General features: G+C 48.7%; 6 protein-coding genes across 11 annotated transcripts; 3 read left to right on the forward strand and 3 right to left on the reverse strand.

Annotated features, from left to right (window-relative positions):
- Positions 1-18,634: 18,634 nt before the first annotated feature.
- Positions 18,635-22,841, forward strand: LOC122372330. Its single transcript, XM_043349416.1, has 5 exons — positions 18,635-18,973; positions 20,279-20,406; positions 20,715-20,934; positions 21,310-22,200; positions 22,492-22,841. Exons 1-5 carry the CDS (start codon positions 18,884-18,886, stop codon positions 22,669-22,671), a joined length of 1,509 nt encoding a protein of 502 aa, XP_043205351.1. The 5' UTR covers positions 18,635-18,883; the 3' UTR covers positions 22,672-22,841.
- Positions 22,842-22,871: 30 nt separating this feature from the next.
- LOC122372329 (mucin-2-like) lies at positions 22,872-60,968 on the reverse strand. Its single transcript, XM_043349415.1, has 6 exons — positions 60,666-60,968; positions 50,786-50,878; positions 31,033-31,119; positions 29,962-30,141; positions 28,402-29,552; positions 22,872-25,938 (listed from the first exon to the last, which is right to left on the reverse strand). The coding sequence occupies exons 2-6, from the start codon at positions 50,853-50,855 to the stop codon at positions 23,923-23,925; spliced, it is 3,504 nt and encodes a 1,167-aa protein (XP_043205350.1). The 5' UTR covers positions 50,856-50,878; positions 60,666-60,968; the 3' UTR covers positions 22,872-23,922.
- Positions 60,969-64,135: 3,167 nt separating this feature from the next.
- On the forward strand, positions 64,136-77,522 carry LOC122372331 (CD151 antigen-like). Its single transcript, XM_043349417.1, has 5 exons — positions 64,136-64,362; positions 74,400-74,496; positions 75,402-75,593; positions 75,864-76,034; positions 76,405-77,522. The coding sequence occupies exons 2-5, from the start codon at positions 74,419-74,421 to the stop codon at positions 76,657-76,659; spliced, it is 696 nt and encodes a 231-aa protein (XP_043205352.1). The 5' UTR covers positions 64,136-64,362; positions 74,400-74,418; the 3' UTR covers positions 76,660-77,522.
- Positions 77,523-77,909: 387 nt separating this feature from the next.
- LOC122372332 lies at positions 77,910-103,448 on the reverse strand. Its single transcript, XM_043349419.1, has 3 exons — positions 103,297-103,448; positions 90,233-90,682; positions 77,910-80,298 (listed from the first exon to the last, which is right to left on the reverse strand). Exons 2-3 carry the CDS (start codon positions 90,527-90,529, stop codon positions 79,783-79,785), a joined length of 813 nt encoding a protein of 270 aa, XP_043205354.1. The 5' UTR covers positions 90,530-90,682; positions 103,297-103,448; the 3' UTR covers positions 77,910-79,782.
- A 20,550-nt stretch (positions 103,449-123,998) lies between these two features.
- LOC122372334 (transcription factor Adf-1-like) lies at positions 123,999-128,770 on the forward strand. 6 transcript variants are annotated; one of them, XM_043349421.1, is made up of 6 exons: positions 123,999-124,076; positions 125,442-125,578; positions 125,798-125,948; positions 126,263-126,338; positions 127,248-127,302; positions 127,657-128,770. In XM_043349421.1, the coding sequence occupies exons 1-6, from the start codon at positions 124,072-124,074 to the stop codon at positions 128,076-128,078; spliced, it is 846 nt and encodes a 281-aa protein (XP_043205356.1). In that variant the 5' UTR covers positions 123,999-124,071; the 3' UTR covers positions 128,079-128,770. The 6 variants fall into 6 exon arrangements, with proteins under 6 accessions (XP_043205356.1, XP_043205359.1, XP_043205355.1 ...); XM_043349420.1 differs by having other exon boundaries at positions 124,007-124,166; XM_043349422.1 differs by having other exon boundaries at positions 124,015-124,166; positions 127,660-128,770.
- A 178-nt stretch (positions 128,771-128,948) lies between these two features.
- LOC122372328 (protein ALP1-like) lies at positions 128,949-130,169 on the reverse strand. Its single transcript, XM_043349414.1, has one exon. It carries the CDS (start codon positions 130,167-130,169, stop codon positions 128,949-128,951), a length of 1,221 nt encoding a protein of 406 aa, XP_043205349.1.
- Between the last annotated feature and the right edge of the window lie 14,010 nt (positions 130,170-144,179).

Genomic DNA, 144,179 nt, shown 5'->3' on the forward strand with positions numbered 1-144,179 from the left:
TTAATTTTGGATCATCAACAATGATCAACTTTCAGAGTAAGAGTGAAGATAAAGTATTAATATTGCCTTCGCTCAACTAAAATTAAAAGACGTAACAAAGACAGCATGCAGACCAGAGACATCTTCCAAACCGTTTATATAACAGCCAAAGACGCACAGCAAGAAAGACATCGGTACATACAACACAAGTAATGGAGGAGATAGGGCACCGTGTATGTAACCATAATCAGCGAACTTGGATCTGCGGGTTGACGGACTCTGATGTTTGTTTGACAGGAAGCGCCCGAGATAAAACGCTAACTCAGTCGAACATAGCGTGCGGTTCAACAGAATGTCGCAACATTCCCGATGAGACAAACCAGAGAGACATTGGCCAGTCTGACAACCACGCGGTCCATCGTCACTGTGGGTAATCTCCCCGGACAAACAGACGAACGATCGAGTCCATCCGATCTGCAGACATCAGTGTTTGTCGGGGAGGCCGGGGCGCCGGTGCAGAAATTATCGGCTGTTTCGTTTACACGCTTTTTATCGCGGCGTGCACGTGTGTTCTGTTAGCCACCTGCCTGACTAGGAGCCGTCAAAACAGAGGCGGCAGCAGGCATACAACGGCACAGCGGAGCATGATAAAAACCCGGAAGTTTTCTGCACTCAGAATAGACTCGTTTTTAGCTTGTTTCACGCTGACACCCTAAATAAGAGCCCTTTAGATTACAGCGAGCGTTTCACAGCCAGGATAAAAACCAGCCATTACGATTACGTGAAGCACTTTGCTGACGAGCCTCCACTTCAAAATGCATGTACAGAACACAAGTGTTTCGCAACTTCACAGTTCACATCCAGTGCGCACATCAGCCGGTTGATGAATACTAAAAAGGAAACCTCCTCTTTGCTCACTCTTTCATCACAGCCGTCTGACCGTCCATGCCCGACTAAACACATTATGTTGACCTCATCTGACCTCACCTAACCAACCGTTGTCCAGTCCAGCCGTGGCCACATTCGACCTACATCCCCGTCAGCCCAGTAGCCGTCTCTTCAACCATCTGTCGTCACCGCCGTCTTCCAACCGTGCCAGCCTCTGCATACATCACGTCCATCAATCGCTCCCACAACAGCTGCCGCCAGCTGCCGTCCTCAAAACGTCTTGGTGCACAGTTGGGGGCGGCGGTCACCCAGATAGCTGGAGGGATTTGGGGCGCTGGGGATCGACGGTCGACTGTCCTGACTGGGCCGTGATGGGGCGATACTTCCTGCTTTGAGCCTGTGACAGCAAGCCGGTGTTTCTGACGTGATGTTGTTTGCCAAGCCACATTGATGACGGGACCAGGGAAAAGGGCAAGACATAGTGCCAATAATGTGCTCTACGGATCACAAACGATCAAACAATTCTAGGATCAGTCAAGTACATAAATTCAGACCCAAAGGCTTCTGAGCCAGACATCCTTGAATGCATGCAAGGTGAATAGACTAAATACAATCGACGGCCTTTTAAATATTGTTCTTCCTGTGCTCCTCGTCTCAGAATCCATCTTCTTAAACAAAACATTCCAAGTATCTGCCAATCTGTAATTCATCAAGCCACACCTGCCTTTCTCTCCAGATCCAAGCACCATCCATCTGACGTGGACGAAAGGAATGAAGGTGAATGGCGACCACCCGACCCGTGCAGTGAAGGTGAGCAACATCGGCCAGTTGGGCGTGGTCGCAGTATTCGCCAGACCTGGTGTCCCTCAGAGCACACCGTATACCTGTTAGAGAGCGAGGCGACAGGTGGCGATACTTTACCTAACGGTTCGCGAGGGCTGCACTCACGGTGCATGTCGACCCGACAGCAGTTTCCTGGGGTCCGAGGTAGTTTGTTTGGGTTCAATGAAGTTTGCTGGGGGTTGAGGGCGGTTTGTAGAGAGTATCAAAGTATCAGGAGTTGGATGGAATCCGAATGAGGTCAAAGGAGTTATAAAGTACACATCGGGGAGCACATAAGTTTAGGTAATTTTGTTGAGTTATGAATATCATTTGAAACAAAGTTAATTATTTATGATGACTGCTCCGGTATCGATCATGTATTTGTCTACAAAGGTAAAACGGAGTTGTAAATTGAAGTTTTATGGCCGTAAAATTCAGCTACCTCGTCTCAATACGTAAGCGTCATATTAAACCCACCGACCACGGATCGCTGACCGCTGACCGCTGACCGTGACCATTGACCACACACGGGCCCATGATCCGCCCGCCCCGGTCCACTAATCTCTGTTGGTCCACCACATCTCCCTCCTTTCTCGTGTCGCAACCGGCGACCAGCTGACCAGGTCAGGTCGCGTTCGCCGCCTCTTGCACCATCGGCGCCGCGCTGACCCTTCCCTGATAGGGAAGTGTGCAGAGAGGCTCCGCATAATCCACCAACGGCAAACATAGGCTCGGTATTGAGCAGGTGTGGTGGTCAAGATGGCTGAATGCAGGCTGTCTGTGTTAGCGCTGGCTGCCCAAACATGGCGTAAAGACAGCGGAAGAAATATTATGCAACTCATGGAGCAAAAGCACACACAAATACTGGTCACATGCATTATCGTTGTTGCCTTGGGACACAGGCCAGAGTGGCCAGTTTTATTGACCTCCGTGGACGCCAATTCCGCGGCTCTAATTGGACATGTGCCGGCGCCGGGAGCCGGATATGAGCCCGTTGCCCTGACAGGTCACGTAGCCGCACCGCGCCAGGGTCGGGTCGGGGGAAACGGGGGGGGGGGGGTGCCGGGCAACAATGGTGGTCGGATCGTGTCCTCAGACACCAGGACACGCATGGCTACCATGATCAGCGGAAGGTCCGGGTGGCAGGGTCACTCTTTACCAAACCCTCCTCCGTCCAAAGCTGTCGAGCCAACTTCATCGACCTCGTCATAACATGGCGAACAGACATGACTGGATAATAAGCATGCGGCGGTGTTCATACCTTCAATACTTTGACTCGGTAACGTCACTGAAGACAGGAGGTCCGGTCCCAGTGAGATGGAATCACACTGGGCCGGATAGGCCTCTCATCACGTCAGCACGAGCCCAATGACTCACAGAGTCGTGGCTTAGCTCAGGACCGGTCTTTACCACTCGCCGCCCGCCCGCCACAGCCTGTTCACCTGCTATTCAACCAGCCGGCCAGTCAGCCGGTCGGGCGGACGGCTCGGTTAGAAAGACTGAAAGGGTGGGCTGCAATAGGCTGGGTCACGGTCACCGGCGGATTCAAATGGACAGACGAGTCTCAGACGAGCGCAGACAGGCGGACGGAAAACTGGTTGGATCGATAGTAAGTAAGACTGGTTAGATCGCATGGAATATTCAGTTGACGGGCAGTGATTGGGTCTGAAATCCAATCAGCCACGGTATGACACTTCACGATAAGGTTCGGAGAAGCTCAGTAACCAGAAGCACTGCTCAGTACGGCCGGTACGGCGAAGCACGCCCTGCTACGGCCCGCCACGGCCAGCACGGCTCACCACGGCCGACCGAGGCGCTCGGGTGGCCCTGAGAGACCGGCTTAGAGAGCGGAATGTAGACCAGTCACGGCCGAACTGACACCGGTGCCGCCCGATGGACTATTGTTCAGTGGCGACATCCATGATCCAGCTCACAGCGGCTACGTTCACTGAGAGATTATCACCTGTCTAGTTAGGGTGGGGTGAGCTAGGTTAGTTGTTCAAAATAATCTGGGGGATAAAAAGCAGATAGTGTGTTGCTTCACACCGGATTATTGCAAGAGTTACCTTGCTTTGGACGCATTTCAATATGCTGTAGGTACTCAACAATGGTAGAAAAAGCTAGGAGAAACGGAATCCTTACTCAATTATAAGCTTCATTGCAGCCAAACGATTCTATACCTAGAAAAGAAATATCGATCTTTTAAATGAGTTTATTAGTTTCAGCTCACGAACCAGTCTCAGGTAGCTGAACGGCCTGAAGTAACAGTCGATTGTTTTACTCTGAACGTCCCAACGATCGCAAAGCAAACAGGGCGCAGCTGCATTCGGGTGTGCCACGTACCCCAGTACGTCCCCGGGCACGATCAGGTGTTCAATGTCACCACGATCGAGGCACAAGCAGTAAAACGTGCAGATGTTTTCGAGAGGGGCGGCGGTACCTGCAGCTCAGAGGGGCCTGCTTTTCATGTCGTACCGTTCGATGTGCCGTACCTTCGTGTCGTGTCGTACCGTTCATCCGTTCTGTGCCTGTCGTACCTCCGTGTCGTGTCGTACCATCCGTCCGTGCCAGTTCTGTCATACCCCGACCACTGTATCGCGTGTCACAGAGGAGGGAGCGCCCCTTGTCGCGTCGTTGCTGCATGTCACCGCTGCGGGCGGTGGCATTCCTGAGGCTCTTCAGTACTTTACTTTAGTACTTTAGGCCGTTCAGCTACCTGAGTCTGGTTCGTGAACTGAAACTAATAAACTCATTTTGAAATCTATCTTTCTTTGCTATGTATAGAATCCTTTGGCTGTATCGAAGCTTATCATGGAGTAACAATTCCGTTCTCCTTTTTATACCGTTGTTGAGTACAGCGGCTCCGTTGGCTCAAGGTAGAGCAGCTGATCGACTACCACACCGTGTGTGCGCTGGCGAGTGTTATCGTGACCCAGCAGCCTGAGTATACCTATGTGGAACTATTGGACCGAGATCGAGCCAAAGGCACACCTACAGAACGAGACAAGCCGATCTATTCAGCCGCCCCAACATACGCACTGAATCCGGTAAGCGGAGAATGTGTTACCGTGGCGTGACACTGCTCAACGGTATGGGGGCAGATCCCTGTGAGCCCGAGTTCCGTAGAGCTGTCAGAGCGGTCGTCGGATCTGTCGATCCTCAGTGATGATCGTAGTAAGTTGATGTATGAGTGGTATGCGTGTGGAACGTGAATGTGGCCTAAATTCGTCCTTTTTGTACTTGTAACTGACGTGAAAGAGTGAAAAGCCATGGTGATTGGACTTCTTTTGAATAAATCTGAATTCTGAATTCTGAATTCTGCTCACCACCAACTCGTCACTTGTAGAAACAGCGATACTCCTCCTAAGTTCAGCTCAGCTTAGTTACAACCCGTCCCGGTCGCCTCTCAACAGTCAACTTTGATCGGATTCAATTATAACTCAATCACTATCCTGTTTCCACTCTCTCATCTTCATTGGGATCAGTAATCGGCTCCACGATGCTTCATAATTTGTAACAGTTGTCTGTATTTCCGTTTGATAGACCCATATGATTCAGAAAGTTATCGTGCTTATTCGTTTGAATATAGATCATATCAAACAAGGGGTGGTTAAACCGTGCATGAGAAACCGGGAACATGTCGCATCGCTGAAACATCCGATCTAATCGGCATGCACTCCAAAGTAATGGGTACTGATAAGAAGAAGGCATACGGGAACAAGCCCAGTACTCTCTAGCTCAGCAAGCGGTAGCCCTGTGACAGGTGCAGTTGACTTGATGCGTCTGCTCCTGTATCCGGTCCCAAAGACAACTCAACAACACTTCAAACGACTGTGCTAACTGCTAACAACAGCCATAGTCCTAGCAACAGTCACAAATGCATTCAAGCTGAACGTCCTATCGAAAACCCTCTCCCTCTGGATATTTATATATCGATGGCTGCCACCTAGTCGCCACAAGAAGTCACGTTACCTTCACCATCCTCAGCCCCATGCAGTAGAAGTGGCCTAACTAACCCCTGGACGGGAGTCAGCCGCCGAATTACCAGCTGGAACAGATCGCCCACCGCTGCAATAGAGCAATTCAGCACCGTGCTACGCTGTTGCAACGTGACACCACTTATCGTGGGATATTTGTTGGTTAGTTAAACAGCGACAGTCAAATAAATTACACGTGGTAAAGTATACACTTATGAGCAGAGTTGGCGAACATATGATAAACATTTATAAGCCTAAAGCGCCAATGTTAAGCGTTCACAAGCAATGAAGCATCGCAAATAAAATGTCACTAAAATGACACATTAAACAACGAATGGAGCATACGCCAACACAACCAGACATATAGGTACCCTCCACCATCCTCTTATCCACGCCTTGCACCATTCGCAGCGATCCAACCAAACCTCGTCACTCCGCTCATAACATCACGTCGTCACGTTCAGCGACCGCGGGCCTGCAGCGGTGACTGGTGACACTGTGACGGGTGACAATGTGACGGGTGATATTGTGACGGGTGATATTGTGACGGGTGACATTGTGGCGGGTGACATTGTGGCGGGTGACATTGTGGCGGGTGACATTGTGACGGGTGACGGGCGACACGGTCGGAATGCGGCCGTCACACCCACCGGGGCGGAGGACGGACACGGTAACGCAGGCTTTCAGGACGGGCAGACTCACCAGCGCAGTGGCGATAGGCAGACAAACGCAAAGGTTAAACAGCCAGCCCAGCCAGTTAGCCAGACACACAAGCAGGCACACCGACACACCATCGACCGGATAGTGACGCCGACGACAAGAGACACAGACACACGGACTCCCGAGGTTATCTCACAGTGACCAGCGCGAGTAAGCTGACATGTAGATCTACAGACACACAAGATAGGCAGGCAGACTCACGGACAGGCAGTTCAGACACAGTGCAGATGCGTGAGAGGACAAGGCTGCATAGCGGAAACTTGTTTAATCTGAAGAACGTTTCCAAGATGAGGACTGAAGAGGGCGTACGAGCAAAGGCGGTATGCAGGAATAATAATAGCAGTTAGGGGGCATGATTGAGAGAATTATCAACATTGACTGGCATGCAGAAGAAAAAGAGAGCAGCTGCAGAAGTAGATTGAGGAGAGGTAACATACACAACAGTCATCAGAAGCCCCAGCCAAGAGACAGATTGCAACATCAACAAGAGCGTGCATTACGGAGAATTGAGCACTCATCCAGCCTCTAAACAGCAAGACAAGTGATAAAACGACTGTTTGCAGCGAGCAGTAGCAGCATTTTATCAAAAGGAGGAACGGTAGCTATGTTTACAACAAACGTGTAACAAGCTTCACGGGAACAGATGCAACCAAAACAACAACAAGCTAGAAGAACATCTGCCCAATGCAAGGGGACCGTGACCGGTAGCATCCTTCACTAGCCAATCAGCATTTCCGAGGACTGTCGTGTTCGATATTAATTTAGATGGCAGTTTGGCGATGGATCTATAAAAAAGAAACGGTCCAGCTGGCTGTAGCGGTTTTCCGATCAGAGACACAGGAACTCCACACCGCTAAACAATACCATCCCTGGAGTCTAGAAAAAAAAAAACGAAACCCTCTGGCCGTTCGCTAAAGTCGAGTTCGTGGGTCTGGTCAGCTTCACGGCTAGCCGAGCACAGCATTTCACGGAAACCCCAATTCGACCAGTTCTGTAGAACTGATACCACGAATCTCCCGATCAGAGTTCGAGCCCAATCCTGGTTTATTTTGCACATCTGTTGCTCGCCTTTGTGAGTGTCAGTCTCGGAATTCCACCTGGCGCCGATCGCTGAGTGGGTGCAGACTTCCATCGACACCTCCCTGTGAGCGTTACCGGCAGCCGTCTGTAGGACCGACCGCCGGAAACGTCCGCCGAAATTGATGACCGACACCGGCAGATGTGGTGGTAAATGACCGACGGTCGACGGCTACCGGTGCCGCCGCCGACGGGCGTTTCCCAGCGACGCCAGCGACGGGAACGGTGAGCTGGGACTGCCAGAAGGTGCTACTGAGAGCAAGCACCAGGGGAGCTGGAGGCACCTGGTGCCAAAGTCGGTCGGTGATTCGTGTCATTCAGAGTCAATTTATAGCAACTGCGGAATCATCACGATTCCATTTCACACCAGCTGACATAACACATATTTCAGCACAAGCCCTGGCATCAGTTCTCCCTGCTTTATCAGCATTTTGGCTGGGTGATCTCAGCTTCCGATGCAACAGCTCAGTCTGCTGACTGATCAGCAGCTGACTGCAGCCGGTCAGCAGCTATCCGCTGACCCAGCAGCCCCCGATCTGATTCAGACGGGTGCAGCCCTGCCGTTCCCCATTACCTCCAGGACCCTGAGGGGTGATTGGCGCCGTGCACCTCTTACAAAACCGTCCGGTCACGGCGCCCCGGGTACCGGGCGCGTCAGGCGGCCCGACTGTTAACACTTCCGTCCCGGTATCTGATGGATTCTGGTCCATTGACGTCATTGTAGGGGCCACACCCACCACCTATTACAGCCACGCCCCCAGACACGGTGACAAGGGCTTGATGGAATGAAATGACTCTGGATAAAAGAGAAATGAAATTGCGTGAACCTGATGTGTCGCTAAGCAATGTTTCAAGCTATTGCAAAATTGAGTCCTTGCCGTTGATAAGGTCAACCTCATATTTCGGATATTTCTACGCCATTCATATCGGTAGAATATATCCTCTTTACACCACTGGGAAATCAAAATAGTTGAATAAAATCTAACCAGGTTGATAGTTGATACTACCGACCATGCAAGACCAGAGAACGCACGCAATTGCATATCCCATACCACCATGTGTGGCGCTATTGAACACCGCAGTTGCATTTCTGAGTGTCTGGCAAACAGGAGCGTCGATTGACCGCCGCCCCGGGAGCAGCCATGAGCCAGATTGGATTGCCCTTCGCCTCGAACACAGCCCTCCTGGCGCGTACAAATGTCACATCTGAGCAGTCAGGAGCACTACGGAGCGCTCTTCCGAGCCAGCTCACGGTCCCGACCGTTCCCGCCCGCTATCGCCTGTTTGCGGGGGGTTGTCATCACGTGAATTAATGAGCAGACCTCATGCGACGGGCCGCGGGCCGCGCGTACCACACGGGACGAGTGCGTCGTTCGCGGCGCAGAGGAGACGTTACCAGCGCAGATGTGGGTGCGGGACGAGAGGGGAAAATCTCCGCGGGAATGGCACACGAGAAGAAACAAACAGCCAGCGGTTCGGGTCATATATAACGGCCCCAGCGGGCCCGAGGGTGGATGGGCGGGTCGGACGGTAACAGGGAGGGACCCGTGAGTCACTGGCCGAAGGCAGAGCGGAAGGAGAGGGGAGAGGCTGGGATTGGTTACGAAATGGGCCCCAGATGTGGCCCGCGGGCGGCCGGCACCGCTTCTGATCAAGATGTAGGGTTAGGAGAATTGTTTATCGTGCGGCGGTTGCGAGAATGGATAAACAAAGGCCTGGTGTCAGCTGGTGAGTGATGGATCTTAGATGACGGCCGCACTACACGAGACATGGGACTACTTTTTAGTCTTGTATTTGTGCCTGATACTATGCGATGCAGCCAACACTATGCGATTACACAATTATGCCACAGGATTCGCGAGGAATCGGGAGTTTACATCGCATGTTTGGCTAGAACCAGATCCACTGTTTGATGACAGAGGGCTCAGGGCTCGTTTTGAGGAAAACGATATTTTTGTTCCGATCTTCTTGCAACATGTCGATGGTAACATCACTGTAGATCCAGCGACCACAATTCCGCCGGACAAGTTCCAATCACGGTATCTGCGCCTAGAATCCAGATACTGGTCCGAAACTGAGTCAAACCACAGTCATATTCTGTCCGAACCACGACCGACCAGTCACACCAAACCAGACCCCAACCAATGGCCTTGGCTCTCCCGGTGACTCATCCCACCAGCAATTCACGGCGGATTTGTGACCAATGACGTCACGGGGGACTGCGATTGATGACGTCACAGTGGCTGTTCTGTCGACAGCGCGGTGGACCCATGTTTACGGCAGGCAGCACGTAGTTGAGTTCGGGACATTCCGAGCTATGCAGTATGCAGGACCGGGCGGCCTCCCAGAGGCGCAGGCATGGTTGATAGACAGGCCGCCTCCCGTTCCCCGCTCCGTGGTGGAGAGCACGATATGCACGGACAAAGGGGTGCAAAGTACGGGGTGAATGGGTGAGGCAGATATTACCGGTTCGTACCGGTTCTGGGCCAACCACCACCCAAACTAGCCAAGCCATGCATTATGTCGAGGTACCATTGCCAGGAGTGGGGATAGCAGCCACAACGTCAGTTCGCCATAAAATGCAGGCACGTAATTCAGAGCAGGGACAGATATTGCAACAGGGACCAGACCAGACGTCTGGGAACAGCGGCGAACATCGCGCCATGTCACACAAGGCAGAGACCGCAACCAAAAAGACAAGAGTGTAACGAGACGAGGTCCAAAAGTTGAGAATGGGCGAAAAACTCCCTTTGTAACTGAACAACGATCGATAGACATCGACACAGATACAGAAGTCGTTAATGATTTGATAAGAAATGCTGTTAACTGGCAGAATCACGAAAATTTCTGTCTTTTAACCAGACATTTAGCATCTAAAGCGGTAATAGTTGGTGCGGTAGTTGCAGTGATAGGGCATGCAGTGGACTTGGAGCAAAGGATAATCAACAATATGCTTGTTTGCTTGTTTATTTGGTCTGGCATACCGATCATCAATCCCTTCAGAACGTCAACATGGCTAAAATAAACAAATAGACATGGACCCGGGGATAAAATAAACGGAGCACCGTTATGGCAGAACATGAATGCTCGGCAACAATTTTCGAATAAGAATAAGAACTTAAGGAAAACCATTGTGGCGAAGAATTACACATACACTAAAGCGAGGATGACGACAAAACCTAAAATACCGCACGTTTTAGCGTCAGTTTCAGTCATGAGTCACCGCTTCCTTCCTTCAGCTGACCACAGACAACTCGCGAATTCTCTCCCTCGCAATGTTCAATACTGAGTCATAACACCATATAAGGCAATGGACGCGTGCGTGCGCATGTGCCGCTGTTTGTATGTCTGTGTGGGGCTGTGTCGCAACAACGGGTGGCAAAGGGCACTGGACGGGCCGGCGTGGGGCAAAAACAGCCCTGTCGAGCCGGGTTGAGCCGGGCTGGACCCAGTCAGGGTAGGGCCCAGACAACTGACAAGACAGGCGAGCGGGGTCAGCCCAGCGGCGGGTCAAACTGGCAGGTTCCAGCCCGTCCCGTCCATGTGATGTCAGTTTGTACACGGGAGCATGGACACAGCGCCACTTAGAGATTCAATTTTACCCTCGGAGCAAGAAGATGCACCGCAATCTTAGAATCGTCCAAGCAGCAACAAGGCCAGGTCAAAAGTTGGCGGCATGTTTCAGCATTGTTGAAGACTCAGCTATCTAGGACCATCAGACAATGACCATTGACCAATGGCCACTAGCGATTGGCCATTGCGCTATTCGTGGTATTCTGCGACGATTGGAAGCTCGGATCAGATAGCGCTGAGGGAACTCACAATCCGCTACACATGATTCAGGCTTTGTCACGGCAGAACGATGTTTCTTGCGGTGAAATGTTGTCAGGCGTCCAATTACGGCAAATTGTCCACCTATATACGACACCTCAATGGCGGTGGTTTCCGATAACGCTACTGGCAAACTAAAAATACAGATATACGGATAAGAAATGCACCCCATAGTGCAATATATCACGTTCTAACGATGCTCCAAGACACAGAAAATTCCATTTATCTTTGAGCTCTTGGTAAAATATCGGCAACAAACATGTCAGTGGACTTTACTGGCAATGCAGACGCCAGTGATCGTAAAAAGACTCTATCAGTAGGATCATTCGTGTACTGTCGTTCGTGCTCGTGGCGAACCTTAGCCCACTGCCGTCAGCCATCCACGGTTCATCGTCCACTGGTCCTTGGGCACCATCCACCATCCACAATCCACTTTCCACTGTCCACCGCCCCTTGTCCACCGCTCACCGTCTATGATCCACCATCCACCGCCCAGCCATCCGCCATCCACTGTTCGCCTTCCACCATCCAACATTTATCGTCTTCCATCAGGCATCAACCGCCCTTTGTCCACCACTGCACCATCAAAGTCCATCATAAATGAGTCGTCCACCGTTCTCGTCCACCGTCCCCCGTCCACAATCCACAATCCATAATCCACACTCCACCACTCATCGTTCATCGTTCACCGTCCATTGTCTACTGTCCACCCTCCTCCATCCATTTTCCCCCAGCCACCGATTGGTCAGTCAATTCTTGTTCCGTAGAATCAGCGCCGGCTCGAACGCAGCCACCCATCCAGGCAGGCTGCCCTCTCTCCCACGCCGGTGTTGTGTGCTTCCAGCCATGCAGTGCGTCTTCTCGCTACTGTCATCACTCTCCCGTGCGAAGGACACATTTCATCTGTCCTATACCGTTACAACCACAGCAGCATCTAACAGGTAAAAAAAAAAAAACGAAAAAGAGACGGAGGAGACAATGTTGAGGACATTGGCGCCGTTGGGGATGGGGGGTGGGAGACGCGCCACTCGCGGCCCGCCTCTGTTGTCACCGTCGTCCCCTCTCACTGACTGACGTCTGTCCTCTCGTCTCCTCCCTCGCCCTCCCCGCCCTCGCCCCTCCCCACGGACTGCCGCTCCCCAACCCACCTCCGACCCAGCTGGTCTTCACACTCCAGAGGGGCCACTAAACTTTATTAGGGGACCCTAATACCGATTAGTGTTTCCTCTCTGTCGCTACTGTGTCCCGTGCTGCGACCCATTCCAGTTTGGCTGTTGTTGGCCGTACTCACCCATTTTTCGGTTGCGCTCCCTAATACCGAGTATTCATGTTTTTGTTACAATGCGGTAGTTCTAGAGGTTGTGATATTATGAGAGGAGATGCGACTGTTAAAAATTTTTGGCGAAAGAAGGTAGAGCACAGGTTCATGAAAATACGAGGGGCTGGAAGGGCAGAGACTAATGGCACTTACGAGTTACGATACGTAAGTGGAAACGATGCGAAGGAAACGAAAAAGAAGGCGGAGATTGTGACGGAGACACCGCGGGCAGAGACGAGATACTGACGGGAATGGAGGCAGAGGTACGAATTGGATTTGTAAATATAGTGGCGTACGCGATGATGGAGGCAGAGTTAAAGACTGAAGCGGAGGGCCAGTAGGTGGGAGACCACCACAGGAACAGATGGCTGTGACATGTCCGCTGGGGCGCACACAGGTTTTGTGACAGCCGTAAGACACCTGTGTCAAATCGGTCGTACGCAGCCATGCGGTGAAGTGATGGTTCCAGACGATAGGAGCCGAGGTAGTCGCGGCGTGCGAACCCTCGTTCTTTGTGATGGTGTCACAGTCTACTGACTGTTTTACAAGACCGAGTCAAAAAGAATGTGGATGGAAAGCCGACGCGATCTGAGGACAGTATGGGTTTAAGATTCGCTCTATGCTCGCTCACAGTGCTGTTATCAAACCTCCACCCTTGTGTGTGTTCAGTGGTGCCTCCACCCAAGGGCTGAAGCTTTGTGCGACGCGCAGCGCTGCGCAGTTCGCCCTGCATTTGCACGGTTCGGTAATAGAACTGACATATTTCAGCTCGGAGCCGCCGAGCGATCGATAGTGCGTCGATATTAATGGACTTGGATCGTCGCCAGCACTCACAATAACTCAGACGGTAATGAAGATGACGCCTTAACCTGCAGCCATTGCAGACGCATTCCGCAAGTGCAATTTGAAAAGAACGCCGCACTCTGCAGTGCCGCACTTGCGGTTATCAAACCAGACAAATTACTTTTCTTTCTTTTTACCATCATCCTTTTAGGTCTGGTATGCTGTATCATTTGCCGACAGCGCTATTTCTCCAGTTTCAGAAACACCAGTAGGCTTTCCAACCTCCGCTGGCTCCAAAGCCAGGCTCGCCTTAGTTATTGGTTTGAAGTCGGTGGTAATTCAGACCTGCCGTCTCTTATACGGCCTTGCCTGCCGTCCATTTCATTCCCCAGGGCCAGTCCTAGAGCTGGTGCCACACCATCAAAGTCCGTATAGAGGCCTGGTTTGAGAGCTGTGTTGCGGACGGCGGATTAGAGTTGCAGAGGTTAAGTACGGTAGTGATTCCCGTATGATGGGAACTGGGAAGGTAATGGTATGAGACTGAACTCGACTGAGGCACACTGATATGACAGATGGGAAAGGATGGTATGTGACTTTCCTAGTGCCGCCCATTTCATGCGTAACATTCAACAGGAAATGCTAGCACAACACGTTTAATTTCATAGCGGGTCTGTTCTGCCTGAAAGAAAGCCGAGGCCTTGGGCATCGGCCTCATCATTGCATCCCAACCAAACAAAAAGCAGCATTGCATTTGCTGAGTAAGGTCCCATGAACAACGAAAGACAAGACAATACAGGGTGTTCGCGATAAATTTGACAGTTTTTCATTTCTCTCTTATTTCAAGACCAGTTGGAATATTCTTTATCTGTAAAAGGCAATATTTAGCTCAGTATGTTGTTTGTTATTGGTGGAAAAGTTGTTGAGCTTGGTTAATTGGAACCTGTCACAATCCTTGAAGACAGTGGCGTGCATAATGATCAGCCGCGCCGGTTTTCATGTTTGACTGCTGATAAATGCTCTTCAAACGCTGGTAAGGCCGCTAGAGTGAAATTAAAGAGCTGCGTTCGGAACATGGACGCATTGGCCTGTAGGAGACAGTGTGGCGACTGCCCGTTCAGCGACGGCAACATCATGAGCTACCACATCTTCAAGGGAGGTCTTCAGCTGCCCTCGTGAGGCTGTGTGAAGCTGCTCAGCGCGACAGTGAGGCCATGAGTGGAGAGAGTGACCATATGGACATCGGCTCACATGCCAACAAAACTTGTCGCCTGGCTTTCCCTCCGCGAAGAGTCAAAAGTCACTTTTGGAGAATTTCCTCAACCTCACCGGGCCGAACATTTGACCTCCTAAGTCAAAAGACTGCAATCTTATGAGCCGTTGCTTATGTGGCGTAGCTGCGAAAAACACCAGCGATGCCTGTTGTAACATCAAAGTCAAACGACCAGCAAGGCTGAAGATGGTGTCCTCATGTCTCTGTAGAGACCATGTGAAGACCATCTTCTCCAGGTCAAGTGGCTCACTGAAGGTGTTAGAAGATTGATGGGGACAATTTTTTGAATGCGTTGAAAACTACATGTACTGGGCTATCGTCTGTAATTTGAATGGTGGAAATCCATCGGTTACTTCCTGAGATATCAAGCATTTTCAACAGAGTTGGTGGAGTGTCAAATTTATCGCGAACACCCTGTATATGTAAAGCCGATCCCGTTCCATTTTGTTCTCCCTCCCCCGTCGCCCCCCCTCCCCTGCTCCCAGCCACCGCCCCCTCCCCAGTTTCGTGACCTGTTGACGAAGATTGAAGCTAGGAAGGGCATCGATCTTCGATTGTGGTCGATATTTGTCAGACGGCGGCCTAAGATGAGGCTCAGGCCGACCTGATGGGCTCTTTGGTCAGAAAGCCGCCCGCAAAATGCCAGTGCGTTGGGGGAATTCAGATAATTGAAAAAATATTCCCAGGAAACTGCCAGTGTTACGAAGCAGGATTGATGGCGAGGCGATAAATAAAATCGAGAAGCCGCGTATGCGTTCACGGATAGGTTTTCGAGGAATGGATCCATCCAGGGAAAACTTCATTTAGATCTGTGAAGGAAGTGAGGTGTTGGCTTCGGAATCATTCGTGAGCTAGCAACACAGACGTCAGCTTCTAAACTGTTGCCATTTTCGTTCCACAACCGTAAACATTGCACTGAGCAATAAGAGCATCGCAGCGAATACAAGAAATTACATGGAGACTAAAAAAGCGTGGCACAAAATAAAATAAATAAGACCGTAGCCATTAATGTTGGTCCTTCCACCGCATTCACGCCATACGACAGTTTTCAGTCCCCGTAAAAACCGCTGCGCTATTGCTCGTGTCAGCAGTCCGTTTTCCTCCTCTCCCCTCCCCTACCCCGTCCCCACGCCCACACCACATGAACGTCATGCCCACGGCGGGCCGTCCGCGGTGCCGCTCCCTAGCACACCTTTTGCGAGGAGACCTTGAGAGGCAGGGAGCGAGCCAGGCCACGTCTTATGCCACGGGGAGGCGGCGATGCATTGGAGTAGAGGTAAGGTTGCTATAGAGACCAGACCGGTTGAGCGGGGGGGGGGGGGGGGAGTCAGGTGATCGCTACAGGTGATCCGTATGAGGTGATGCAGGGGTGGATGGGTGATGGTGGTATAGGGAAGGGTGTGAAAATGTGAACTGTAAGGACGGGGGAGTGGGATATGACAACTAGCCGCACTAGACAGACAGGGCAAGATATGCTTAATGCTATTGCGGTAAGGTTTCAGTGACAAAAGAGGTTCCGTTCCCAAGGAAGTCTTGTTGACCAAAACGAAACCTCACCGACTCGAGCAACAAAGCATTGGCAATTATTGTATAGATTAACGATGCCAAATCAAAAAACTTGTTTTTGTAATAAGTTCACCCCTTGACCCCAAGTGGTTGACAGGCCAGGCCAGTTAGACAATGGTTCACCGTCAAGTTTTTACACTGCAGCTATCATCAGAATAACTGTTTCGACTGGGACCTCACCGAAAAACTCGACTTGTGAGCAGGTCGATCCAGTAGGTTTTTAATTACGTTTGTGAGAATTGCTAATTGGCAAGAATGACGCATATTGAATGTTGGTCGATAGCGATTCTGAACTATGCAATTAGAAGGGACATTCTTTGCTAGTTGGCAGTCTTAATCTAAGCATCGCGATCTGAAGATCATAAAAAAACAATTAGGCATATACCTACACCAGCGCTACAACGGCAGGAAAAGCGCTCCACCTTCACATTTTCAATGTTACGCCTTGGTGCTGCAACTTCATCAAGCCGACTTCAAACGGCATCTCAGCCCTTATATAGAGCAACGGACGGGCCGCGGCCAAGCCCTCACATCTCTGGCAGCCGAGAAATTGAAATCTGATCTGGCGGCCAACGCATTATGCAGACATATCGTTTTCATTTATCAGCCACGTACCTATAGCTACTCCGGGTGAAAGAGCTAATCAAAATTCCGAAGGATCCAATTACATATATAGGAATAAACACCACGGTGACTCACATTAAAGTGAGTAATGCAATAGGTATCGATAAAAAGCTCACGGGCTAGAGATTCATTCAGGAGCCTATGCTAACTTTGCCGTGACTAACCTTTGGTCAATGCCTTCCGTCTCCGCGCGACCGCGGCCACAGCCCACAGCTACATAAAGAGGCCCCAGCCACACTCATTGACAGCCGTCCCAAACACTGGACTCGGACCCGATAAACACAGCCGTCACGATTGACGGATGGCCGTCCTTCCGTCAACACGCCGCCGAACTCATCAGCACCCGTCCGTGAGCAGGCAGGAGCACGGCATGAAAACGCCGAGCCAGCGTCGAGCGCGAGCGTGAGGGTCTGACCTTGAACTGCAGCGCGACCCTGCGACCCAACACCGCACCCTCTTCCTTTCAACGGCGCGGCCAGTGCAGGTGTGTGGTTCATTCTAATGAGCGGTCTTCTGGACAAGGAATGCCGCCGGCCAGGCCCGAGTCCGCGCCGGCCCGCGAGCGCCACACGGCTGACAACCCGGCGTGCAACTCCAACTCTGCGCGTCACAACCCCGCCGCACGCGAGTCCGCCCGTCGCCAAAACAACTCCCAAACACGCTTGCCGTAATGCTAGTCGCTCAATGTTTGGTACTCACCCGTGTTGAAAATGCAGTCACGTTGAGGACCCCGTCTGACGTACGACCGTTGTTAGCACACAGTCAACCGCGCAATCTGTCAGTGTCACCACATTCAGTCCCACAGTCCCTCCACAACCACCACACAAAACACACACCGCGGGCTCCCACGCGACACTGCCCGGCCCAAGGCCCTATATACCCTCGGCCCGGCCGGCCGACCGGCAACCCCCCACGGCCGACCGGCGACCACCCCGCCGCTTCCAGCTGATCGTGCCGCTCGCACGGCTTCGGGCCGAGGCGCCGCCGAGATGCTGCTGACATCTATCGGCAAAGAGAGATACTGAGTCTTTGGTCAGTGTTCCTTAGAGCTGGCAGTGGTCGGAGGGTGCTGACATCTATCGACTGTTGCAGCAACTAGTTTTACTAGGGAATGTGTCGATTTATTCGCATTCGTTATTATAATTTTGGAGCCGTTGTTATCCAGCAAAAAGGGCTATCTGAGATAATAAATTGATCGAAGAAATTTATTTAATTGGACGCTTTCATATCCATGTATTATTTCTTACTTAAAAGACACAATGAAAAGACAAACACTATCTGGCCCATGTGACGAACAGCGATTTATCAACGGTATTATCCAAACGTTACAAAAACTTACTCAGGGAAAAAAACAAAAAAAAACATACAAATGTAAATCAGAAGCCAGAAAGTGATTCATAATTCAGATAAACATCACGGGACAAAAAGCCGCTTCATGAACCAGTTCTTAGCAGACCTAAGGAGGGTGGACGTTCGGGGGAGGTAAATAGAGGGCACTTATTTTGAGACCGCATCACAAGCTGTGGCACTTCTTGATAATATTATTTTAAATTCTTGTAAGTTGCTTATCATTAGATTCTGTGAGCTTCATTTTTTAAACTTGCATTGCTATTTTTTTTTTGTAATTCAGGAACGCTCACTGCTGCATGCCCCGCGGCCACCTCCTCCGAACGGCCACCCCAAGGAGCGATTCGGTGTGGTCTGTTGCTACCCGAGTGTTATCAGCTGACCTTGAACCGCCCGGATCGCCTCAGGGCACAGCGTGGCCCGGTGACCGGTCAGAGGTCCCTGACCTGACTCGGACGGCGGGCTGCGGACGGGACGCTCTGCTGTGTTTGGGGGTGTCCGTGTGTTTTGTTTTGGGTTGTTGTACAAAGAAGTGATGAAGGTAAAGTAAACGATCGAGAAGGGAATTGAAAGTTGATTTTTGTGTGATTGAACCGGTGATTTTGAACCTTTGTGACTTCTTGAACTATCCGCGTGAAGAAGCTAGTTTGTGTCAAGTTTGAAGAGTTTATTAGTGGAGCGATGGCGGAGGAGCGTGCACGCCAGCCACAGAAGCACCATCCGTGGTCATGGCACAGAGTGTTTTTGCTGTTCGCACTGACGATGACAATGGTAAGTTGAAGTGATGAACCGCCCGAGTGTTGACGTTCTCCCTGGAAAACGTCTATTTCATTCCAGTTCAGCAAAGCATGAGCTACAATAACTATACTAATTTCTGGTGCAGCTGAAGTATTGTTTAGGCGGACATCACCATGTTACTTCATCGGGCTGACTGCTCGAGGATAAAACCAGTAAAACGCCTTTTGGGCGAAGAACGAGCGAGCGAGATAGTGAGCCCTGCACGTGCGGAAGGGCGAGAGGGTGCTTCCAACGGGCTTGCGTAAAGCACCCTTCTAACCGGTCGCTAGCGGTGTGCCAAATTTGAACGCAATCGGCCCAGCCGTTCCTGAGATCTGGAAGCGGCATTCTGCACGTGCGCACGTGCAAACGGGGTCCAAAATGACTTTTGCACGGCACCCTACTAACTGGTCCCCAACCGTGTACCAAATTTGAGCGCAATCGGCCCAGCCGTTCTCGAGATCTGGAAACGCCCCATGCACGTGCAGTAGCACCCTAACCGCAACACATGGGAATGCATTGCCTGGTGGGTGCCTACCCGTATGCCAAGTTTCAGCGAAATCGCCCCAGTAATTACCGAGTTACTGAAATGGGAACAAATTTGGCACCTCTTATTGTTGTATTTTGCACGTGTACTGGGGGTGACCCACACGCATCGAGAGTATCCTATTTTGGGTAGAAGGGATGCTACTACACTACAAAAATTACCGCAAGTCAATCGCCCAAGCGGCTGCTGAGATATGAGCCTATCAAAATCACTACTTTTGCAAAACAGCTTGAACACCCTTGACTTTTCACGTGGCACGTGCCACGACGGTCACTGAAATGTATCAAAAGTAGTCAATTACGGGGTAGAAGGGATGGGGCTACCCAACAAAAAAGATCGCAGGCCAATCGGTCCAGCGGTTGCTGAGATATAAGCCTCTCAAAAGCGTTACAAGCCGGGCCGGGCCGGGCCGGGCCGGGCCGCTCATACTGAGATTTTCCGTTATATTGAAAAGACTCACTTCGCTCGCTGCGCTCGCTCGCTCGTAACAAATTTTCAACTTCAACTCTTTTCTTTGCGATGTGACGGTGTCTGGCATACAATTTTAACAATTCCGTAAGCTTTAAAAATAACGATTTTTTGCGGTCAGGGTGGCTGGCCAGTGCCTCACTATAGTCTATGAAGCAATCAGAAATAAAAAATAAGAATAACAAACTATGCGATTTAGCCTTACAAACGATTTAGCCTACCTTCGGATAATGACGATAACACGACGTGCCCTATCTGTCGCCACTTTTTCAACCCGTTCACAGATTCTGGGATTTGTGGTGGTGGGTGGCAGCTCTGCCATGATGTCTGAGTGTAAGGAAGACGACACACGTCGGTCCGTCTACCTCAGTGATATCGTGAGGAAGTGCAACACCAAACGGGAGCTGCTGCAGTGAGTTCCGCGCTCAGAAATGCGCGCGTTCGATTTGAGTATCGGTGTCTGTCTTCTAGCGAGCACATCCAGCGGTGTGCTGTAGCTTGGAATGTTTGGGGTAGCGAAACTCAATATCACTGGAAATAAGCTTGAACCTGCCTTACGTAATTCCTCCTTTTTATCAATTTTATCATATTGCCTAAGCTATCAATTTGATTTATCTTATTACTAAATGACTTACGGCGACCTCTCGGGCACTGAGCAGCCTCTAGCTTTTACGACAACCGCCTATCGTCCCCCTAACACCCCACCCTCCCCCTCCGCAGTCAGCTGATGACAGCCTGGCAGTGCGACATTCCACCTGGCCGGCTGCCTGCTGACCTGGCGGCTGCGTCGGGCGACCTGGCACGCTCCTGTGACAGTGACCTGCTTACCCAGCTGCGTCACGGAGGCCAGGGTACCCTGGCGGCTGGGGTGCTGCTCGTGGTGGCCTCTGGTGGCGGCTACGGTGGCGCTATCAGCGGACGCAGTGGACCGCTGGCTCTGGTGAGACTGAGTTCAGTGCTAAGGTCACTCTGAAAGGGTGGATGCATCAGTTGGACAGATCTCCGCTAGTTCTATTTAGTCCTAAGCATACAGGAGACAAGCTATGATAGCTGTTTGGGTTTCGATTTCGATTTTCTGTTTCGATCCCTCTGATTTCCGAAACAATGAAGAAAAAATGTCATAAATCTGCTAATACTTTAATCGAAATCATATTCGGCGTACGTTTGAAACATCGATGCTTATAATTCCCATAGCTTCACAAATGCTCACTCAAAGCGATTATTGCACTTGCTTCAACCAACCACTGTATGCAAACCAAGTTTGTCCAATGTCCATTCACCAAGCCCACATTGACTCTATTCTATCCCCCGGCAGTACATCGTGGTGACGGTGGTGACGACCGTCCTGGAGCTGGCCGCCATCGGCCTGCTCGTCTACAACAAGTCTCAGCTGGACCATCTGCCGAAGCTGATGGAGTCGCTGCTGGCACAGCCGATGACGGAACAGGAGCTGGTGGACGTGGTGATCCTGGACGGCCCCGGAGGCATCCTGACTGCTCCTGGAGGAATCCTGACTGCTCCTGGGGAGGTGCCGACCCAAGCTACACAGCCCGGTAGAGAGAAGAGTGGAGGGGCTGGAGAGGAGTCGGTGCCTGATGGAGAGGCCGGAGAGGTTGGTGGAAAGAAAAATGGGACAGAAGTGAATGCGACGTTGCAGCAAGGAGGTGGTAATGGGACAAACCCTAGAGCTGAAGGAACGGTAGATTCAGCTGGTGAAGCAGATGGATCAACAGAGGTTGGAAAGAAGTCAACCAAAGCACCAGCAATCAATGCAACAAGCTCTTCGGCAAAGTCATCAGCATCCTCACGAGTAGATTCCTCTTCATCCAAACCTCCCGCTCCCACTGAAGCTGTTAAGCCCGAGGGTAGACAAGCTATCGAAAAAACAACCACCCACCCCGAAACTGCCTCGACTTCGCCGCCTACCAATCACTCCGTCCTGCTTCAGAACACCACTTCTTATACCCCATCCCCTCCCACCTCACCAATATCTGAAAAGGTCAACATGACGACACTCTCGTCTCTCAACGAGACCTCCCGACAGCGACGACACACGGACGCAGACTGGGAGGAATCGGGAGAGGATTGGGACGACCGAACCGATGAGGTGATTTTCCACTGGGCGCCCGCTGCCACAGACTGTCTGCTGCACCCGGAAGAGAAGAACCAGACTCACTGCTTCACAGAGCTCGAGAACAAACTGCGGGTAAGGCATGTCACTGGATTTTTCTTAGGCTACTTGTTGTTTTAAATGTGAAAGATCGAAGAGTATCAGAGGTAGGTACATGTGCTATAAAAAAAAAACTCATCGTTCTATACAGATATACCTACAATTCCTAAACATTGAGGGGAACAGGAAACTGATTGCCTCTTGCCATGTATTACGTTTTTAACTCAAAGGACTGTTAGAAGCGAAAGATGCGGCGTGCCTTTGCTTAAATGGTGTTATCTCTGTATGATGGCGATTTTATCATTTACATCGGTCGACGTTTTTCAGCGAGAGCTTAACCAGTCGGAGCTGGTACTGGAGCTGATGATGGCCCCGCTGGTGTGCGCCTTCCTCGCCTGCCTGCTGCAGCTGACCACCATCTGTGCTGCCTGGCACATGATTACCGACCAGCAGTCGCGCCGGCCGCGCGCGCAGGGCGCTCCCGGCCAACTCAGCACTCCCGTGTAGACGGTGAGTGAGCTGATCAAGAACGATCAGACGGATCAACACGGCTGTGTGGTGACCCTTCTCCTGGCTGGAAGAAGCGCCAAGCGAGAAACGACTAAACTCTTGTGTGGAAGTACGCACAGGGACATGTCGTGTGAAAGGGTCGCTAAATAAATGGGAAGATAAATAAAGACGTTGTTTGAGAAAAAGGAAAATTTCCATTTGATTGTCACCGTCTTATATTTTCACTACATCAATGGCATATCACAAGATACAAAACAGCGAAAGAGACACGTAGAGGAACTAACATTGTAATGTTTCCCTTTAAAACTGTGCCTCGCTACCAAGATCTTCCTATCAACGTCCATAGCTTCAACGTCTACTGAAATAAGCCTGCACAAATTACACAGGAAAGCTGAAAAATCCTGCTTGGTTCCTAAGACAATGGTCTATCATCATTCAGATCTCCCATGCATTTACAACGAAACTAATACAATACGATCAACGTCTCATTCATAAGACTAACTTACATATTTGTTGTAGTCGTAACAGGTGAACTACGCAGTACGCACCATATAAGACGACTTGAGATGGTAACAGTACACTCACTGCATGTGAGCAACATTTCCTTTTCACCTCATAATACACAATCCCCACTCAAGAGTCCACGTAGGCTCACGGAGCCGCATCGAACACGGCAAGAATGCTCAGAGTGAAGAATTGTTTCCGTCGCGTCACCAAACGCCTTATTTGTAGAGACACAGAGGGCTCTCGCGAATCCGCGATACTGTCACATTTCACGTTAGATGTGCTCGTTTGTCACTTCGGTGTCCCTTTGCTTGGGACAACAAGCAAGCCTGACAAACTTGAACGCAACGATCGTTTGAATCCCTGCTCTGAAGGTCATTTCCCGCTATGGATTCCCCACCAGGCTGATTGAAAAGGTTCCAAGCAGACTGTGTCTCCGTCAGAGCACTCTTGACCCGATGTCTGTTGGAGCGCTTCCGGTTTGCTCTTGAGCATCTCCGAGCTGATGCAAACTGTCTATGAACACATCTGAGCTCGTAAATGTCATTCCATGCACCCGAACATCGGTTTACCGATGCTTAAATGTTCACGAGGGCGCAGCAAGCACTAAATACGCACTTCTTACGCGCACCTCGCATCATCAAGTCATCCAGCTTGAGTTTTTACTTTGGAAACAGACGAGTCGGCAAACGGCACGTCATAGTGGCGTAGTCTTTAGCAGCACTTCGCGCTAAACCGGCGCTCCTACCCGAAGAAGGAGGGCTGTGCCGGCGCCATGGTCATAGTACTGGTGACATACGACGTCAGCACCGTCGACACCACTGTGGTGCTGGTGATGTAAGCGGTGGATGGTGTCGCGCGGAACGTCACCACCACCGGCCGCCGGTTGGTGTTGGTGACAGTCGTGGTGACAAACACTGGTGAAGAAGAGACGACCGTACGTGGTCCTGTCGCCGCCTGCGCTGCTGCCGCCGCCGGGTTCAGCTGTGCGAGGTACGGGCTGAGCAGCTGCAGGTACAGCAGCTGCTGCGGGGACAGCTGCCCCAACCCGCCCAGCTGGTTTGTCTGACCCAGCTGGGCCAGCTGGCTGAGCTGCGCCAGCTGACCGAGCTGCCCCATCTGGTCTAGGGGAGACGAGCTGCTGCCAAGAGCTGGCAGAGCTGGGGTGGCTACTGGAGCGGGCGCTATCACCGGGTTTCCTGACGGGGTCGCCACTGGCGTCGCCTCAGCAGTCGCCTGAGTCGCAGGCTTCGCCTCCTCTGTCGCTGGTTTGTCCTGACTGCCATGCAGCGCCAGCATCTCCGGATGCGTGCTCTTCTCGAGAAGGTCCGGATCAAACCTTCCTCCAATGCTTTCCAGACTATCCGCCTCGGGGAATCCATCGATATCCAGATGGTTGGTAGAATGCGAACCCTCCAACTGCGCATCCGACAGTGCCGAACGCTCGTCGAACAGCTCCACAGGTGGCATGGTCTTGAGCGCGGTGACGACACGCGTCACATGGTAGGTCTGGGTGATGGTGAAAGATCTCGTGTTGTCTGCGATCACCAGCGGGATCACTGACGACTTCAGCACCAGCTGTGTGGTGCTGTACGTCTCAGTCATGGTGTGAAGTGGAAGGCTGGGAGAGCTCGGGTCCAGGTGTACCGGAGGAAGCATGACGGCAGGTGCTTCGCTTGGGGAACCGAGGAGGTTCTCGATCTCGGGTCTCGGAGTCGTGGTGGTGGTGGCGACGAGAAGCACAGATGGCGTTAGGGTCGAAGAAGGAGGTATGACCTGAGATGGGGAGGGCGCGATGGTCGGCTCTACCTCCACCGTCCGCGTCTGCGTCTTCGTGATCCACTGGCTGTTGGTGTAGCGACCTAGCGAGATGTGCCTCAACGTCTTCAACGTCGTAATCTCTTGATAGAAGTCAGTGGCTCCCTCTGGCCTGAAAGTGCTGACCGCGAGGATCTGAGTCTCGTCTCCGTTACTGTTTCCTGAGACTGTGGTTGGCGCGACGGTCTCCTCCGTGGTGGGGACGGCGTCGTAGTCCACGTAGTCATAGTAGTAGTCTGCGGGACCGTAGAGCTCGTCCACGTACTGAGGGGTGGGCTGGGTGGGAGGAGGGGTGGGAGGCTCAGTGGTCGGCGGACGGGTCGGGCGAGTGAGCCGGGTCCGGGGTCGGGGAGTGGGCTGTGTCAGTGGAGGATGGGTCACACGCAGGCGGGAGGACTGCAGCGGCCTCCTGGTGATCGGCTCCTGGTACTGCTGCCTGATGTCCTGATACTGCTGCCTGGGGTCCTGATACTGCTGCCTCGAGTCCTGGTACTGTTGCCTCGGGTCCTGGTACTGTTGCCTGGTATTCTGATAGTCCTGCTGCTGTGGTCTCCTGGTGCTCTCATACCGCTGGCTGACAGTATCCTGATACTGATCGCGGGTATCGTAGTACTGCGCTCGGAGGTCCTCGTACGACGTCGTACTCTCCCGGTCCGCGTACTGGGGCCGGACGATGCTGCCAGCCGCCTGCGGGTAGCTCAGTCTCTCCGAGTACTGAGGCTGCGAGTCGCGGCTGCTGGTGTACCTCTGACTCCCGCGGGCCCGCTCAGGTCGCTGAGATGTCCTGGAGCCGAACGACTGCCGGGCGAGAGGCTCGGCCTTCTTCTGGCGAGGTCTCTGCAGCAGGGAGGCGGCGGTCGGGGTGGGCTCCTCCTCGGAGAGCTTCTGACGACGCTTCTCTAGCAGCTGCTGCTTGCGCCGCTCGGACGCCGACGGGCCGCGCTGTACGGGAGACAGAGATGAACGGTGTCAGTGCGAGACAGGGATGATAGTTTCGGTGCTTAGTTAAAGAATGGTAAGTTTTCATACAGATCTGTTAGCCCGGCAGGCGGTGGGCCTACCAGCCACCTTCCGCGCGGTGGGGGGGGGGGGCACTTTTTTGCCCCCCCCCGTATCTCCGAAACTACTGGACGGATCCGGAAAATTCAAACGGCGTTCGATATCCCTGTCAAATTTGTCGAAGGAAACCAAATTTCATTGACCTCGGGGTCACCGATGACGTCACAGGTCAGGTCAAAGATAAAATGTTTCACCGTTCACGGGGCTTCTAGGGAAAGCGCTATAACACCGAATAAAACGCATTTTGTCGAAAATCAGCGATAAGGCGTCAGTTGTCTAGTACATATGTTGCTATTAGAGGTCACTGGTCATACCAGGTCAAGTCACAGGTCAGGTCACCAAAGGTCACCAAGGGTCACCACATGAGCCCAACTTTACTAAGGTTATGCGATGCATGTTTTACGGCCAGTTTTTCATTTCCAACTCAATGGTGTTGGTTATAAGACCATCAGGTACGGTTGAGGTCATTTTTTTGGTGGAGGTCAGGTCAAGGTCAGGTAAAAAAGGTCAAATTTCAAAGTTGATATTTTTGCATAAAATGGGCATCGATTCGATGCAGCTTGTCACGGGGAGTCTAATGGTGGTCTTTGTTTTGCGCTACGAGGTCTAGAATTGCTAAAAATTGAGTTTGAAAATTTGACGTCATCAATTTTGAACAGTTTTTTCGCTATAACTTGGCCAAACAAAGAGGTATCGATCTCAAATTTGGTATGTAGATAGAAGGCGGCAGGGGCTATCACATATATTCCGGTTTTTTCGATATTCAAAAAAACGTTTTGGATTTTTTGGCTATTGTATTCAAAAAATCTATTTTTTGATTTTTGAGGGTCAAAATCCAAAAAATTCGAAAAACCGAAATAGCAGTTTTGTAGCCCTTTTACTTCCACACCTTTTATGTCTGAAACATTTTTCTGTATCCCTAAAGCTGTAGGCCTGACAGCTCCTCCCGCGAAACCTTTTTTTGGGTCGAAAATGGCAAAAATGACGTCACTCTGACGTCATTAGCGGCCAACGTATCATAGCCTTTGGAAAAAAATTTTTGGTCAGTATGTGCGCTAGCTGCTCCCGGGAGGGTACTGAAAGTTTGGTGACGATCGGCGCAGCGGTTCTCGAGATATATCGAAAAAACTAAAGGGAGGCAAAAAAATGCCCCCCCCACCGCCTGGAAAGTTAAAGTAAACGTAGGGGAGAGTGGGGCAAAGCGGCCACCCTAACGCTTCTCACGATGCCAACGCTTGATTTTTAAACTTGGAAAGATTCTATCTATAACAAAGGGATCCCTAGTAAGTTGCCTTTTATTTCAACTGCGTTTTATTTCCAAAGGCGTTCACATATGGGAGATATTGACAAAACTTTAAACCTATGCATATTGGCCACTTTGCCCCATACCTTGGGGCAAAGCGGCCACCGGCGTCTTCTCAAGTCCCAATATAAGAAACAAAATAGTTGCCTCATGTACGACTAGGGTATTTGATGGTGACAAGGTTTAAGCGAGGATGGATGCTTACTTTATTATCTTCCACCTGTGGGTAAACAAAGAAAGGATTTTCATGAAAAAACATTTAATTGCATTATTTGGTAACTCATGCAACTGAAAAGTGGCCAAGATGAATGCATGACGACACATTTGAATATAAATAATGTTTTTTATCCAGATAGAAGCAGCTTATGGCGAATTGGGGGGTGGCCACTTTGCCCCGGCCACTTTGCCCCGCGCATACCGTCCGAGACAAAAATATTCCAGCTTAGCTATTAGTGGGGTAAAAAACATTAAAATTGGTAGAATACATGTACGATAACCATGCAAGGCATGGACAAGAACGCTTATAAAAATTCCAAACGGTTATGGAATAACATAACATTTAAAAATTGTAAACATAGTTGGTAACCTGGCAAGAAATGCTTTTCCGTGTTTCACAGAACAATGGTGATGGGCCTGAAACCCCGGTCTGGCTCATTCGAACGACCATGAAGAGAAGTATAATTGAAAACCATAAATTGGAACTGACGCCAGCTATGAAGGGCTAAAACGATGGGTGGCCGCTTTGCCCCGGGTGGCCGCTTTGCCCCACTCTCCCCTAAATATGCATCGTTCTGATCTGCGACCGATGTCACTATTTGTTCGTTACATTTAGCATAGCTAATTGCGGACAATCATTTGCATGGTTAACGACCGAGCTCAGTAAGCTTATCAACATCGTAAAAATTAGCACAAATTAGGCAAAATTAGTTGTGCAAAAGATACGCCGATAAATATAGCTATATAACTATACGCACGTAAAATGCAATAATCTCAAATAGCGATACAAATTTCCCTTCTCATATGTGCTACCCTCGATTACTCACGCTCCTGTTCCTGATCCTTCCGCTGGAGTAGGAGCGTCTGGGCGGCAGGGTGGTCGTCTCTTCCTCCTTCTCCTCCTCCTTCTTCTGCCTCCGACGACTGGAACTGGAACTGGAGGTAGGCAGTCGTGACGGCGATCCTCTCCTCCTCAGAGTGAACCGAGATGGCCGGGACGGAGCCACCACCACCTCTCTGGAAGGACGCGAACCCGCAGCCACCAGGTCGGCAAACACACTCTCAGCTCCCTCATCGCCGTCCAGACCTCCGAAGAGTTTCTCCAGAGGTAGGATGTCCGACTCCAGCGGCGCTGGTGGAGAGGATGCAGCTCCTTCAGCTGCGGTAGCGCTCAGATGGACAGTCTGTCTGGCGGAAGGCTGGATGGTTCTCTGAACTGGTTTTGATGAAAAAATGGTGCTGCTGGACTGAAGGACCTGGGCGTATCTCCCGCGGATGTAGGTACCGATGACGCTGGTGGTGTGGACGGTGGTTAGGATACCGGTGACATCTGTACCCCCGAAGGTAGTCACCAGACCGGTGGGACGAACGTCAATCGATGAGAGCACCAGCCGACCCGGGGTAGGAGTCTCCACGGGCTCCGGAGTTGGTGGTGGGGTAGGGGGAGACTGGAAGTCCAGTCTGAACGGCGCGGTCGTGGGCCGACGGCTGGGCCGCTGTTTCACTCTGTAACCGACGTTATGTCGGAGCGAGACTCGCGTCTCGGGTGGGATCTGGACGGTAGGCGTGGCGGTGGCCTCGATCAGAATGGGGACGAGTGTCGGGTGCGGGGCCATCGGCTGGAAAGGACCTTGATCGAGCGTGGGCGCCGTTTTGGGGGTCGGCTGTACTCGGGACGGCGGCGGCGCTCTCCGCTGGGTCTGAGGTCCGCGACGACGCACCGCAGACCAGCGGTTTGTGGCCGGACGGACACTGCCGAAGGCGTTGTCGAACGAGTTCTCGAAGGAGCTCTCCAGACTGAGCGCGGCTGGGGTAGCGAACAGCGCCTCTGTCGTCACCGGACGGGGGGTGTTGGGGGCGGGGTCGCCGGGGGCGGCAGAGGTCAGCTGGGGTGACCCAGAGACGGCGGAGGGTGACAGACGGTGGAGGTCGGTCACCGTCGGACCGAGCGACACAGTGCTCGACTGCCGCTTTGAATCTGAAAAGAGGGAGAGAAGGAGATACATTAATGACGATCGACTCTGGTGCAACAAAGCACTCACAATACAAAATGTGCTACTCTAATTTTTGGTGTTATAATGTAAACGGAATTTACGTTCAGTGTTACAAAGGGCTTCACTGTTGACTTCTACTTTTTTAGAAGTTCCGAGGACATTGGAAATATTAGCACATAAAAAATGGATTTTTATTTAACTATGTAATGTCCATTAATCAGTTGACTTAATTCCGTACAAAAGGAGCTTTCATGTTTCCGTAGCATGAGCATTGAGCAGGAACACCGCTCAAGCCATCCTTCTTCACCACACATACTTTTCGAAACTCCCGATCCCCATCCATCAAAATCCGTCGTGTTGTGCCTGTTGTACCCAAATTAACCTGCGTCTCACCTTGCGTCTTCGAGTTGGGTGTAAACACCATGACTGTGTCGCCGACAGTGGTGATGAAATCCAGGAACCCATAGATGGTCTTTGTTGCGAACTCTGTTTTCCTTTCGACACTCGGCTGGTCGGTGGTCGGCGGCGGTGCGGAGGTGACCTTTTGACGAGTCCGGGTCACCGCCGGCGTGGCTGGAACCAGAGGTCACGTCACTGAGAGAGGTAAAGGCATGGGACGGGTGAGAGGGTGCGGTTGGACGCCGTCTTCCGTAATAGAGGTGAGGAATAGAAGGGGGACTTTGGCAGAAGGGAAACGAGCAACTGTTTGCGAATTTATCGGTATGCATCGTATGCATAGGTAGAAAAATTAACGGATTTGAGCTCGATAAAGTCAGTCGCTTGTAATATCATTGGTCAGGAGAATAATTACGCCTTAGCCTATTTTATTTATGAGAAATAGCCAGACGAACCTGTCGGTAAATTACAGAAGGGATGCACGAGAAACTGCTATTAAGTATGCGGTCTTTTCGCAATCTCCAAATCATATAAGCGAGAACATTTAGCCATCATAATGGATCGGTACGATGGAGGGCATGTTAGGAAGCGCACCGGAGCGTGAACAGAATGTTCGGGATCAGTAAATTTCCCTCTAATCATTACCTACTACCAAATGGGAGTGATGAACCCGACATCACTTCCGCAATAAGAGTTGTTGTAGTTATTTCTGTTTCGACCAATAAATGACGATGGATAAAGACACCGATAAGTTAAAAATGATGCTAAATATCAATGCATGAGAGAACTGATAAGTTAACCAAGGAGCATTTTACCTCATCTCTCGGGCAATGCTTTACTTATTTAAAAAAACGATCTAAATCTAATAAAAAGCGCTTCGCACCATGAATCAGCAATCAATTGGGAAAAGATAACAAGTTGATATATTGATTAGTTTGCATCAATCATATTGCAATTGACATAAATGGTAAAAACTTTAATTTTCTTTCGCGCATGTTGTAGCACTTTGCAACTGTGCTTACCGTGCCCACTATAGCATCAGTGATCCTATAGCGCTCCTGTACTCACCGGAGGTTGTGTAGTGCGGTTCAAAGTGATCAGGCCCGACAATAAGCGTGTTCAACTGTCCTATCACTCCCTTGGGCTGCCGAGCATCTGTCGAAAAAGGCGAACGGACGGGTCAGCAAAACGGCCGGCTATTCCTCACGTAATGGGTATCGAACTCCGTGGATTAGGTAATTAAATCTAACGGCAGTCTGTAACTTTGGGGCCACAGAGCACTTTGGTCTTTGAATAGCTCCGAATAAAAGAACCGTAGCACTTACGCAGCCCGTGTTAAGCGATTGTCACTCTTGTTACGTCAGGGACTGGTTTCTTTAAGCGACATGCTGTCGATGCTCTGGTTTTCGCAACGGTTCTCTTGGCCAGATGGTCTGACATATGTGCTGGATTTGCAATCAGACTGGCAACTAATCACACGCAGAGGGCATTGCAGCAGGCTTATCACCTCATTAGTGTTTACGAAAACACACACATTATTTTTTTTTAAATTTTTTTATATATTTTTATTTCAACATTACATAGCTGTGTGTCCGTAGCGGAATTGTGCACACGTTGCACCACACCACACACTACACACATGTACACACGTACACATCATACATAGTATACCCTTAATTAAAAAAAAACATAACATCAACATGACTAAAAACATTATTAAAATTATGCAGCCCACCTGGCCCGGCCGGGCGGTGATTAACCCCCGGCATTCACCGCCCGACCCCGGGGAGATCTGGGGGATACCCCCCCGGCCGGGGAGATCTGGGGGATACCTCCCCGGCGCTCCAGGCGGGCCGCCCCCCTCCCCCCCGCATCGCCGCGCATTTCTGCGAGGCGGTGTCCCAGTCCAACGGCCCGGCCCGACAGTCACCGCGCCGGCTGGCCGGGAGGGCGGGGGCCATGCGCAAAGCGCATATCCCTACTCCTAAACCTACTCCTACTCCTACTCGCTTATCAACGCCTCGTTCGCCCGCTCCCATTTATCCTCAAAGTGTTTCCGATCACCCTTACACACCGCAATCATTCTTTCCAGCTCTCGGTCAGCACAAAGCCACCTGATCACTTCATCCAGGTTCAACCTCTCCCTATTTCCAATAACCATTTTACCTACTATAACTACATGATTAAAGAGGGTCGTCTTACCCAGGCCCAGTAGCACAGTCTTCGCATTAAATTCAGAACCTTCTTGCATAATTCGATTTGTAAGCATCCAATTTTTAATAGATTCCCAGAAAATCTGAACAACGGGGCAAAACCAAAATTTGTGTTCAATGCTATCTTCTACTTCGTAACACCTCTTACAATTTATAGATTCAACCACTCCAATCCGATGTAGCAATCGTTGAGTAGCACATGTTCTTGTAATTATTTTATATTGCGCACTGCGATAACGCATAAAAATTGAGGCTAATTTGTTATTGGAATAAACTTCACTCCATGCGACCTCCCTAAACATCGCACTCCACTTACATTCCCATTTATGTGCATGGCTTTTAATCTGTTTCTGCATCAACTTCCAATAAATGTGTTTTGATCCTTGTGATTTGGAAACTATAAAAGACAAGCATGGGTCTATAAGAGGTCCAATTAGCTTAGTTTTGTTGGCTGTCTTCCAGGTTCTCGGTAAACTATTCACCAGACAATCATAGTCAAATTGCACACCTTCTATTCCATATTGAATTTTCATCTCCTCAAATGACATAATATTACCGTCTGCGTTCAGTAAATCGTTCAAATAATGTATCCCCTTAGAATACCACTCGTTGATTCTGCTAGTGCAAAATTTGCTTAAGTCAGAATACCAAAGCGTGCTTGCGGCCATTTCATCTAATGAGTAATCTCCATATGCATCTTTTAAGTCTGCTACTGCTTCCATAACCTCGCACCAGAAACGACTATATGACACTCGTCTACTGAAATTTCGCAAAGACACTGCATTTCTATCCCAGATGCAATTCTTCTGACCTATTTTACTTTCAAAATTTTGTATCCACTGGCTATCAGACTGCAACATTCGCCTAACCCACGCAATTTTCAACGACTTAAGGTACAGGTTGACGTCTATCATTCCAGCTCCTCCATATTCTATCGGTTGTACAAGACTCTTCCTACTTATCTTATCTCGCTTCCCGTTCCATACAAAATTGAATAGAATCGTATTTAACTCTTTCAAAAAATCAGGCGATGGATTCGGTAGTGCCGCGAATAAATGTGTCAGTTTAGGTATTATTAGACTTTTTATTACACATATTTTCCCGTATATGGTTAGGTATCTTTTCTGCCAGTCTTTAATAGTCGCATGAATTTCTCCCTTTTTCCTTTCAAAGTTATTATTGGTCATTTTCTGGATATCATTTTCGTAAATGATTCCAAGAACCTTTATCTGTTTCGTCCATTTAATCGGAAGTTCTTCACAGATCTTTGTTTTATTCTGTACATCATAACCTACCCACATAGCCTCGGTTTTAGTTATATTCGGGCGCAATCCAGAGAACTTCGCGAACACTCCTAGGTCATGAAAAAGGCATCTGCAGCTGTTGACAGAGCCATCTAAGAAAAAGAGGGTATCATCCGCATAACATGATACTTTGTTCTCTACGTCACCTATTGCAATTCCACGAATATTCTTGTTTTGCCTCACAAGTGAAGCTAAACACTCAATGGCCAACAAGAAAATATAAGGACTTACAGGGTCCCCCTGTCTACAGGATCTAAGCAGTTTAACTTTGTTAGACAAATGTCCATTGTATAGAATTCTTGCATATGTCCCCTCATTCATCAAATGAAACCATCTAATGGATTCTGCAGGGAAGTTATACTTATCCAGAGCGGCGCTAATAAATTTCCAGCTTAGTGTGTTGAACGCCCCTTCAATATCCAGACTCAAAAAGATCCCGGAACGTCCTTCATGTTCCAAATACGTCATGATATCACTCATCAACCGCGTATTGTCTCCGATAAATCGACCTTTAATGAACCCAGTCTGTGCTGGATCTACTAACTTCCCTACCACTTGTTTGTATCTATTTGCTATACAAGCGGATAAAATTTTATAACTTGTGTTCAAGAGCGTAATAGGTCGATATGAATTGATCAGGTTCCTGGGTTTCCCACTCTTCGGTATCAAAGTTATGATACCTTCTCTTAATGACGGTGGCATGACTCGTGACGTGAAGCAAGACGACAACATCCTCATCACAATAAATTTTAGATCTATCCAAAAGAATTTATAAAACTCTGCTGGAAACCCGTCACTACCTGGCGACTTATTGTTTTTCATTGCATAAAGGGCGTGTCCAGCCTCCTTCAATGTCAACGCTACTTTAATATGGTCTATATCGACCTTAGTAAGTTTTTGAAGTTCTACACAGTTCAAAAATTCAAGCGGATCGTCTTCCGTGTCGTGTGACCGAAACATCTCGCTGAAATGACGCTCTACCACGCTAAGAATTTCATTTTGATTTTGAACTGTCTCGCCATCATCTGTCTGCAAACACGGTATTAATTTGCTAACGTAATTGCGTTTTTCCAGACCCAAGAAATACTTGGTCGATCTCTCCCCTTCTTCAAACCATTGCACCCTAGATCGGGTTATGTTCCCACTCATCAAAATTTGTCTATGCTCTTCTAGTTTTCCCTGAGCATCCGCCAGTTCACTAGCCGTTTCACGGTTAGGATTACTATTCATTGTTTGCTCAAGTTGAGATACTGCAAGTTCTAATACCTTTCCCTCTCTTCTGTAATGTTTTGCCTTTTTAATTCCATAAGTTATAGTTTCTGTTCTGAGATTTAAAATTAGCACCTCAAACAAAAGCGAATCACTTATAGTGAATTGCACGTCACTGAAATATTCAGTACCTATAACTGACTGCAGAAATTCATGCGAGTATACGGGTAAGGCATAGTCTATAATTGTATTTACTATAGTTCGCTTTATTAAAGTGGAGTATTCTTGATCCCGCAATAAAGAACAATTAAACTTAAATAAACCTCTTCCTCTAGGGGAGAGCGGGGCCAGTTGAAACACGGGGTCAGATGAAACATGGCTTTATTTTCAACAGTATGCAACATATGGCGTTGCCGACACCACTGCGCATCCGCGCTCGACCACTTCCTTTGTCAACGGCGTTTGGGCGGCAAACGGACGGTAATTTTGATTTTACACTTGTTTTTGTGTTTTTGAGGGGCGTTTGGGAGAAATCGTTTTTATGAATATTTTGTGATATCTCATATACCTTTGTTTGCTGAAAGAAGAACTTCTGGCTCCGGAATAACACCTTATTTGGCCCTTCATTCAGCATGATGCAGTCCCTTCAGCTCGTTTGACATGTGCTTTACGGCGCGTGCGAGATGGCGGGAGCGGATGGGGTCAATTGAAACGCTTCTCTGAGGGTCAGTTGAAACAGGGCCACAGGCCGTTTCAATGGACCCCGGTGACCTTTGCAATGGTTATTGTTCAGGGGCTGTAAACATTAAAGGAAATAGTCCACCTTTGAAATGAGCTTTTAAACTGAAATAGTAGTTTCATAGAGCTCAATTTTGACCCCCTTTTTCCAGCCTTTTGCTTGAAAGCACACTATAGCCTGAGATATTTCTCATTTTCCTCATCCGCCCATTTTACCATAGTCTATGTACTTTATGTCACCTATTATGAGGAACTTTGCACTTTTAGCTTTCCAACGACCTATTGAATGTAGCATTTGGAAAAGTAAACCGGACAAAATATCTCCTTAAGAAAGTGGCCTTAAAGAGGAAAACATCCCATTGTTAAGGATAGGTGCAATTGACCCCATGGGCTGGTTCAATTGACCCTCGCATCGGGGTCATTTGAAACGGGCGTAGAGCTGTTTTATAAGCATGCGTTTGGCAGCAAAATATGTTTGAAACGTAATTTTACATATCTTAAAATAAAGCCAAAAGAGCATATTTTTTCATGGCATTGTGCATTTTTCGATATGACAACCAGATCTCGCTGTGCATGTCAATATATAAAAAGTGGTTCAACTGGCCCCGCTCTCCCCTATCTTGGTTCGCGAAGTTCAGCGTTAAACAAACCATAGAATGGTCGGTTCTATAACCTGGAACAATAGTAGCCTCAACTGTCACCGCACACAGTTCCTCTGATATAACAAAGAAATCAAGTCTGGCCTGTTTGATCTCGGGATTGATAACACGCCATGTATATTGCCTTTCGTCAGGATTACGCCTCCTGTATATATCTACCAGGTTTCTCTTTTTAAGAATTTCCAAAACTTTGCCTCTCGCTCTAGGGTGATTACTGCGCCTATACCCGTACGTATCTAGTCCCTGATCCATAACTAAATTCCAATCACCAGCAATAATAATTGGGAGATCGTTATAGTCTTCAAGTATTCTATCTATGTTGCTGAAAAACATTGGATTGTCCGTATTTGGCGCATAAATGTTCACCACGATAAGCTGGTACACTTTATCAATAGTAATTTTTGCTATTATAAAGTTTCCATCTCTATCATATGTCACATTACTGTACTCAACTTCAACTCCGTGAGTCAATATCGCGACCCCTCTAGCATTATGTGTGTATGGCGCTATTAAAATGTCTTTACCCCAACTATTTCTGAATTCGTTCTGTTTGTCAGCTTTGCAGTGTATATCCTGAAGAAGAAGAATATTATATCCATCTTTCCTTAATTTATTGAACACATCTCTACGTTTTCTGAAATCTGCTAAGCCCCTGCAAACACGCACATTATTGCTCGCACAGTCATTACCTGCATGGTGTGCGATGGCATATTGTGCACGACGCAATGCTCATTGCTTCATATCATCTAATCACCCTTCACCGCACTTCCTTCATCACAAGGCCGCTAATTATTTTCAATTAGCATGCCTGTCATCTCCAGCCATCACTTTTATCCCTTCCATCATTTGTTGACAACGATATCAACAAATATATGCTAATGACTGTTTTATCGAAGTGACTGAGAAGAACGCTCCGGAGTCTGAGGGTACCCGAGCAGGCTCGCGGAGCAGGAAGCGGCCTTGGCTACTTGTCTGACGGCTACTCGAACTGGACGAATAATTACACCTACCGAGATGCCTCCGGGACCCATGAGGACTGAGTGTGATCCAGACTCCAGAGTATGTACATACGGGCGTATCCGTATCAGACTATCGAGCTGCCCTTGAGATGGTATCTGAGGTGCGTCTTTCTTCTCAGGGGCTCAAGGATGGGTTATAACGACAAAGACTGAAATAGATCTTTCAGGATTGGGAAGGATCCTATCGCCAAACATCATAAGGCACAAGAAACGGCATGACGATTCGATCACGATAAAATGGTGATTCTCCTGTGAGCTTGATCGAATAATAAGTACGTGACCAAAGTTTTTACTGAATCTTATGAGATCTACTTCCAGTCATCTCCTCTTCCGATGAGTCGCCACTAATGGTACCGTCTTTCTTGTGATAGATATCGTATCTTTTATCTGACATGATCATTTCTGGAGCTATTTCTGTCATCAGGATTGGTTCCATGCACTGACATCAGGGCTAGTATCAGGACTGAAATCATAAATAGTATCAGGACTGGTATCGGAAATAGCATCAGGACTGGTATCAGGACAGGCATCACACCATGTATCAATATCAGCATCATCTTCCTATTTTACACCTCCCTGTCTATTGTCGCTGTGTGCTTGTTTTACTATGCCGCACGCTGTCACTGGGCCTCTACCCGGGCCGGCCCAGCTGCGGAGCAGTGGCGCCGTGACCCAGCTCTCCGCAGCGGGTCTCAGCGGGACTCTGAACGGTCACCGTCTGCTCGCCATCTGACTCCTCAACAGCTCTCCGGGATACAGCGCCCGGTGGGCTGGCGAGGCGCCATACGGCACGGAGTGACGTCATGCTGGGAGGAAGAAAAAATAGACCCACACGAGACGTAATCTCTGCAGTCTGCAGTGGGTTGTTTGACAGTATCTTGAGATGTTCGTATCCTTCTTCAACTGTAAATTTTTCTTTTTTGAAGCGGAAGGAATCAAATTCGGTTGTATCACTTCTGAGATCTACAGCGAAGGTGTTACGTGTTCAAACCGTTCCCTTGTAAGAATCATGCCGATGTGCTTTGGCGTAAAACCGCAGATCACGCGCCGTCGCGCACACATGATTCAGCACACCCAGTGTCGTCTGAGTCGCCCAAAGATTACCACAGTACCGTACGAACTCACCCTAGCGCATCATCACTGGGCAAATACTGGGACACCGTCTCCTGGGACAGCTTCATTCACCGTGGAAAGGAGCGAGTGAGCAGCCGGCGGTCACTTTCCAGAGCAGAGAAAAACAGCGGCTCTCACGGCGTAGCCACGATGAGAAGTTTTGATGGAACAGCCACGGACACCAACTCAACAGCGTTTGTGAAGAGTGTCACTCAGGCAGTCCGCTCTACATAACTAAAGCGAGACGAAGGTTCAATGATCGTACGCAGCTTTGGAACGCAGTTGTATTGTTTACATCGGGGCAAAAGTGTAACTGTGGTAGCAATGGCTTTTCACCGGCAATTGTTTTTCGCTCATGTGTAGCATGTTCGAAGGTACGGAACATGAAGGATGATCGGAATGGATTGGAGAGCGTTGACAATGGAGATGATCTATAATAAGCAAATTAAAAATAATACACGTTTTTGAACCGCTTATTCCGACAAATATGTGGCCGCATATGGATAAAGCTACAAGAGTGAAGTTCGTCAATAAAGTCACACATGACCACTCTTACCTGCCCGATAGTATCGAGAGAGATTATTTCAATCATAAGAAAGCCCTCACCCCTTCGGCTGTGAGTCCGCCCCTGGCTCGCTCCGTGCCCAGGACGTGTGAGTGAGAAAGCGTCGCCGACCGCCCCCGGGTCGTTTAAAACCCGAGTGTGTCGGGATCACGACATCGGACTCGGCGTCCGTGACGCCAGGTAGTTACGCGTGCCCACAATCCGTGTCCGAGTATACCAAACGCGCCTGCCACTACTGCATCGAACAAACGCTGATAGTGTTCTACCACTGAGAGTTTGCCGTCTTTAACGACACAGACACAGCAATTCAGGCACCTCTGCCAACTAAGAATAAACATAAGCATGGGCGGCACTCTGGGTGGCTCGGATTGTAATTGATCACTGACTGCTATTGGCCATTGTGCGACCATATTATAACCCATCACAGTCATTTATTGTGACTTAGATGCCGTATGTCTGTACCGTTAACGAGATGCTGTGATTTAGTTCGAACGATATTGACCGCTGACATCTGCTCGTCAGTATCAATGATTGACAATGAGCAGATTGCTTCTAATTAACCCTCGCGGGCCGGGGGGGGGGCGTTTTTCGCCCCCCTGGCGAATATTTGCGATAGCTCCCGAACGCTTAGGGATAGGAAAGCGAAACTTTCAGTACCCTTTCTCCCATCAATTTGACATCTTCTGAAGTAAAAAATTTGGACCTAGCCCCCTTGATGACGTCACAAGGTCCATTTTTCTAGACCCCTGCACGGCAAACTTCGGCGTCACAGACGCAAACTTCAAATAGCTACTAAAAATAGAGTTTTAGAGATAAAGACAAATTACGAGCACGGTTGTGTAGCGTTTGACCTAGAGAAAAATAGAAAAATAGTTTTGGTGACCTGAGGTCAGAGGTCAGGTCAACGACCCCGAAATGTGGTTTTAGTTTTTCGCAAATAACTTCGATAAAAAAGGTCCTAGAGCTACGGCAGTGGTACCATCGCATTCGCCTTGTCAAGCCGCGTCGAATGATATATATTTTGTTCGGAAAAGGTCAAATTTTATGTTGACCTCATATGACCTCGAATGACCTCTGGTTGACCTTGACCCATGAAAGGTCGTTTATGATGGATTTGTATCCGCTGATCACGAATCTGGCATCTATTTTCCTCTCAGCCTTCATTTAGAGCTTCCAGATGGCAAAATTGTCTTATTTATTATAACTAACTTGAATTAGTGAAATAGCCTCTAGCAGGGATACTCTTCTGTGACCTTGACCTTTGAGCAGCCTTGTATCGTAAGATGAACCACAAATAGGGAACTGATAAGCCTCAAAACATTTCAAAACATCTTGGAAGTTAGCACGCAAGATGTGCGAAAAAGTGCCAAGTTTGAGGTCAATTTTGAGCGTGACCTTGACCTTCACCTTTGATTTCGAGCACAGTTTCGGAATTCGCAAATTCTCTTCTTTCGTTTGACACCCAATTTTACCGGTTTGATGCAGCCTGCCGTCCTCTAGAAGGCTTACTTTGAGATCACTACACATGTGCCGGTTTTTGCCTTTGACCTTAACCTCTGACCTTGAAAATTGACCTGAGGTCAAAAATTTTAGGTGCTTTAGAATCGTCTCGTAAGGACCTTTCGTTTGGTATCGCTTTTGTTTCCGTAACTCCCTTATTTACGGAGTTAGACAGGGGGGGGGGGCGAAAAACGCCCCCCCCCGGGCTGCGGTGGTTGGGATTACCCCCCGGGCCCGGCCGGGTTAAGGCAGTCCTCTCTCGATAATATTCTATTATCGAATGCCGATCCCGTCCAGTACGCAATGGGCACTCACTACCGCTACGAATACCTCTCACTCACAGCTGAATTAATCCGTCAATCAACAGGTAGAACTAGTCACCGCTCAGATGTATATCAGAGCTATACTGCCTTGATCAGAGCGCTCTCGGGGACATCGCTGAGGGCAGACAAGGTCGGAAGAGGATAAAGATAATTTCCTTTGACATGATAGTTGGCAGAAAATCGCATAGCTTAGAGCCGAATGATGGATGGGTAAAAAACTAGATCATTCGATTCTGAAGGACATTGCTCTTAGTAACCAGGCAGGCTGCGATCATCTCGTTGATCATTTGCCGAGAGCAGTCGGAAACCGTCACCCATTGCCGTCAGACCCGTCCCCTGAGCATTGTTTGTTTGTCACCTGGGCCGACACGGGGCCCATAGGCAGGGCTGCGGAGCCGGAGTCGGAGTCGGAGTCGGAGTCGGTCGGAGTCGACAGTTGTGACCGGAGTCGGAGTCGGAGTCGGAGTCGATTTTAGAAACCCGAGCCGGAGTCGGAGTCGGAGTCACCGAAAATCTGTCGACTCCGCAGCCCTGCTAGGTCTGCGGAGTCGGAGTCGGGAGTTGGAGTCGGTCGGAGTCGACAATTCTGCCCGGAGTCGGAGTCGGAGTCGGAGCTGGTTTTTGAAAGCCGGAGTCGGAGTCGGAGTCGGAGTCGCCGAAAATCCATCGACTCCGCAGCCCTGCCCATAGGGACCGTTACGTGCTCTTGGACCGGTCGCCACCCGTCTCTGCTGTCGGGCCGTCCGACCGCGGTGGGTGGGGTCGACGCGACTGGGCGGGGCTGCGACCTTGACCACACGCAGTCATCAGACACCGATGGCGGCGGCGGCGGCGGCGGCGGCGGCCGGGTGGCTCGGTCCTGCCTGCCCGACCTGCCTATAGGCGCCTGCCTAGCCGGCCGCCACGCCCCGCCCCGACTATCTCAGTATGCATGACCGACGCTAACTCGGTGTGGCCAATGGCACCAAGGTCACGACCGCACTGCGGTGTGGAAAGCGATCGAATTAACACGCTAATCACCCGAAACCATGGAATGGCGTGGCGGGCGTGGTAGGAGGATAGGGTGTGTCTTGGGAGAGGGAATGTATGAAAGTTATGTTTTGTGGGTATAGTATTTAGTATTGAGTGAATTGAAAAGGTGGTTAGAAGATAAATGACGAGATCACAGAACTGTTCCAGTTTGTCAAATCCACCGTGAGACATACAGTTGTATGCTAGTTAAAAGTTACTACGTTTTTCTTTTAACTTTTTGTACGCATTCATCCCACTATAAAAGAAATAACCACTCATGTTTTAGATAAGTATTCCTTTTTATAGGATAAGGGAACCTTTAATTAAAAAGTATGGTGGTCCACATTCCGCAATCTTGCACTACCACTTACCTAGCATTCTGTGCGACTAACAAATGTTTACTAAAGGCAGGGTGCATACCAACACTTAGGATATACCGCTCCTGTTATCGTCTTAGAACGAGGGCAGCCCATAGAGATTCAATCATCCACAATTTAGCTGCCCATGCCTGACAGATGATCCTCTAAATATGGACCGATTAATATTGAGAGCACCATATTCCACTCCAAGATGGGTGACGCAAGGTTATTGGCCAGCGGCTCGAGTGCTCTATGGTATCTAACCCTATCAGATCGGTCCATCTGGGAGCTTCTAACCGGAGGGCCCCTCCCTACACAGGAGAGCCAAACTGCAGGCGAGTTAACACGTCTGCTTGGGCAGGGTCAGCGCAGTTAAAACAGATCAACTCTGCTGCCAAATTGCTGAACCAGATCACTTGGTGGACAATAGTCGGACAAATGGCCATTTATGACTGCCATTCAAGGCTACTGGTGAAAGATGGAGCATAGTTACCGGGTCAAACCGGCCTTAATTGGCTCACAAGGGCGTGGTAGAAAGCGAACCAGCAATTAGGGCTCATTGTCTGACACTCTCAACATGTCTGACGAGCTCGTAGAGGGTTCTCCGGGTACAGACGCGTTAGTTATAATGCAGCTGGCAACTCATGGTTAACTAAATTCACCGGTGTCGCTGCGGACTGGCCGAACTAGGTTTACGTCTCGACCTCAGCGGAGTCCATCAGTAGACAACTGGAGGTATGATAATGGCGGTTGCCCAACTCTGGTGACCAGGGCACTGCCCCAGGTAACGGTCGGCTTCGCTGCGGTCTGTGTAATCGTCCCACCAGTGGTCCATTCGTGTCCGACCTTGAGGTACGGCGAGTTCTAAATAGTTGATGCTCAGTGCTCTTCCTGGGAATGAAGTTCATCGCCACTCATTTATGTTATACTTTTAATATTATTTTTTAGTAAAGGTTATATTTTTGCTATGATTAAATAGTAAGAAATGATCGACGGCTGCTAAGACAGATAAGGCTTTGAAAATGTTTAAAAATGGGACGGAAGGCGAATTACCGTTGAAAACAGAAGAGATATATCGTGTAAAAACCGCTCGGTGATTTTTTACGGTTTCAAGGATAAGGTCACGTAGCCGCAACCTTTGAATACTAGAAATAATTGCCACTCTAGGATGTTCACACATTCGTCTTCCTTGCTGTGCAAACAGCGCTATGAATATCACACATCTATAACTCATAGTAAACAAGCAAGTCTTTCTGTGACACTTTAATAGCCTGGGATGTAACGCTGCCTCGTTCGAAACAAGCTAGGCCAGGGTTGTTCTCGAGTTCGCCCATCACACTGCGTTCTTTTGATAAACGTCGCATGTTCCTGCTCCCATGTCGATATTTTCTCAGGTGACCTGACCGCGTAACCCGATGCTGTATTCTCATCTGTATTGTGTGTCCCGCACAAGTTCATTTCCAGATGCACATAGATCATACCGCCTGGAGCGTTCCCCACTACATTTAGCCTCAAGACAACTGTGGTGCGTCTACAAAAACGGCGCACGGCGGCAGCTGCGGCGGTGGTGGCGCGGCGCCCCGGACCGACAGCTGTCGCCTGGAATGACGAGCAGTCGGCGACAGAACGCCGGCGACTGTCGGCGACAGTAGGCCGGCGACTGTCGGCGACAGGCCTTCGCTGCTGCAGACTGTCGGTGCAGACTGTCGGTGCTGCAGACTGTCGGCGACAGGCCTTTGTTGCTGCAGACTGAGTTTAGCCGTGCTGGGACGGGGGCAGACGGGACGGCATGGTTTAGATGGAACGGTGGAAATACGGGCGGCATAAAACTGAATGAAATGTAACCGGAGAGGGATTGGAGGGGATGAGATGAGTCACGATGGGAAAAGGAAGTGGATGGGACGAGTTTGAACGAGGCTAAGTGGGGCGAGGCGAGGTAAACGGGAAGATATACGGAACCGACAGGACAGACGGGGACAGACTGAAGGAGCACGGGAACTGCAGAAACGCCATGAGACTGGACGGGATGGGATGAGATACGCATAAAACGGGAAAGGGGAAGGGAGAAAAGTCGTGATGGAGTATAGCCACTAACCACTAAATGGAGACTCAGCCTGGCCCTAGCCAGACTCAGCCTGGCCCTGTCCAGCCTGGGACAAGGTAGAACTGGGTCCCATGGCTGACCAAAAACCACACCGAAGCAGGGAATGGGCCGTGCAGAACGAGGAGCAGAGCAGCGGAGAGGCGGGCAGAGTGGTGGAGATGTGTGTCAGCGCAGCCAAGCAGACCGCCGTCATCTGGCGTGACAGTAGGTCGTCCACAGCGAGCAGAGACAGTGAGAGCGGTTACGGTGCACCGACTCCGGGATGAAACGCGCCGGGATGGTGGCGAAAACGACGCCCGTCGGACGCGACAGCGGCGCCAGTTGGGACGTCGAAGAAAATCGATCGGCAGGCGCCACAAGGAGGTGATTGCTCTGCTCAGGATGCTGCATGTCATGTTGAGAGGAGATGAAGCAGTGAAATTAAGGCAAGAGTCAAGGCCGCTGACATTGTGACTGTTCTGCTTTACCGGATGGTTTGGCTTTTGCATAAGAATGACGCTAGGTTACGTCTATTGTATAACGTAACCTGGGCTACGGATGTTTATCTGATTCTCATACCTATCTTTAACTGATGTTTATGCCTAACAATGCAAAATGCTCATAGTCTAGGACTTGTAGGCAAGTGCATGCCATAAAAGTTATGTAATTGCATTAGCTATTATGCACTCTGTTTAGAGCATGAATGGAACATGAATAGAAGCTGTTTCTTGTTAATTCCAATTTGCAGTGATATCGAAGATTGTTTCCTTTTCTATCAGCAGACGCTTGATAAAAAATATAGGCTACCAAGGCTAGTAAGATATATCAAACTTATGCGTGAGGCGTATCGATTGAGAGATAACAATTTCGACACGCTCTCTGCAGCTCTGACACAATAGAGTATAGCGAACGCAACAGTTTCAAAAGGGTCGCACATGCGATTTTTTTTTGCTCACAGCGCCCGCTTTATAAGGAAAGTTGGGACAAGAGTGCATTAGTGCAGGGTCAGCAAACCTAGTGCAGTATGTTTCGAAGTTACTCATATACGTATAAGGCTGTTTTATTAAAGGGAGGAGCACATAACTAAGGTATGCAATTGTAAAATCTGGTCGTGTCAGCAAGCCAATTGTCTGGGTTGTGCCAGATCATTCAATAAGACTTGCCGCATTCATGTGTTGATCAATCGCCGATTGAATTTGCTGCGATGAAGGAACAAAGGCTACTTATGAAGGAGATTGCTATGCGGTAACACTGCATACTGCAGAACGATTATTGCACGAGGCATACCAGCCATCACATCAAAGCTAGAGTTCCTCAAGTTCATCGTATTGTTAGTTAAATATATATTAACACATGGTTTCCCGTGTGTAAATGGTTTTAACGCACGACGTGGATGGATTGGAGCACGAGTGTGTTAATGCACGAGTGAAACGAGTGCATTAACGCACAAGTGCTCCATTCCATCCACGAGTGCGTTAAAACCATTTATGCACGGAAACCATGTGTTAAACTAATTAATACATGCTTAACGGTGCGAATTTAAATCAAAATTAAACCTAGCCCATGCCACTAAAAGGGTCTTTTATGGGAATTCTAAGAATAAAGTCAATAACCCTTCCGAAAAACTTCAGTCGAGAAAGTCATCACTGCACGCGCGTGCACCAATTTAAATTGGTGCACGGCTACTTTCGAATTAACGCACGATTAATCTCCAGTGAACGCACCGTAAAGTATGTATTAATTCCCCTTAACATGCCTACGAGTATAACGTATTTCAGCAGCATGGCATTTTCTGGTGTTCTTCATGAGTTCAAAGCTTACACACTGTTTACGAATTCTTCGGTAGGCCGCTGAGTTATTGAAGCATTTGATACACCCTGCTTCACTGCTGACATGTTTTGCAATACAATATCGATGCACGGTTGCACTATCACCCGTTTTCGAAAAGGAAACGCAAGTCACCAGAAGAATGAAGAAGATGATGGAGAATGGCTCGAAAGGGATATCAGAATAATATCAAAACACCGACACTTCCTTTCACTTTATGACAGCATCTCGGCATGCATCATTTGCTACTCTTTCCACGTCTCTCCTCGCTGATAAAATACTCTTTATCATATCGTAACGGAGTCCTCTCCGCAGCTTTTCCCGGTGCTGCAAGTCATGCAACAGTCAATTCGGCATACCATAGACATGACAACATGCCAGCTATACAGACTGGTTTGTATTTACTACGAATGATAGTAAAGGAAGTTTCTCCACCCGTCATTGGTGAACTTTGACCCCAAGATTACTTCGATATGGGTCAGGCGTTGATAGTAGTCATCTGTAACTGGTCTGTAATGGTTACCACCCAATAGTAATCTGTATTTATTGATAGAGATTTACAGTACTCGGTCTGCAGTGGGATACTGTGCACTATTAGCTAATAGTGTTCAGTAGTCAATTAATTAGTTAGCTGTCCGTTGTCAGTTTTGGTCAGGTTTGATGCAGCTCTCAGAAGCGGTAAAGTATCAGCTTTAGTTATCCGCTGGTCAGGACCATTATAGGTCAGGAATCATCAGGACGGGCCCGTTAGACCATCAATCCTCAGTGACACGGGGGAGGGGGGGGGTGACTCCTCTGCAGCTGAATTTCTCCCGGCCACTCCCCCGGCGAGACTGGCACTGGCGGCGTTCCACCGTGTGGTTTCCTTATCAGGGAGAGTCTCTTCTGCCGACAGCCGGCACGTGGCGAGAGTACTACAACGACTACAACCCTTCCGCGGTGGTTAAACTATCTCCCACCATATACTACTCTCTAGCCATAGACTCTGAGACTCTGACTATGTAGACTCTGTAATACAGTGGTCAATGGCTACAATCAAGCTATTAAAGACAGTGCGTGATAAGATATAGGTAGTTATTAGTAATACCATGTTAATACTGGCTTTCGTGATCCTCGAGATAAGTTGGTAGAATATGTATATAATCTATTATTTTCACTACACCTTCAATCAAATATTTACTTAAAATCAAATAATAATATCAAGAAAGACCTTATCTAACAATACCTAGATCAAAAAATTCTTTTACGCGCTAGGTGTGTGAACGTTTGATGTAGTCTGCGATGTTCTTATATTTGACGGCTCTGTAAAGCTCAAGTCCGGATATTTTTTCACTCTGACCTTCAATTTAGACGGTATCAGACAATTCACAATGTCGCAATCACATTAGCTATTTAGGAATTAATTGGTGACAATGACGATAGTTTGGCACTGTTCCACCTAACCTGGTTTTGTAATTAAATAAGCTCATGAGCCGTGACAATACGCTTACATTGATTGTAATCGTGAGTGTATTCGTGAGCCGCGTGGGCGCATGGCGGTATAAAAAGTCACGGCTTTTATGTTACGAAAACGGTGCAAAAATAATCGGGACCATTATCAGAAAATATGGCAATGTTTTCTGCTTTGGGAAATCTTGCATCAACATGATTACATGTTCGTGAAGTGTCCATACTAGCCCTTACGCTTAGGCGAGGAAAGGGAGCTGCTCACGAACTATCACTTCTGACTAGGGATTTTCATTATGAGTGCATACCGTTTTCTTTTTGTTTCTCGCTCGTGATAAAACGTGCTCGAATTATAACGCGCCATGGCAAAGGGGTACCTATATTAGATGTAAGTTTGAAACATGTCTTGAGTCACGTCGCTAAACAATTCAAATGTAAAACAAGTCTCTAGCCAAGACCACCATTGTTATTCTTGCGATTACAAATATTTCAAGGTTCCCAGCTTTGGCATTATGATAATGCAATGTAGGTAACAAGCAAGTGTGACAGGTATTACGTGACTCAGATAACGGTTAATTCAGTCGCTGCACTAACAACAATGTTCATGTTGCCAGCAGCATGGCCTATTCGAATGTTTATATCTGAATGTCATCTGTGCTACTCAAGGCGAATCAGTTCAGACAATGCCTGCTTTGTTGAATGCAGCATCCATGCTTACAATCTAATCTGCTTCAATTTCTTGGAGCAAAACTCGAAACTGTATTTGGATGAGGTGACTAATTCAATCAAAAAGCACCAACATTAACATTACCCATAAGATGGATACCGTATAATGCTGAACTGTATTTGCTTCAGTATTATGCTCTTTGTTGCTCTTCAAGTAACAAAGCATTTATCGAGCAATGATGCGTTCGCCTACCTGTCGGTAAGCTCCCTTCATCCCTGTTTTATTGGCCATGATTTATTTTACTCGGTCGTGAAACGCCAACCCGTGTTTCGTCTGATCCTACCGCGCTAGACCTAGATCGATAAAGGTCGACCCACTAGCCCCCCGCCGAGTAACCCGGTCGTGACCATTTACATGAGAATAACGACGGTGGCTCGACGCGCTCCCACTCGCGTCTCACGCCACCCGAGCGCCCAGCACCCCGCATAGAGCGTGCCCTCCATCCTGCAGGTCACAGGTCAAGGTCAGCAGCCGACGATGGCCGGCCGGCCGCGGCGGCTCAGCTGATTGCGTGACGTCAGCTGATTCGGACCAGCTAACGCGTCTGGCCAGGTGAATAGGAATGCGGCATGCGTTTAACGGCGCTGAATTATTTGACAACAAAGCGCACCGTGCGCATAAACGCTACCGAACTGAGCCAGAATGAATAACGTCTTACTGAATGTCATGCATATGATTTGTGCGGTGCGGACACTACGGGACCGAAACGTGCCATTGACACTCCCATGGCTTACCGCACTTACCATATCACCCCACCACATGCCACGACCATGCCACAGAGCCAACGTGGCACGGTCGGTCAGTGTGCTCGAGCCAGGTTTCCATTGGCCAGTCGGAGCCGCCGAGACCCGGTACAGAGTAGCTGTGACCCCAGCCGACAGACCGCAAGACCAGTCAAGCATATCGGACGGCCTGCCGGCGCACCGGCCAGAGAGTGCGAGCGACGGTCGGCCGCGGAGGCTAGACCCCAGGCAGGAGAAACGGGCCGGTGGATTGAGAGGTTAGGAGGGAGAGGACGTCCAAATGGTGGGGCCAGGACCAGGGTTAGGAGGAAAGTAGAGCAAAAATCAACGGGGTAGATACTTAAAAAGTGGGTAAGGACGACGTTTCTACATCAAATGGAAGGACGACATAAACATTTTATGGGGAAGGCATAGGGTAACTATTGAAGTACGTTATTTTATCTTCAAAATACTTCAGAAGCTACCAGAGAAAAACTGCAAGGAAGACATATGATGAGTGCTGACAGCGGCCCTGGCCTTTCTTCCTGCAAGTAAGCTTAACTAATATATGTTCATTGACCATCCTTCGTGCGGTGTTTTTATCCTCCATTGGATTGGTGTTCCAGCCGGTAACAAAGACGTAACGTTACTTTCTAACGGCGCCTTTCGACTCGATTGGCCGGGGTCATTAGGAAGTGTGATTTACCAACCTTTGACTCATGGACACATTTGTTACCCACTGTTACCACTCAAATTACCTCCCAGACAAGAGGAAGATGGAAAGGAGAGTGGGAGCTCGGAAATTAGGTGCAGGAGAGCGGCGCAACGGGGGAGAGATCACGGAGAGGAGAAAAAAGAGAAGAGGGGCGGAGAGAGAAAAAAGATTATCAGACCGAAAAAATGAAAGCAAATGAGAGATAAAACATATTTGGGGTTTCACCTCACTATTAGAATTTTCTGGGCGCCTTTTTTGTTTCTTTTATTCATGATAAAAGAATTATTTATTATTATTATTCAAGATTAATTGAAACATTTGTTGCAATTATGCTTTTGTCTCACATGCCGTGGTGCAAGCAACACCAAATTGTCAGCAATCAACTATTTAACTGTCAGTGAACTATCGACCAACTTTTTTTTGTTCTTTATAAAAGGTCGACTGTGGTGCACGTCACAGGAGTGTTTGTCGGAGCTGCGCTGGCGCGCTGTAGTTGGTTGACAGATGACTGTCAACAACAGGTGCGGTATGTTGACAGATAACAGGTGATTGTGGGGGAGCAAAGCGCCCGGAAGAGAGCGGAACCGGCGTGGGAAGACGGCGGATGTAAGGAAGAGAGTGTCTATTTGTTACGGTGTGGTAATGATATATGTAGGGTATCAAAAACATGTGCCTCGATAAGCCAGTGCATCGCCAAATGACGGAGGTTCAAATGCAGTGGGAGCTGGATTTACAATTGTTTGATGGAGGGACCGCATTTTTTTTTTTGCCAATAGAATATAAATGATGGTAGCATGTTTGATCTTGGCGGTTTAACTTATCTCACTCACGAAAAAGATTCATGCTAGAGGAAAAGTTCACAACGGAGGAAGGAAATGACCACTGAGAACAGAGGTGGTAAGAAAATTCACATACGCCAAGTAGCTCTGAAGGTCATGTTTCCGGAATATTAATCCAAAAACGTGACCATGGATACGGCCCAAGCGTGAGCAATTCAGAAATTAAGCAGATGATCGTGAAGTTTCAGATCTTGAGCTGCAAGAAAATGCAGAAGTAACAAACTCCCTTATTCATGTGAACAAAATTTAAGCATTTAATTCTTCCTTTGCATGTGATACGTAAAAGAAGCGGCCTTGTCAGAAGTTGTATTTTCTTCTTTGCTGCTATGCTATATTTCTCATCCGATGTTGTTCATCCCAGCGCCCACGTTTGGATTATTTCGAAAACTTTCCTTACCGGGTGCAATATGACTTTGCAGGCGACGAATATTTTTCACACGAGGACTAACCTGCGTCGGCGGTGACGATGCAGCACAGATGAGTCACTACGATGGCAATGGTCGCACAGAGTGGCTTCATCTTCGGAGTCCGATGATTTATCACTGAAAACACAAAAATGAGTCAATAAACTTTGCAAACCTTTCCAACAAAGTGTTGTGAAGTGTTCGTTTAAATCAATCCGTCCAAAATGGAAGAAAACTTTTGCCTTAATTGCATCCACCGACAATTGCACGAACTCAAGCTATTTCAAACGATGTCATCAGACATCATCTAGTTAGGCATCGTTCCGCGTTTGTAACCATATAAAAGACACAAAAAGCTCATTTCCGCCCTAGTGGATCATACGGCGACCGGCTGCCAGGGGCAAAGCGCAGCAGAATGTCTGTGCAGACTGTCGTGAATGAATTTCAGAGCATACTGTCTGAGCAGACTGTCAGGGCCAGACTGCCGGGATGATGATGAGGCTCGCACTGCAGGAAGTGTCGACAGATGCGTGTGAACAGACGAGTGTGCTGCGTGTGAACAGACCAGATATGACGACGCACCAGGTGGTGGTCCACATTGGGATGGACCGGTCTATCTCAGTGTGAACCGGTTCACCTACGGCTCATCCGTCGCCTCATCGCGGTGAAAAAACTGCTCGACTTCCACGTTCCACCTAGGGTGCTTCCATCTCCGTGAACTGGGAGCCGAGGAAGATTCATGGTCGACTGATGTCGGCCCAGAATTACTCGATCATTTATTGGTACGATCACACGCACGCGTGTGCTTGGCCCAGAAATCAAGTAGCGCACAGATACGAGCACAACTTCCTCTTGCGTGGACCAGCCGCTCGTGAGATTTTGTCAGCTTGCAGAGCGGATAAAACCGGAGTGATCGTAGTGTGTACATTGCATAAGAACGTCTCGTACAACGCCAGATGATCTTTGACCGTCGCTGTTGCGCAGCACATAGTTTTATTATTTCCTGAAAACTTTCTCTCTGAAATGCTCGAACGTGTCTTTTTTGTATTATGGTTGAGGAGTCCAGTTTCATGCGGTGGTAAGTCCTTTACCAAAATTCCATGTCACGAAGGATACACGGCACTCCGTTAAACTGACATGAGGTCTGAAGGACGGCTTTATCTGGTGCCGCCCAACATCCATTCTCAGATTCCAACCCCTCACTTTCTCTTCCCTATTTATGGCAGAAAGTTCTGGTGTACAGGGCACACGGAACGTGACAGACTCTTTTGTGTGTACCGCTCCCCGCCCTACCCAGGATCAGCCACTTCTGGCCAGGAAACCAAGCTATACCTAAATCCTAGGTGATAGCGCCCCCAGGTCATTCCTCACATCCAGCTTGCCAGCAGAAGCGCATATGTTCTAACAGATGCGGATTGATGAAGCAATCTTAGCCAACCCCATGTTTAGTGTAGCGACTTCTAGCAATTCGGCAAAGTACGAGATGTGAGAAGACAGGCAGCTCTTGAGAGACGAGATATGAAGTGTAGCTAAAGGGGGAAAAACGAGAAGAACTACAGCTCGAAACATCTTCAATGTCTTTCAATCCTCTGCCTACTAACTATATAGACGAAAACAAAAGCTCGTTTATGATGTCATGCGCCATTCTAAGGCTTAACAAGATGAAAGACGGTCCAGCGAACAGAGATTATGTATGGTGTCAGGTGTGAGTCACCATGTAACTAGATGGGTGACGCTCGCTGCCTTTACGCCTGGTTTCCGTGCCATGTTTGACAATAATATTGGACTTAACTTTGCTCATATCTTTTTTTATTAATCTTTAACGACTTTCATTTATATCCAGCAATTTAAAATGTTTCATACCATGCCACCATAGGTTTACTATGTATATAGCGCAATATGATATATGACCGAGGGTCCGGACCATTCAAACCTAATCTAATTCACGGGTCTCATGCCTGAATAGCCCATAAATAGGTCACATACGTGGTGCACTCCAGAAGTTTTGAGACTTTTTCAGTAGAGACAGGTGTCTGTTTCAGAGAAGCATGAAACTTCTATGACTCTCGAAATGGAACCTCCCGAGTCCAATGCACCTGCTTTAGCGCTCCTGTCACTGCCTGAAGGCCTGCTGATAGGCCTTCAAAGTGAAGGTGCCCAGGGCCTCTGTCACAGCCTCACTCATCTCCTCCACATCCTCCGAAAGACGGCCCCTGAGCTTCCCTGTCAGTCTGGGGAACATCCAGAAGCCAGGGGGCCAGATTAGGACTGTGGGAAGGGTTACGGACGGTTTTGACGCACATCTGTGTCAGATAGTTCGTCTCCATGGTGGACTTGTGGGTGTGTGCGCTGTCCTGGTGCAGGAGCCCATGGCCACAGTTGAAGAGCTCCGACCTCTTGCGGCGAAATCTCTTTCTCAACTCCCTCAGAACCTTCACGAATCATTCCTTGTTGACCATCTGGCCGTGTAGGGGACCCAGATTATGAAGTTTTTGCCTTTTTGTTCTAAGTAAGGGACTAATTTGAGCTTCCCAGTGGACCTACGCTGTCTGTCTTTATTGGGTCTAAAGGAGTCAGTGTGTTTTCATTGGACCTTCTGTCTCTTGGTCTCAGGATGGTAAAAATACATCCAGCTTTCGTCTCAAGTCACTTGAAAGTCAATTTGCTATGTTTCTCGGGCATATTTGCCAAGCTAATCCCAAAATTTTATTGCACGGCGACCCTCCAAGTTGTCTTCACATGAACAACCTGACTGTGCTCTATACTGGTCACTGTGACAAGCCGCGTGCGACTTGCCATGTTCAGGGTGACACCGTTGCCGTCTTTTGCAACGTAGAAAAACAAAATTACGCAAGTACGTTCATAACAACTGTGGTAAGGACTTGTGAGAACAACAAGTATCTAGCACTGTTCATATGGATTTTACGAGGCCAGTCTCAAAACTTCTGGAGTGGACGACGTATGTCTTTTAGAAAGACGCTGTTCATTTCAAGGTTATGTGCTACGTGAAGTTACTGACCTTAGATTTATTTTTAAGTGCTGTCGTGCTTTAGACCGATCATATCGTCGCACGTCATAAAGCACACTCAGACACAATCACCCCCACTTAAAAACTGCTATTTTTTCGCAGGAATTTGGAATTGAGCCGGAAGGACGATGGACTTTGATAAGAACCTACTGCTGATGAAAAAAAAATAGATTCGCGACGGCGTTTTCAGATAAAGTGCTGGGCTTGTCACGCAGCAAATCAATCCTAAATGATGGACTTTTGTAACAAATGCCCATTTTTACAGCCATAGAATTAGAGCGTTTGTTAATATTTAGTGGATAGCTTTAAGGGTTAAATTGATAAAAAAATATGACTTTATGATATGTTAACATATACCTAATATGGTACAAGCGATTGTCTTTTTTGTAAACATCTATGACACTAATTCTTTGGCATGGTACAATACGTACAAAGTGACAAATATGTTGGACAGAAATGCGAATTCTCATTGACGGATACGTTTGACGGCGATGCGTGGCGGCTATCAACTCACGTAAGCACGGACACCATGATGCTTATCAACGCGTACCTCGAAGAAAATATGAATGCTTCGGCATAAGCACGGTAGGAGTGCACGAATTTGGAAATATGACCTTTACAAATCTCGGCAATCATTAACATCATATGTGACAGTGTCACTTCTGCCTTGCACAAAAGGCATCGTAAAAATGATCTGACGACTCGGAAACGGTTCGAAACACGCTCGAGAGTCTACTATGCAATATCTTCATACACTGTCAGCTCGTCTAAATAACAGTTGCCGACAGGAAGTGGGCTCACTAGCAAAATATTCTCACGACATTTGCTGGCAAAAGGTCGGATGACGTCACCATCCGCTGCAAACGACCGGATGATTGGTTGCATGGGAATCACTCTTGCACTTTTAAAGTTGATTATAGTTGAATGAAGTGACATACAATACTTATTCTCAGCCACTTCCTCTTAGTGAGAGTAAAGCTAACGACATCTTCCTTGACAAAACGCCTTGACAGAGGCGTCTATTGGCATCGGTGGCGTAACCGCCCTTTGAAGCGACTTCTTCACGCATGCGCGCACAAGTTCCAAACAGCGCAAGGTAGCTCCAAACAAGGCATCTCCCCACTCAAAGGAAACGTTTCCAGTGACACACCATGAACAATGCCAACTTAACCAATCCTCCTACACGAGTCGATGGCGGTGATATTACTTTTGATGGCTACACGGTGAAGCAAGACCACTGTGCGGAATCATTAACCGGCATGACGAGGCCCACGACACGGGTCACATTTTCTTCACGTCTGTCACACGCATGGGCGGTTCGCAGTCACACCCTGACTCCCCCGCCCCTTCCCCCGCCTGCCCCCGCCCCAGAGGCCGACGGTCTCGCACGAGCGCCGTATGAGCGCACCTGTTAGTCGTGCGAGTCTGCTTCCGCCGACAGCACACACACAGTGTCAGCGGCCAGTGGGAACGAGCCTTTACCGCCCACCGCAGACCGGGACTCACAGGAGTCCAGTCGAGTAGTCAGAGTCCAGCCCGGACTCCGCCTGCCAGCTGGACCCTGACGGACTTCACGCGGAACTTCAACGGGAGAGACTCGCACGCAGCACAGGGCAGTAACACTACATCCGGGATCTGAGCACGGAGACTGCAGCTGCGCATAGGGCGGTAGCACCACAGCGGCGGCTGAACGGCAACGGAGATGGAGACTGCACCTAGACACAGGACAGTAATACCAATCTGGAGACTGTTCGGGCACCCAGGACAGTACCTATCCTTATGGTCAGGAGCTGCTTTTGCCCATTGCTCTCAAGCACTGACACAAAACATTGGAACGTGGAGTATCTAAGTATTTTCAGGAGACTTATGATAAACACTTTATTTTGTACGGGGACCCATGCTTTACGCCAGACCATCATGACGGTCGCATGACGTTTTGAAACTGCATGGTGTTCCATGAGTAAGGAGTACGGGAAACAGTAATGGCTCATTACTAACACTACCATCACCAGCGAATTTTCTGTCGAAAAAATATAGTATGGAATAGCGTCGGTACTATTCCGAAGGCTCTATTCCACACATCATAACTACTCAGCTCCGATTCGGTCGTTGCCAGCGAGCTGGCCTGTGCGCACGACCGCTGGTCACGTGGGAGAATTTAACGCTCGGCCACGCTCGCGCTGCGGCGTTCATCGTCAGGAACAGTTAGCAGCATCAGCGACGGCGGCGGTGGTATCGACGTGATGTCTGCAGTGCAGTGGTGACGACGGTATTGTATTGTATTGTATTACATGGTATCGTAGTATTGTATTATATTGTATTGTATTGCAAGGTATCGTAGTATTGTATTGTGTTGTATCGTAGCATATGAACGACGATGGCCACGCGACGGTAGTGGTGTCGGCGGGAGGGGAGAGGGCAGTCCCCGGCGTGTCTTGTGGGGCTCGGAAGCCACGGAGCGCCACGCGTTGCGCCGTGACTTGCAGCCACATGTAAGGGTCGTTTGCGGGGTTCACAGGGGGTTGGCGGGGCCGGGTTGGCGGGTCAGGGGGCGCACACGTGAATTGCCCGGAAGGGTCTCAGGGTGTGGGTTTGGCTAACAGTGATGGTGAGGAGAGTTGAGCAAGATGGGAGCGAAAGACACCGCCCTTTTCCGGGGTGTTGTTCCTGATGCGCAAGAGTGGGATGATGGAAAACCAAGTGAAAGCATCTGTATGTATGGAGAATGTGTGCTGTCAGGGTGCACAAGTAAGCAATGTTATGTAGAAGCAATGTAGAAGTTTATGTTATCTTTTCATTTTATTTAAAAAGTCATCAAAAGGTGCCTATGCTACTCTTCGCTTAAATGCACAGTCTTTGACCAGACAAATCTCACTAATGCTTCATGCTTTTAAATCTGTTTATCTAGAAATGCAAAACATATTCAAATTTGTATTTGGATTGTCATAGACTCCTGTACAGCAGGCCTACGAGGTAGTTTATTGTGTACAGGGGTCTTCATACCTATGGCATTATTTGCAAATTGTATTTACAATTCTTGAGACAGACTGTTGAAAGCCCAGAACCGAATAAAGTCCCAATCTGGTGACTTGTGGGGTGCCTTGCCGACAGCTGTACCGCCTTAGTGCGTACCATGCGTTCGTGGCCGGTTGCCGAAAATCAGGTCATCTGAAGGCTGCGATGCGGAAGATCTAGTTGATCCAGGGGCTCGTAAGTGGCACACCAGTGGCGCGTAACCACTGTGTCACTACTGTGCTCATCAGAGGAAGCCATATTCCCACACAAGGACGTGGGATCAGCCCCATTGGGCCCGACCTGTTCAGGCGTGCCACTCATATGTGCCGGCTTTCCGCAGTGTTCAATGTTGACTTGTCACTTTCAATGGTTTTGAAGCGATAAGGATTGTAATATTCATGTTATTACTGGACTGTTATTGAGTTGATTGCTGATATGGAAATGACATTTTTTCGCGAAAAATATTTTATCATTACTAATTGCATTGTTGATGAAACTGGCTCATTTTCACTTAATTTTATAAACATTTGCTCTTGCTTTGCAGCACGTTAGCTTAACCCTCGCACGACCAGGCCATTTCTCATAACACGAACGACCAGGGGGGGGGGGTTGTTACGACCCCCCCCCTGGCGTTTCGAAACGGAAGGTCGTAGAGCTTAGCGGAAAAAACCAACGGATTGCTCTCAACGAGATCTCGCGATTGGTGGTATATTTTTGGTCCTAGGTCAACATTTGACCTACTTTTGACCGGTCAAAGGTCAAATTTTCGGAAAAATAGACTTTTTTCAACTTTCGGCGGCGATTGCGGCAAAACGGTGGGAGATATCGACTTGAAACCTTCACTATCGTGTTCCTTGATCAATTCTCTATCGTTTGGTATGTATTTTGTTTCCCTAGCTCTAAAAATGGCGCGTTGGGAGCGCCGGAAGTCGGCAAGGTCACAGTCGGCGGCAGAAATTCGAAAAATCAAAATTTAAATTTTTGAAATCTGATTGTATTTTTGGATTTGGGAGGTCCATTTGCTCCCTATAGAAGCTAATATTGCTGCATATTCCCATTGAGGTGACAAGAATTAGCAAAATAGTGGTTCGGGCGCTTTTCAAAAATAGTACCGGACGCTGTTCCTCTTGTGACGTCATAGATCCGTGACCTGACCTGACCCGGTCAAGTTTCTTATACCATATGATAGCCAATACTTGCCCCAACATGTATGGGAAGTTTCATCACGATCCATCAACTGATGTCCGTACCACCGGCAGGAAACCTCGGGCGTTGGCACTCAGTTTGTGAAAATCCGGCCGGAGGCTGTACCTCTTATGACGTCATAACTCCGTGACCTGACATGACCCGATCAATTTTTTTTCGGCAAAAGATGCGCAAAGGTTGCCCCAGAGGGTATTGAAAATTTCAGCCCGCTACGACAAGCCGTTTAGCGTGCACTTCGAAAAAACCTCAGGGGGGGGGGGGTTGATACAACCCCCCCCCTAGGCGTTCTAGGGTTAAAACGTCAGCTAAAAAAACTACAGTGGCAAATTTGGTTACAATTAACAGTGCACTTGACATGTAAAAAAGCCACGCACACACACAATGCACCGGAACAAAGCTTATAAAGAAAGCATTCAAGAATGTAGATTATCGTACAAATTCCGTTCACTTTCTTTGTAATTCTTGCAGAAGAATTTCCATTCCTTCATTCTTTGAAACATTGTTTTTGCCATATTCGATTGAAATGTGTTAATGATCGTATAAGACATTTCACAATAATAAAAAATCCGTGCATTGGGTGGAGAAAGAGAGCAGAGTGTAAGGAATTTGTCAACTATTATCATTTTAATATTGACGCACTCAACAAAAAAAAAATTGACCAAGAGAGAAAATAAGTCGCATGAAATACAAATTATTTTCGTCTGCTTCCTCGCTCTTAACCCGCGCCCGGCTGGGGGTCCTGGATTTCCACGCCCTGCTGGGGGGGGGGGGTGTTTGAACACCCCCCCTTCTAACTCGGCTCCTGGGCCACGTAGCGATACGCAGAAGGCGGCGTTCGAAAGAGCGTAAAAAATAATGAGGAAATCACTTCGGTCAATTTTTTGATCAGGTCAAAGGTCAGGTCACCAGAGGTCATTGAAGGCAAAATTTCGCCGATTTCCAGGTCGAATGTCGACAATTTCCAAGAAGCCAACGCATAACTCGGGAACCAATAGAGCTACAGCGCCGCGGAAAAGCGCATTCGATAGCCCTATTAACGCCCTTTCTGAGTAGTTCTCTCAGATTTGACCTAACGTCAACGGTTTTGCCTGCAGGGGGCAAAAACTGCAAAAATAGCCGATTTTTTCGGAAACAGTTTTTCTGCAATAACTTTTGACCCAAGCCTTGTACGAGCTTACTTTTACCGGCATCGTGTTCCTCTCGTCAAGACGCATCGAATGAACTATAACTTGACCTTGAAAGGTCAACTTGAAAATTTGACCTCAGGTCAAGGTCATGACCTGACCGGAAAGGGTCATGTTGCATATCAGTCGATCCGTATCGTCGAGCTGAACACATCTAAGGCGTTTTCATCGCTCTAGCATGCCTCTATCAAAAGTTATTTGCGAAAAACTGTTAGATACCATTCGTGACCTAAGATGACCTCAGGGCATAAACAGGGGTCACGGACACTATTTTCATGTTCATTGTGTCTAAACCACTTGTAATTCAGTGTTTGGGAGTGTTTATAATGTCTTTCGTCCAAAAGAGGCGCATTTCAATTTTCTCCCATTGACTTATAATGGGGAGGTCGCAAAATTGACCTGACCTTAGGTCATCGATATCAAAATTCTGAGATATACATTTTGTACATGCTATTGCTGCTAGCAATCGCTGAAAGTTTCAAAGCGATCGGTCACTCGGTGTAGCTATGACAGACATTGAAACTTTTTATGAGGTGAGGTCACTTCAAGTGACCTGGTGACCTGACCTTGAATGACCTTGGTCTGAAATTTTCACAACATGTGTAGAATTGATGTGTGATAAGGTGTACCAAAAACGGCGGCGCTCCGCGCCGCCGTTTTTGAGATATTCGCAAAAAACCACAAGGGGGGGTGTTCAAACACCCCCCCCCCCCAGCAGGGCGCGGGTTAATAACGTCATTTTAGATGTGATTTATCGTAATCAATGGTATCACTGTAACCATAATCACATCACTGTAATTTACAAGTAATTATCACCCAATTTTCCATGGGAGCAATCCCTGCCCCATATCCCTCTGTGTTTTCCTGTGACGTGTTTGCGAATGCGGTCACGAATTTCGCGAATAGTACCCGAGCTACAATGCGCTACCAGCCGTAAACTGAATGAGCTCGTGACGTTGGGTCGCATGCCAGGCGTAACAACGAGGCAAAATATAGGCGAGGCAGAAACAACAGACACACTTAATCTGGAGAAGTGGCTTTTGTAAGAGAATACAGATTCATAGGAGCTAATATTGTAAAAAGCAGCTTTAGAGTGGCTCAACTTACAAAAGTACATTTCTGCTCCCAGTATGTCTTGTTGAGCTGTATCAATGTCGAACTGTGTAACGTAATCGCAGTCGGTAGCAAGCACTAAGTTCATATTGACAATGATATTTTAGTTTTCATTTTTAGATTAATAGCCAGTAGTTACTTCTCAGCTAGATAGACTGAATACAATCGCATTAAAGAGCCATAGTTAGTACAAGACAAGTCACTTCACAATCCCAAGCTATCGGGCAATATAACGCTATTGTGACCAAGTGCAGTTGACGGGCTGACAGTTGAAGAAAAAATATATATTTAATCCGCACATGAAGTATCTTGGCAAAATATGCAATCACGTAACATAGAATCAACACACATCGTGCCGACGTGCCGGTAATTCACCTACCTCGTTTGAGCCGACTCTCCGTTGTCGAATTCCACAGCTTCTTCACAAGCACATGTCGCAGCGATCCGCTGCTGAGCCTCTGACGTCACTGGCTACCGGCGAGTCTGTGTGACCGTTCTCTGACGTCACTGGGTGCTGAGGAGCGGTCCGTGCTCTCCTGTCGGCCGTCCGGACAGTACTGAAGGCCCACCGTGCGGAGCGCTCCAGCCAAAAGTGAAACTGCCAGCCCGTGTCGGTCTCTGGCGGTGGCCGAGGGCGCGCCGCGTGCCGCAGAGTGCCGCCACTGCAGAAAGCATCTCCGGTCTGCACGGGCAGGGTCAACATGTCACTGGCCGCTGGTGTCGGGGTGATGGATTTCTGACCCGGCTCCGGCCGGCCGGAGAAGTGTCGGGGAGATGGCCGGGAGATGGCATAATAAGAGGGAATGGGGCTGATCGCTTCCTGGAATAGGGGCAGTGGAGATGCAGCGCTGCGGATTGATCTTAGTGAGTCGCTTATAACGGTGTTCTGAGCATAGAGCATAGTGATAATAATACACAGTATTCTATTCAATAACACGCGATAATCATTGTTCAAAATTCTAACATATGACGAAGACAAAAAATCTAAAACAAGGGACAGTAGCATCACGTCTTTTATGGCATTGGAGACTAAAAATGGAATGCTATCTTCCATTTTGATTTCTCCCTTCCTTTTAAGCACTCTCCAGTCTCCAATATATTCAAGTTTTAGTTATGGCTTCTTCAAGAAGCCAGCATAAGATACAAATAGTTATAGCTACCCCAAAGGACGTCTGTGTGTTGTACCCACTCACCCGATATTTTATGAGTGCTTAGTCACTGTCACTGCATTGCCGCTCTGCTCATGAAAACGAGACTTCTTTACTGAATTATCCAGTGAGTAATCAGTCTCAACAAATTCCTCCCACTCTCGATGCTTGTTGAACTGGTCCGAGGCTTAGAAACTTGGCTCCGGTGGCACAAACGCGAGTATTACGTGATTCAGCTACTAATGTGACTTGAAACAGGATGAAACAGACGTATGTACATGCGATGGTTTTTTTGAATTTTGGTCCTGTTGCATATCCTCTGCGATCGAACTTGTTCAACGTTTTATGATTTGGTACCAAATTTGGGCATTTGGATGGGATTTCGTCCTAAGAATTGTTATATGTATTCTACATGTAGTTTCAAATAAAGTACATCGAACGGACCACAGTCTCTAAAGTAGATTCGATCGACATTCGGTCATAAAAAAGTGTTGTGACACAGTGCAAGATACACCTAATATACAAGGCAGATATATTACATATGTTTGTGTGGAATTACCAACAAAGCTGTTTCAACGCTAACCCACGACATCTGACGCCAATTTGGTCCCACCTGATGTGACCGTGGACAGACTCTGGTTGCCGCTATATGTTACGGTGCCGAGCACCATTAAGGCCAATCTAATTGAGCCGTTTCCCATGAGTTCGTTGTCCAGGCTATTGAGGACGACCGCAGCTTTATGCAGCAAAACAGAAGCAGCAGTGTGCACAATGACTTTAAACGATTAATTGTTTAGAAACAAAACATGTTCCCATATCTAAGGTAGCTATCATACATGCTCGTCCGGTTGGTTGATGCATTACCTATTTATGGAAAAATGTAAAACAAGACTTTGTGGCTTGTACGAGACAACTAAAGATCATTCCATGATAATGCGACGTAAAAATAGCGAAATACGTTTTTATGCGACGCCAAAATAGAGTTCGAGAACCTTAGCCTCAACAAAAAAAAAGCAAGTACGGATTGAGATAGCTTGGCCGAATATCAACGAAGTACCTGAGTTACCTTCTTATCGATTTCGTAGCGAAGACAAAGTGGACGGTGTTGCAAATCACATAGGCAAGATATCCATTTTGTCAATGGGGCACATACTTATGAGTATGACGCAATTATGAATCACGTTTGAGCCATTCACACCACAAAATGGGTAACGGCACATGACAATCACTCGTTATATCGACCATAAAAAGAGCTGAGTTTCCTATCACTATTTCTATCTCTGTTCTACCACACATGGACCACTTAGCGTTTAATTTGTCAAACAGGCTTCGTGAACCGATTGACGTTGCGAAAATACAACGGTGAAGTGGATCATTATCAGGTATAAAGACAGATGATAAATCTCATAATCATTTACATTTTAGGTCACTGGTTTATTCTCTAATACGCTGTATACTAAGAATGCACATTGTACGACCTTTTGACAAAAAGGTGCTTCCAAAAGAAGTGAAACATTTGTTGGCAATGGGGTGATGATATCTATTTTCAGCGTCCGATCAGAGGTTATTAGACATTAATCAGAGGTTATACAAATGACGACAGTTGATATTCCCTGCTTTCAAACGGCCTCCAGCACATGTGTCAGGGTGGTCGGTAAAGGCCACGGGTTAAATTGTGTTAGGGGTTCGTCGTGCGTGACTATCGCAAAAACTACGCATGGCTACGTACGACCAGTGCTGACAATGCCCAGTGCACGGTTCATGATCATTTCAGGGACACCTGCTAACATTATTCGCCCTTACTTCTTTGTCGTGAGAACACTTACGGCTACTCATTAATTGTTGGCGAATAGGTAGCACGACTTTACTTGCAAAGTTACGTTTATTCATTATATCAACACAACTGCATGAATTACTGTTGGCAAACGAAAATGACATTTAAGTCCCACCAAATGAGAGCCCGCGCTGGAAGCACTGTTACGCGTGATTTGTGTGCTTTGTTTGCTAGGCTCTTTCGATCTAAGTGAACCATTTCAGGACCGTGGGATGCGAAGGTTAGGGGAAATATTGGGCCGATTCGATCAGACTAGTGTGCCGCAGGGGCTGAGCCCACATTCTGAGGGAGGACAGCATAACCTGACGGGACAAGACAAGCCAACCGACCGCTAAAACTATGTTTTAGGGCCTTGGCTAAAACAACTGCCCTGGAAATGCACACTCTTTTCGTAGCTGTCCTCTCTCGGAGGTCTGGCGGAATTTTGGCTGACCGGCAGTCCTGAGCCTAGAACCGGAAGCATGATCGATCATGAACGATCATCGGTCAATAATTGAAAGGTTCGGGTGGATTGGTCAATAGAAAATGAACGGATGGGCTCCTGAAAGGAAAGTCTGGCCTGGTCTGCGAGGGGGCATCTGACGCCACCTGAAACAAATTGGTGAAGCATGATGACTGTGCTCGACGAGGTAAGCAACCAACATGTTCAATTGTCAATTAAAAAAGCCAATTAGGAGTTGTTTCAGAGTATGTTCGATCATAATTTCTCGGAGAGATGAATTCTCAGCTGAGGTGCTTACCTGCTGGGAAGACGTAACCAACATCTTAGGACTTTGATTATCACCGAAATCCAAGGCGTCGCTTCCGAGATACTTCCGATATACCGGAAGCAGGGACGGTTCCCTGGACGTTTCCTGCACACAAAGCAGATCGAGAGCGCCGTCTACCCGGCACCACCACCTCAACTACCACCCTCTGCAGCCCACCAAACTCCCGTATAGATGTCGCTGTCGGCGCGGCGGCGGCTCCCCGAGGCTACTGGTCCGGCCGGCCGGCCGGCTCGCCGGCCCGTACCAGTGCTGTTCTGGGCCCGGAGTTGGGAGAGCGGGGTCGCGGCGGTGCGGCTGGACCACATTCAGCGGCGACCGTGACAGGTAGGTCCGGCGCGGCCGGCTTGGTGCGCTCGCCGGCCGGCCTCCGGGGCGAGGCTGACCGCGTTCTGGCGGCGTTCACCAGCTGGGGCCTGGGGTACCGTCCGTGGGGGCGGTCACATACGTGGCGCTCGGCAGACGGGCTGGCCACGTGGTGCTGAAATGCATAGTTCATGGTGCGTTAGGGTGTGAATAGCTGCTCTTTATGCGGTGATTTGTGGGATTTTTGTTTACACCGGAATGTCTTATGGTACTTTTTATATTGGCGGCATTCATGGCAAGTTGAACTGCTCCTTTACTCCTTAAAGGAGTAGGTAATGATTACATAGTTAAATTTTGGGAACACTTTTTCATTATCAAACTTCTCACTCAGTTCATTAGTCATGATAACACTCCGAGCGCTCGTATCTGTTCAAGGCATTATCGCGCATAGCACATGCCTAAATACATACTGTGCGCTAATTTTACATTTAAGTGTAAAATACTGAACCGAGTATTGTGTGTCTATGAGCTCTGGTAAAACAATTCAGATATGCAATGCCAGTTTAAAAAAAAAAAATGAATTGCAGCCAGCGCTTTTGTCTAGTAAAACTGGCCTTGGCTTACAAAAATCAACCCTCAGCTAAATGGATCAAGCCAGTTAGTGATTCATTTCCTTCATTGTTTGATTGTGTGGCAGATCATTAACTTAGATATTTCGATAGCTCAACGTCAAAGTCGCTGTCGTGGTGCGAACATCGCGACGTTTTTCCCTCCTATCCGCGTAACCTTGCTACATTTTTTGTCCAGCGTCGTCCGTAAAAGGTCAAATGGCCTCCACTCTCACTAATAAAGAGCGTGGCGAATAGCAATCGACTACGACCGGTGTTAAATAATGGAGAGTACACGCGGCATATGAATAAGAAGCCAATGGGAAAATATTACGTACTTAAATACCTTTTGACGCTTGCTTTGTTTTGATATATTGTAACAAATTTAAACTTACCTCGGGTAAGAATTTAACATGACAAGAGTTCAGATCATTTTGCTTTCTATGGTCCAATAAGTTTATTTATTTAACCAAGAACTGTTCGAAGCTATATAACAGTTATACGGATAGCGATATGCCCAGAATCGACCTTCCACAAACTCGGATTTTGCAGTACGAAGCCCCAAAGCCTCTCGTTCTCGCAAAGAATGTGTCGAACGCTCATGACGCACTGTCAGTAGATTACAGGCGTGTGCCCTCTTTAAGTTCAATGTTTTTACGATAAAATGTTTTCTCACGAAGTGTAATTTGAGAATGAAACACAGCTCATTGGTATAGATTTGTATGTTCCTCTTGCCATTGTCGTAAATGATTTTCACGCTTTAAACCCACGAGAAACGACTTGCAAGGAGACAGAATTATCACATTGCTGAGATTAACCCTTCCCGGCCGAAAGTTGCCGTGACGGACCTTTTCTACGATTTTTTTAGAAGCTCAAGCATTAGGGAAAGAGAGTTAAACCTTATCGGCCAAAAGGGGGTGGGTGCTGCCCCCATAGGTTTTTTCCACGATAGTTCGGGACATGCTGTCGATAGAAAGCTGAAACGTGGAATACCTAACCTTTAATTAAAGCCAGATCTTGGGACACTAACTACATTTTCAGGCTAGGTCAGGTCACTGATCTATGACGTCGTAAATGAACCTCGGCATGGTCTTCCACGGTCCGTAATCCGTCTAAAAAGCCGTAATGGTCCTAACTTCGCAACACCCTCAGTACCAGACGAGCTTTCACAGCGAGGTGAAACTTGTAGGGCAGAAACACCCGAAGTGTCACAACTTGAATATCACTATTTTTTTCGAAGGTTCACCTGAGGTCAGGTCGGTCACGTGACTTCACCATTACCTATATAGTCAATGGGAAAGTATGGAAACTGTTATTTTGGCGCTGGCAATGGTCTAAAACTATATCTCAAGCGCGCATAATCGTGATTGGAAGCACTCCTTGCAAGGTATGGTGATTCACTTTTGCATTTTTGACCTTGCGTGACGTCACTTATGACGACACTAATGTCATTAGAGTTGATCGTCAATAACTCCCGATCAAATTGAGCTAGTGAGTCCGAGAAGCCACCAATGGACTCTGAAAGACCTGCCAAATCGAATGATATGCAATAGTACCTCCTTTGACCTGCTTCATGACCTGAGGGGCTCTGACATGACCTGGACCCTAGGTCAACACCTTAAGTTGACCTCACCTAAACAAAAATGATGCCATTCAACGCGCCTGTCCTAGCCAAACACGATGGTGCCAAAATCTGCGACCATTTTTGGTGAAGCTAGTTACCAAAACCGACCCCGTACCCTTGGGCACTTGACCTGACCTCAGAGGTCACCGGTTGACCTGAGACCTTAAAATCGGGTACAGTTCGCTGCGTCTCGCAACGGCGCACACGTTCACGACGCTCTAGCTCAAGTAGGGGCAGTGTGTGTGTGTGTGTGTGTGTGTGTGCAGGGGGGGGGTCATACCAAGCCCCCTCAGCCCCTCGTCTAGGTTTGAAGAAAACCAAGAGTAGAAAACCAGTAGGTCCGTTAAAAAACGACATAGCTGACCTTCGATTCAAGCCGGATCTTCTAATAGCAACAGCATTTTCAGGTCAGGTCAGTGGCGCCGTAAGTCAAAGTGAACCTCTGAAGTCAGCATGGTAAAAAATGTCGGAAGCTTGCAAGTTGCAAACTGCAAAGCCTGATGCCATTGATATTAGTTAATTTTCGCTGAGAGCTGAAACGTGCAGGAAGTAGCAAGCTACCAAGTCTTCATTTCCCATGTCTTATGTTAATCAGGTTCACCTGAGGTCAGGTCTGTCACGTGACCTTACAGTTATAAGTTAATGGGAGAGAATACACATGGAAGCTGGTATAGGTATCGGAGCCAAAAGTAGGTAAGACACGACAGGGAATTTCAGTGAGTAAGCACATCCATATCCCTCCTTGGGAGTCCTGATTTTTTTTTTTTTTTGATTTGGGACATGCCTGGCAGTCTGTGCTGTCATATGGAACGTCCGTCACTAAGGTCACATGAGGTCATCGGACTTTTTTTCGGCAATAATTCCTGCTAAAATCATACAGCGAATCGGAAGCCCACTCTTAGGCTCTGAAAGGCTTGCCGAATCAAATGATATGCATCATTACCTTCTTTGACCAGCTTCGTGCCCCAGTGGCTTATACATGACCTTAGCCCGAGCGCAACACCCTAAGTTGACCTCACCCAAACAATAAAGTATATCATTCGACGAGCCTGACTATCACGAACACGATGGTGCTAAAAATCTCGGCTCTGTGATCATCTTTGGTGAAGTAATTCATCAAACACCGAACCTTGGGACACGACTCACCTCAAAGGTAATTTGCTGACCTCTGACAGAAAATTTGGGCATCAGTCGCTGTGTCTCATATCGGCATACGTGCTTCTTTTTGGGAAGCTCTAGCTCAGTTAGAGGTGAAAAGACTTATGAAGTTCCTACGATTATATTTTTTTAATAACCGCTGCTACGATAAACAGACAGCAGTGCTAGGCGAGCGACCTAGTCACGCATAGTTCCGCGACATAGAGCATATCGATCGAGTGCACTCCCTTTATTTTTTTTTTCAAACGAATAGACGGAATTTATTGATCCCTGGTTTGAACCGGCACTATCTGTCAGAAGTACAGCTATGAAATTGGTGGACGAGACGGGAGTTAGCCTCATGCTGTGCGGAGGGAGCGTACGCATAGAAAAACTGTTACGAGCGTACGGCATCAGTTGTTTTTTCCATCATGTCCAATGGGCGTTGGCCATTGGTTATCGCCTACCATCTATAGTTGTTGCCTTCATTATCAGGTAAGGGCATCAGCTGAATTAATTTGCCTTTGTTGAGTGTGCCGTGTCAAAACATTGCAGATCTGCCAGATCTAGCTACCACATAAAGGCGCTTGCTTTTACCCATGGGTTACCTATGAAAAAAAAAAACTGAAGGTGCCTTTCTGCCTACATTATCGGTATCTCCGATGATACCGCGCATAGAAGTTGTTTTGCCATGCACTTTGAGTAAGCCATCATTTTCTTTTTTGTATTTGCGTTTCAAGTATAAACCACCTGGAGCAGCTGCGGCCCTCTGGTCCGATAGCTCAAGCTTCCCTCCCGCGTCTTGTGAAGTCAAACGCACGATAGCACGGTAGTGCTCCTAGCCAATCGTCGGGAATTCCAGACCCTATGGCGGTCTTCCAGTCCGCCCAGCCTGGAGACATCCAATCTGGACTGTCATTCACCATTCCTGCAAGTCACTCGCTCCGCATGGGTCCATGAGCGCAGCGACCGAGGCTCACTTCACTGACGATCGGGTGAACCAGGCCAAACAGTATATCACACAGGCATTGCTGGCATGCAGCTCATGCCTGTCGTGGCGTGAACGTGAGAGCAACCGGGAATTTTAATGTTGGCTGAATGTTTTAAATGTGACTCTTCCATCAATATTTCCATCAGAGGCTTCTCAGCAATGATTCGGGTGAATGAAACATTCAGTGCGTGATCTTCCGCAACACGCAGATAATCAGTTTTTTTTTATACCGTGATGATCCACGAGAACCAGGAATTCCATCGATCGTGCGCATGCTGTATTCCTGCAACCGTAGGATTGCAAGTTGCAATAAGACTAAAGTGCATATTATGCACTGCATAATCTGTTTATACTGCAGATAAGAATTACCGTACAGATGAAATAAATCCTGGTGATGCGCTTGGTTGTTTGAACACGAACAGGGGGACAGGGCAGCGTCCTTTCCCATCTAAAAACTCTCCTCGAATACATTATTTCTAATGTCACTGCCCAGAATGCTTCCTCCTTCTCCCAGATGTTTATTTTATGCCATTTTAGTCCCTGGGTAACATCCTCACCCTGGTCATAGTCACAGCCTGGCGAACCGGTTCGGTCAGACGGCGGTCGTCTCCGCCATCGTTACCGGTCCGTCTGCGGAAGACGTCTCTCACGGGGATAAGTATGAGCCCGTCGTGCAGTTAGCCGAGATGAAAATGACGTAATGACTGGCTTTGAACTGGCTGGATGTGAGCGGATGTGAGCTCCATCCTATAACGGTGGATCGGCTAAGAAAACGGCACGCAAGAAAAATCCTTTTCATGACCTGCGAAAGTAAATTTTTGCTGCAGTTTTCTTTACGCAAGAAGCTCGCTCTTATACAAGTTACGTCAGATTTTTCGAACATTTATCGTTACGATGATACAGTTGCTTGCTTACGAATGTGTGTAACTGAATTTAGCACGTCATTTGACACCAAAAAGTGTTCTGAAGTCCGTAGGTCGCATACGATCGGCCCCCGGTCAACAGACATGGTAGCCCAAATCTAGTCGGATATGAAAATTCTTCTAAATCCATAGACTTTAATGCTAAATTGACTATATTTGAGAGGGTTTTATGAAGATACATGACCAGATACAGAAAAAAGCTAGATGCTATCTTGTATAATAAATCGTATACTATCTGCGACTTTTGAAGTGTTTTTCAATCTGAGGTACGGAAATCGTGTTCCCAAGAGACTGAAAGTAGCCATGCTTTACATTAGACCCAATGTCAAAAATTCGGAATCTGACGAAATTGGCCATTTTTACGTCGGATTTATGAACATTCTAGACAGGATATATAAAAACCCGAGATGCTATCAGGTGGGAAATTTCATTGTCTATTACCGCTTTTTGAAGTGTTTTTCGATCTGAGACCGGCAAATCGTGTTCCCAAGAGACTGAAAGTAACCCTGTTCTACAGCAAGACAATGGCAGGATTCTAATATTTGATGGAAGATATCTTAGGTGATGATAACCTTACCACTAATTGCAATGCTTCATTGGAAAGCTCAACACTGGCACTATCATCGGTCTTTGCATTGCTATTTCACAGAACAACAAGAAATAGCGTTTTGAAGCCTTTGAATATTGACTTACTTTTCATCGACGGGCTCGATCCCCATCACCAACAACAATTTTCCGGGAAGTCAGGATTTTGCAGATATTTAAAGGGACCCTCCCACCTTCAAAAAAGTTAATGAATTGGCATGAAAGTGATGTCGCTCGGTTCAGAAAGAGCAAAAACGAATATCTACCAAATTTCATCGAAAAATATTCACCGGTTTTCAAGATATTAGACTTTTACTTTTGTTTACTTTTTGGGATCTCCGCTGTTCCTAGCGACTTTATTTGAAAGTGCGGCATTTGTTGCGCGCAAAGCAGCATATACCACCGCGTGCTACAAAACGTTTTAGTCAAACATTTAACGGACGTTCGAAAGCCTGATGACGTCATCAGACTCCCATAATGGTTAAGAGATAGGGACCACGCTGGTCCCACCCTGCAAGTAAAGGGAAGAAATTTCTTGAACACCATAAAGCTGCGGGGGTTGCGACCAGGATAAATGGTGGTTTCTGAGCCTGGCCGCAAACTTGGCTATCTCAACTCAAAACTAATGTTAAGGTGGGAGGGTCCCTACTCCCTTTAAGCAGAATTGCAGAGCTGTGTTAATGCTACGACACTTTAATATACATTTTAAGAAAACTGCTTTTTTTCTTAGCATGAGTTAGGTCTCAGAAACAGCGACATGTCGATATAATGAGGAAAAATAAGTGCAAATGATCGTGCAAGAGAGTATCCTTAGCTCCCTAGCAACCACTTAGCAACGTAAGGCAAAATAGTAAACAACTCCTGTTGATATCAGGTACTCAGCCTTGGAAGCACACTAGATGGTCACCATACTGGGCTTCATACTGAATTTTGCATACCAGAATGGATGTTTCCAACTAAAATTATTTTTTCGCAAAATTTATCTTTGTTGCTCTACTATTTTTCGTAAAACCGAGATGTACAAACTTCATGATATCAAAAATAATATTGTGATAATGAAAACCGCCATATAAAACAAGATAATTGCTGAGATCATGCCTACTAAACTTGGTCCTACCCCCTAATTCAATATACCCTGGCATACGATTATACTTTCTGTGAGTGTTTTCTGTGAGTGCAGAGTGCTTTCTGTGTTTGTGGTTTTGATATTGCAATTCTAATCAGCAATAATCAAAATCATAAATTGCAATTGGCATGTTTTATGTCTTTCGATTGTTTTGAAAAAATTGCTGGCATGCAATAATGTGTAGAAAATAATAGAAATGCTTAGGACGTTCTTAGAAATTTATCTCCTAACTGGCATCCGTCAGTTTGCCAAAACCGCAATGCTATGTCAACGGCTTCATCTATCTTTTTATAATCCGATCCCGTAGCTCAGTTGGTTAGAACGTTGGACTCCGCGTGGTGAGAGCACGCGTTCCCGGTTATGACAGTCCGGGTTCGAAGCGCGACGGGCGCTCGACATTTATGGGCCTCCTGACAGGTATGGTTGCGGTTGGTGGCAAGCCGTAGCCAGGCGAAGTCAGCGAGGGGACCGGCCGTGCGCGGCTTTGTGCGCACGTAAAACTTTGGACTCTAAATTCTGCCATAGAATCGGAATTGTGCGATCGGAGGGTAGAGGGCAGGGTCATCGCAACAAGCTTCGCTTAGCGGTGGCTCTGTCCTTGTGAATCCTTCCCATCAAAAGGTTCGGACTAAATTTATAAAAAAACAAAAATAAAAATATTTTTTTCAAGCTTCACTTTATTTAAAGTCTGTCGGTGTTTAAAGATGAGCGATGCGCTTTGATGGAACTGGCATATAAATCTATTGTATTTTCTGGCATTAGATAGTGTGACAATCAAATCATCCTTTTATTCCGTAGGGGAGAGTGGGGTAATTTGGCCGGTGGTGTAAATTGGCCGCCCCCACCTGTACGAAAGCTGATAAAAGTGAATGAAATAACTTTAGTCTCTATTCATTTGTCATCGGCAGAACTAACTCGAGAACAAATGTCAAAACTTTCCCCCTCTTAGTTTTATTCAAAATTAATAAAAGGTGAATTTCGTTAGAAAATGGTAACTTTTACTTCCATTTAAAAATTTGTATAACATGAAGTATTTGGGCTGTAAACGAATCCCAACATTATAGTGCCATTTTTGAGGGTTTTCAGCGGTTCCAAGAGCAATTTCATCTAGTTCTGTACATCCATGACGACTTTATAGACAAACATTTTCAGAATGGCAATGTGGGGTTATTTGGCCGGGACTAGCGGGGCAACTTGGCCGGCGCGCTCAGAGTCACTATGCTGGGCCGGCCGAGTTGTCATGGTCAATTATACCATAAAGGACATAATTCATGACCAACTTTGACTACCTTGATGCCATATTTCCTATTGGACAGCTGTAAGGGCATGTGACGTCATCAAAGGTTACCTAACGCTTTTTTGCTAATAAATACTTACAGAAAAAGATACAGCCGCGCAAATGGTCTCATTGTGTTCAGCTCGTCAAGGCGCATCGAATGATATACATGATGACCTTGGACTCACGTAACCTTGAGGTCAAGCGACCTGAGGTAGCGTGACCTGAAGCCAACCTTTGACCTTGACCTCTCGAGGTCAACACATACATGTTTCGATGCGGAATGACGAGAGAATTACGATGGTACTTTTAGTTTTGGCCTAGCTTGATTACTTCAAAAGCTATTCGTAAAAAACTGTCATCGCATCTAAAGCCGCTTTTTTGACTATTTTCGACCCCTGTGACGGCTGAGCCATCTCCAAAATGCTTCAAATGCGTCGTAGGACACACGTCATTGCTGAATGTGAATCTGACTCGCTTATAACAAAAATCAGGGCCTCAAACTAACACCGGCCAAATTGCCCCACACCCCCGGCCAAATAACCCTGCTAGTGGGGCAATTTGGCCGCTTTGCAGACCTTTGTAATACGTCACAATTTCAATATAAGTAGTTAATCTATCATTTCAAGTTTACTGTCCAAGGAAGTAAAATGTATGCCACACCTGTCAGCGCTGAGAAAATGCAGAAATGTGTTGTCGATTTTTAGTTACATCGTTTTCTAAAAAAAGCGGCCAAATTACCCCACTCTCCCCTATAACGACTTATCCACTGATATTCAGTTCAAATGTCTTTTCGTAAACACATTCATTGTATTTCATGCGTTCGTATTCAGTCTGCGAAAAGCGCAGAGTGATCAGTTTTGAGCAAACAAAGCTGACCAGTAGCGCACAAATGTAGATTCAGATGATTCTGTCACGTCTCCAGTCAGGACTGTCGTTCCCATCACGACTTCTGTCGGCTGGTGTCACGGCGCACAGGTTCTGTCGTGACCTGCCTGTCACGGATGGGGGTCACGGGAGCGCCCCGCTGCGCCGCACGCGTCCCGTAATGGGATTAGGAGCGACATGTCATTACGGAGGTGACCGAGCCACGCCCGTGCGATGCCCCCTCCTCTGCCCCTCCCCGCTCTTCTCCTCCCTTCCCCACCTGCGTCTCTGACCGTATGTTCGGGTACCCATCAGGCAATGTTTCTGGTGCCCTGCACGCAAATACCGAGCAGGCATCAAACAAATTGATATAATGTGAGCAGCGGTCGACAGCCGTGAGATGAATGTAATCTGCTTGCAGAAAAAGAAATCTCTGAAATGACGCTATTAATGGTAAAACTATAATGATAGAATTACGGATAATGAAAAGGATGAAAAATAATGTACCTAAAAATTATAACAAACGATAAAAATATTGCTATATCTTCGGTCTGATAATCAAAGCAAAACAATTAGCGTCTACTGAGGAGCAATTAGTTCGAATAGCTGTGCGTTAGAGTAGGTAGGCTCACTTTTAAGACGGGATACTATATATTTATTGACACGCAGTCTGTGGTGATGCAATTAACTCAACTGTATTCTTTATTGTCATTTCAGTAATAATAAGTTGGGTAACCGTTCCGACTATTCATTTTCCGTAATTGACGAAGCGTCTGCTTTCTTCACGGCATCTAAAACCACGAAATCACGAAATAATAATTTTGCCTTATTTTTGTCCTACATAATTACCCCAGCTCTCCTTTGCCTTGCACATTTACCGTCACTGTAAAACTTCCTTACAACAATCGTTATTTTTTCCAGGTAATCTGACAGCACAGCCATGGGGAAAGGACAGGAGATGGAGGGATGCGGCCAGTGCGTAAAATACCTGCTGTTCTTCTCCAATTTCCTAATACTGGTAAGTTCTTTGGAAAATCAAGTGACTTATTTGCATATTTTAGTTGGTGATGGGTAGCTTATGAAATTGAAACTGTCCTTCGGGCTGAAATCGCATTGATTAGAATCTGAAATTAGAAGAGGACATCAGTAAGGTCTCGCTTACCCTGTTTGACCCGTTTTCGTCGTTGCTCTTCGTTAAATTCGCTAGCATTGCTATGGTTGTACGATGCTCCAGCAACGGAGGTTACAAACACTATATGCCTAATGCCCAGCTTGCATACCTAAATTGGATCTGTTTACGTTCACATGACAACGGAATTCTAAGTGAATGAAGGTCTAGTCTGCAGGTCGGTCTCGACAGGGACCTAAGTCCTAACCTGTGAACCAGGTACGGAAGCTTTAGTTCCGAGCGATTGATCTAGGTGGCAGCACCTGCACCCGACCACAGGCATACTGACGATGCGCCTGGTGTACCAGGCACCAGTGATTCCCATGGCTAGAACGTGAACCAAATGAATAGATGTCAAACAGTCACCAACTATGCGATGTAATTATGTCATTAATGCAGTTATTCTGCACAGGCCGTTCACGAGTACCTACTATAGTAGTGAAAGCTCGACTTACATACCTTCATTTCACTCGGTCTACCTCCACAACTCTCAGTCTGTGCCGTCTACGAAATAAGTCACACCGTTCCGTGCTTCTATCCTCAGGATACTGAAATCCTTCTCCTCCACGCCGCAACCCCCCCCCCCCTCCGGGCTGGACAGGCAACTTTATCTCATGCGAGCTGCTCCCAACAAAACAAAACAAAACGAAATAAGTGCAGAAAGACTGACTCGCCCGTCTCTTCAAAATTCGGCTCTCCGCCCCCTGGCATGCCCCACTCTACCATCACTTACTGCCCCTCTATCTCTTCAACAGGTGGGCGGTGTCGCAGTTCTCGCCATTGGAATATGGACGGTGGTTGACAAGACAGAGTTCGAACAGCTCCTGGGGACCGATCTGTACGCTTCGTCAGCCTACATCTTCGTGGCGACCGGCGTGGTGGTGACTCTTATATCGTTTCTCGGCTGCCTCGGGGCCATCAAGGAGGTCCGATGCATGCTCTTTACGGTAAGGAGGAATGATAACGGGGTGGAGGTGGAGAGGAGACATGTGAGGTCATGAGGCTAGAGGAGATGTGTGAAGGATAGGAAAGTACAGGTAGAAATATGGGGTATGCTGTGGATATGGATGAGAGGGGAGGCATGAGTTGAAGGGCTAGTTAGAATCGAAGTAGTGTGTGTATTCAGCGTCACCGAGTTATTATCTATAGCCATGGTGTGATTGATATTAGCCAGCGATGCTGACCATTGTATCCCGCCCCGATGTCCGCGTTCTCAGTACTTCATCATCCTGCTGGTGTTGTTCGTGGTGCTGCTGGTGGGCGGCATCGTGAGCTACGTGTTCAGACATCGCGTCAAGGACACCATCATGGCGCAGATGATGGCCTCGCAAGACGAGTACGAGACCAACCAGGCGGCCAAGGATGCCTGGGACGCCGCTCAGTCACAGGTAACGCAGAGGAAAATAAATGGTTTGATACCGACATTCAATGTCTTATAGCAAAATGGAAGACTAAAGACTACGTGTTAATTAAATATAAGAGGCTACTCAGCGTTCCAATGAGCTCGTTGGAGTGTGGAGGCCTTATGTATAATCCGTCATCAATTTTCTACTCAGCTGTTTCATTGTGTTTCATTTCATTGTGTGTCACCTGTTTCATTGTGGCTCGTTCCTTCCTGAGATACCGTGGCCAGTAACCAAGTCTTCGTCCCTCAGACAGTTACCTGTCTCTTTCTCTCCCCTCAATGAATTGTCTCAGTGTGACCCGACCCGTAGCCCTCCCTCCGTTTACTTGACTCGTCCCCCGTCCCTTCCTCAGATGGAGTGCTGCGGTGTGACCGGGCCCGCCAGTTGGACGGGCCATGTCAGCCCCCTGCCCGACTCGTGCTGCCCGGGACCGGTAGAACCCGGATCGTGCACACTCGACGACTCTTACCAGGCCGGCTGTAAGCAGCGTGTACAGGAGTTTGTGATGGAACACGCCGCTGTACTGGGAGGAGTCGGAGTCGGCATCGCCTTCGTACTGTTCCTCGGTATGGTGCTGTCCATGGCGCTCTTCAAGATGATTGTGTGAAGATGAATTGAGGGAGTGTGGGAGTTGAGTGGAAGTGAAGTGAGTGTGAGTGAGAATAGATTGACTGACGTATGTCGTGATATGGGTGCGTGATATGGGTGGGAGATATGGGTGCTAGGAAGGTATGCATAAGTCAGGGATTCGAAGTCATCATGTTAGTTGAAACCGGAGGGTTGGTGGTAAACTATGTAGACTGACTAATTCTACAAGATCTGATGGATCGAAAGCCTGGACATACATGACTTGAGTCAGGGGCGTGAAAGACATCACAGGCGCTGTCGACCTGTAGACGGTAATCTGAAAAGACCCCCATAAAGCGCCGTCTGGAGCTCAGTTTGTTGGCATAACAAAAAGTGGATCACGGCCCGAATTTCCAGCATTTGGTGACAGCGCGGGGTTTCCAGGATCTCGGGGATGAATGAAAGGTACTACATTAGCCTGGCGATAATGTCGTTCTCATTAGATGATTTATCTCAACGATATTGTAAGATAATAAGACAAGTATGTCTGCTTGATGTGCTTGCTCCTTTGAAGTCTGCGACCGTCTACATATGCCTAACATTTTCAGTCATGTTGTGCCATGCTGAATGGGAGTTGACGTAACTGCCCTTGAACTCAAGCACTGATATCCCAAGCTTGTCTCTTAGTAGTTGGTTAATTGCTCGTCGATATATTTATAATAGGTCTCCTGCCTTACGATAAATAGTTAGATGCAGGCATATTTCCTTCAACGTGTGCAAGGGTGAGTTGAAAGCATGTGTATTGATTATCATTCATATCGAATCGATCACATTGACACATATCTCTGGTGCAGTTTTCTGTGTGGTGTTTCGTCTGAGTAATGTTAATAAATTTATCTCTTATTCCCATTGTTACTATGGAATATGAATACCGCATTACCACACAGGGCATGCAGGTGTTCAATGGTTGTGCTCGACCGTGCCAAAGCATGCTGTCCAAGTTTAGCGAGAAGCAATGTCTCAGGAGGCAGGAAGTTCCTCCTTCTCTGAAAAAGTCGGAATCTGTCAAATCTGAGGACACTCTTGCATAGGATAGGCATCTACTGAGGATGCTGGAGGTGAGTGTTGGCTGTCAGTTGTATTCCTAGTGTGGTGCAGGAACCTCTCATGACCTCAACGTGATCTATCAAAGGCAATGGTGCTGCCCTCTTGCCGATGAAATCAGACTCGTCTAGCGACGGGTCAGATTTGTTTTGTCCGTGTAGCCGACTCATCACAGCATACAAGAAGTGTGATATCGCTTTTGTTGATTAACAATCAACATGTTATTATAATGAACATTTTATCTGATACCCAGGCTCAATGCACCACGAATGCCTTTACCGACACAGACACTCTACGGATCGGAGTTCTGGACGGACAGATTGACAAGGGCCGTTCACTTCTGCTCATATTCCTAACTGCGATATGCTAGGCAGGAAATTACGCATATCCGGTGACATTTTCCCGTCCCCATCAGTCCCATCCTATTCTGAACCCTCGAAAGCTGAATGACCCGCTAGTGTGTCTCAGCATGGGTCCCGTAGCCAGGCTTGTCTGCCAGCGCGACTAACGGTCCCCAGCATACCAATGACGTTTCGTTTATTCAAACAAGCCCCACATGGAGGCAGTGTGCCGAATAAATCGCAAATCGTGCTTCGCCGTGACTGTCTGCGACGGGTCATGATAAGCTCTCTGCATGGGAGTCTACTCGTTAAGTGAATGAATTAAATGATGCTGGTGACTTACATAGGCAGCTCTGACTCGTCTATGGCTATTCAATGCATGAATGCTGTTAAAAAATGCACAACATACACTTGCGAGGCCCGTGAGCAAAGAAAATGGTAGTTTATTTTTATCAGATCCCAGTAAGTAAACATTTTCCGTATTGTCACTGGCTTTATTCTCCAGCTAGGTGGCATGTAACGATTCACGAACGTACACTGCGCTTTCCGCAAACAGCTGTATCAGTAAACAACCATGGTTATGAATATTCAGGCGCAGGCGACCCTCCGCTGTGATGCGACCCTTAGCCACCCGACGGTCACCAGCAGCTGTTTGACTAGTACACATTTCACTTCTTTCCCACACCCCACGGACCGGGCCGGACCGGGCCGGGAGGTCATTCAACCGGCTGGTGCGACTTTGAACGCAGCCCGGCCGGTCGCACAATGGCCGTTCAGTCGTGAGGGTCATTTATCAGGCCGGTGTCCAGCGAGCCCGTCAAAGCACCGAAAGGTCACAAGGTCACGCCTCGGGGTCATCCGAGAGCGATCACAACCCACTCGGACATAAGGACTCTCAGGTCAGGCCAAGGTCAACGATTGATACGTGCTTGAACCACAGCGTCGTAAGGTAATGAGAATGACACACCAAAAGTCGCGAAGGTCTCACGACAGCACACACGCTGACTCGTTGTCACGGGTTTAAACACGGTATCACACACATCAGATTGGATCGCACGCTCACTTTTTACGCAGCTGTATCGCAAATCAGGCGCCGGAGTCGTCACCAAAACAGAGTCACACGTTATGTGACGCTGCCTGGTGTGATTCCTGTGTGACGGCTCGCGTCACAAGCTCACGTCACATTAAAACGTCACAGCAGCTGTTGCGCACACCATTCTCGATAAAACACGCACTTAATGCTCGCCTTTTGTCCTTCAGCGGCGCCCACCAAATCACCCTGTTTGTGTGAGCGTCTGTCCCATACCCATCCTTCTTTCGGCACTTTGCATTTCGAAGACCACCGCCTATGCGATCCTTGTGCTGACAAGACACACTCGCACGCTGAATACAAATGAATCTCATCCCGGCGCCGGGGGCCACCGGTGCGGGCTAGCACAGTTCCGGCCGGAGACACCGCACAGGTCACTGCCACGCCGGGGAAAGCAGCCATCAGCACGGCCGAAACATGACCCAGCCGGGGTCACGTGACACGGTGTCTATGTGAGATATTCAGTCACGTGGTTCGGAAAACGATGGGGCCCGTTGAGCACGTGACGGGGCTGCCGGCACGAGTTAACATCACATGACCCGACGTTGATGAATTCCGGCGATCACGTGACTGGACTGCTGAGGTGCAGGTCCATTCATGTGACCCGGTGGTCGCTGAGGGTGTCCGATCACGTGACCCTGCTGCCGATGAGGCTCTGCAGCGTATAGAACCGGTCCATGTCCCTCAGAGTCACGCTGTTCACGTGCTGGAAGCAGCAGGGCTGCGAGATGTCCTCCTTACGTGGCCGCGCCGGCCGTCCCTCCTTCTTCCTCCGTTTCCGCTGCGCCGGAGTCGTCGCAGTCGCGTCTCCTTCGGCGCAGATGGCTGTCAGCTGCGTCTGAAACGCTCTGGCTGCTTCCACATCGTCAAAGCTCAGTCCAACCCGCTGTCGACGATCGGTGGAGAGGTGCATCGTATGGAAACTGGGGTCAGGAGATGAGTAGGAGGACATGGAGTCCACCAGATCACGCCAGAGCATGAAGCTGGTGCCCTTCTCGGCGAGGACGAGCTGAACCTGCCGTCGTCCTCGGCTGCGCGTGTTGCCAGAGTCGACGACGAGTGCAGGGATGCCGGTGTATTTGAGCTCCCACGAGTTGGACTCGGAGCTGAGGTACATGTTGGCCAGCGCTCGGCAAACGATCACCTGCGGGGCAGAGAGAGGGGGGTCAGATTGGTGAAGAGGGGAGAGCGGCGAAGATGACAAGAGAAGGGAGCGAGCAAAAGAGGAGTGGTAAATATAAGTCTTAATTTACAGTTGACAGAGGTTGTCAAGCTGCCAAAGCTGCCAGAGTGCATAAGTTGATAGTTCGAAGGCCAAGCAAAAGCAAAGTGACAGTCTGACGGTTCGTTGGTCGCTGATCCTTCCTCTACGGGACATTGACGCATGTAATGCCGCTAATGCGTGTTAGTCGTGCACATACCTAATCCCACCCCGCTTTCATGGAGCACTTATATAATAACGTCCAATAACACCAACCAACTCCCACAATGAGCAATAAGGCCACCAACACGGCCGTTCGTGGCATTCAAACACCGCTTATCCACTCCACAATTGGCTTTACAGAATGATCGATGAGTGGCGGTTCATTTCGCCCTGCACGGCAGCGGTCACCGCCACCCGGAAAGTCTGACAGTCGGTGCCGACGGCAAAGAGAGCCAGCCTGGCCGTGGGAGTTCGTGCACCCGACTGTGCAGGCCTGGTGCACCGTGCAGCGTGCATGAACCGCATGCCGAGCCCAGAGCTTGTTTAGGTTGGTACCGTGAGGTCGTGAGTGGTATGACGTGGGTCGTTTCGTCGTTATCCTGGCCGGTATACAGTCAACAGCTTCTGCTTACAGATCGGCGTGGCCAGGCTGACCCATGGCCGCTGACTGTTTGGTCCACTCGACGGGGAATGAAACTGAGTGAGGGGCCGTCTGGTGAATGTCGGTCAGGTTGGCGCCTTTATAGACGGAAATTTCAGAAATTCGAGCAAATAAATGTTTTGGTACAATGAGTGTTTTCATACAATGCTTGATTAATTTGATTTTTAATTAATAAATTTTCAGATGAGTTTTATTACGACAGGAAAGCTCCTTTCTGGAAAAGTCACTACGTCCTAAGACGCACATTCATAATTATTTCCCTCAATGCCTCCCGATACCATCAATCATATTTCATTTTTTATGCCTGGAATTATTCATCCATACGCATTTAACCCAACCAATATCTCGCAGTCTGGACTCTGGATGGTGGACTGGCGACATTTCAGCGAAGACAGCAACCTAAAAAGTAAACACGCGTCATTGCACACAAGATTCCGCTATGCACACGCGCTCCCTTATCCACGACCTGACCCGGCGACCGCACGCGGCGCGTGGAACTGGAAAGCTCGGTCCCTTCGAGCCACGTCAGTCTGGCAATGTGGCACAGCATCGTTCCAGTGTTTATATCACGTGTCGACGCGATCGTTCAACTCTGTGATGAAACGCCTTCTCCGAGATACAGCCAGGACTGACTAGCGGCAAACGTCAACAGGCTGTCTCCGCAAGGATGAGTCACACATTGGGAATATGCGTGATGTGGATTCCCGTCGACTCTGCATGGTGGGCAGGATTTAAGTTTGAGTCACATGTGACTTGGGGCATAACTTGGGGTGATATTTCTCGCATGCAGCCACGTGATGGCATCGTGATGGCACATCACATTCAACCGTGGTACCGGCTTCAACCAGGCAGTGGTTCCGAAATGACGTTCCTGGCTAAATTGAGCTGAGCTTTTACTGCTAACCGGAACCTCGAGCGCTGAGTTTCTCATCAGCCGTTCACCAGTCCAAAGTGCACCGAATTCGTTCTCCTTTCCAGAAAATAGCGCTCACCGCCTTTTACTCTACAGTCTGTCACTGTCACAAAAGTGAAAAGAAGCCCGTTTTAATGTAGCATCTCTACGGTCTTTTGAGCGTTGACCAAACACCCAAAACTGCGCCATCACGGCGCGGCGAGTGTTTGCCGTTGTCCGACCACCCCTGCCGTGCCACAAAAACTCACATCCTTCCCCGCGCTGCGCGCAGCTCGGCAGGGGGCCTCAGTCGGCCCAGTTACGGAGCTGAGGGCCTCCCGTATGCGCCGCGGTGAGCCAACGGCCCCGATCCGGTCAGATCCCGACTGGACTCGTGGCTGGTGTAATTATACGGTACAGTTGTAATTGTAGTAGGTGGGACTACCCGGAATACCAAAGCGATGCTGCATACATTGGTTGGGCTTCCCCGAAGATAACCTAGACCATTGCACGAGAGAGGGATCCCTTCAGAGTTGTTTTATTTCCTTCAGCATTCCAATAGTTCTTTTACCGTAGCTGAATTACCTACTCATCATCTACCCCTCCCCGTCCATTCTAGTCGTCTAACGTATCGAGCACATGGTCCAGTTTCAGTTTCCATCCATGACTCCCATGCGTTCCAGCGGCGCTCCAGCACTGGTCAGGGTCCCCCCGCCGTGCGGCTACCGTCGGCAGCTGCACGCTTGGCCAGCGGACCGGACAAGACAAGGCCACTGGCGTCTTGGACTCTGAGTGGGCCGCACCCGCAACTGTCCTTCCCATCGAATCAGGCCATTCAGGCCTGTGACCGCCAAAACTGTCCTGTCGCCCGTCTCACGAGCAGGGTGGCGGGCGGCCGGTGGGTCAGCCGAGCGGGCTGCCGCGCCGTCCCCCCCCCCGCCCCAGTGGGGGTGTTTTGCGCGCACCTGTGTGTGCCGGACCTGACCCCTCTCGCGGCGACGCCCGTCGATAGCTTTGTTCACGGGGAACGTGGTCGGCGCGGCGGGCCCGGTTACGTTTGTTTAGCGCGCTGCGTCCGTCCCGGCGGCCGCTGGCGCGCTGCGTCGCGCCCTATCTCTTTCTTTATCTCCGGTTCGTCGCGTCCAGTTAGTTTGCCTAATACCGTTTGCTTTGCTCCCTCGCTATCTCCCCTGTGTGTGACCCCATTGCCAGTCGTATTTAAACCTGCTGTAAACACCTCCCTCTCTCTGTTCTCTCTCAGTCTTCGCGCCGTGCGGTTGTTTCGCTCCGCTCGGCTCAGCCTCCACGCAGTGTGGTGGTTTCCTGCCGGCTCTTTGCTCATCGCAAGATAGACTGTGAATAAGTGCAGTGGTGTGTCCAAGGAAGTGGTCACCTGGAGCGATTGAGCAAAAGACTTCAAGTTAGCGGCACAGTATACTCAAGTTACTCTCTGTTCTGCCTCAGTCGTCGAGCCGGGCGGTTGTTCGTTCCGCTCGTCGCAGCCTTCAAGCAGTGTAATTGGTTTGCCGGATCTTGCTCTTTGCAATACAGACTGTGAAATCAGTGCAGTGGTGTGACAAAGGAAGTGATCACCGAGAGCGAGGAGTGAGAGAATCAAGATAGCGGCACAGTATACATTCCAGTTACACTTCACTTCACTTACACTTCAAACGCAGAATTACCCTCCTCCCTATACCTCGCCCGATCGTGCCATCACGGTCTCTATTCCTCACCTCTGTTCACGCCATCGTGGACTCTGTCCTTACGAGCCCCTGTTGCGCCAGCGCGACTCTTTAACCTTCTCTCGTGTCACGCCATCGTGGCCTCTATCCTTATCTCTCTTAAAGGTAGGTCGGTGCAGCCCAACCTCGCCCGATCGTGCCATCACGGTCTCTATTCCTCACCTCTGTTCACGCCATCGTGAACTCTGTCCTTACGAGCCCCTGTTGCGCCAGCGCGACTCTTTAACCTTCCCTCGTGTCACGCCATCGTGACCTCTATCCTTATCTCTCTTAAAGGTAGGTCGGCACAGCCCCAACCTCGCCCGATCGTGCCATCACGGTCTCTATTCCTCACCTCTGTTCACGCCATCGTGGACTCTGTCCTACAAACCCCCGTTGCGTCAGCGCGACTCTTTAACCTCCCCTCGAGTCACGCCATCGTGGCCTCTATCCCTACTTATCCTTGTATCATGAGGGTCTGCGTTTCAGTCACCTAAATGCCATGGACCAGTAGCCAAGCCCAGTCACACAGAAACAAGATACAGTCCACTATAGAGCGCTCGTGACGCACAGGCACAAACGTCACCGAGTCGGCGCCGGCTGCTGCGTCTGCGACATTTAACTGGTCCTCCGGGCCGGATAGAGCCCGCATCATGTCAGAAACAGAAGGTACAGATCAGCCCGGCGCAGCCGAGCAAGAAGAGAGCGTCCAGGAAGAAGCTCGTCAGGAAGCAGCCAATGAAAACTTGAAACTGCTGCGCCGGAAACGGGGGCAAAAGTTGGCAGCATTCTCACGGGCGTGTCACCGAGCGGAAGCGATCATCGCAGCCCGTGGGAGTCGGTCGCGCCTAGAAGGTTTGTTGGAAACCATTGACTCGACCCTGGAAGGTGTCATCGCAGCAAATGAAGCTTTAGAAGCCTGCCTGACATCTCAAACTGAAAGGGCTGAGGCAGAAGCGTATTGCGCAAAGGCTGAGCACGACAGACAAGAAATCGGGGAAAGAATCACTCAGCACCTTGCTGAGCGCAAAGATGAGGCGCCATCGGAAGCCGGCTCTCATGTGTCTGCCGCTCAAAGAAGCAACACAAGTAACGCTTCGAAAGCTTTGCAGGTTGAAGCAGAAGTCGCCGCAAAGTTGAAGTCTTTACGCCTACAGCAGCTGAAGCGCAAGCAAGAAGAGGAGCGGCTTCAAGAGAAGCAAGAAGAGGAGAGACGACGAATTCAGCAGAAGCAAGAAGAGGAGAGACGGCGCCAAGAAAAGGAAGCTCAGAGGAGAAAACAGCTACAAGACGCCGTAGATGAAGCTGAAGCCGCCCAGCTAGAAGTCAGTCTGCGCAAAGAGCTCAGCGATGACCTCCAAATGGAAAGAAGAAATGATTTTGAGGATGAGCTGTTCGGAGCCGAAGAAGTTGTGACAAGGAACCGTCAGCTGGAAGTGCAACCAGTGTGTGAAGGAGCGATCACCAGAGCGGCCCGTCGAGTGGGAGTGCGTCCTGAAGAGCCAGTTGAAAGATCGGAATCACGCAAGGTGGGAAACGCGACGTCATGGATACAAGGACTGCAAGGCCCGCAGCAGGCGCCGCGCACAGATGGAGCGACCGCGTTTTCTGCCTTCACAAAGAGTATTCCAAGACTAACTCTCCCTACCTTCAGCGGAAAGGCATCAGAATGGCCGAGGTGGGTTGGGTTATTCAAGGTGCTGGTCCATGACCAGCCATCCCTCTCCGACACTGAGAAAATCGCCCACCTACAATCATCTGTAAGTGGTCTGGCACAGCAGACTATATCTGGCATGTTATACGACGGAAATCTCTACCACCAAGCTCTAAAGGCGCTTGAAGAGCGTTTCGGCCAGGACGATGACATCATTAGGCACAACCTCAAAAGCATCTTCAACGCTCCGGACCCACGTGAAGACGACGCAGAATCGCTAGAAAGGTTTCAAGCAACCGTACACTGTGCAGTTACTATTCTTCAGAACACAGGAGCGGACGCAGACCTGAACAGCAGCGACAGCCTACAGCGAACAGTGGAGAAACTACCAAGAGAGCTGAGGCGCGAGTGGGGCAAGTTCTCCTTGGAGCTGAAACCTGGAAGACCGTCGCTTTTGGATGTAGATGCGTGGCTGCAGACTCAAGTCAAGATAAGCAGAAGCTGCCCAAAAGGAAAGCAGAGCTCTGAAGAAGCCAGCCGTAAGCACAGGAAGGAGAGCGCCGTTGAGACTGTCAGCAGACAGGCCTTTACCACGGCTGCGAGGCCCATTCAGAAACAGGAATGTTCTCTCTGCGGAGAACACCACAATCTGGATCAGTGCAAGCTGTTCACTGCAAAATCTCCCGACGCCCGGTTGAAGCACGTGTTTGGTGAGCAACGATGTTTTCGGTGCCTGAAGAAGGGCCATCGCGTGAAAGACTGCCGGAAGGCAAAACGCTGTGGGAAGAACGGCTGCAAGTACCGGCACCACGCTCTCCTCCACGGCGGCCAGCCAGTCAGGCCTCAGTTACCCGAAGTGTCAACCGCGGAAACGGAGAGAAAGACTGGTGAAGCAGTTTCGAGGACACGTCTCGCAACCAAGCAGAAGAGGGTCGTGACAGCCTCGGGACACCATCAAGAGGACGAAGGCAATGTTACGCTACTGCAAGTAGTTTCAGTCCGAGTCTTTGGAAGGACAGGGACCAGAGACACGCTGGCTCTACTAGACCCTGGCGCCCAAACATCCCTATGCAGTCAGAAATTAGCGGACAAGCTGGGCATTTCAGGCGAGCCGCAGGAACTATGCATGCAGACGATTCAAGGGACCGGAAAGGGCCAAGTGGCCAGGAAGCTGGTAATGGAACTGCAAGGTCTGTCCCCTGAGGCCAGCGAGAAGCGGATAACATTATCCGAGGTGTGGGCCGTACCGAAGATGAACATCTCTGTGCCACGAATCAGCGAACGGCACCGACAAACATGGCGTCACCTGGAGAAGCTACATGTGCCAGACTGTTCCAAAGGCGAAGTGCAGCTGCTTCTGGGTGCCAATGTTCTCGAAGCTGTGATCCAGCACGAGGTGAGAGCTGGACCACCAGGGCAGCCAGTCGCCATCCGAACCGACTTCGGCTGGGCCCTTACGGGGGCGGTGCATGCCCTCGTCCAAGAGCCCGCGCAACAGAAAGCATCAGCGGCAGCAGCAGCACCGGGGGCGGTGCATGCCCTCGTCCCAGAGTCAACGCGACAAGCAGCAGCAGCAGCAGCAGCAGCGGCGGCGGCAGCACCGCGAGCAGTGCATGCCCTCGTCCCAGCCACGCAACCGACGGAGGGGCATCAAGAGCGTGTTCGCCGGAGATCCAGCGCTTCTCGCCGACTCCAACACACCGCCGGCTACGCGACCGCTCGCCCGCATGACCCAGGTGTCCCCGGGACCAGATCAAGTAGCCCGTTCTGTCCAGACCAAGACAGCGGGAGGATAAGCGGGTAGATTGTCGTCGCCCAGATCGCGGTGATGGGAGAACAGTGAGCAAGTGCTGTGAACAGTAATGTAAATATGTGTAAATATGTGGGAACTGCCGATTTCTCGCCCGGTCCGGACTCCGCCCCGTCGAGGCCTTCTACCAGCCGATATATCAGTGGCGGTACAGAGTTAAGTGTTCTCATAGAGTCGAACACGGGGGGCGGGATGTGACCGCCAAAACTGTCCTGTCGCCCGTCTCACGAGCAGGGTGGCGGGCGGCCGGTGGGTCAGCCGAGCGGGCTGCCGCGCCGTCCCCCCCCCGCCCCAGTGGGGGTGTTTTGCGCGCACCTGTGTGTGCCGGACCTGACCCCTCTCGCGGCGACGCCCGTCGATAGCTTTGTTCACGGGGAACGTGGTCGGCGCGGCGGGCCCGGTTACGTTTGTTTAGCGCGCTGCGTCCGTCCCGGCGGCCGCTGGCGCGCTGCGTCGCGCCCTATCTCTTTCTTTATCTCCGGTTCGTCGCGTCCAGTTAGTTTGCCTAATACCGTTTGCTTTGCTCCCTCGCTATCTCCCCTGTGTGTGACCCCATTGCCAGTCGTATTTAAACCTGCTGTAAACACCTCCCTCTCTCTGTTCTCTCTCAGTCTTCGCGCCGTGCGGTTGTTTCGCTCCGCTCGGCTCAGCCTCCACGCAGTGTGGTGGTTTCCTGCCGGCTCTTTGCTCATCGCAAGATAGACTGTGAATAAGTGCAGTGGTGTGTCCAAGGAAGTGGTCACCTGGAGCGATTGAGCAAAAGACTTCAAGTTAGCGGCACAGTATACTCAAGTTACTCTCTGTTCTGCCTCAGTCGTCGAGCCGGGCGGTTGTTCGTTCCGCTCGTCGCAGCCTTCAAGCAGTGTAATTGGTTTGCCGGATCTTGCTCTTTGCAATACAGACTGTGAAATCAGTGCAGTGGTGTGACAAAGGAAGTGATCACCGAGAGCGAGGAGTGAGAGAATCAAGATAGCGGCACAGTATACATTCCAGTTACACTTCACTTCACTTACACTTCAAACGCAGAATTACCCTCCTCCCTATACCTCGCCCGATCGTGCCATCACGGTCTCTATTCCTCACCTCTGTTCACGCCATCGTGGACTCTGTCCTTACGAGCCCCTGTTGCGCCAGCGCGACTCTTTAACCTTCTCTCGTGTCACGCCATCGTGGCCTCTATCCTTATCTCTCTTAAAGGTAGGTCGGTGCAGCCCAACCTCGCCCGATCGTGCCATCACGGTCTCTATTCCTCACCTCTGTTCACGCCATCGTGAACTCTGTCCTTACGAGCCCCTGTTGCGCCAGCGCGACTCTTTAACCTTCCCTCGTGTCACGCCATCGTGACCTCTATCCTTATCTCTCTTAAAGGTAGGTCGGCACAGCCCCAACCTCGCCCGATCGTGCCATCACGGTCTCTATTCCTCACCTCTGTTCACGCCATCGTGGACTCTGTCCTACAAACCCCCGTTGCGTCAGCGCGACTCTTTAACCTCCCCTCGAGTCACGCCATCGTGGCCTCTATCCCTACTTATCCTTGTATCATGAGGGTCTGCGTTTCAGTCACCTAAATGCCATGGACCAGTAGCCAAGCCCAGTCACACAGAAACAAGATACAGTCCACTATAGAGCGCTCGTGACGCACAGGCACAAACGTCACCGAGTCGGCGCCGGCTGCTGCGTCTGCGACAAGGCCACTGTGCGGCGCAGACCGAGCCGACCCATCGGTCATATTGGAGAGCCGAGTAGCACTGGAAGTCATTGGTCAGTCACGCTCAAAGCGTGTCGACCATGCTCGAAAGGCCACAGTCATTCATGGAAATGATGGCCAGTAATGTATACTTGACCAGGCTAGAGGGGTACCCAGCTGGGGGACAAACCAGACATATGGGTCAAGTTGATTTGTAAGAGCTGAGGCCGACGGAGGAAGGATGGGGGAGCCCGGCTCCGGCAATTGTGTTTATTTGGACAACGTTTTTGCAGTGCTTTTCGAGGATGCATGGGCTAATTTGAGGTTTCTGAGCAGACTCAGTGTCTAGGTGCAGATAGGTATCGTGCGTTGCGAGAAAGCAATGTGTAGGTAACTGTAACGGACAAGATATTATGTAGATATCTTTATCGACGTCGAAGTGTTCGCCATACTCATTGATCAGTCTCGCTCACTGAGCTTAAAAAAAACAGCGATACCTATGAACTAGACCGACTGAATTGATATATCAGACACTTGAGATCGAATCTAATTTGATCCCCAGACAAGCCAAGGAAATATGTCTCACGCCAACCGCACCAAGGATATCGTGATGTCCATGAAATGGCATTTGTATGCGCCTACGCACAGCTAAAAATAAAGGAAACATACCGTCATCTAGATCATCGTTCATTGATACCCAGACGCCGCTAAAGTTTCCTCCAAATAGCTACAGCATGCAAACCTTTTAGAGTTATCTGAATCATCGACAGCAGTAAACCCGATTCTGGCCTGCACAAATAATGCCTATCGTACGTTAGGGGCGTTTTCCCTGCCAAATGCAGTTGCATTCTCACAAGATAGCAGGCTGCTAAATGTCACTCCGAACTTCAGGGTGCAGCGCGGCTGTTGTGATCGGACTGGTCGTGATAACAGCCCATTTTACGGTGAAAGCCCGCATTGTGATCCATTTTCAAGGGCGAGGGAAATGCATTTTTGCAATAATGTCAATCGCAAATCAAAATACCGGTTCTAAATACAGGACCCGAGACCAGTCGTTTTAGTTTTATCAGATGCGCGGATACGTCCGCAAGATGGTGGTCTACCAAACGAGAAAAAAAAAAACAACGAAGTCTTTCGATAAATAACGATGTGACTACTTTTGTTCGATAATCAACACAGTCATCACATACCGTGTGATGATTGGGTCGCTTACGGTATTGGTAGAAATCAGAGATGCACTTGTTAGAGCTCAACTCTTTTTATCTACATGACAAAGCCAACTTTTTAAGAACAAATTCGGTGTTATGTAAATTCCAATATTACCTGAGAATCGTCACCACGCCAAAAACTAATGACGATAAAAATATCCTTTTCATCTTTTTTACATCCCGAAGCCACAACCGAGCATCAAAACACAAAACTGACTACTGACTACTGAGCACCACCCACCTGCGTCTTATGTCCGGCGAAGAAGGCCTCAATCTGCGCCACGTCCGCCTCATCAACAGCTAGCGGCTCATCATCCCTGGCCAGACTGTGATAGGAGTCGTACTTCTCCGAGATGGTCTGCGCGGCCGAGAGGCGCCGCCCGGCCCTGATGTCAGCCGCCGACTGGTAGATCGGCTCCGGTTTGCGCAGCACCGCCGCATCGTCGTTACTTTGGAAGACGAAGAGGTGTGGGGTGGAGGCGTACTGTGCCGGCGCTGGCGCCAGGCTCGCCTCGCTCCGACTCTTGGAGGCCTTCATTGGGGATCCGTGGGCTTGGCTTGGTGAGGTTCGTCCCCAGTGGAGAGATGTGGTTGAAGAAGGGTACGGGGATATTACCCGTCCCGGATAAGGGGTGGAGTCCACGAACAACCGAAGATTGCGAGTCTGCTGACTTGGTGGTCCTCTGCAGTTCTGCAAGAAAGAAAGAGAGGTATGTTATGGGTGCAATGTCTGACGATGTGACGAACAAGTTGGTGCCCATCATTGTCCTTTCTAGTACGAGTAAAATCGATTTCATTGTCCCTTCCAATAGAATCGATTTTATTGCCCATTGAGGCTCACTTCACAAACTTTACACGATGACAAACAAAGCCAAATTCATCATTTGATAGTCAAAGAACGATCATAAAAACTCTGCTAGGTGAATGACTTCAAAGACTGCGAAAGGAAACAGCCTTCCCGTTTGGCTGAATCACAGCGTTTTTACCGACTCCTCCGCTTCCAATGAAGGCAGTTTATGCATCACGGCGTGCTGCTAACAAACAATGCACCCAGAAACAATGGCAAAGGACGCAGCTAACGTGTATGAGGCCGACTTGCGGCCAGTCACTACGGGTATCGGCTCGGTACAGCACGTGCCAGCGGAGGGCCCCTGGACCACACAGCATGGACAGCTGAACGTGTCAGCAGTCAGGCTCGTTCAACTCGCGCGACACACAGGACAAGGTCTGTCTAGAATCGACCAGCTTTGTCAACTGTGGAGACAACGGGACATTGCTCATAATTATTTATGAACAAGCTTTGTTTCACCGCACAGTCGCATGGATATAACGTTACAAGCACACCACACCTAATACCTATGTATATGAAAAGGTATAATTCATCGTAACGAGCTGTCTAGCTCATAAACAATACTCTCCAGTCCTTGACCGTGAACTCATGCCTCTCTATACAATCACACCTCTCTACTCCTGTCACCAAGTGCATGGGTTGCATGCAATGATAAATCGTTCATGACTTGCCGTAGCAAGTCACTGTGCAACAACCGGCGACCCATCGGGCCCACAAGGCGCTGGAATTGCGCCCCTCCACGGCGTCGGCAGGATAGTTGAATGGATTCGGGTCACGTTATCGTGTGGCTAAGCTCACAAAAGCGCCGGCGTGATAAGCGAGGAGTGATTACGACGCACGTACTCCTGAAGTTGTGTGATTCCGTCATTGTTATGTGAGAAACGTCTCGGCAGTTGGTGCCACAATGAACGGCAGGCAACTAGTCATACGCTCGAATCTGAATCGGATGCGAATCACATGAGACTGGCGTTTCATCCCCACTCCCGCCGCGTAGGTCCGTCTCGAAGCATAACAACGCCACACACATTCCAGTCATGACCTATCAAAGGAGAGCCTATTTGACGCTCCCAAAAGCCGTGTCCATGAGAAATGACTGCGATTTGTGGATCGACTGACGACCTCACTCCGTCTGAACGAATCGCGTCCTTACAGTGCAGTGAGCCTGCAGATTTTCCGACAACTGACTGGCCGAGCCATTGAAAAACTGTGAAATGTTTTGTTAAACCATCACAGCTGAGGTCAACGGCCAAAGAGGCTACACAATGATATATGAAGCGCATTCTATTGTGAAATGATGACCAGAGCAAACAAATCCGCAGTTAAAAGTCAAATTTTCTGGAGCATTGCGAGCATTGCGAATATTTGTGGATATCATACTGTTTGATGTTGAATGATATATCGTAACGAACTCTGCAGCGCTGGCTCATCAAGCAGCCCGCGGCGGATCAGGCCTTTGATATTCATATTTCAGAGCCCGACTATGAGACACGCTCTATATCGTGAGTGAATTGGTCGTCCCACAGAAAGGTCAGCCACTCGTGCCACACGCGAGTCTGCAGGCAAATCCGTCCATGATTAAAGCGTTCTTAAAACACAGCCCGCACCTCTCATGCACGTTATTTCGCGGAGTAAATCATGCGTAAAAATAATGATGTATCACAAAAAAATAAATGGTCCTCATGGCGTTTGCACATATGTGTATATCACTAAATGTCGATATATCTAACGTTGAAAAAGATCGGCATAAAATTCGACATCAAAGGCTAATGATTCGAGAAAAGATAAAATATGATAATTAGAAACGTGATAGTGGTATGGGCAATAGTAGGGCGTAACAAAATCTCTCTGCCAATGTTCGGGTGGATTGTCTTTACACAGTACCGGTATTTGGGTCCTGCGTGCATTAAAGCTGTGGCTCACTTGGACCATCCAATACGATCTAATGGCTGGCTTTAGTTACGTTAGTCAATTTCCCTCTCACAGTATTGGGTACCTACTTATTTGTAATTCATGGTCGATGCAGCAGGGTTTTATAACGCACTATCACACGGTGTACGACTGTACGACTCGACACTGCATTCTACCGCCACATAGCCTATTGTGTTCGCTGCGAGTTTATGACAGGCTACATGTAAAGCTGATATGCATCTGACGAGCATGAAAGTTGTTTAGAACCAAATCAGAGGCGATAACACGCCTACCCGTTCTGAAGAAACACACCAGTAAAGTTAATCTGCATTGCTGATCCATGTAAAATAAAACAAACAAAAAAATGGGGAAGAGCGCATCTCCACCCCGCCCGCCAGTTTTATGCAGCAGAGCTGTTCATCCTAAACGGTTTGGAATTCGGCATCGTTAAAATATTACCTGCTCCGCACGCTGCATTGAATTTTGCAAACAGAGCTGTCCCATTTGCGTATTTCCGCAAAATAACCATTCAACTGCAGGCGGGCGAATGCAGGCGTGAAGAAAACCAACGGAGCTGAAATACAGTAAAATAAATCACTGTAGCACGTTGCGCACACAGCGCGTGGATTTGCGGGTAACGCCAACTGCGCACACGCCTGGTTACGCGATTTGTTGCGCACTTGACCGGTATACTTGTCTGATATACGCTCGCTGCGTGTTCTATGGACTGAACTGATGGCATGCAAGCTTGGAGTCCTGCACCAGCGCTGAACTCTGCAGCGCTTTCGGCGAGGGCTCCCACCTCCCCTCTCGGTTGACCTCTGGATTTATAAGCTGACCTCTTCCGTCATCTCTGTTGATACTTGATAGCGACAGCGATGGGGGTTCGTCGAGGTCAACCGGCTTAGGAACAGCAGCCCCACATCGATCGTTTCTCAATGCCGGCAGTGGAGGCCTGTTTGACCCGATAACCCGAGGTCACGTGGGTCGCCAGCACCAACTCCGCCGCCGCCGCCGATCCCGACCAGGCGCGAGTCGAGGGGCCAGACAGCAGCTGGAGATTCCAGAGACCTCCGCTGACCAGAGCCGGTCCCCAGCTGTCCCGCGGAGCGGCCAGCACCTGGCGTCTTGAGCACGCGAACCACGAGGAGATTCAACCCTTCCCCGATGTCAAGGAGAGCCGAGAGAGTAATATCAAGATGACAGGCAAACAAGACAACGTCAGATAAGAAGAACCAGACATGGCCGGACCAGACATAATGGTGCCGAACCGAGCCAGTACCAAAAGGGAGGAAACCAGACGGAGCGGGATCAGACAGGACACTGCCAGACAGCCTGGCTCATAGCCACAGGAAGGTGACAAATCACAGTCGCAGGAAATGTGATCATACGATGCAGGAAATTGGCACGGGGAAATGAATGGCGGGGATATCCGCGTTAGTGCCACCCGCCGATAAACGTTCAGGGTCGCCATCAAGGCTTGACAGCGGCGGCGTGGCCACGCACTGATGAGAGTCTGTCTGGGTCTGATGTGACCTTCGCTCACGCACGGAACGTCTGTTCAGTACCGACTGCGCAGTGCGCAAAATAAGACACCGACGACCAAGACTGCCGACTGCCGACTAAGACACCAAGACTGCCGCGGCAAGAAGAGCACTCGGCAGAAAATTTGGCGCGTGCTTCTTCTCTCCGTTTACCGTGTCGTATTCAATGCTTTTGCACCCATCTGCGATAAAAGATGCGCAAGATTGGCATGCAGTCACCTCTGTCTGCCCGTATGTACGCGGGCAGATTTTTCGATAAGAACAATTCCTCGTGTGCTGAGGACGCAAAACAGCACACGATCAGCCTGACGAAGTCTCTGGTTCAAGATTTTTCCTTAGAAAAGAGGCAGAATCAGATCGAAGATGTTGCAGATCAATAGTTTTAAATGCACTGATGAAGTTATTCAGTTTGGAATGGATAGAAAGGGCTCCTGACTAGCGAAGAACAGGAACCGTTTGGTGACATGGAAATTAACGTTCTTTGGTCAGTACGATTTTAATTCTTTCAACACCTGCGACAAAAATAAATAGGTGCCGTGAATGTAGTGCATGTATGAATTTGCCATATTCGGCTCGTGTCCTTGTTTACACATTCAACCGATACGCCCAATCCGTCTATGGCAGCCCTTTCGTTGGGGATCTTTTAGATTGCCAAGGACCACGCGAAAATATTTACACGGGCACGAACCGGACACGGTACACCCGGACACGTGCGGGCACGTGTCCGAACGGGACACCTAACACCACCCGGCATTTTTCGCTGCAAACCGAGCAAACATCCTCTTCGGACCCGTCATCATATTTAATAACCTCTCCAAGACTGCCGCGGCAAGAAGAGCACTCGGCAGAAAATTTGGCGCGTGCTTCTTCTCTCCGTTTACCGTGTCGTTTTCCGCTTCATTGCCCCTATCGACGGAGAAAGTGGGTGTTTTAATTTGGCGGAAGGTAGTATGATGGCGTCCGTCAGCCGCTGTCAGCTGCGGTTCATCAGACGCTGTCACGCACGCTGAGTCGATGGAACCCGGGGGCAGAGTGGCCCGAATCACACCCAAACCGGAGCCGATCAGAAAGCCGCGCGCGGTGGGAGACGCCGCGCCGAGAACCCGGAACCGGGTCACCCAAACCGGCCACGGTGCGGTCCGCACCGAACACAGACGGGATTCTGGTGGCATTCAGGCGTCCGGCTCACCCAGCCTAGCCAGTGGGGCACACTGCGGTTGGATTTTAGCTGAGAGAACACAGCATCAGCCGTGTGCCGTGCGAGTTGGAGGCTGGGTGGGCGAATGCCCCCCCCCCCCCCCGGCGCCAGTTGACCTCTGAGGCACCTGCTCTCGTCCGACGAGACGCGCAGATACAGTGGCCTATATTTTAACAATCAATGACCCCGAACGGGGATATAAATTCCCACTGGCGTATTACGTATACAAACACTCTATTGGCAGGCAGTAGACTCTCCACATTTCTTCGCATTGTGAATACAAAGAAGTCTGAAATAGCTGAGCCAAATGAGTTGTGTCTAGTGTTGGCTCCTGCGATGCCACCACACCTTTAAGCCTCGTTCCCGACACAAAAACGCAGCGTGCACGGAGCGACTCGAGTGCCAGAGAGTATCTGGAGCGTGAGAGAAGACACGCTCTGCGGCGAGAGCGTCAAGACCTGTTTGACATTAATATGCATGATGTCAGTGCCTTGAACCCGAGCCCACCACCCAGTTCGACGGCCACAGCTCGGTCGGAACCTTTTCTCGGTTAGAACAAATATGAACGCGAAGGCACAGCTTGTGGCGACGTGGCTTCGCTAAAAGTTAAAACAACCACGAATTTACAATTCCGCATTCCAATGCCTTTCGCGGTTTGCGGTTTATTGGAATGCTAACTTGAACATTAGTTAAATTTCTTTTCCTCGAATTAGTGCGCTATATTCAGCCAAATTAATACGGTCAATTCAGGTTTTTAGAAGAAGGGATTAGATATTCCAACCATTCATTATAACTGGCGCCAGAGAAGCAGATTGTCCGATTCCGGTCCGAACCTTATACCGGTCAGACAAGTTAAGTTCCGCTTAAATTATTGCAATCAGCCACAAACCTTTCTTTTTAGGTTACACATCCATTCGTGCAAGGGGCGTTCTTATCCCGGGAACTTTGGACCGCGTCAGGTGTTTTCGTAGGGCTTAATCTGTAAATAAATCTGTGGTTGAGCCGCAGATGGGATGGGATTCGTTGAATCAACATCACCACCAGCATCACCGCCCTGAATCATCCCGGGTCATCCGCTCCGTGGTGCGTCCTATACTGCGCAGACAGGCCAACCCAGCCGCCCCCGCCCCCGCCCACACCCGTTCCCAGCGGCCCATCTCGGGGCAGAGCTGACGAGACCGTGACACGCTACTGCGACTCAGCAAATCGGGACAGGCCTCGGGCCACACGCGTGGGACAAACAGCCAGGTCCACCGCGCCGTCCAAGACACACAGACAGACACACAGACGCGCAGTCACCGCCACCGTCCCGCCCGCTGAGCTCGTGACGTCAGAGCGTGACGTCACAGCACCCCAGGCGACCGCGCGGCGGCTGGCTGGCGGTCGCGGCGGCGGGCGGCGGTGCGGGCGGCGGAAGCGGCGATGGCGGCGGCGGCGGCGGTTGAGGCGGCGGCGGCGGCGGTGTGGGGAACGCCGCCACCACGGTTCGCCGCGCCGGTCCACCTGGGACGACGCTGGCAGACAGCTGCCGCTCCGGCCGCAGCCGGAAAGACGGCGGGGGTTTTATTCAAAACACGGGGCGTCGGGGGGAGTAATGAGGACATGAATTGAAACTGCGGACCGGCACAGTCCTAAAGGGTTTCACCAGAGATTTTATCAAGATAAAAACTTGCTAATAAAGAAAAGTGGATTGCTGGTTGAAGTCCAGTGTATGCTATGAATTATAAGATAAGAACGACAGGTCGGTATTGTTTCACGGGGAGATGACCAAATCGTCCATTTGTGAACGGAAGTGATCATAAGAAGAAGACGTACAAACTATCATTACCGAACTTCTCATTAAGAGAACCATCACCCGCAGTTCCCACAAAGATTACACGCACTCATTCACTGGATCCTGTCGCTCCATCACAGGCCTTATGACCCAACTGGTGCAATGCGCGGGGTTAAGGGCCAGGTCAAGCTCGCGTCGCGTCTCAGTCGAATTTTCTCAACGCTGAACGCTCACACTTCATCGCACACCCTTAATTATAACTTGACAAGATAAATGACCGTTTAACAACTATCTTGCAGTTCACATAACGAATCATCGGGCAAACTTAGGCTCCCGAGTGGCTCTCAGCTAAGTTTTTGCAAGCGTAAGTCCTGCACACTATTGAGCGTTGCAACACAGTTAGGTCGTGGGAGAGAGCGGGTGACCCTCCGACACCAAGCGACCCACCCTAAGCGACCATGACGCAGTCAATGACACGGGCTGGCGGGTGTGTAGCAAGATCGGCGACCGACGCAATGGGGGGCGGGTCACATTCTCTCGTATCTAAAAGGGTTGCTCTATATACCCTGTCTAAAAGGCGTGGGTTCAAAGGCAACCGCGAAGAATTAGGAGGGCTCTTGCTACGTTAGACACGTCGAATGTATCGTCCGCTAGAATCTTAATAAATTATGTCACCAAAGCCAAGGTCTTAGACGTCACATAAAAAGCAGCGACACTCAAATCCCCGAAGAAACAGGTGCAGGCTTTGGAGCACACCTGGATCCTGTTAATAAATAACCGTGTCACCGCCAGAGGATCCACGCTCCACTTGTCACGGCAAAGCGCCCGCGACTCGGCCGCTAGCGAAAACACGCCAATTACCAGAGCTTGTACCAGCGCCTCAGACAAATAGGCATCCTATTGCGCCCCAAGCATTCGTTTCAGCGCATTGGGCAAGCGTCCTAGTGGCTCATGTCCTCTGTCCTTGGGGGCGCCCCCACGCCCTATAAGAAAATGCCACCCCGACATCATCAACATAGCTCAGCATAGGTCCCAGTGCCCAGAGCTGAGGCTTCAGCACCCTGAACCCGGTAGGTATCATGCACCGATCCGCACCTGGACTTGCAAACCTCACGACACCACAGCTCGCTGCACCGTCGCAGCAGCAGCCGCCAATGTCCTCTACCATAGAAGCCGCAGCCGCGGTCAGCCGTCGGGCCGGTGTTTCGGGCGGCACCGTTAGCCGTCGGTCGGCGAATTCCAGGGCCTGAGTCTGACCGGCGGCGCCTCCCACAGGCACTCAGGCACGCCGCAGACGCCGCACCCGCAGAGGTATGGAGGCCGTCCCAGGTGACCGGACCAGCTGGTCGCACGGCGAACTAGACAGCAACACCTGCTCCACATGGAACTATGAGGCTGGAATTCATGGAGGCGGAAGATGAGCTAGACGGACGGACACCTGCTCCACAAAAAGAGCTCTGCGGATATTATACGATGCGGGCAGGGGAGATGCACACAATTCCAGGGATAAAACTTTATGCAAGCATCCAATTTGTAACATAAAACATTGTGAAACGTTCACCTGTGTTTCCAGAGAACATTCGATGTAATATCGCAGCCGTAAAATCACAAGCTAAACAAGCATTCACGCTTCCGTGACTTCTTTTACACAAAGTCCATGCATCACATATGCAACCATAAACTCCTTAGCAGGCCTAAAACCCAGGCTTTGCGAGGGCGTAACCGCATCATATACCGTGCTACACCCGGATATATCCAGCAGAAGCGGTGGGGGCGGGGCGTCCACCACCCACTGAACTCTGCACGATGCATTCAGTGCAGGCTCGGTCCAGCAGCACGTGATGGGAGGCACAGGCGGTACGAGTGACACTAACAAACGGCCTGTGTCAGTCGAGCGAGTACCGACCTTGCTCGGGTTCACGTGTCTCCCGCCACGTGCCATCCTTTGAACCCTCCCCCCAACCAAGCTGGTGATGCTAAACGGCTGGAGGGACCAAACTGGAGGGGGATAGGCTGGCTGGAGGACAGCAGGCGATTTAGGCAGAAGGGACAAACGCCAGGCAGCGGGGTGTCCCGAGAAGCGCCCGCCGGCCGGCCAGACACAGGCGATACATCACCCGGCTAATCACCCTCGCCCGGTCGAGAGGCGTCAGCTGGGGCGAACCTCATCACCCGGCCGGTCACAGCACCCAGTGGGGTGTGGCGTGGTACGCGCGGGTGTATCGGCGCGGCACCCCGTCTGGCGCAGCATCACAACAACCTGTCCGGGCGTGGAAGCGGCCCAGGCCGCAGGTGGCTCAAACTAAATTATGGTTATGGGTACCGGCGCTGTAACAACAAACGGTGGGAGGTATCATGGGATCCAGGGTATTAGCGTCACAAAAACGAAGGTATGTAGATATTTACAGCATCCCAAGTAGTCTAAGATTACATTACATTGCATGCATGCTTCAGACCTATGTGGTAAAAGAAAGAGATGAGCAATGAGCATTGAACCTCCCTTTCTGTTGCCTCATAAGTCCAGCTATAGCACGATAGCTGCCGTCTAAAAACGTTTAATGAGAGGAAGCACCCCACACAGCCAGCTCCCGGCGGGAGTGTTCTGCTTTATCCGGGCACCCATCGGGTGCACAGTTTCTCTCGGCGGGGTGCCTGGCCGCCGCCCCGGGAGATTGTCAGACCGATCTGGTTCGTGGCCAGGAGTCGGTCGGATGGCCATGGTCCGCGTCAGGTCCACAGTAAACACAGTTCGACCGACCGACGGGCGACGGGTGGGTCCTGTCGCGAACCGTACCGTACCGAACTAACCGAGAGGCAGACAGGTCTGCCCTCACACATTCCGCACCTGATTCCGCCTCGAAACAGGCCGTTTGGCCTCAGTTTGGAGATGACATTTGACGTAATCCGTGCATTAACCCTCGCATGTGTGCGGCGTTTGCCAGCTTCTAATGTGTAGGGGGGGGGGGGGTCGGTTGGACCCCCCCCTTGCCGTTTGGCCCCTGATCGAGCTAGAGCTTCGCGAAAAAAACGAGCGTGTTGCCCGTGACGAGAGGAAGCCGATGATACCCAATTTTAAGGTCCTAGGTCATTGGTTGACCTTCCAGGTCAGGTCAATGACCCAAAGTCGGGAAAATCGGGACCTGTTATAAAGTCGTAAAGTGTGGCTGCTAAGGGGTTTTTCGGGGTGCTGATCACGAATATCGTGTTAGTTTTGATCACATATGATGTCTTGAAGCATTTAGACCAGGTCGGGTCAGGTCAGGTCAGGTCAACCAGTAGGCGTCGTGACGGGTATTCGTAATACGTGTCAACCGCCTCTGACAGCTTCGTAACATGTTACGAAGTCACCAAAACTACTTCGTAAATGTTCAAATGGTTGCTAAATTCGAATTCAGCTCCAAAAACTAGCCTAGAAACATGTAAAACTCGAAAAAGTGACCCGAGGTCACCCGAGGTCACCAAAGGTCAATGACCTGACCTGACCTTCAGGTGACCTTGACACACACGGGAGTAACATCAAATCACATGTTTGAACGTTTGAAACCACGAAAGGCTTGCAAACACGCGGCTAGTGCGAGCCGACATACGCGAAATCGCGATTCCGGCCAAACATGGTCTCGGAAAAGAGGTCACAGGTCAAAGGTCATTTGGGTCAGGGTCATGAAATTTTCAGGGTAGGTGTAAAATTGATCAATGTGAGGGTACTGAAAGTTTCGTCGCGATCGGCCGCTTTTTACGCGAGTTATTCGCGAAAAACCATGGGGGGGGTCCATCCGACCCCCCCCCCCCCTACACATGCGAGGGTTAAAGGAAATAGTTCACTTTCACGAAATTATTTTTTTTTGCAACGGATTTATGATTTTTTATGTTCAAAATAATCAGCAAAGAAAATAAAACCTTTTTATAACAAAATATTATTTTCTATATTTTGATATAGGAAGAACTTTTCAGTTTCTGTAAGGCACACGCGATCCAGTATGAAAAGAGCATGGGTCCCGAAAATTCTTCAGAAACAGAGAAATTATCGCAGCCACCGGCATTTGGGCGATCTGCTCGATCTGATAATGTTCCCCTGAATGTCCTAATTGATCAGTACGAGAATTTCTCTAGAGTTCTCGTAGATAATTTCTCTAGTTTCTGAAGAATTTTCGGGACCCATGCTCTTTTCATACTGGATGGAAATATATGCAAGGCACACATCCTCAACGCAAGACACCTTTTTCGGGACGAGAAATAGAATATCTTTGCTAGGGTGATCGTTGGGCTGTAAAAGCTCCTGATTTATGCTCGTCTCAGCCCAAGCTACGGAACTGCTATTCCAGTTCAAAACCCATGTTAAAAAGTGAACTATTTCCTTTAAATGCGACAGTGGGGCTTTTTAGGATCATCTCATTTGCCCTTGAAAGCCAGACGACACAAAGCTGACATGACAAAAACGGATATGAGGCCATCTCCGTAGAGACATTCCTGGTTGGCAGTTAACAGGGCCAGTCGTTTCTTGCAATTTTCCAGCTTAAAAATTCCAACATAAAAATGTTGAGGTCAGCGAATGGATGAAGAAAAACATCACCTTTTGGAGATAGACATCAAGCAAATGTAAGAAGTAAGAACAATACACGGGCCGCGGGCGTGTACCTTTCCATGTGTAGTGTCACAATCCATCCGTTTGGTTGAATTTCACCAAAAGGCATGTCCGTCCCGGGCCTCAAGTTTCCGTCAATGACGTGAAAACGAAACCGTGAGAGCATGGCGTCCAATTCCGACCAACTGATGGGCAGCTAGAAAGGTAGCCAGTGAGTGGAGACGCCGCAGCAAACCCTGTCATTTACGGCTGCACGCGAGCTTATATATCACGAAGTGTGGTGGCCTCTCATGGGTTCCACTGCCGCACAGCGTGTGCACTGTGCATTGTGCAACATAGTATTGTTGGTAAGAAGGCACAAATACTGGTAAACAGCATGAAAAATGGTAGCATCAGCATGATATACATCGGCTCTGAGAGGGATAATGCATGACTGCCATCGTGCCACGCCATAAATGCTGAAGACTCGAAGAGAGCCAGCCCTGACTCGCATGAGATCTCTATGCCCGGACTGACCATCCGACCTCAGATAAATACAGCAGCGGCAGCGAACTTCGTGGCAGCTTACCATGACCCCATAGCTCGCAAGTTGCAAATGCAGCGTACCCTGTCTCATTAACTGCGCGATAGAACAGCTAAAACGGTTATAAATGTTTGCTTTAGTTCCTGCGCCGCTAATACGAAAGCCGGACGTTCTGGCAGTTGATAAAATCTGAGTGCAAATGTCACTTCATCGTGTAAAGACGTGTCATGACAACGTGATGTCATGCAGAACTGAGGGGTTTACTTTTGACACAGTGCAAGCAATCCATACGCATTGCACATTGTAGCAAATGGTCGGACGGACGAAATACTCGCTTGGAAAGATGGGTGTTTTTAGCCAGCCCCATCTGACTGATCGTCTAGACAACCGAAGGCCATTCATTTTTGGGATGTCGGAATCGTTCGCGTATTTCTTATGCTTGGACATCCAGCTTCGGGCATGGTCTGGGACACATAGACATTGGACGTCTACATAGAAATCTGCATGGATGCTACATGGACCTCTACATGGATGTCGACAAGAACGTCTAAAGAATGCTCTAAATAAAGTGTGATATTTACAGGCAATACATCATAAAACAGGACGGACTGTCGTATTTTTACCATGGCGGTCAGGTGACAGTGTGAGGAAAAATGTTTAAAACCGAAATTCAAAATGCTCGTTCAATCAAAAAGACGGTCCATAGACTTCCGAATTAATTAGAAAGAAGTGCATCACATGCCTACATCTTATAAATGATGCCGAAGCCGATAGCCAAACTACTTGGACCTCATCGCATTGCACAGACCAACTGAGACCGTTTCAGAAATCTGAAAAAATCGTATAACACCATTACCAATAATTTTTCAAAATGCAACATCAACATGCAACGTGAAAGAACACACACACACACTCATCCTCCTTACCTCTCAGACGACTCCTCGACTCCCCTATCTCACGACTCCCGTCGCAGAGGACTGCTCCTCTCCTCTGTAACTCTCCTGGCGGCTCAATCGCCGGCCCTTGCCCTCTCGACCAGCCACAGGACACCCCACGAACAGCGATGACGGAACACTGAACTGAGTTCGCGGCCTCGCGGTCGCTCGCGCCGCAGCGCCGGCGATTACACTGCCATCTGCCGTCAGAATGGAACACTAGAGCGGGGACATTCGCAGAGCCGCCTGTGACTAAACGAGGCGTCCCATCTTCTTCAATCGTCATAACTGGAAAATTGACTGAGACGATAGCTTCAAATACACGGTCTAACTCCAGTTAAAAGTGCGATCAGTTCCCCTGAAAATGGTCTAACCTGTTAGTTGTTAGTTCGATGGCGGAAAAGAACAATTTGCTATGACTCCGAATGGAAACGCCGATGGCCAAAAAAATCATTGCTTTATATCTGGCTCGCAATAAGGTATTCTTCCTGTCTATATCCTCCAAGCCATACAATTTCATCCTTGTACACCCTTCCTATTCCAGACTGACGGTCGTCCCACTACGCAATCGATCGACACTCGATGTCAGATCGCGGAGTGAAATGGGCAATGACATATTATGATATTGATATGCATATGAAGTGCAGACCGTTTATAAGGCTGGGTGGCCTGTGTGACAAACAGAAATGTGTCTCGCCTTGATACGTTTGTCTCAACTAGACGGCCGTGAACCTGTAGTCCGGCTCATGAGGCATTGAAGAGAATATGCTGTCGTTGAATCGATTAGCACTTGATTCATCATTATAATTGGAAAATGATTTTCTGAGACTGATTCAAAGCACATTGCCTGAAGTCATCAACGCGACAGCGCTAGTTCACATGAAGATAATTATTTTATTGGGATTTTTTCCATAAAATCAACAGTCCCGTGAGAGTTTCACTGACAATCGCTCTATCATGTCGGGACCATCCTTCCACTAATAATTCGAAGGCTATTGAAGTGCCGTTATACGGCTGTGATGTGTGACGTCTAATGATCTTTTGAAATGATCCTCGAAATGTGATTATTATTTCCATCCGAGTGTCAGCCGAACTATTGGAACGTGACTGACTGGCCGAGATGGGATCAAATTTCACACCCAGTGGAGCGGACCAGCATCAAAGGCGTCTATATGACTCGACACTGACATCGCCAAAGTGAACCGTGAGGAAAGGAAGGGGCCTTTCACTATATGCGGCATTTTTGGTGTGTGATGATTCACTGACATTCGTAGTGGTCACGATCTGCTTTCCCGCAGAGCATGAATGACCTATCCTTGCGATATGTTTAAAATAAGATAAAATGACTCGCGTAGCGCCGAGTCATGAAAAGGTTAGAATCATGGCTCATGAAGGCTCTTAATGGGCTTTCATGGACCAATTCTTGCATGTGCGAGGCACAACCAAACGTGCTGTCTTAAAATCCAATATTAGGGGAGAGTGGGGAAAGATGCCCAGGGTTTTGCTTTGTCATATATTATTCGAAAATGACGATCGGAAAGCAAAAACTTGGAGTTTCAACGGAAGCCGACATCATTTTTCTCGAAAAACATCACACTTTCGTGCCTGAAATATGATAACTTTTTTGCTATTAAGCATTTTCCTGAAGAAGTGAAAGGGGGCATCTTACCCCACAGGGTGGGAAAGACGCCCCCTGGGGTTGGGGAAGATGCCCCCTGCACTATAAGTGACATAAATGGGCACGTGAATCGCCTGAACGAATCAGTAGTCCCTTCGAGCCTGCAGTAGACACCAAACGTCATCGTAAGGGCCCTCAAAAGTAGTCGTAAGGGGCTTCAGAGGTCATCGTTAGGGCCTGATCATAGTCCAGCGCGGCCAAACAAGCCTCCGTGGTGGCGTTCGGAGACCACTGTGGGGTCCTTATAGGTCTTCATGATTCTTGAGAGCCCTCGAGCCCATCGTGGGGACCTCAGATGCCAGCGCGGCCCGTGGAGCCAACGTGGGAGCCCTCAAAGGATGTCGTGAGGGGCCCTGGAGCCAATAATGGGGCCCACAGAGGCCGTCGTGAGGGCTCTCAGAGTCAGATGCCGCCCAAAAAGTCGCTGTGTGGGCCGAGAGACCGGCATGGGGAGCACCCGACCGTACTGGACTCTCAATAGTCCCAGATCGGCTTTTGTCTCTCATTACAAGTATGTAATAAATGATTTGACGGGCTGCTTGAAGGACAGCCTACGGATTTAGGGGGGCGTCTTTCCCCATCAGGACAGGGGGCATCTTACCCCAAGGTACCGAAGTAACATTAAATCAGTACAATTTGTTAGCCATAAAACTACACCCTGAAACAAACTGTTTGGGACACAGTACACGCATGTTAATGTATCACGACTATAGCAAGGGACGCAAAAATTATCCACGTTCTTTGATATTTACAATGTTTTGACATCAAAATATTTTTTGAAAGCAGCAAATAAAAAACATACAATCACCAGCCAGCCGTTGCCCAACTGAGCTTCGCAAATTTTTGTGCAGTTAGCAAGGCAGGCTTCCGCTTTACGCTAAGAACATTAATTTCCAGGTTCGATACTTTGTTTCCCCGCTAGAGGGGGTGGGGCGTCTTTCCCACCCTGGGCATCTTACCCCACTCTCCCCTACTCAACACAGTATATAAACATTTGCATGGTACGTAGAGCATGACAGAAGCTCATTTCCACTTTGAATAATGGCACTTGCTTCTTGAAGCTTGAGCCGCCGACAGCTTTAAGAGCAGGGCAGACATTTTACATTGTTGTTGTAGCAGTCACCTGGCTTACGCCGACTTTCAAGTTTCGAAACCCCTTCAACAATAACCGCTTGCGTAAGTCTGAGCACATGCAGTACCGCCCTCGCAGTGCAGGCCAAGCTCGTACCTTGAAAGGACAACAAAGGACCATTCGTCTTGCGAGTGCTGCACTGCGGAACTAAAAAAGCTACCGGACGCCACTTGGCGCCAGCTCCCGTCACGACTCGACTAACACCCGTCGATCCGTGCAGCGTCACACGCCGTGACGGTGCGCGCCGCGTCACAGGCGTCACGGGGGCGCGTCATGGAGGTAGTTTACAGTGTTACAGCGCGTCACGAGGGCACGCGTCACGGCCGGTGAGGTGACGGGGATGTGCAGAGAGACAGGAGTTGGCTACCTCCCAGCTTGGTGGTGGCGTAAGTCGCCCCCAGGCGCGGCAAGTCACCCTGTGTGTCTTGCGGCGGGTTGATACCCCCGCCGAGATTTGGCAGCGGGATGTCTGACTCTTCCGCGCTGGGAGAGGGTGACTAATGACTGGGACGATCGAAAACGGAAATATGACCCGTGATGGATCTCGATGTCATTCAGGGGTAATCATTGGCTTGGGAGCGTGACGGTTGTAAAAAGACGTCGCACATTGCGTAGTTGATGTCTGATGAATGATGTTTGCGAAGCGGAATAATTTTCTCACTGAAGTGGAGCTTTGTATATTTTTGTAACAGATGTTGCAATTAGTAAGCGGCATTGGCCAAAAGAAAAACTATGAAATCCAATTCAACATGCATTTGCGAACGATCTTGTGAGCAGAACAGATTGCAACAAACAGTTATGAATAAACAATGGTTAGAAATTGTATGCCTCCGTTCCTCGACTTTCATCCATAAAATGTGAGAAGGTGCGGTTGAGCTACTAGTTAGACGACGATTGACAGTGAACAGACTGCATTACATTACACATACACAGCAACAGCCCATTCACTGCTTCTTCACTGACCACTGTACAGTTCGCTGATTTATGTGGATGTCACCTGAACGGCACAGGCCACTAGCTGTAAATCTGATGTGGAGGTGGACTCTATAGGGTCTGTTCCAGTCGCACTTCCTAACACCTCTAAACTCTTCCAAGGTTGCTTCCCTGTTCCAGTGGCAGCTCTAGTCCCTACAAAGCCAAGGAGGGCCCTGCTCCAACCTCCTCTATCTTGATCTTGGAGGAGTTTAGAGGCGTTAGGAAGTGCGACTGGAACAGACCCATAGTCTCTCCCCTACCCCCATCACTGCTGTAGAGTATAGAGGTCACCTGAGCCAGGAGGCCGCTCCTGTGGACTCTACCCCTGTATCCTTGTCGCTGAGGGGTCACCTGACCGGACAGGTCGCCCTGTGGACCCTACCGTGGACTCTACCCCTCTGTTATGTTCGTACCGGCCGTTTTGTGTGATCAGCTGCCGGTAAGTCTCGGATGACCAACTGTACGACGCCCCGTGACGCGACGGCAGGGGAGACGCCCCATCCCCACCTCCGTCCCCACATCCGGGCAGGGGGGAAGGGACATCCGGCGGTGTCTGAGGCTACCCCGTTCACCTGCTCTTTCGGCCCCTCTGCACCCCTCGACGGACTGACTGATCCGGGACGGATGCAGGATGTTTTGATGGAGAGGGGCAAGGAGGATGCGTGGGAACGATTCGAGATCGCATCTGATTCTAATTCCGCCGCTCTCAGAGGTTTAAATGCTAAAACGCTAGGCTGGCTTCCGGAAGAAGGCCTGGGTTTTAAATGATGGGGGTTAGCTTAATTGCCTTGGCGAGTTATCCACGTTTGTGCTTACTCCATAACCACGCCATAACCATGCCACGCCATGGCATCCCACCTGCTCTCGGATTTTCCCGACCCCCCCCCCCCCCATCCCGTCACATCCCTCCCTAATCGTCCCCTCATACCCCAGCACCCCTAAACGCCCGTGGTCCGGAATACCAGAGCTCTCGAGTCCAGGTGCAAGCATGTATTTGCCACTGCTCTGATCACGTGCACGCATTCCTACACGGCAGCCCGACCATCCGGCTCGGATCAGGGGTGCCGGTAGCAGGGCAGGGTCGGGGACCCACTCCCCGGCGAGCGTGCCTCTGTGAACGCTGGGAAACCCACTGCGCGCAGGCACGCGTCTGTCAAGGGACTGGACGGACTGCAGGGAACGTATTGGTGTCATGTGCTTTTTACGTGGACTCATTCGAGTGTCACGTCAGTCTTTGCCGATGAAAGTCATAGCATGGATGGTAAACGACTGGCAAACGATTTGATCAAACGATTAATTATCTCATCTGACCTGTTCATATAACGTTGACATCCAGGTCATTCCTTTCTTCATGGTTTCATACCCTTTCCCATGAGAATGCTCTCCAGCAAAGCAGCGCATTAGGTCCCCAAACCAGTGCGCTGCGCAGACCCCACCTACTAGCTTCCTGGAAAAGTCGCACGCCATGCTACCCAAGCCAAGACAGTCCCCGCCCAAAGCTATGCGGAAAATTCCCACGCTCTAGTGACTGTCGCAGGAAAAAAAGGAATTCAGACAAACCAGCTGGCGGTAGTGCAGTGTTGACATACGTCAGTCAGTAGATATTTCCTCTGCTTTCCTCCACCTGGATACAGCAGATTTCATGTTTCGGCCTTTATTGACATTGCCCACAAGGTGATATCATCATCCATTGACAAAGGAGAGAGCAAATAACGAGGAAGGTGAAAATGGGAAGCATTGATATAGGTTACGACTTACGAACATGGCATACGTCATGTATCTGTTGCACCTGTCTATTTGACGATCACAAGTCTGAACAATGAGCTTGGTGGTGCAAGGGGGGGGGGACAGTGCAGTGCAGACAAAGAGATTGTAGTACGATTGTCGATTGACGAAAATATGGATACAAGGCAATCATACAGGAAGGAGCAAGGAAGATGGAAGAGTGATAGCAACAGGGCTGCGGAGTCGTCGATGGATTTTCGGCGACTCCGACTCCGACTCCGACTCCAGCTTTCAAAAACCAGCTCCGACTCCGACTCCGACTCCGGGCAGAATTGTCGACTCCGACCGACTCCAACTCCCGACTCCAACTCCGCAGACCTAGCAGGGCTGCGGAGTCGACAGATTTTCGGTGACTCCGACTCCGACTCCGGCTCGGGTTTCTAAAATCGACTCCGACTCCGACTCCGGTCACAACTGTCGACTCCGACCGACTCCGACTCCGACTCCGACTCCGACTCCGCAGCCCTGGATAGCAATACCGAAAAATAACTGTTGGTCAGATGGCTTGATTTTGTATGATGTTGACTAATAGCGAAATATTGCATCACCACATTCCGAACAATTAAACCATAAAAAATAACACCACAAGTAATGTTTCAGTGTAATTTACTGATCGTGCTAGTTGATTCCAAAATTTTATTTTACGCCAAATAACACTCGATAATTGTCATTTGCCAGTAAAGCAGCTACACATTCAGTCAGCGGCACCACATCACAATCACCTCACAAGATCATTGATTAGTTTCTATTCCGTGTGGTTCGGTCGGTCAAGATCAGAAGACTATCTCTCCAGCTCGAGGAGGTTCCTCTCTGGCTCGCAGAGCAGAGGAAAAAGGACAACATCCGTGTGACCTAATATCCTCTCAGCAGGATGCCACCTCCATCCAGCCCGAGAGTTTTTACCGATGAATTGAGCCCGCCAACGTCAAGGCGAGACAAAATGGTCATCATTCAAAAGGCACTTCATGAATTTGGATGTCCAATAGACGTTCCGCGGAGTTTTGATGGGCGAGGTTAGATCGTTACTCAATGTTTGAGCAGCCTCATCGTTAACGGAGAGGACGTCGTCTGTTAGCCATGTAACGTTATATGACGGTCGAATGATGGAATGCGTAAATTAAAACCTGATCCATGCCAGTGAACATCATTATCCGGAGACGGGCCTGGGAGTAGTGAACAAAATGAAGTCCGCATTCGATACAGATGTGAAGAATGAAGTTGTGGGAAGACGGCCGCCTAAAAAAAGATGTCTAAAAAAACACACATCAAATATAAATAGCACGACTGGCATTTATAAAGTTTTATTCAGCAAAGTTTTCTGCGCTTCGGCTAGTACATTTATAACTGTATACCAGCTGCACCAAGTCAGGATCATCAAAAGGTCAGATTAGCTGGGCTCACGCCAGCGCGATGTGCGCCGTACGGGACCTGACGGGAATCTGGCGGTGTAACCCCGTCTCCTTCCCGTCCATCACTTCCAGACGAGCTACCAGCTCAAGCATGTTCAACCCCTGCGCGATGAGCGCCGGACATCGGTCTATGCCTCGCGGCGGCTGACGGCAGACAGCACAGAGGCCGTTAACAGCAGGGAACCGAAGTGTCTGCAGTCTGCACTCTGCAGCTGCTGCATCGCTGAAGGGCAGCTGACGGGTGAGAGGGTCGACATCCTCCATTTGTTGCCTCGCCCTCTGATCGACCGCCAGCAGAGCTTTACCTGATTAGTGGTGAGGTCAATCGGGGTCGATGGAGGCAGCACGGGATGAGCTGGGAGGGACAGGCCCCACCGACCAGATATAGTCAATTAGTCAGGCTGGTTCGATCACGGCGATATTACTCTAAATCAATAGCTCACATTTTGGAACAGGCCCGTCCGCCGCCGTCCGAGCTGTTTCCGGATTTCTCCATTGAACTCACGCAGACACCAAAATTTTGTGCCAGTCTTCTATCAGCTCCACACGGTTCAAGAACCGGTTTCACTGCAACGAATGAGCCGTGAATACCGCCTGCGACGCTACTCGCCCCAGCTAGGTTAGCTGTCTCATCGTGCTGTGACCGGACCGGAAGCAACAGCGGGGCAGACTGCACGTGCAGGTCGCCAGCTGGGTCTTAGCTGCAGACAGGAGCCGGAGGCGGTGCTCCAGTGCCCATCTTGATCAACAACAGTATAATTTTGACATCATTGTGCAAATGCAAACGTTAGTGTTGAGAGCTTCCGTGAAGGGATGTGGGGTGGAAGCTTGCAAGTCATGTGTCCGTTCTTTGACGTGCAGAAGTCAGGAACGCTGGTGGATGGTTCTCTGAAGTCTCTGGGGAGAAGGAGCGTGAAGCGTGCATGTTTGCACAGAGCCAGGGAGGCTGCGCTCGGCTGGTTCAGGAATGCGGTAACGGTGTTGGTTTGCGTGCGACACGCGTGCGAACCAAACTGGTTTCGAAGCGGCTCGGCTTAATTTTAGGGAAGCGGTGACCGCGATAACCATTACGGAAATGACCTAGGGAGATTCTCTGCCTTTGTCAGTGAGATTGCAGCCACCAGGTCATTTGAACGCGATCTCTCGCATGAGCTTTCTTGACTACGGAAAAAAACTATTTTATGTGGGCGAGGATGGATGACATGATTATTATTAATATAACGAGGCTTGAAATGATCTCACGCATGTCAAAGTGCTTTTATTTTAGGCAAAATAAATATCTAAAACAGTAAAACAAGCTTTCGGCATTACGCCATCATCAAGTTTGAATAAATTAACATGTTTTTGATTTTCAAAAGCTAGAGCACAATCATATTGTTCCAGGCATCCTCATAGCAGCTCACTTTTTTAAACGTATTGCAATACGTTGCAAATAGTGTGGTACATTGCACATGGCAAGTAAATAATGTACAACAATGTATCATTACGTACGCTACAACATGACATGCACACAATATATCATAGGTACAACAAGGTCAATAAATCTCATCTCAACATCAGCCGCATACATCATCAACACCCGGTTGCAGTAAACATTGACATTATAATCATATTGAAAAACATTGCCGCTGTTCTTAGCTCGATTCCAGTCAACCAGTCGTGAGTCGGGCAAGTCAGTTAGGTGCATGTGTACGTGTGCGTGTGCGTGGTAGAGTAAACATGTTTACTCTACCACGTAAGACTAAGGTAGAGAAACATGTTTACTCTACCACGTGTGCGTGGTAGAGTAAACATGTTTACTCTACCACGCACACGCACACGTACACATGCACCTAACTGACTTGCCCGACTCACGACTGGTTGACTGGAATCGAGCTAAGAACAGCGGCAATGTTTTTCAATATGATTATAATGTCAATGTTTACTGCAACCGGGTGTTGATGATGTATGCGGCTGATGTTGAGATGAGATTTATTGACCTTGTTGTACCTATGATATATTGTGTGCATGTCATGTTGTAGCGTACGTAATGATACATTGTTGTACATTATTTACTTGCCATGTGCAATGTACCACACTATTTGCAACGTATTGCAATACGTTTAAAAAAGTGAGCTGCTATGAGGATGCCTGGAACAATATGATTGTGCTCTAGCTTTTGAAAATCAAAAACATGTTAATTTATTCAAACTTGATGATGGCGTAATGCCGAAAGCTTGTTTTACTGTTTTAGATATTTATTTTGCCTAAAATAAAAGCACTTTGACATGCGTGAGATCATTTCAAGCCTCGTTATAAGAAAAAAACTATGGTTCAGTAACAAGCCACGGTTTTGAAGCATTGTTTGATTTGCATTATGTGATTTGCAAGACGTTAAACCTAACCTAACCTAACCTAATCTTGTCATCTGTGTTTTTGTGACGTCAATGCTTGTCTCTTGCCTTCCAGTGATGATATCATGGTGCACAGAGCTTCTATCAACATGAAAACAGCGTGTTAAAAAAACGCACACACACACAGATTAACGCGGTATTCGGCAGGGACTTAGGTACCTATACTGGATGAAGCAGGCTTTGCTGCAGGGCAGCAATGTCACAAAGTCGTGCAGAAAACCCAAAAGGTGAAATCCCATCGTAAATCTCATGCCTAGACATGGGCTTAGGCCTGTTGCCAGATGAGAGGATCAGCCCACACCCACTTGAGCCATGCAAACTGGAAGTTTTTTTAAAGGACTATTTTGTTTGGTATATTTTTTTACCGCAAGCTATGTCTGCCAACAGCTTTTCTTCCTAAGTGGCTCTATTTTTTCATTGCTCTTTATATATCAGCCTTAGAATCACTCGACCGAGTAGCAACTTCTTTCCATGCATTTATTCCGTTGCCAAGAATTCTTCCCTCGCCATTTCCAACCAACCGGCTGCACGCACAGAAAATATACGCACAGCGCTGTCCTCAAACGCTACTCGACTCCATTGTTTGCCCCGAGATAAGCGCGATTGCTGGTCTGCGTAGCCGCAGTGCCCGCCTTGAGCAGTTTGTAAACAGCTCGGTCACTGCCCTGACTGCGTCCGTGGTCCAGATTTCGCCAGCATCTCTCCGAGTTAGTCGAGGGAGCAGGGATAGGCTAGGTTGTCTGCTCGGGTGCTCGATGATATCGTTGGGCGTGCCTGACATGTGTGACAATGTGTGAACATATTCTCGGAATATTCCTGGAAGAATCCAGCCCAGCCACCTCCTCTCTCTCTCTCTCTCTCTCTCTCTCTCTCTCTCTCTCTCTCTCTCTCTCTCTCTCTCTCTCTCTCTCTCTCTCTCTCTCTCTCTCTCTCCCTCTCTCTCTCTCTCTCTCTCTCTTATCCCCATCCACACGATCTTCACTTTTCTGCTCTCCCACCAGTGCCGAAGGTGGGTCGTTTCCATCTCTGCGCCTCCTTCCCCATCTCCCATGGTTGTCTCTATGCCTCTTTTGTCTCCCATGGTTGTCTCCCGAGCCTCTCTATAATATTCTCCGAGGGTCGACCTCCTTCTGTGGAGCGGTACGGGAGACCACAGAGGTGCCGCTGTATGACAGCGGGGTGTCTGAACATGAGCCGGATTCCAGCAGAGCGCCGCGGACGGAACAGAACCCGAGACGGCCCGTGGATGGCCCCGAGACCCACATGCCACATCGACACGGTCGTCACCGCGACCACCGCTGAGACGCCACCGCCGACGGGCCGTCGAAGCGTTTCCGCCGCTCCACTGCAGCCAACACCCACCACTGTCATTATTCACCAATAATGGTAGGTAGAGTTGATGGATTCGGGACCACCGATAACGTTATTTAGTGTTGGATAAATTGTGAGTGATTTGGAGTACTTATAAGCTGGTTTAATACGATTTATTGTGAATATCGGGTGAAAATTATTAGATACTTACGTGTATTCCGATGATCTGGTCTGGTTACATTTGCAAGTCTCATGAGCAGCCATTACGTGTCTGCAGTGAAGATCAGAGATCTGGCACAGTGCACATAAGATATGCGACATAACTCTGCATTCCTTTATTGGCCATGAATTGGCGATGAAAACCCTTTGTGGTAATGCAGTTTGCAACCTCAATCAATTTACCTCCGCTATGCAGAATAGCACGGTTCACAGCTCTGTTTCTGCCCCATAAAGCTCACTGTCGGAGCACCGTTGTGCGCCCGAATTCCACAATCCTTGGATCATCTCTAAGTACTTCTAAAGCTAGCTTCACGCACCATCTCTCCGCCTAAAGGCGCCTCCTGGAAGCTCTGTTCACATGTGGGCTGCACGGCGGGCCGGTATTCCCTGTTGCACGGTTCATGCTGCGTCAATTAGCGGTCGAATTCTCCACTGTCGCTGACGCTGCCGGTACCGCCCCACGGCGCCTGGGTAGTCGTCTTTCTCCACTGGCCCTGCACGCGCACACTTGGCTGATTGGCTCTGCACGACAGAGTGCACAGTGTGCAGTACATGATCCCAGCAGTAAGTACAGCAGAGCAGCAAGATCGTTACCCGGGGCTCCTCAGACGGTCACCGCCCCTGCCGAACATCGTGTCTTCTTCTGACAGACGTCAGCGTGGCTGTCAGCGCTGACAGAGGATGTCAGCTCTGAAGGCTTGCGTCGGACAGTGAATTTCTCAATTGCTTCAGCGGGCATTCACCACGTCAGCAGTTTTGGCAGAGTAGTCCGTGCCGCCGCCATCGTAATTTTGACAAACGGCTGCAGAGCGGTGGTGAATGCTGAACAATCAGTTTATTCTTCTGGATAATGCAAATTCAGTTGCGCATACACAATTCACAATGCACAATTCAGTTGTATATGCTTCCCTTTTGCGTTCTTACTCGCCTTATTACATTGTACTTTACGCCATGGCCTTACGGATTAACCCTCGCCCGCACATGGGGGGTGGTTGCCACCCCCCAGGTAGTCTTTCTACTCTGCACTCAACATTTTTAGAGCTAGAAGGCTGATTTTTGGTATAGCTGCTCCTCTATCCTTTCTTGATGTCCACTGAAAATTTCAAGTTTCTGTGATTTTTGGTTTCGGAGATATGACCTTGTTTGTCAGGTCATGTCATGACCCAAATGGCCAATTCTCAACATCTTGCGTTTGCCATGGGCCTTGTGAGCTTTTGACACCTTGATTTCGGCCTTTTTTGCCAGCCTTACCTCCCACCTATCATGGAACATGTTGTTCGACGATGTACAGGGGTCAAGGTCAGGGTCAAGGTCAACCTAGGTCATCTAAGATAATTGCGTTTTAGGCAAGCTGAATTTACTTTTTGTGAAGTTTTTTTGACTGCATTTTTGGTAAAAGCTTCTCAGATCATGATTTCATGTAATATGGACACAAAAACAATCGGTGCACATAACAGTATACACACAGACACACACAGCCATACAAACACATATAACTGACCTTGACCTAACTTGACCTGAAATGACCTCAGCAGCAAAAACCTGGTCGGGTAGTGTGACTAAGAGGTTCTAGCTGGCTTGGCACCAGAAAACGGCATCGTCATCGGTATATGATAAGCAGCGCACTTGATATCCAACGGTGACCCAAAACAGCAACATTTTTTAGTTTGACCTGACCTGCAAGGTCAATGACTGACCTGAGAAGGTAAAATCGGGTATCATTGGATTCGTCTCTTCCCAAAGAATCTTTTTGGTCTTTACCGCTAAGCTCTATCTCCAACAGGAACGAAACGGCGCGGGGGGGGGTGGCAACCACCCCCCCCCCCCCCATGTGCGTTCTAGGATGGGAAAATGGCATGTGCGGGCGAGGGTTAAATATTATGATATTTAATCCGCCATGACATTTCACATTTTCTTAAATACGTTTAAGAAAGGTGCTGTTTTAAACTTTTACATCCAAGGTCAAGGAACGCTATCTTTCATTCAGCGACTGGGGAAAGAACAGGGGAAGAAGTGGATGCCCAGAAGGTGGTTTCCAAATGCCGCTCGATTTAAAACAAGGGCCCCGTCACGACCCAGTGGTTGGGGGACGAATGCCGTTTGAAGTCGATTCTTTCCATGCAGGACCCATAGGCGTAATGTCAAAAATGAAAAATATTGGGAGGACCCGCCCTAAATTTGGGCAGACATAGCTACCATTCTAAAATTTAAGCTGCTTTCAATGATCGTTTTCGCAACGCAAGATAAATATTAAGAAAATGAATAAATCAATAGCACCACTGCACGCATGCTGTTTCATTCGATGGGCAATGCATGGAATGAATGCTGCACTTGAACTGATTGTGTAGAAACGTTGCCTTTAATAACGTTAGATATACCATTCATAGTTTTCTTAAAAAAAAAAAAATCAACTTTTAGATGTAGCTTTGACCCCTAGGTGATGACTGAAAGCCAGCAAAGTTCAATTGTTTTCAGGCAATTACAAAACAGTTTTATTTGGAAACTAGGTATCAATTTTTAACTTCAATGTTGAATGTTAAAATTTTGATCCGTTTTGATCCGGGTTCAACCTTCAATTCCCAAATCCGGCCCGCCCATATCCGTTCTTTTTTAACCCTATTAGTGGCAGGCTCCTGGTATACCCCTATTAGTGGCAGGGGGGGGGGCTGTTTACGACCCCCCCTTGATATCTCGAGATCTAACGGGCCGATTTTCAAAATTCAAACGGCATTCGATTTCGCTCAACGTGATCTATATTTCTAAAAAATAAAAATTAAAAAATGTCAATAGGGGGGGTAGAGGGGGGTAAAAACGGGCAAATTGCAGATACATTTTAGACTGTTTATCACGGCCAGGTTTCTGAACCAATCTTAACGCAACTTTTGCCGATCGATAGAGAATGAACCAGGAATTCACATGGATCCTAAAAACATGCATTTTCAAAAATCATAGGCGGATACAGATCATTGAGATTGGGGGAACACAAAAAGTATAGTAAATAAGGTTTTTGTTGGTACTGTTTCTAAAAAGGGTGGTAATGGTCTTGTTATGTTACAATTTTCTTATGAGAGAACGACTACAATTGTATTGGTCATGCATAGGCGGTGTCAGGGCACCTATGTTGGGAGGTAAAACATAACCCCCCTTTTTGGATGCCTGGATCCGCCTATTATAGCAAAAACGTGTCAAAAGAGGATGCACAATAACTGTATATGTTATCACATGATACCTTTCATTCACTGTTCGTAAAACTGGTGCAGCATCGTGATCTTCGCCCAAATGACTCGCTTCACGAATATGACCCCCAATTCCCAGTGCTCTGGAGCCGCCCCTGGGAAAGTTATGAACTTGAAATTTTCAGGGAATGTGCCCAATTTAGTTTTAGGAAAAGTCAGAAAATTTCAGCATCGTAGCTTCAGCGGTTTCGGAGATATTCCCGAAAAACCTGAGGGGTGGATAAAAACAACCCCCCCCCCTGCCACTAATAGGGTTAACAAATTTAGAATCCAATCCTATCCGGTCCGCGGATTTATCCGTGGATAACGGATTTATCCGGCCCATGAAGTGCTCTATACCCTACCCTACCCTACCCAACCCACACCCTACCTTACTCATAACCTACACGTAGTTACCCTTATCATACTCAATTAAAGTAGTGTACCAAATTTGAGCGCAATCGGCCCAGCTGTTCTTGAGATATAAAAGCGGCCCGCTGCACGTGCGCACGCGCTAGCTGAGACTCCAGATGACTTGTGCCAGCCACATTTCTAAATTGTCCCCAACAGTGTACAAAATTTGAGCGAAATCGGCCCAGCCGTTCTTGAGATGTATAAGTGGACCCCTCACGTGCGCACGTGCAATCGATCCACCCTACCTGTCACACATGACCATGCATCGCCAGATGAGTGCCCCCTCCACCCACAGTCCAAGTTTCAGCGCAATCGGCCCAGTAGGAGCTGAGTTATTTCTAGTAAAAAAATGTGCTGTTTACTGGAAGGCGCTTATTTTCAGTGTTTGGAATTCCCCTTGGCGGGCGGTGCATTGCAGCCCATGCTTTGATAGCTATTGTCAAAAGTTGAATGACTTGCCGGCCATAAGCCATCGATCGGATTTTGTCGAAAAATACCGGTAACGTTAACAAAACACGGTCGTATGTTTGAGTCATGTTCACAAAAGTTTATTGACTTTTCGATAATATTTTGGATGGATATTGGTCAGAAAAGAATGCTCTTTCCGAATATGTAGGTTTCATAGCCGTTGGTCAGCGTTTTCAATACGTTTTGATGTTGTAAAGGACATTGCGCTCCGGGCGAATCAAATTTTCAAATTAATTTTTCGTTATTAAGGAAATGGTACGTACCATCACTTTTTATCTGCTATCCTCTGATTACACGTACATTTGCCTGCAAAATGGCACCACACCGATTTCATTCCGTCAAGCCGTTTTCCAGCGGCATCGATTTTCCCGCCACAATGCACAAAATCGGTCATTTTTTGACAACCGGGGGTGCTGTCTTGCACGTGGCGCGTGCTATACTATGAAACCATATCAATACTTTAGGCCCGTCTCTCCTCTATCCAGTGGTGGCAACCCCACCTCGCTACGGCAGTCTGTCGCCGAGTTTTGGGCCCGGGAAGTGGGCGCCGCAGGCCGGTTTTCGCCCGATGTTCGTTTTGACCGTTTCCCGTGTTAACCCTATGGCGCACGCGAGCGCGTGCTGACGGCGCACCCCTGGGCCAATCCGTCCCAAATTTTAATACAGAGGTCACATCAACCCACCGATTCGGCATGCCAAATTTCACGTCGCTACGCGGCGCCTTTCAGGCGCAATAAGACACATAAGACATGACAGTCGCAGGCACGCACGCACGCACGGACATGTTATAAATCATAATATAGACTAGATGGCATGTTTTGCGCCATAACTGTGCGTTTTGATAGATGCGTTTGAGGGGGCATTAGTTTGGGTGTGGGAACTTATTATTTTTATTTGTCTTATTTTGTCGGAGTTGGATATTTGTTTGAACGGCATGGTATGCTGTTGCTGGTTGCGGGTTGTTAGAGCCTTTCTCATGGTTTGCCTTTATCGAACTCAAACCCACCCTACCCTACCCTAACCTACCCATACCCTACCTTACTGATAACACATAGTTACCCTTCTCATACTCGATTAGAGTAACGTACCAAATTTGAGCGCAATCGGCCCAGCCGTTCTTGAGATATAAAACTGGCCCAGTGCACGTACGCACGCGCTGAGACTCCAGATGACTTAGGTCAGCCACTTTTCTAAATTGTCCCCAACAGTGAACAAAATTTGAGCGAAATCGGCCTAGCCGTTCTTGAGATGTATAAGTGAACCCCTCACGTGCGCACGTGCAATCGATCCACCCTACCTGTCGAACATGACCATGCATCGCCAGGTGAGTGCCCCTTCCACCCACAGTCCAAGTTTCAGCGCAATCGGCCCAGTAGCAGCTGAGTTATTCCTAGTACAATAATGTGCTGTTTACTGGTAGGCGCTTATTTTCAGTGTTTGGAATTCCCCTTTGCGAGTGGTGCATTGCGGCCCATGCTTTGATAGCTATTGTCAAAAGTTGAATGACTTGCCGGCCATAAGCCATCGATCGGATTTTGTCGAAAAATACCTGTAACGTTAACAAAACAGGGTCGTATGCTTGAGTCATTTTCACAAAAGTTTATTGACTTTTCGATAATATTTCGGGTGGATATTGGTCAGAAAAGAATGCTCTTTCCGAATATGTAGTTTTCATAGCGATTGATCAGCGTTTTCAATACGTTTTGATGTTGTAAAGGACATCGCGCTCCGCGCGAATCAAATTTTCCAATTAATTTTTCATTATTAAAGAAATGGTACGGATCATCACTTTTTATTTCCTTTCCTCTGATTACACGTACATTTGCCTGCAAAATGGCACCACACCGATTTCATTCCGTCAAGCCGTTTTCCAGCGGCATCGATTTTCCCGTCAAAATGCACGAAATCGGTCATTTTTTCACAACTGGGGGTGCTGTCTTGCACGTGACGCGTGCTATACTATGAAACCATGTCAATACGCTAGGCCCATCTCTCCTCTATCGAGTGGTGTAAACCGCTTCTCGCTGCGACCCTCCGTTGCCGATTTAAGGCCGCCGTCCACTGGTTAGACGCGCACATTTACGCGCTGAATTTAACATTGGAGTCTATGGGTTGCGCGCCGAATGCCGTTTCAGCGCCTAAAGCACGATGAAGCGTTGTCAGCTGATTATTCATCGGCTGGTCGGCGCTGAATTACTCGCGTATTCGACGCTCACGAGATGAAATATTCCAACTTTTCAGCGCGTCCTTGACGTATTTTATTAGCGTATTTACAAATTGCAACCGAGCTCCGCCGTGGGGTAAGGTGGGCAGGGGTTTTCGCACTACGGCTGCGGTTGAACTACCGTCTATGGTAGAAACTTTAGGACAATGGCGCGTTTCATACGAAATGTGGCGCAATGTTTGTTTGCTTCTGAACTTGTATATACATACTGTTATTGCTGTGAATTCTTGAAGTGGGAGTGTTTCAATAACAATTTGTGGATTATTTGAGTTTCTTTATATAAACATAGAATAGTATTATGAAACATTGTGTGGAAACCGCAAATACTGATATGATCAATTACTTAGTTTGGGAATTGATGCACATTTTGTAGAGATTTGTCTGGCAAATGGTGTAACAAACCTCAAGCCTATCATGATCTGAAGCTGTTGTAACAAATCAAAATTGCTTTGGTGTTACATAGTACCTTGTTGGAAAGACTGGAGCATGGTTCAAGATGATGTGTAAAAATTCAAGATTTGTGGGAAAGCTTGTGACTGAAGAACAAAAACAGTTCTATATGATGGCTCAATCAAACATGGAAATGGACGACAAAAGTAGAGTTTCAACATTCCAGCATGTGAGAATAACTTCAGAAATTCATAATTCTTGTAGTATTGCATTCTTCTTATGTACAGTTATAGGTTTTGTTAGGGTATTTGAAATTCATTGTGTCAGTTGAGATATAGAAGGATTGCAGACAAATTTTAGAATCATTGCATGGTAGCTAGGTATAAGGTACTTGTTTGGTAAAAAGATATGTGATGAATGCCATGAGGTTTTTATGATTTAATATATGGTTGTTGTTGTACCTACAAAAATGCAAGCTTACTAGCAACTAGTTTCTGAATCAAATCGAAAGTATTTGCCATGAATGTAATTATGTACCTGCAAAGTATGTCAATAAATGTGTGTGATGTTGACGAAAGAGCTTTATCATCTGGGCATTTATGTCGCTTCTTACATTAGGTGTTAAGCATAGTAATTACGGATGAACTTTGTGCCAATATCTTCAATGCACAATGTATGTAGCATGTCTACAACCCTCACTGATCCTGCTATAGCTATAGGCATTTGGCACCAGCAAGACCAAGGGCATGAACTTCACAATTGCTCAACCTTTTGTCATGTACCACCAGTCACTTTTTTACTTAAGGTGCACATAGCTAGCAGTGCACACAACAATGTGCAGAGGGCCTACACAAAAACAACATGATTAGTGTGCACTATGCACAGGATTGTACCCTGATTATTTGAATATTTTGATCACTCAACAGTCAACAGTCAGGAGATAATTATTAAATATCACATTTATTATACATCACTTGTCAAACAAGAGCATGATGACACACATTTTGACAAGCAATCATGGTAGTATTCCAATAAGTTGGACAGTCATCTCCCTGGGCGTCATTTTTCCAGGAAGGTACCTCTGCAGGTGTTGTGGTACCTAGGCTAGGTTGAATTGGGTCAAGTTAGGCGAAGTAAGGTCAGGTGGTTAGGACCCGGTCAGACCGTAAGGGCTGGTCAGGTTGATTTTAATCTTTCATTCTAATTTGACATAGATATCTATTACCTATGTTTTTGCTCCAGCCTGAATTTCATTAGGTAATGAGTTAATTTTGCTTTGTTTTTATCTGTCTTATTTTGTGTTTTGTCCCTTATATTTTGCCCCATAGGCAAGGGTGGAGCTTTTCCAGGGAAGGTGGTGGAGCATGATTGGAGGCGCTCAACCAGACGGCATAGGAGGGCACGGTTTCTGAACGCGCACTGATGCCTGATTCAAGCCACGCTGTCTTCATGCGTGGCGGCGCGCTACTTAAAAGTCCCTAAAAGAACGGGAAGTGATGCCGATAGAACCTTCAATTATTCTGGGCTAACGCTTATGACTTGGAAAAAGTCGCGATCCCAATTCAATCGAAAACCTGTGGGCTCTTGTTTAGCAGGAGGTGTATGAAGAGCCACCCGCCATAAGCACTGCTCAACCGCAGGCACAGGTTTAGACGGCGTTGGTCCGCATCAAAGCCAGTGTGCTTTTTGTCATCCATTGGCTGAAATGCTTCAGAACATTCACCTCGCCATCGTGAGGACGCCATCATACCAGGAACCAGGTGCGAAGGTCACGATGATACCAGTAGCAGAAAACCGATGGATAGGGCTGAAGCTGTGATTCTTGGTGATTCAGACAATGTGCGCATCGGCCACTCGCTGATTGATCATCCGTCGCGGTCGCCTGCCTGCCGGCCGGCCGGCCCGAGCCGACTCGCCGCCCGCGTCGCAGTGCCTGGCGACGCGTCTGCGACGGCGGGCGCCGGTGGCGCCGGCTGGCGATCGGTCGGCAAAGTGCCGGACCAAGTCGGCGAATCAAGCTCGCTCTCTTCGCCCCTCTTGCCCCCTGGCTCCGCCCCCTTTATCCCCCTCGACGGAGAAACTTATGCCCCAGCTTGCCACTGTGTGGGTTCCTCATTTCCTCTCTGACTGTCCTTTGAAACCACTCCAAAGATATGCAGAAACCAACGAGGTGAGTAAACGAGGTGAGTAAACTGTTTTTTATGAAAGGTAGCTACAAGCTCAGTTAAAAGAAAAAGTATCAGATTGTTTTGTTTTTACAGCGGGAAGAAAGGTGTCCGGATAATTTCGTTACACCCCCTGTGATGTTCAAATGGTTGCTAAATTCGAAATCAGCTCCAAAAACTAGCCTGGAAACATGTAAAACTCGAAAAAGTGAACCGAGGTCATCAAAGGTCATTGAGCTGACCTGACCTTCAGGTGACCTTGAAACCCACCCTAATGCATGGGACCAGCATCATATCACATGTCTCAACGCTTGAAACCACGTGAAGACTGCAACCGCGCGGCTAATGCGAGCCGACATACGCCGAATCGCGATTCGGGCCAAACATGGTCTCGAGAAATAGGTCACAGGCAGGGGTGGAGAATTGTGCCGAGTTGGGGTAGCACGAGCCTTCCCAATTCCACGCCGGCTGCGCCGGCTTGGCTTTGGAGCCGCACCAGACGGCGGAGGTCAAGGTCACCGCCAGGGCGGCGGCGGATTTGCTGCGCCCGTGCAACCCCAACTCGGCATATTTCTCCACCCCTGGTCACAGGTCAGAGGTCATTTGGGTCAGGGTCATGAAATTTTCAGGGTTGGTGTAAAATTGATAAAATCGGGGGTATTGAAAGTTTCGTCGCGATCGGACGGTTTTTACGCGAGTTACTCACGAAAAACCGATAAAGCGCACCCAAAAAGGCAGAAATGCACATGCGATATCCTATACTGCGAAAAAAGGTGCATCATTTTTTAACGTCGCCGACAAATTGTAATTACCCTAAGCTCAGGCAGATGTATGGTAGAAAATCCCCCAAGTGAAACACACTACGGCGGAAATAAAATACCCTACGGCGGAGCTCGGTTGCAATTTGTAAATACGCATACGCCGCGGCGTTTTTATCATCAATCGGGTGTTTTGTTGATATTTAAAACATTTGAAAAGCATTTTTGAGATGAGGTTAGTGTTGCTAATATTTTGAGTGTGGCAGTGTGTGTGTTCTGTGTTTCATCATCTTCCTACATCTCCAGAATAGCATTAAATGAGCTGGTAAGGTAGGTCAGGTGCAATGAAATCCAATCTTCCTCTTTTCCTAAGCATAAATATGCATTAATTACAAATAAAACTTTGCCATATATTAGGTGAGTTTCGTGATAATAGTTTTTCTTCCTTGAAAATATATGTTTATAAGGCATTTCAAGCCTGATATGTTTAATATGTTTGGTTTTGTGGATGCTTGACCTACCTACTTTTTCTAAAGTGAGATCAAGATATTTTGAATGCTGCATATATGTAGCTAGCATTTTCCATCTCCTTTTGAAGTTTGTTTCATATAAGGGTACTGGTGCAGGGGGAAGCGGGAGTCTAGATCCTTAAGTAACTTTGTTTCCGCAACGCAGCAACTCAAACTGCTGCACATGCTACAAAATGACCATTTTTTGCTACACGATTAAATGTAAGCCATGCAAATCTGTGCATTTTTGGTTGAAATGAACCCTCATTCCCAAAACCATAGCAAAGTTTTTTTAGGGACAGGTGTTTTCCATAATTTTGGTTAGGATGTAGCTTGGTTTCAGGGTTGTAGTTTTTTTTTTGGTAATAGTAAAGCAGATGTTACACTTGTTTTTTGCAACCAAGGAGTGTCGCTCTAGGTTAGGTTGTAGATCGTAGGTAAGGTTAGGTCAGGTTTGGTTAGGTTTGGTTTGGTTTGATAAGGAAGCATCTCTGGGTACGGCGCCTCTCCTTGGTTGCAAAATGAAAAAAAAACAAGTGTGATGCCTGCTTTACGACTGCCGTTTTTTATATTTGTGCCTGGTGTACCTTCATTGTCCTGTTTTGTGCCAGACTGAAAAAAATCCATACACTGTGCCGAATGTCTCGGGCTTTCATGAGCCGATATTGTGTGGCTTTGGATGAACATTTGGATGAACACCCATCATCGACATGGTTTATGATTCAAAAGCGTAGGGAGTGAAGTTAGCCAAGGTTACCTAGGTCTTGTGTCTTGTGCCAAAATTTCTTTGTCCATCCGTATGGCAGAATTTTTGGGCGCACAGAGTTACGCTGGATACTGCACCGAAATTTCAGCTCAATCCGCCCGTTACGCCAGACATGTCGATGATACCATGAATTTTTTTTCAGTCTGAGTTCAGTGTCTGCCTTGTGCCTTCTGTGTCCTGCCCTCAGCCCTGTATCCTGCTATGTACCATAATACTCCCGAGCTTTCTGCAATCGGTCTGTTTGATGTTCCCTGATTCAGGCAGTGTATCGCGGATGTACATGGGCCTCTGTTAGCAATGTGACATGATCAATCCCATTTTTCAGCTCTACAAGTGACACCACCTTAGTTGAAGCCGTGAGACGTCATGACGTGCTCTGGCGTCCTCAGGACAGCAACTACTTTAACAGAAATAAGAAGAAGCTAGCATGGGAGGAGGTGGCAAAGACCACTGGGAGATCAGGTAAAACTTACGCATCATATTTTGCTTGTACGTGTTGTAAATGGTGCCAACAGCCACAGGCTCTGCCACGTTTTTAGAATTGGGTTCTAAGCTTTAAAATGCGAACCCTTACACATCCGTGGTGCTTGTATAATTGTGACGTCTCTCAGGTAACAAACACATGTCGCTTGACAAAATAAATTTGCAAGGCTCTCACCAATTTTATTCCCTGCTTTTCAGTTCAGGATGCAAAATCGAAATGGAAAAGTCTGCGTGACTACCACCTACGCAAACGCAGGCAATTGCCAAGTGGCTCTGGCTGCCCGCCACCAGAGAACTCCTCCTGGCAAAAGGAAATGTCATTTTTGGATGATGCCATCAAGCCTAAACCGTAAGTTAACTGCAGTAGGATGTATGTCCTGGATTTTAGTGCACGTCCTGGATCTTTGCATTAGGACATAGAGATGAAAAGTCTTTTTTCAAAAATGTTGTATTCCAGTAGCACAGATCTTGCACATTGCCCAGTAGTGCTCCATTACTGGAGCAATAAGCATAAGCAATAAGCTTCACTGTCGTATTAATTAGTTGCTGTGCTGACTTCTGAGTTTTTTTTTTACCCCTCCCAGTCCATATCACTTTTCCATTAGAAAACCTGTTGTATTCCTGTCATGTATCAAATGCTACGTTCCTTCCTTTCCTATGCAGGGTAACGACAAACTTGACGCAGCCTGGAACAGGATCGCAATCCTTATTCTACTACACAAACCAATACTCCAATGAGGTGTGTAAAGTGATTTCTGGGTCACTCTAAATGATGATCCATATCCGATCTTGGGCGTTTCATGACTCCTTTCAATGCAGTGATTTCGTTGGAAATTAATAAAGCAATGCCGTGACATGCAACAGGCCTGTTCTAGCTGTTTACATTGATTGTTTTTTTCTTGTTTGTTTGTTCATTTGTTTTTAACGAACAGTGTTGCCAAGTTTCATTTAAAACCTTTTGGTCATCATGCACCTTAACAATCGCCTCCTCAGGCCCATTGTTATTCCCAGACTCCGCCCTGTAGAGGAGCTAGTAAGAGGGTCTCTGCCCTGTTATTTACGAGACTACTGGACCAGTTTTCAAAGCCGGTCGAAATTCGAAATGCCCAAATGTATTCCTGATTGGAATTCAGCTCCCAAATAAAGGTTTTTGTAAGTTTTATAAAAGTAACCGAGATACGTTTTTGATATACTCGCAAAAAACCAGCAGCAGGGCGCAGATTAATCACTAAGATTTGAAAAGGAACTTACGTGACCTGGGGTCAAAATTTTCAAAAACGATGCGAAATTGATGTATCATATGCTATACCATGTTTCGCGGCGCTGCGCGCCGCGGTTTTCTTGAAGCGCGCAAACAAAACTGGCAAGTGTGGCCAAAACACGGGCACTCGGGCGAAGGTTAAGTACAGGGGTCAAAAGAGATCCAATGCTAATTAGTGTTATTGCGGCTGTTTAATCGTGATTTTCGGGGCGTTTTTCAAAAATGTTAAATTCGGAAGAATTCGGTCTAGGGTGTTCGGAAGAATTCGGTCGTAGTCAACATCCAAACGAACCTTGCAATTGGCCGAATTTCATTTTCTAACCATTTTTGGTGACCTATCAAATATCTCGCATCAATCTTCACTCACGTAATCATCATGTGTTTCAGCTTTGTGTGTCTGATGAGGACAGCAGCGAGACTCAACTACCAGACGACAGTGCTGGTGAGTTTGTTCAAATGGTATGCAGCCATCATAGCATAATACGAAACTGCCACTGGTGGTTGACACCTGTAACTACGGATAGCCGACATGGCGCCATCTGGTTAAACTGACCTGACTTGACCTACCCCAAACGCATAAAGACATAATCTTAAATCAAAACTTACATGAAATTCGTCATTAGGACTCCGAAAAGCATAACCTCGTCATTTGACAACAACGTAACAAACGAGGACTCTAGTGTCTATCAGTGCCTGTAAGCCAGTCATACATCGATCTGAGCCTAGGACGGCGTGTATTTTAACTGCTCGTCTGTAAGCCACGATGATCTAACTGTGGTGTCCTGGTTGCCACCAGCAGCGAGCTGTGCCTCAGGAGTCCTCCCAGTTGCGACGCTCCTCGGAGGGCCTCGGATGTCCGCGGTGCCACCAGCAGCGAGCTGTGCAGTCAGTTCAGGAGTCCTCCCAGCTGCGACGCTCCTCGGAACGCCTCGGGTGTCCGCGGTGCCACCAGCAGCGAGCTGTGTCGCCGGCCCGAGCCATCCGCGCTCTTCTGGCACCAACGGCCAAGTCAAGCAGGTCAGGGGGCCGGGTGCTCGTGGCGCCGAGAAGCTTGACGCCGCCATAGCGTCCATAGAACGCGCGGTGAGCGACCTCCGTAACCCGGACCTACTATTTGGTCAGCTGGTGGGGTTGGAGATGGAGCGTGTGAGGGACGACAAGAAAGCGGATGCGAGACTGGAGATTCTTACAGTCTTGAAAAGGGCGCAGTCCGATTAAAAGCAGGTGATAACCTTCGCACGGGTGGGGGAGGGGGGACGTTTTTCACACATATTTGATAAAAAATGACCAGAATGATTCAAAACGATCTTATAGCCAGACATGTGCATGGATCCGAGAGGTGGATCTATGATCTGAGCGGATCTCTCGAGCTTATGGGTAAGATCTATGATCTGAGTGGATCTCTCGACACAGTTGAGGGGTTGGATCTATGATCTGAGTGGATCTCTCGACAAAGTTGAGGGGTTGGATCTATGATCCGGGTGGATCCCAGATCTAGATTCATGGGATCGAATTTCAGATCCATTTTCCCGGATCCATGCACATGTCTGCTTATAGCGAGCTATATAATGCCTGTTCGGCGTCTTTCCAGCTTCCTTTGATTCTGAGATAATGTGATGCGGCCAAATGCGTCCCCTCTCCATGCAACCTCCACCATGGCGAACTTTGCTGAGCCTGAGTCATATTCTGCGTAGTGTGTATTTCCGCAGTCTGATCGCTATAGCGACCCTTTTTCAAGTTTTGATTTAGGAGTGAATTCGTTTACCTGGTGTTTAAATGTTTGAGCTCCTTTGCTGTGAAGTTGAAGTTGGACGTTACGTGGTTATCTGACTTTGGTTGTTGGAAAGGGCGACAGTTAATGTTATTTATTTCCACTACTTTCGCGTGCAATAAACGACAAAGGCCGGAAATGCTTGTATTTATATGACAGGTTTTTGAGCGTGACAAATGAAACAGCATTATCACACGGAGCAACACCAGTGGCGTCAAAGACGACTCAATTCCCGCCTCTCGCACCTCTCACTTGCCGACAGAAGCAGCCTGCTGCGGAACGGCTCCCCAGCCACGAAGTGACAGGCTTACACGCCCTCACTGCCCGACAGCAGCATCCTGCCAGGGGACGGCTCCCTCGGCCATGAAGTACCGGGCGAACTGGTCGCGGATGCGCTCGGCCTCCCGAGTGAAGTTGTTGGCGCCCAGCCTGCCCAGCTCGCAGAGTCCGCCCACCTGCTCGCCGCTGGCGTCGGCCTGCTGCGGCTGCTGGCTGTCCGCCTGTCCTTGGTCGCGCACGTAGTTGTGCAGGATGCACGCCGTCCTGACAATAGTGCAGGCGTGCTCAGGATTGACGTTCAGCGGACGCCGGAAGATGCGCCACGTCTGGGAGAGAATCCCGAACGCGTTCTCCACTACCCGTCGGGCGCGCGACAGCCGGTAGTTGAAGATGGTGGCCGGAGCTCCCAGCCGGCTCTCGGTACGTCCGGGATAGGGCCGCATCATGTGCACCGTCAGCGGGAAAGCTTCATCGGCGACGATGACGCTTGGTAGGGTCGTGCCTCTCTGATCGATCGCCTTGGGAGGGGGCAGGTCGAGAGTGCCGTCTTGCAGTTTGGCGGCTAGGTCACTCCTCCTAAAAATGCCCCCGTCCGACTCTCTTCCGGCGCTTCCCACTGACGTGTACACGAACCGATAGGCACCGTCCACGGCTGCCAGGAGGACGATGCTGAAGGACTTTTTGTAGTTATAGTACTCGCTGCCAGAGTTGGAAGGGGCTTGGAGTACCACATGCTTCCCGTCCAACGCGGCCACGCAGTTCGGGAAATTCCACTGGGTGCGGAAGATCTCCTCGCTTCGCTCCCACGTCGCCCTGGTGGGAGCTGGAAGCACCTCCGGTCCCAGTATGGCGATGATGGCCGCGCATGTGTCGTACACGATGGCACGCACGGTTTTCTCGCCGAGGCGATAGCAGGGTGCCAGCGCAGAAAACTCCATGCCGGAGGCCAGGTACCGCAGCGTCACGGCCAGGCGCTGAGCGGGGTCGATAGGTTCGCGGAAGTTGGTGCGCTGGCGCGTGATGCTGGGCCCGATCCTGGCGAGAAGCAGGTCGAAGGTCTCCCGACTCATGCGGAAGTAGGCATGGTGCCGGTCGGGATCCACGGCACGCAGCTCCTGCACCAAGTTAAAAAACTCGCCTCGGGCTTGTCGCCTCTGCAGCACTTCGGCAACCCAGTACCTGCGTCGGGCTCGACGGCGCTCCTGCTCCACCCGGATTCGAGTCGTGCTTAGTGCGATTCGTGCGATGTTTAGCTCCATGTCGTGAATAGTTAATTGAATAATGACGGACTTTTAGCTGATGTGAGAACCATAACAAACGTTGTTTACATTTCCGTCCCTGCTAAGAGATTGTATTGTCTTCAAGAACAATTTAATGAACCTTTTACGGTTCATATAAGAAACTGACACAAATTAAACCACGGTCAAAGGCGCAATTAATTATATAAATAATTATTATTTATCTGTCAGTGATGTGCATTACCACAAATTATATTACATTTTCATGCATTTTTTATCGAATTGTCCTTGAGCTATCATGGCGGATCCCGATGAAATCAAATTCATCGCATAGTCATCGTTAAATTAGGCGCCGAAAATGGTATTCAGCGCCTAAACGATTAGGCGCTGAAAGCGCGCCTAACCAGTGGACGGCGACCTTAAACGATTAGGCGCTGAAAGCGCGCCTAACCAGTGGACGGCGACCATTATACAGCCGGGAAGCGGGCGCCGCAGGCCGGTTTTCGCCCGATCTTCGATTTGACCGTTTCCTGTGTTAACCCTATGGCGCTCGCGAGCGCGTGCTGACGGCGCACCCCTGGGCCGATGACTCCCAAATTTTAATACAAAGGTCACCTCAACCCACAGATTGTGCCCACAAAATTTCACGTCGATACACGGCGCCTTTCAGGCGCAATAAGACACATAAGTCCTGACGGATGGACGCACGTACGGACGACTTACAATTCATAATATAGATTGAAGACCACCGTTCATTCACTGTTCCAGCACGTAACGAGAGATTAATTAGAATTATTTACTTTTGGAGGACAGAGTGAGCAGTCCCTCCAATTGTGGCCCTGTGCCTTTCTCGCCACTTTCCCGGTAAGACCCGCGCCTTCCTCAATGTTCTGACGTCATAGCTTAGATCCAGACTGCTAAAACTACACAAACTGTCTATTTCCGGTTACGCCAGTCGGATAAAACAGGTTTCAACTGACTGAGTCAATTTCACACCTGTGTCGCTAACAACCGGAAATCGTGAAAGGAAAGCGAGATAAAATCATCCATCGCACGTAAAACAATATATTCGAGCAGGCCTAAGTCGGCAGTGTACCAAACACGACACTGTCGACACTTCATTCACGACGCTGTCCATTGTCCAATATTTCTAGATGTAACCGGCTTCAAAAGCGATTTCTCCTCGTACCTACTCATCAAAACGCTTCCGTAAAAAGTGTAGTGCTTTCCAAAATGAAAACGGCATGCGGCTTCTCTTGAAAGACATTTTAAACGTGTTTCGCTTTCAGAATGTGTCAAAAATTACCAAGGAAGCCTTGCCCAAATTTGACATCTCTGCCCTCAAGATATCCTCTTGTCGTCATGCATTCATGTTAACCCTCGCACGACCAGGCCATTTCTCATAACACGAACGACCAGGGGGGGGGGGGGGTTGTTACGACCCCCCCTGGCGTTTCGAAACGGAAGGTCGTAGAGCTTAGCGGAAAAAACCAACGGATTGCTCTCAACGAGATCTCGCGATTGGTGGTATATTTTTTGGTCCTAGGTCAACATTTGACCTACTTATGACCGGTCAAAGGTCAAATTTTCCGAAAAAAATCAAACTTTTTCAACTTTGCGCAACGATTGCGGCAAAACGGTGAGAGATATTAACTTCAAACCTTCAACAACGTATTCCCCACTCAATTCTGCATCATATATGGTGTTTTTGGTGTATTTACCCTATAAAAGTAAGAGGCCTATTGCTGATGAGTGATATGGTGTCACATCACCCTCCGGTGTTTGTCCCGATTCGTCGGCTGTTGACCACTGCTCCGCTATAAATACTGTAGGTAACGACTCAGAAAAGATATGTGGATATCCACTGCAATGTGGATAGCATCAGCAGAAAACCTCGGGACTCGGTACACACTTCGTGAAAATCCGGCCGGAGGCTGTACCTCTTATGACGTCATAACTCCGTGACCTGACCTGACCCGGTCAATTTTCTTGCACCACACGATAGCCAATGCTTGCCCCAACATGCATGGGAAGTTTCATCATGATCCATCAAACAATGTGGGTATCACCGGCAGAAAACCTAGGGATTCGGCGCACACGTTTGGTAACTGTCGGCCGGAGGCTGTACCTCTTATGACGTCATAACTCCGTGACCTGACATGACCCGATCAATTTTTTTCGGCAAAAGATGCGCAAAGGTTGCCCCAGAGGGTATTGAAAATTTCAGCCCGCTACGACAAGCCGTTTAGCGTGCACTTCGAAAAAACCTCAGGGGGGGGGTTGATACAACCCCCCCCCCCCCCTAGGCGTTCTAGGGTTAAAGGAAGTGGTTACGCTAACGATTTCGCGGTTGTCCGTTCGCATAAAGCAGATAAAGATTATTGGTAAAGTAATCACACCATTATCTAAATATTATAATTTTTGACGTTAATGAAGGCAGCTGACTCCACCGATAAGCAGCACTATAGTCGAAAGCTAAAAATGATCACTCTCCTAGGAAGGAAGCACTTCTTTGAAGGACGTTTCCTTGATGACCACCCCGGAAAGAAGCTCCATCACTCCACTGGCGAGGAAGGAAGCAGTGCTGACCGATCTGCACCGACCATTGATCGACCATTGGTCGGTGGACTGACCGATCGGCATTGATCATCGATCGACCATTGGTCGGTGGACTGACCAATTGGTATCACCGATCGACCGAAAGGTAACCGATACGTAACCGATCGTCTAATGACAGATATATGCTGTGGTGTAGGACAGTTAAGTGACATGAGGTCCGCACCCCAAAGTGTCGATAATCTATGGCCTACGTATTTTAAGTGCACGCGTATTCATTGGCTATCTTCTGAGATGAACTGAAATCACTAATGTATTAGGTAAACGTACTTTTTTCTTGTTGCTGATTTTTAAGTGCTCATTCATTCCTGCTTATAACCAATGACTAGCCATGACATTTTACCTATGAGAATGAATCAGTTCAAAATGCCCAGCTGTCATATCTAACCTGTTTTGCTGGAAATAAATAAGCACAAGCTTGTCAGAAAAATAATTAAAGCTCATCAACTGGCTCAATCGTTTCATTTAGAAAATTTACCAGCGGGACAGCCGAGACGTTATGCGTCATCCAGCGAAGCCAGCGCCAGTGTCACTACAGTCAATGTCGCCCCTGTCTCCAGCCTGTCATCGGCTGGTGAAGGCCGGTCAATAAACTAGAAGTTTGTCCTTCACTGTATAGTAAACGTTCGTAGTACGCCGTACTCGAGTCCATCGGCGCTCATGGCCAGTCATCAGCGCTTCTGAGAGACAGTAACAGAACCACTAGTTCTGTCATTTACCGTCAGAGCGCAGCACCAATCCGCCCGGCACATAGAGCGTTGTTGCCACTGCCAGGCGGATGTGACTCAGGTCGCAAAAACCTGCAGAGCAGCGATACCAGACCAGCGCTGGGTGCTGTCAGGCGCCGCTCTCAGCCCGCTTTCACCAGCGGTGTGCGGCCGCCCTGTCTGCCGGTCACCACGGGTCAGTATGGCACTGACCGGACCACCGAGGTCGCTCACGCACCGCGCCAGAGGACAGGCGCCGGCCCGGCCCCTCAGATCAATCGCTCGCCGCATCGATCTCAGGGGGTCGGCCAGCTTCCGCACGCGCTCCATAGATGGCAGCACGGTGCGGACGGCGTCTGACTAGGCGCAGCTGCCGCTCGCCGGCGGAGCGGGCAGGGGAGCCGGCCGCGTATATTCGAATGCAGTATGAGTAGAGCATGGGTCCCGAAAAATTCTTCAGAAACTAGAGAAATTCTCGCGGGGCAGGACGTCTGTCAAACTAGCAGCGAGCTGCGAGCAGCGAGTCCAGCAGCGAGAAACGGGCCATCCCGATTTAGCTGAAAATTTGCTCACAGAGCTTTCTCAGCACGCTGACTCCGAAAATCATGGTCTCTAGAGTGGGAATCTTTACCGTTCTCGAGATAGAACCCTCTATAGTTCTTACCACCCATGACCGAGCCATCCCGATTTGGCTGAAAATTTGCTCACAGAGCCTTCTTAGCACGCTGATTCCGAAAATCATGGTCTCTAGGGTGGGAATCTTTACCGTTCTCGAGATAGAACCCTCTAAAGCTCTTACCACCCATGACCGGGCCATCCCGATTTGGCTAAAAATTGGCTCACAGAGCCTTCTCAGCACGCTGATTCCGAAAATCATGGTCTGTAAGGTGGGAATCTTTACCGTTCTCGAGACAGAACCCTCTTAAGTTTTCGGCACCAAAGACCGGGCCATCCCGATGTGACTGAAAATTGGCTCACAGAGCCTTCTCAGCAAGCTGATTCCGAAAATCATGGTCTCTAGGGTGAGAATCTTTACCGTTCTCGAGATAGAGCCTCTAAATTTCTTACCACCCATGACCGGGTCATCCCGATTTGACATGAAAATTTGCTCACAGATCCTTCTCAGTTCTCAGCACGCTGATTCCGAAAATCATGGTCTCTAGGGTAGGAATCTTAACCGTTCTCAAAATAGAAACCTCTAAAATTTTCGACACCAATGACCGGGCCATCCCGATTTGGCTGAAAATTGGCTCACAGAGCCTTCTCAGCATGCTGATTCCGAAAATCATGGTCTCTATAGGGTGGGAATTTTTACTGTTCTCGAGATAGAACCCTCTAAAATTATTACTTCCCATGACCGGGCCATCCCGATTTGGCTGAAAATTTGCTCACAGAGCCTCCTCAGCACGCTGATTCCGAAAATCATGGTCTCTAGGGTGGGAATCTTAACCGTTCTCGAGATAGAACCCTCTAAAGTTCTTACCACCCATGACCGGGCCATCCCGATTTGGCTGAAAATTTGCTCACAGAACCTTCTCAGCACGCTGATTCCGAAAATCATGGTCTCTAGGGTGGGAATCTTTACCGTTCTCGAGATAGAACCCTCTAAAGCTCTTACCACCCATGACCGGGCCATCCCGATTTGACTGGGATGGCCCGGTCGATTTGACAGACCATGATTTTCGGAATCAGCCGCAGCGTGCTGAGAAGGCTCTGTGAGAAAATTTTCAACCAAATCAGGATGGCCTGGTCATGGGTGTCGAAAACTTTAGAGGGTTCTATCTCAAGAAGGGTAAAGATTCCCACCCTAGAGACTATTATTTCCGAATCAGCGTGCTTAGAAGGCTCTGTGAGCAATATTTCAGCCAAATCAGGATGGCCCGGTCTTTGGTGTCGAAAACTTTAGAGCGTTCTATCTCGAGAACGGTGAAGATTCCCGCCCTAGAGACCATGATTTTCGGAATCAGCGTGCTGAGAAGGCTCTGTGAGCAAATTTTCAGCCACATCGGGATGGCCCGGTCATGGGTGGTAAGAATTTTAGAGGGTTCTATCTCGAGAACGGTAAAGATTCCACCCTAGAGACCATGATTTTCGGAATCAGCGTGCTGAGAAGGCTCTGTGAGCCAATTTTCAGCCAAATCGGGATGGCCCGGTCATGGGTGTCGAAAATTTTAAAGGTTTCTATCTCGAGAACGGCTAAGATTCCCACCCTAGAGACCATGATTTTCGGAATCAGCGTGCTGAGAACTGAGAAGGATCTGTGAGCAAATTTTCAGCCAAATCGGGATGGCCCGGTCATGGGTGGTAAGAAATTTAGAGGGTTCTATCTCGAGAACGGTAAAGTTCTCACCCTAGAGACCATGATTTTCGGAATCAGCTTGCAGAGAAGGCTCTGTGAGCCAATTTTCAGTCAAATCGGGATGGCCCGGTCTTTGGTGCCGAAAACTTTAGAGGGTTGGTTCTATCTCGAGAACGGTAAAAATTCCCACCCTAGAGACCATGATTTTCGGAATCAGCGTGCTGAGAAGGCTCTGTGAGCCAATTTTTAGCTAAATCGGGATGGCCCGTTCATGGGTGGTAAGAGCTTTAGAGGGTTCTGTCTCGAGAACGGTAAAGATTCCCACCCTAGAGACCATGATTTTCGGAATCAGCGTGCTAAGAAGGCTCTGTGAGCAAATTTTCAGCCAAATCGGGATGGCCCGGTCATGGGTGGTAAGAACTACAGAGGGTTCTATCTCGAGAACGGTAAAGATTCCCACTCTAGAGACCATGATTTTCGGAGTCAGCGTGCTGAGAAGGCTCTGTGAGCCAATTTTCAGCCAAATCGGGATCGCCCGGTCATGGGTGTCGAAAACTTTAGAGGGTTCTATCTCGAGAACGGTAAAGATTCCCACCCTAGAGACCATGATTTTCGGAATCAGCGTGCTGAGAAAGCTCTGTGAGCAAATTTTCAGCTAAATCGGGATGGCCCGTTTCTCGCTGCTGGACTCGCTGCTCGCAGCTCGCTGCTAGTTTGACAGACGTCCTGCCCCGCGAGAATTTCTCTAGTTTCTGAAGAATTTTTCGGGACCCATGCTCTACTCATACTGCATTCGAATATACGCGAGCCGGCCGGCCGGGTCGGCAGCGCGGGACGGACCCGGGCGGACGCAAACGCCATGCGATTACTACGCAGCTGGGTCACGTGACAGAGGCGGTCGACGGCTCACGGGCTGGGAACCGGCGGGAAAACGGAGCCGGCTGGCCCGAGCCGGGTTGAGCAGGGTGGACCGCGGCCCGTGAAAGGACCGCAGCGTCGTGAACGGCTGCACGGTCACGGCAGCTAGCTGGCTGCGCAAAACACCTACGCTACGAGCGGCACGGTACTTCAGGTTCAGCGAACATGCGCTGCGCAGATGCAGTGACAGTCGACAGCTATCTTCGACTGATATAACTGACAGCTCTTATCCTTGGCTGCTTGATTCAGGTAAGCAGGCTATCGCTGCTGTAAGACGGTCCCAAGCCCGCGCGCTCATCTTCGAAACGGACTCGACTCTGACTCTCACTACGATCCCGAATCCGATTCCAAATCTAATCCCGACTCCGACTCCGAATTCGGCTCTGACCCCGACCCCGACTCTGCCTCTGTCTCTGTGAGTTGTGACTCCACTCCGACTCCGACTCTAACCTCTCCGACTCGACCGTGAGTTATTGACTCGGGATGACTCGTACGTGAGGCACGCGCGAAATTGTTGAATCACGTCTCGTGCCGCCCTGTCTTCGGCTGGCCTACCGCCAGGCGGCTCACATGAAGCCACAGCCACGCAACCCGCGCGGGTGGAAGAAGCCTGTGTCGAGAAAACCTGCCAACGCATACTGGAATAGTTCCCGCTGCTCCCGCTGCTCTTGGCATACTTCCATAGAGGAAGCGTCATGAGCGTATCGTTATGACAGTGATGTCGGTCGTACAGACAGGAGCGTTTGCTTCATCACAGCAGGAGGTAGGGACGTTTATTATCACGAGCGTTTGGTATCAAAGCAGAAGACAGGACGTGCTGTTATCACGACAGGAGCGGGTGTTATTTCAGAGCAGGAGCGCAGTCTTTACGAAGCAGGAGCCGATGTCGTTACGGAGCAGAAGCTGATGTCGTTACGGAGCAGGAGTGGATGTCGTTACGGAGAGGAGTGGATGTCGTTACGGAGCAGGAGTGGATGTCGTTACGGAGCAGGAGTGGATGTCGTTACGGAGCAGGAGCGAATGTCGCTGCGGAATAGGGGCGGATGTCGCTGTGGAATATAAGGAGCGGATGTCGCTACACTCAGAGCACGATCGAGATTCGCTATGAAGCGGGGCGTTATCATTTTTGCGAAACATTCGTTGTGAAGACGCTTTAATAGATAGTGAGCTGGTACCGTCACACAAAACAGGAACGGTCGTCGTTAGTCGATTTGAAGAGCCGCATGATCGAGGTCTGATTTAGTGCAGAATATGCTAACTTTATCTCAGGTCTCTACAGTTATTTAGGTATGTTAATTGTAATTGTTTAGGATAATTTAAAGAAAACAATCAATCAACAAAACCTTGCATTTTATAATATGTCCGTCAAGTTAGCGTCATATTCGTATTCCTTTTCATTTATCGTAAAAGGCTCTTGTAAAAGGATCGTACACAACGTAAACGAAAAAGCCACGAATAAATGCCTACCTTTAAACGATACAAACAATAAAACACAGGCTGCTCACTTTCATTCATTCATACCTACATTTAAAAGCCAATTCAGTGCCCGGTTATAGATGACACTAGCTTTTCTAAAAATAGCGAGCTCGGCTGCAAAATAATTCATTTTGACCTACAATGACCTCTGTAGTCCAACAGTGCATTCCGCAGAGTTGTTAATGGGCTATTAATTACTTTTCTCGGCATTCTATAACCTGTATAGTTACAGCTAACCGCCCTTGCAGTTATTTTAGGTCTCAAGCCATCGTGTTTGTCGAAAAGAATCGACCATTGTCGAGACCGAGAGATTGCAAAATTATATGTTTACTGAGCCCTGTGAAGCCATAGGTATTTTAACCTAAAGGAAAATATCCGAAGCACGCCCTAACTTTTGCGAGCCGTTGCATCCCGTTTGTTGTTTCTCGCTACGCTGCTTAGCTTTTTTTTTCTTTGTTTATGGAGCTCCGGGGGCCCCTGGTCCGTTAGCTCGGACCCCTCCGTGCGTGGCCTCATATCACATCAGGCAGCGGTACGTGACGGTAGCACCTTCCACTGTTCTAATAATGACATAGTGCAGAGCAATTAAGCCCGCTAAATCGCAAGATTATGAATGTGAGGTCTCATAAACAGTGGAATTACTTTATACCGTGTATCGATTGCGTGCCGTGCGCCGCCAGGCGCCAACCATATTGTTATGATATCATTATAATGAGCTCTGCAGGCGAGACAACATTTGCTGCCTCTGCTCGTTATCTTTGAAGCGTTTATGCATGGAATCTGTACCTATATAGGCGGTGAGAGGGATGTTTGCTAGAACGAGTTAAAACTAGAAAATTCCTGCCCACCAACTATTAGCAGTTTTCACGACGGCCATCTGGTACACATTTGGTGCACATCTGGTGCAGATTAGGTGCAGATTTGGTCAAATTAGGTTCAGTATGTCTTTTAGTAGCTATCAGCTATAGGGTTGCACTAATTGCTTATATGCCTGCTTTGTCATATTATCAGGGAGTATCATCGATTAAAACACTGAAATAAATTCATAAAATAAAGATATTTGCTGTAAAAGAGATTAGGTGCAGATTTGGTCAAATAAGGTGCACTCGCCGGATAGCCCGTCGTGAAAACGGCTATTAACACCCCGAACCTAGCTGTTCCTACATAGCCTCAAGCTGCTGTGCACCATTTATAAACTGTTCAGCTTGACGAGAACCAGGCGCTGTCTTGTATCAGGCACGAGTGCGTTGGATACGTCTAAAAACTGGACAACTCATCGGGTCAAGGCCAATAAGTGTGAACTGTAAACCTGTCTACCAGTTAGACTGCTTCGGTTGGAGACTCAACTCAACCTTTAAATTGTCGCTGTTGCAAACGACAATAAAAAGTATTGAAGGGCAACGCTACACCATTGTCACCTCATGTCATGTAGTTTGTTGGCAGACCGTCGATGCCGACTTGTTCGATTGTAATGGCCGAGCTAAATATGCCATGGCTAATGCAATTGTGTACAGTTTCTACCGTCTAATCATCCTCAAAATACTATGATTAATTATAAATCAAGAAAAAAATTAACATATAAATAAATAAATAAGTAAACATAAGTCAAAAAATATGACAAATTCTCCTAAATAAAAGCCATGGAGCATGATAGTTCTAATAAAAGCACAATGTCTTAATTGGCACGGTCACTGTTTATCCGGCAAGCACAGCTGCCGATTGTCGTTTTTAGTCCACCACGTCATGTGGCCGCCGGGGCCAGACAACACACATGACCCGGCCCAGACCGACCAATCGCAAGGCATAACACTAACATAAATGCGTGAAATATACCTATGCGCCTTACGATTCTATCTGGTAACGTGAACGTAAGGTCATTAACAGTGCCTAACATAAACAAAACAGAGAGATTGACTATAGATAACGGTCGCAATATCAAATCCGTTTATAAAACCAGTAAAACGCCTTTTGGGCGAAGAACGAGCGAGCGAGATAGTGAGCCCTGCACGTGCGGAAGGGCGAGAGGGTGCTTCCAACGGGCTTGCGCAAAGCACCCTTCTAACTGGTCGCTAGCGGTGTGCCAAATTTGAACGCAATCGGCCCAGCCGTTCCTGAGATCTGGAAGCGGCATTCTGCACGTGCGCACGTGCAAACGGGGTCCAAAATGACCTTTGCACGGCACCCTACTAACTGGTCCCCAACCGTGTACCAAATTTGAGCGCAATCGGCCCAGCCGTTCTCGAGATCTGGAAACGCCCCTTGCACGTGCGCACGTGCAGTAGCACCCTAACCGCAACACATGGGAATGCATTGCCTGGTGGGTGCCTACCTGTATGCCAAGTTTCAGGGAAATAACCCCAGTAATTACCGAGTTACTGAAATGGGAACAAATTTGGTACCTCTTATTGTTGTATTTTGCACGTGCAGTGGGGGTGACCCACATGCATCGAGAGTATCCTATTTTGGGTAGAAGGGATGCTGCTACCCTATAAAAATTACCGCAACTCAATCGTCCAAGCGGCTACTGAGATATGAGCCTCTCAAAATCACTACTTTTGCAAAACAGCTTGAACACCCTTGACTTTTCACGTGGCACGTGCCACGACGGTCACTGAGATGCATCAAAAGTAGTCAAATACGGGGTAGAAGGGATGGGGCTACGCTACCCAACAAAAAAGACCGCAGGCCAATCGGTCCAGCGGTTGCTGAGATATAAGCCTCTCAAAAGCGTTACAGGCCGGGCCGGGCCGGGCCGGGCCGCTCATACTGAGATTTTTCCGTTATATTGAAAAGACTCACTTCGCTCGCTGCGCTCGCTCGCTCGTAACAACACCGACATTCAGTTGCTGTCAGTGGAACTTGAGGATTCGCGACGCTTACATTGCCTACATAAAAACGCCATGATAGCAGTTTTCACGACGGCCATCTGGTACACATTTGGTGCACATCTGGTGCAGATTAGGTGCAGATTTGGTCAAATTAGGTGCACTGGCCGGATAGCCCGTCGTGAAAACGGCAATAAGTACTTGATACGGTTACTGGGTCATATACAGGCTGCACAGTGCACGCACACGCACAGGTATATGTGTCTGTTGCCGACATCAGGTTCACTTCTCAATACAGACGGGGTAACATAGTTGTTACCAATTGCAGGTGTCACGGGCTGCCTAGGGGAGAGTGGGGCACATTCGTGCATGGGGCACATTCGTTTTCAGCAGTTTATGGGAACACGAGTGACTGCACGAGCTAAAGGTAAATTATGAAAATATGTCTATCATTGCCGCCCTTCGTTCACTCTAGAAGACAACACTGTACCGGCTGTCATGCTTGATAAAAACGCAAATTTGTAATTGATTCGTGCGCTTTGCAAACTTTTCTCATATCATCCATTTTCGTGATCCTGACTCGAAAATGTGGTTTAGCTTTTCAAAAATGGGGGCGAAGAAGCTCACTTTATTCACGGAACTGCTGCAAACTTGCTTGTTGAAAAACTGTCATTTTTTCAATAAGAAATTTTGAAAAATATTAGGCTACAAACGCTACAAATAGCGTTGTGGGGCAGGTTCGTGCACGCACTGCCTAGGGGCACATTCCTGCATTTTTTTTTCGTTTTTTGCGATTTATGACTTTATATGTAGTAGTGACGCTCGCCTGACTCAGTCTCGGCTGCTTGCGACGTCGTGACAAGTAATTCACGTGACCTTGGAGAGGTCACGGAGGCGGACCGATGGTCGGCAGTTGGCATATTCTTGTTGGCCAGCCCATTCTTTCTACATTTGTTGTGCAATGCATTTTTGTCGAAAGGAATCAAGTGAAATTACCCCCTGCCAATTTCTTTTGGTAAATTTCTGGTAATGCCCGGTTATTCCTCGAATTTTGCAGGGTGCACGGAAGTGCCCCACCCCTTGCACGAATGTGCCCCATACCTGGGGCAGTTTCGTGCAAACGTTCAGAGTTATTAAAAGTCATTTTTTTCTAAAAGAAGCGATAACTTTAGAGGATAACTTTTAAGGAGGAAAAATATCTGTAATAGTTCCTTTCCATACTACAATCAACAATTTTGTCATTGCACTAACCGACGAACAGATATATGGGTTTATCCATTTTTTGCACGAATGTGCCCCACTCTCCCCTATATGTGTGTGTAGTGGCTGGTGACACTTGGTCTCTCATATAGGCGGCGGAACGGGGAGGGCACCGGGGCACCGTGCCCCCTTTGATCTTGGCATTTTAACATTAGCCCTATGGGCGTTGCATGGAAAGAATGATGGGACCAAAAGTCGGCAGTGCCCCCCCCCTCCCTTAATTGAAGGTGTTCCGCCGGTATCTGTTGTCTCTACGTGAAGACCTGCGGCTGCAGACAAAGTTTATCAGAGGTCTCAGGTCTTTGCAGAATAATGACAATTGACATGCTTGGGCATGCCAAATGGCCGGCGCTGTTTGCCGTCGGACACCAGATATGTGTCAGTCTGTGTAACGTGTCGGACACTTTGTGTCAGTGTGTCAGTATGTGAGGTACGAGACGCCAGCGATTAGATGCGTGTTAAATGTGTCAGGCATAACAGCCATGTGTCAGCGTGTCAGATACGTGTCCAATGTGTCAGTGTGTCAGATATGGTGGGACAGAGAGTGTCAGACACGAGATGGCAGCTGGCATCAGATATGGTGTGTCACTGTGTCAGACTGCAAGTGTCACTGTGTCAGATTTCGTGTGTCAGTGTGTCAGATAACCCATGTTATTGCGTATAACAAGCCGCGTGTCATCGTGTCAGCCCGGTATTTTACCGCGTACCTGTGTCGTCCTGTGTGAAATCGGCTCAAATGCTGCGATCCGGGGCTCAAGTCAGCCTGCAGACCACGTCGACTTACAAGCTAACGTGACATATGTCGCTTGTCGATTAAACAGCTGATACCTCGTCAGCAGCGTCCAGCGACTCGAGTCTCGGAGTGCGTGAGTGTTTTCTGTCCATTTAATGTGTCAGTTTGGAGTGTATGATAAGCTAGGTGCGTCAGCTACCAGTGTGGCTGACAGTGTCAGTGTCGTAACGAGCATGACATCCGCTGCCACAGTCTGCACAGGTGCCATACGCCGCACCTCCATTGCTCTAACTGCCGGTCCGCCATTTGAGCGGCGAGCTCTGAGTCAAACAGGTGTGGGCTCTGCTCCAGCTATTGAGTCAAACAGGCAGGATTGAATACCCTGCTGAGTCAGACACCGCTCGATTTGCCCGAGTCAGACGGCTGGCTTGACTGCGAAGAGTCAGACGGGACTGACTCGCTGAGTCAGACGGTCAGCCACACTCTTCAGTCTTCACGTTGAGTCGGACAGGCTAGCTCGGCACTACCCTACTGAGTCAGACAGTCTAGTCAGTCCTAGAGTCAGACCAGAGCCAGCTCGGCTCTACCTGCTGAGTCAGATAGGTTGCCTTGACGCTCCACCCGCTGAGTCAGACCTAGAGAGCCGCTCCGCTTGGCAGGGGAGCGGCTTCTCCACGCGTTGTGTGAAGCAGCTTTATCCCGGAGGCTCCACCCACCTCACCGAGAGCCAATCCTCCGTAGGTAATCCTAGCCCCCCGGCCGAGTGGCGCCGGGAGCGAACATCAGCATACCGTGAGCGCATACCGGGTGGCCAGCGACAACTAAACGATGCAGCGCTGGTACTGCAATGCCGATGGCAACGGAAAATGGAGTATGTCTATTGTCTAACAATTAAAGCTGCTGATGATATAGACAGCTGAAGGCTGTAGCCGGTGTTTACTTTAAGACAGCTGGTGTTTGGAGTAGACGGCAGCTGGCAGAGGTAGCTACCTGGTTCTACCCCTATTTGTGGCCTCGGTTTTACCTTCAGCGGCTTCTGGGAGGGCACACGGCCGCTGGCGAAGCAGGCGGCAGCTGGCTGCTGTCAAACTCGGGCTACTGATGCTGGTGCAGCTGCAGTAGCTGGCAGGGCAGACGACAGCTGGTGGAGTCTAGCATGGGACCAACTGACGTTAGAAAGTTTACTTGCAGAAATGA

The sequence above is a fragment of the Amphibalanus amphitrite genome, unplaced genomic scaffold, assembly GCF_019059575.1.
Source record: "Amphibalanus amphitrite isolate SeventyFive unplaced genomic scaffold, NRLGWU_Aamphi_draft 001346F_arrow, whole genome shotgun sequence".
Classification (NCBI taxonomy): Eukaryota; Metazoa; Arthropoda; class Thecostraca; order Balanomorpha; family Balanidae; genus Amphibalanus; species Amphibalanus amphitrite.

What these genes read in the sequence shown, in the direction of transcription:
- LOC122372329 (XM_043349415.1), bottom strand. Translation starts at nt 50,855, where the DNA reads ATGAAGCCACTCTGTGCGACCATTGCCATCGTAGTGACTCATCTGTGC. An exon ending in ACCGCACTACACAACCTCCG is followed by an intron (nt 30,142 to 31,032) that starts GTGAGTACAGGA and finishes CTCTGGTTCCAG; the next exon opens with CCACGCCGGCGGTGACCCGG. An exon ending in GAAGGATCAGGAACAGGAGC is followed by an intron (nt 25,939 to 28,401) that starts GTGAGTAATCGA and finishes TCTCCCGTACAG; the next exon opens with CGCGGCCCGTCGGCGTCCGA.
- LOC122372328 (XM_043349414.1), bottom strand. Translation starts at nt 130,169, where the DNA reads ATGGAGCTAAACATCGCACGAATCGCACTAAGCACGACTCGAATCCGG.
- LOC122372330 (XM_043349416.1), top strand. Translation starts at nt 18,884, where the DNA reads ATGGCGGAGGAGCGTGCACGCCAGCCACAGAAGCACCATCCGTGGTCA. An exon ending in ACCAAACGGGAGCTGCTGCA is followed by an intron (nt 20,407 to 20,714) that starts GTGAGTTCCGCG and finishes CCCCCTCCGCAG; the next exon opens with TCAGCTGATGACAGCCTGGC. An exon ending in AGCTCGAGAACAAACTGCGG is followed by an intron (nt 22,201 to 22,491) that starts GTAAGGCATGTC and finishes GACGTTTTTCAG; the next exon opens with CGAGAGCTTAACCAGTCGGA.
- LOC122372332 (XM_043349419.1), bottom strand. Translation starts at nt 90,529, where the DNA reads ATGAAGGCCTCCAAGAGTCGGAGCGAGGCGAGCCTGGCGCCAGCGCCG. An exon ending in TCGCCGGACATAAGACGCAG is followed by an intron (nt 80,299 to 90,232) that starts GTGGGTGGTGCT and finishes TCTGCCCCGCAG; the next exon opens with GTGATCGTTTGCCGAGCGCT.
- LOC122372334 (XM_043349420.1), top strand. An exon ending in AAAGACCACTGGGAGATCAG is followed by an intron (nt 125,579 to 125,797) that starts GTAAAACTTACG and finishes CCTGCTTTTCAG; the next exon opens with TTCAGGATGCAAAATCGAAA. An exon ending in GATGCCATCAAGCCTAAACC is followed by an intron (nt 125,949 to 126,262) that starts GTAAGTTAACTG and finishes TTTCCTATGCAG; the next exon opens with GGTAACGACAAACTTGACGC.
- LOC122372331 (XM_043349417.1), top strand. Translation starts at nt 74,419, where the DNA reads ATGGGGAAAGGACAGGAGATGGAGGGATGCGGCCAGTGCGTAAAATAC. An exon ending in TCTCCAATTTCCTAATACTG is followed by an intron (nt 74,497 to 75,401) that starts GTAAGTTCTTTG and finishes TCTCTTCAACAG; the next exon opens with GTGGGCGGTGTCGCAGTTCT. An exon ending in TCCGATGCATGCTCTTTACG is followed by an intron (nt 75,594 to 75,863) that starts GTAAGGAGGAAT and finishes CCGCGTTCTCAG; the next exon opens with TACTTCATCATCCTGCTGGT.